Genomic DNA, 112,710 nt, shown 5'->3' on the forward strand with positions numbered 1-112,710 from the left:
CCGCAATGAACTTCGCCAACAATACTGCTGCTGCTGCGTTCCGTGGTAGTTGCTTGCTCTGCATTGCAGTGCAAGTCAATTAAAATTTATTACACATACGCGCCGTTGTAGGGCATTGGACTGGGAAATAATGGGAGGCGCAAAGTCCAGCTGCAGAAACGGTTCCTGTTCAGTTTCAATTTGTTTAATGGGTCACTTGGGCGTGCGGGCCAAAAGTTTTCATGAGCTGGCGAACAAGCCATAAAAGTAAATAGCCAGCGACGATGACGACAACGAAGACGACGACTGTGGAGCCTCTGCTCAGTCGACTAGGCAACCACAGAAGCGCACGCGACCGCGCACCTGTACGTTAATGTGCGGCTTGCAGCATGGTTCCACGGTTCTCTTTTCAGTCATGCCAATCACATAGCATATGTACGCACATACACATATATAATCGCGAAATGTAGACATAGTTGGCTTTCGTACAAAATGATATTTGAGTTAGATAATCGCGGTAATCCAATGATATCGCTCACACAGACACACAGACACACACGCATAGACTGGAGGATCTGGTGTTTATTCGTCGCAAAAAGTTGCGCTCATCTTTGTTGCCCGGTGAAAGCTACCAGCTTCGCCTATTTAGCTTACTTTTAAGTCAGCCTTCGGCAGTTGTGTGTATAATAAGCTTAACTAAACGTGTGTGTCCCAGTCTGTGCATGTGTGTGTGTGTCTGTGTTGGTGAGTGCGCGTGTGTTCTGTACGCTGTTTGCTTAGCAATCACGCTGCCATTTTGGCCTTATGCAACAGCAAAACACGCAAATGGCTCCCCAAACAAACACCCAAGTAAATCTTCTTCTGAAGCTGCTGTAATAATACAAAAATACAAGAGAAAAGGTAATACGTTACTCGGCTGTAGCTGTTTATGCTAAGAAACTGATAATGAAACCGCTTTACAGATGTTCGCTACGAATATATTTGCTTACTTATATAAATATATTTGGCAATATATAGTTATTTACATGCAAATAAATTCGATTTTTCGATTTAGCAAGCTGCTCAATTTCAATTTTATATCAGAAGCTTAAGGGACACTTCAATTAGGTAACAAGCATATGCGAGATACAGTATCAGGGCAATATGCAGGGTATTTAATTAGGTATCTAAATGTATGGAATACACAACGTGTGAACTACCGCCCGCAGTTGGCATTTTAAATAAATATATGTAGAGATAAGAAAAAAATAAAACTCTAGCACGCACTTAAAACAATTATAAAAAGTACATCAAAGCGAGGCAATACAAAAATTTTAAAATGTTGGCATCCTATTGTAAGACCCAACCGCTAAATGTGATTTGTGTGCGATTTAACGCATTTGGTGCGCTTATAAATTATTTTTATACTCATTGCAATTTAGATGAAATCGTATTTGTAAAACGATTTCTCTTTTATACAGCTGCCTTCAAGGTAAAAAACACATTTTTCTTTTGCACAGAGCACGTGTGTTTGTGCGGAGGATGGGCCGACTGTGTGGGTGTATTGCCATATAACATATTCACACCAACGAATTTTAATTGCTAGCCATATAAAGTCAAACAAAAAGTTTCGTCAGTGAATTTGCTTAGTCTTTTACATGCGGGAGCATGAGCGGGCAAGCACAAAAGTTCTTGAACTCTTGCTACACGGCCGGGATTAGGCGGAGCTTCATATTAAATTTTGGTAGTTCTAGTTCTAGTTCTTCCCGATAAATTGCAGAGATAAAAAGACTGTGCCAATTACATTAAGCCTTTTCATTCTACCACTCCCATAAAAACTTAAAATTTTTATCGCAGGTGTGAAAAAAAGGAGCTACTCTTAAGGCATCGCAACCATAAATCGATATTGACATTTATTTTAACCCCTCAAAATTGATGCCGTTATTTGTTTTTTGTTTCTTTTTTTTGCGTTATAATCATTATTTTTTTTCAATTTGACAGGGACATTTATATAAAAACAATAACCATTTGACCACCATCTGCAGACGGTTGACATGGTATTTGATTTGCCAATTACTACTGCGTGCAACAGGAAGACATATCTATGCAAAGGTTAATTTCTGATCTAGAATATAAATAAATTAAGTTACGCGCAGACATATCTTGTTGTATGATTATGATTAAGAAGCGAGAACTCGGGTTATTCTGAGAACATTTCTAGGACATTAATGCGTGCCGAATCACAACAATAGACAAAGCCGAGGACAGCGGACTTCTCTAAGCACAAGGGGAATGGAATTGGATTCATTCACATTCCGAGAAGTAGAATACTTTCTGCAAGGGTATAAAATCCGAATCCATTTTGCTTTGTTTAAGTTTGACTCCGGTGCTTTTATAATCTTGATAGTCTGTTATATCAACTACCTTTTACGGACTCCGATTTGTGGTGTATATTATTGTGTTCCAAGTTGTAGCTGACCACCGTTCATTGCGATTCAGTCTACATTTATTTTCGAATATTTATGGTATATCATCAAACAAGAACAAAACAGGCTGACGGCAGGCTAGGGCGCCACTGACAGTTGATAACGCGAATCCGCGCGTGTTGGCACGTTAATTGAAATACGTGGATCACAGGTGGGGCCAGGCATCCATCCATCGACAAGCTACTGCAAAAGTTTGGGCGTGCATTTAAGCATATACCATAATTGGCAAGTGAGAGTGAGTGTGCGCTGTCATGTGTGTCTGGACTGTGTGGGGTGCCCAGGCTGCCTGTTGCCTCGGATGTTTCGTATTAGCAACACGTTGAAATACATAATTTAAAGTTTTCGCAGCTGCATAATCCCCGGCTGAGATTACAGCTGCGCTTCAACAAGTGCTGCAAATGCAGCGCTTGGCCACGCCCACACAAACCTTCTCAGGGCCTCACACCCAGTTTATCAGATCTGCACAGTCTGTGGCGCTGGTGCAAACTTTGCCACTACCAAAGTTGTGTGTGCCACATGCCAAACGTAAAAGTTGGAAATTAAATTCCTTGGACAAAGACGCAGGCACACACATGGACACACACAAACATACACACCCGACACGCAAACATGCCAGGAACTGCAGCTGGCTCACTAGTTGTGGCAGGATTTGATCGCTTTTCCAGCCCTCTCGGCATTGCAACCTCATCAATATGGGGAGGTGGTTCCTTATAATATGCAAATGTAATCAGTGCCTACATTTTTTTACGTTCCTCGATTAGAGTGCGACTGCATGTGTGGGTGTGGGTGTGTGCGTGAGCGTGCATGGTGTGTGATGGCAAATTCTGTGCGTGCTTTTGTATTTTATGTCTACATGCATTTGTTTATGTGCGTTTTATGTGCCATGAACTTTGTATGCAGCCTTTGGCCGAGCAATAAGCAATGAGGACCTCACACGGATTTATGTTAACGGATTTAGCCAGAACTCAGCAGCTGAGCCAGTTAACCACAACCACACACTCGCACATAAAACTTTACATGGCCACTGGACACGTTGCTTGGGAGCGCACTGTCGATGTCTTAGCCACGGCAATGGCAATAGCAACAATCTTGAAAAACAAGAGCCCCCCAAGTAAGCTAAAGCAGTGCACAAAAAATGAGAAAAAAAATATACGTAAACATGCAAATTGCTTTATAAAAAGCATTCTGGTTTCCGTTTCTCGTGTCTGGTCGTCTGGTCGCCTACCCACAAAGCTTCTGATGAAAATCGCACAGTAAAAATTTTTGCTTTTTGTTCATTATATTCTATATTTTTTATTGGATTTGTACCAAACTAGTTGCTTAAAGCTAAGAGTAAGCAGTTAAGAATTTATGAATTAAATTGAGCAAATTGTTCGCTGGGTACATTTGAAAAGACCACAAAAAATATAAGACTACAAAATTAAAAAAAATATAGAAAAATTTTTAACTTAGTTAAGATTTATCTAAGGATTGTGGAATTTGCGATAAAAGTGTGAAATAAATAGCATATCAGATATTCACAAAGATCAGGAAAGTTTCAGTCCGATCGAATTGTAAGCCAAAAATGGCAAACAGTCGCTATAATTTAATTAACTCAGACAAACTGTTTTGTTATGAGGTTATGTTATGGAGGATATAGCGAACGTATAAAATTTTCTCGGTGTGTCTTCCCATTTTCTTATTATATCGATAAATAAACTTGGGGTGCAGGGGTTTGTATAATATACACATATGCACACTTCACTTTTTTTAAAATCTCCCCTTGAAAGTATATCCTGGCGCTTTTTGCTTTATTCACTCATTCCAAAGATCAGACCTTAAACATGGCAAATATTTAAGAAACATTTGCCATTTTCTCGATCTAGGGAAAGAAGAAGCCTAGCCGCTGCGTAAAGGGCAGCCAGAATTTTGACAAACAGGAAAAAGAAAACAAATCAAGCTTATAAAATTGTTTTTGTGATATAAGCAGCGAACAATATAAAATGTTTTCTACATAAATCTTCCAAAATAAGTTTAATTTTATGTAAAGCATCTAGTTGAAAATTATGTAATGAGAGAAGACAAGTGTCAAAAAGTATATTATTGGTTTTCTCTACCCCTTAATGGCCAATCATCTTATATATTTTGTGCTGAACTAATGTAGCCAACCAACCACAAATGTGCACTTCCCAACTAGCCAAAAAATTACTTTTGCAGACTAGCAATTCACTGTGCAAAACATAAGAAAATTTCCTGTGGTCTGACAGCTGCGTAGATGCATTCTTGAAATTGCATTTGGGTCGAAGGTATTTTATCTAGAAAACAATAATCTGAGAGGGGCACTTGGAAGTTCCATCCGCTTGGCTTTTCCCGCAGTTCTCGAATATAAATTGCATTTACAGTTTTCCCGTAAACTGTTGCATGGTGGAAAGTAGAAGGAAGCTTTACACAAAAAACGTAAAATTAGAGATAGTGTGCTTTTAAAAAAAACCTGAATGCGTTTAAAAACTGTGGAGTTGTTTTTTTATGTACTCACCATGTGCATATGACGAGCGGAAATCAGTTAAGAGCTTCTCCTGGCCACCACCCATGAGCCACGACCCGGCCTGATTCTGGCCGGCCATTTTTCATTTAGCATGCGAAATTGTTTTTTCACCCAGAAGCGCAAGCCCACGAACATATAGCTGTACATACACATACTACAATTTGGGTGTAGATAGTGAAAATGAAAATCTGTAGACTGCAACTTCGGAGCCTGTCGAATGTCTCTCTCCATATGCCATCAGCCATTTGGCAATTCCATGTCTAAGCATTTCACAGTCAGTTGCAGTTGTGTTTCCGCTGCCAATTTTAATCAATTCAAACTGAGCGTCCAGCAACGTGAATAAAAACAACAGCTACAATGATAGCAAAGGCTGCCACCGCTGGTGCCCTTTGTTTATCGTTGCCAGTGAACACTGCCATTTACCGATGCCAGGCTCGACGGTCAAATATTGCTGCAACATTTGGCCCACTTCATCTGCAGGATTTGCTAGCCGCAAGTCGGAATCTAGGATGCGGCACATTGTTTGAAGAGAGTGAAGCCTTCTAATTCAAGCTGCAGGCTCTGCACATTTTGCTGAAATGATGAATATTAATCAGATGGATGGCATAATCGCTTATGTTAATGTAGAAGCTTTGTGCTTGGTTCGTTTAGCGGACCTTTCATGTGTGTTTCACTGAATTAAATTTCTTTCGCTGCTATGGAAACAAAAATTTCCAAAAATACAAGGGGTCGAACTTAAATATCTGTTAAAGCTTATAAATTGCTGCGACCAAACTTGACATATATGTAATGTCTTGCCTTGAAGCTCGCTTTGTAAGCCCGAGTTTGCTCATTTATGAATCTAAGTTTTAGTAATTTGTATTTTAGTTAGTTTACATATACCTTTATTTTTATAATCTGATTCAATTCTTACTTTAGCTTGGGCGGTTTTTAACTGATCTTTTTCGAACCGCCGAACGAGTTCGGTCTTAAACTTGTCGTGGCACAATTTTGTGCTATTGTTGAGAGCGTTCGCTTGTTGTCTAGTATATAAGAATACATTTCATTTGTAATTAGTGTTTTGTTTTTTGTTGAATGAATATTTGTTAAGCCCCAAAACTCACGATAATGAAGCTTATAACTTAAGTTTTCTTTATGACTTAAGTTTTCTCCAACGATCTAATAAAATAATCCCAACTCTATCTTTGTGGCGATAACACTTAAATCAACGACTATATAAATAGTTCTCCAAAATTTAATATATTACGTTGGCGCAATTGCTCTATCTCTATCACTTTGCATAAGTCTAGAAAAAACTTTACATTGCAGTCATAAGCAAATGTTTTTGTGCTTCCCTGCAAAAGTATGAATGGGTGTGCATTTTCACCTTCGCTGTAGGTGAATGCTTCAGTTTAATTGGAAATGTATGCCCTGTTGAATTCGCATACAATCCGCCTGCATAAATATTATTGAAAGCAAGCCGAGCCGAATTGAGTTGAGCTGTGTCGAGGCACTTAACACACACCATAACGGTCGCAGACACCTGTAAAAAAAGCCAATTTGATTATCATCATCATCATAATCATCATCATCATCAACAACAACAACAAGAACGCATCGAGCATTGACTCATTCGCATTGCGATGACTGCGCAAATACTTTGGGTGCGCGCTTTTTTTTGCTAATCAAAAATGGTGTGCAAAAAAATAAAGTGGAAAGGAAGTAAAAAAGGAAATAAAATTGAAATGAAAAAAAAAAAAATGGTGGTCATGTGATTTTCTATGCACAGCTCGAACTCGTAGGCGGCGCCTCTAATTGCCATGGCAGCTCGTTAGCTTGAAGAGCCAAGACGAGCCGAGCCGGGCCGCTGTTTGGCTAATGGCTAATGCCGTTGGCCGCAGGTTAAACGGCCACTTGTCGACCCATCAAAGCCGACACACAAAATTGGAGGTCCAGGTAAACAAGAAGCAAGATTATTAAATGAACCGCAAAATTGTGCAGCTATACGAGCAGCAGCAGCAGCAGCAACAGCAACAGCAGATGAGAAACTCTTGTCGGGGAAACTTTGCTCGAGATGAATATCTAAATATGGGTATAGAATACAATTTTTGGCCTTGGCACTGTTCGTATTGGGTTGACAAGCTGGCTATAGAACCACACAGTCACACAGAGAGACGCAAGCACACGCAAACAGCTTGCCACATTCATGCATATTTTAAAGCCCAAAGCCCATTAAACCCAATTTTTATCTTTTACTTCTCTGTCTATTTGCTTGTGTTCGTCTCTATGCTAATTCTCACTTAGGCACGACTTACTATTGCCAGCATTTTTATTATGCCATGCAAAGCGCGTCCAGCCGCAGTATTATAGTACATATAGCCCTTCGTGTTACCCAACCTCGGCTCAGTCTAATAAAAAGTTTGCTTGCCAGAAAAAAAAACTTTGCCTACTTACGAGCAGTGCAATTGCCTGATGGCAAAACTGGAATTTCGCTTTTCAACTGCAATTTACATTATCTGAATTAGAAAATTTAAGAACACTAACTATTAAATTATATTCTATTGTGGAGCTTGTAGTTATTTACTTTCTTTATTAACAAATGATATTCTTTGTGTTAGTTGTTTATGCTGCGCGAAAGCTAATATACCCTTTTTGAAAAGAGGATTAAATGAAAACCGACGGCGAAGTGTTTAGTATTGCGAGGCACTCTTAATATGGCCCCCGGCCGCCAATCGCGCCTCCAATCTCCTTCTAAATGATCTCGCCCCAACCCGTGTACTCCGACCCCCACACCCTTCTGCATTCGCTTCCTTGGCAATCGTCGCAATTTGTATTATGCGCCTCAGCGCCTTTGCACTTAATGCCTTATTTGTATTTAATCGCGGCTTCCGTTTTATTGGCATCCGCGTCTGCCTGCAGCTGCCCGCGAATCGACTGTTCAGCTCGCAGTTATATTCAATGAAGTTCAAGTAGCGCGGCAAACTCACAGATATAAATACAGATACATTCACAGATAAATGAAAATGACACAATTTGCCGCTGCTGCCGTCCCCATTTGTGTCTGCCGCTCTACTGATTGCTGCCACTTTTCTGCCTCGCTGTGCTCTACAATTGTGTGGCATTTAAATATGCAAATAGGCAGATCGAAGGTCGAGCAGTCCTCAAAGATGATGCCATATGAGTAAACACATAAAGTGCACACGCTATATCAATAAGTGTAGCGCATTTGGTATATCAGTAAAGCTCATACCCGTGGGAAGCGGCCAACTTTGAGCTGCCCAGCTAAGACTGCCTAGAGGCATATGAGCTACGTTTTGTGTCTTACGTATGACTTACGAAATTATTATGTGCGATAATGCCCAGGATACACAGCATTAAAGCATGAGCCGGTTGGTTGGTCTGATACCCATCTGTTGGGCAGTTTAAAGTTTTCGCATTTGTTGTGCGGCATTTACATTCGCTGTGGCACATGGCATGGAAATTGCGGCAGACAAAGGGCAGCAGCAACGAAAAAACAAACAGAAATATACCCCTGGAATGCGGCGTAATGCTCAGAAAGGAAATACAAAGAACAAGCAAAAGCAGTTGAGCCGCCTTGCGGTATGCAATAAAAAGCAAATGTAACGCAAAATGTTATTACGTATACGCCATGTGCGCGTGTGTGCGTCTATGTGCGAGTGCGTGCGTGTGTTGGTGTATGTGCGTGGGTGTCGCCAATGTCATGTTTGTCTTTAAGTCCTGCTCTCTGCCTGCTTCACCCTCATATCCACTGATGTTTTTTCTGTTGGCGCGAGGCGCGCCCTCGCCTTTTAAAATGCCATTGGTTGCAGCTGCGCTCGATTGCCCTTCGCCCCCGCTGTGACCTTATGATCATTCGCTTGGCTAGCAGTTAAAGCTGTTTGGCCTGGTTTTGTGTTTCATTTTCGGATAATGGCATGCCGTTATATCCCAGTAGATTAAATTTACGCAACTATAAATATGCAGACCGAAATGATAGTAATGAGACACTAGACTCATTAATATTTAGGCTGGAAATAAGTTAAAATGGCTTAATATTAAGTTTCATTACTACTTACCGTAAACACTGCAAAGTATCTGATTATGACGTATTGTTAATGCTAGAAATTAGAAGTGAAAAATGCAATATCACAGCTATAAACGTTTTTACCTAATATTAACATGTAATCTAAGGAAAATTGAGAACAACTGTGGAGAATATGCTTAAACAATTTAAATCCAATATTTTTATAGTCTTTTTAAAATTGGGTTAATACAACTGTCTTCATTGCACAATTATGAAATTCGCAAAAAAGGTACATGTGGCTGAATAAAAAAATCAATTATTATACATTTGGAATTTCCAAATCGAGGAGCTTTAAAACAATTGGACAATAACCAATTAGAAAATATTTAGGAGTTAGTTTTCCCTAGTGTGGTCCAATGGAGAAGAAGGAGCACATGTGAATCCAAGAGTTTATGTCAGTAAGTGTAATCAATAGGTGAGCTGAGTACAAGGTATCTTCTTTCTTTCGCGTCGACCATTGAAACGAACAGACGGACATTTCTACATTGACATTGAAACTGATCAAGAATACATATAATTTACGAGCAGCCATGTCTCGTAGAAAGCAGCGGACTTCTCTACTTCGGTGCTGATTGTTTCACATCAGAAAATATATTGTTGTACATGACGGGAACATATATCGTTTGGGTATCCATGTTTCGCACTACCATATTTCCACTTTGGCACACGGTTTTGGTTAATCCCGTAGAGATAAGCGGGTCTCGGACTCGTATCCGGCAGACTCAACACCTCCGGTGCTGCTGCCCAAGGTTGAGTTGGCGGGGATTTATTTACCCACCCAGTTTTCAACTTATTTTCCACCACATTCAGTAATTTATATGTGCCGAAAGTCTAGTCACAAAAGAGAAAGTCGGATGAGGTGGTCAGGTGACTACGATTGATAACCCAATCCCGATTGCCTCTTATATATAACTGACTTTCACCATAGGTGCGCAGAAAAGTCGAAATGAATTGATCAGCTCTAAACTGCATAACATAATGGTTCAAACCTAATAAGGCACTAATAAGTTTTCTATTCATAAACAGGATTTTGATGAGCATCTTACACTTACTGTATAACTTTGGAAGTAGCATTCATTTCATTAAATAACATTTTGCATAAATATAAATAGAAACTAACCAAAAACCGGTCAGGCTACGCTATTCTTAACTAAGACTGAGAGAAAACTAGCAAAAATAAGTTTTTCTGATGAAATCTTGTGGCTTAGGATATTCTTATATTCTCATAAATTGGTTGGAAGCTTATTTATTTATTTAAAGACGTATAACGACCACATATGCTACCTTCTGTCTGTTACATACATTTGCAAAAAACGTTCTAACTATTGTACCCATTTTTAATGTGCCCTGGCGAATATTATTATTTATATTGTGGTTTTCTTATATTCGTCAATCGTCAATTAAATCGATGTGTCCTTAATTATTAGGCGAGTATAATAAAGAAACGATGCCACCCGACTGCAATACTCTTACATTTATAATAAGTGACAATAAAAAATTATAAAATTCCATTAAAAAATGATTTAATAGGTTATCAAATAATATGCCCACAAGTAAAAAGTTGCGCCACAAAATAATTATTTCAAGAATCAACAAAATAATTGTTATTCGCCACTTGAATAATGTATCTGCAATTTTTGCATACGTCCACTTTGCCAATTTGTATGACTCATGCTGGTCAAGGTCCCGGAATCAAATATTTGAATAGTTGGCATATCCACTCGGAAACATTTAACCCAAACGTTGCCAGAGCTGCGGTTGTTTGGGGGGGTTATCAATCACATATTGTGCCTAGTGAACCGGCAAATTTCCAGTGGCAAATTTCTGCCTTTAGCGCAACCCCAGCAAGTATAAAAACTTGTAGTATAATAAATCACCAATGGAAATGACGACAGCTTCAGAATGTAGGTTGGAATCAAAGTGAGCCTGTAGACAACAGCTGCTTGACTACAAGATACCTGTACCAATTGAATTGAATGCAGTATGCAGTACGCCCCCAATCAGTAGATTGACGATTAAAGTTATTGCAAAATTGGTATTGCTGCTTTTAGCAAATATATTTGATATGAAAAAGAAAAGCAATGATATAAAGAGAAATTTTGTATAGTTTTTAGAACGGGACTTCAAGTTCTATACTACTTTTGCATAACATATTTATTCTTGCAAAACTTGTCATGGCTTAAAGATTTTTCTATTTTGATCTCGATCTAAGAACCAATGCGTATTCCGGTTATCGCGTCAATTTAGATAGCCATTTACTAAGTAATATATATATTAAAAAATTATAAGAGTCGCAAGGAAACTGCACAATGATTATTATTAATCTAAAATTATTATTTAAATATATTTTTACTACTTATATTTTTCAGAAAAGGTTATTTAATTGTTTTTCTTGGACGCACAAATACACCCAGCTTATTTGAAGTATGCGAGCGTATCTACAGACACTATTTTATTTTTATCCTTTTTGGCAGCTCCAACAACACTTGAAGTCAAGAACATATTTTAGTCGGCTTTAGATTGTTGTTGCTCATATTGCAAAGTGGTTCTAGGTAACAAGACGTCTGCTACAGAACTGAGTTGACCAAAGTACTGAGGCTGGCTAAGGAATAGACAAACACAAGTACATACAGACATACACACTCACACACACACACACACACACACACACACACACACACACACAAAATACAAACACACACAGCCCCACTTGGCATTAGCACCATTAATTTTGTAGGCTACACTATGCCCAGGCATTTCTCCTTTTCATAGTGTCGGGTGGCTGTTTGTTTTTGTTTTGTGTTTGTCGCCTGGTTTTGTCTGTTTTCTTGTTGTTGAGGCGAAGACGACGAGAAAAATGGCAAAATAAAAGTGTTTCAGTTGCAAGTAGCAGATAGTGAGTGGTCTGGCTAGCCATATTTATGGAGCAAGTGCCACATCAAGTTGCAGCCGCAACCAGATTTCAACTTTTTATCTGAATCTGACTTTAGTAACAAGTTGAAGCCACAGACAGATATTTCAGCACAAAGTGGCTTAGTTGCTTGGGTCATGACTGAGCTGCTTTTAATTTATATGGCCAAAAAAATGTGTTTTACACGCACATGCACACACTGTATGCACAGCAATAAATTTTCCTGCTTAGTCAAAGCGCTGTCATTCGTTGTAATTTGATGTGGCGTATACGTAATGTTACCTGGGCGCAATACGCATGTAAAAACTGGTCCTGCTCAAGTGGATAATGATAAGGGGCGCTACATTGGTAAAAGTTGAGAGCTTGGGATGTTAGTAACTAGACAGATAGCAATAGTCTTATGCCAGCCAAATAGAGATACTCTAAAAGACAACCCAACAAAGGCATAACAATTTTGGACAAGGACTGTTGAACAGCTGAACAACTGGATAGCGCTTGGTCAACAACAATGCCCAAATACAAAAGCATTTTCCTACACATAATTTCTCATTGGGCTGATGCGAATGTAATCCCCAGTTGCACTAAGTGAAGAGCTGCCTAAACATAAGGGCTACTTTCACTTGGTTGACCAGCAAACACAATGAAAGTGTAAAGAATGTGCTGAAGCTCCGCACCGCACCGCTCGCTCCATAGCTTGCGACTATGTGGTTTTGTATTGTGTCCCTGTCTCCGGAAGCGCATTGTCAGCTCCATTAATGTTGATTATACGTTAATGTAAAGGATCTCAACCAACTGACCGACGGGGCGCGATTCCCAATGAGGGGGCTAAGGAAGATGAGCTTCAGTGGCGTCGGCAGCGGCGACCGCAATGCAATTTTCCTGTGCTTTGCAGCGACGAGACTTTAAGTGGCGTCGAAAAGTTTTGTGCAAAGTTTTAATTTGCATTTTAGAATGTGCCCGCCAGGTTGTCGGGGTGTGTGGCCGGGACCCCAGGGATAATTATAATGCCATTAGCGTGCTTAGTCCACAATCAGATTTAGCCGGAATGCCCCCAAGCCGCTTGCCGCCCACAGATTGGCTGCTTCCACGCTTATCCTGGCAGGCTAGGCGGCAACTCTCCATACTTTTTTATTTTACGACCAGCTTCTATTGCCATGCAAATTCTAATGGAATCCTAAATGTTTATTTACGCAGCAAACGCTGTGAAGTGAATGGGCGTGGCCCTAGCCCCAACTATTTTGTCGCATTTTGCATATTGCAAATGGTCGTGCGGCGCTGCTAGGCAACAATTTAGCTGCAACGCCCCGACCCGACGTTGCGCTCTTGCAAAACAATTTGAGTGGAGCATACCATTTTTGCTGGCTGGCTGCTGGCTGAATCTTTAAGGTCAATTTAAGAATATTGCAAAATACTGTAATCGCATTTTATGCAGCTCTAAATTAAGCGACAGGCAGTAAACTTTAAGAGGAAAATTGAATATTTAACCAGATTTATATTTTCCATAAATATAAATAAGCTTATGTTCGGAATTATCTCTAATATTGTATTTAAAATTATTTTCAGACAACTAAACAATGGGAGTCCACATACGTATCCCAGGAAATAGCACATGATCAATAAAAATTAATGCTGGTATTTATGTTTTTGCCTATGATAATTTTATTTACGATATTCTATTAATGAAATACTTTAAAACTTATCTTTTTAATTACCTAGCTTTCAAAAATCAAATTACTTACCAAAGCCCATTTTAACCGAACTAGCTGATTTGGTGCCTGTTGCAAAGACCAAGAATTTCATCTGCACAAGTTTAAAAATTTATGTAAGCCTTAATGGAAAGAAAACTAGTTGGGTTTATTCTTTTTGGATAAATATATCTTCAACAAAATTGTATGTATTGCATAGCAAATACGGCAGTTAAATGTAATATAAAGATTGATGTTTTAAAGATAATCAATCAATCTCTATATATATAAAACTGTTTTCCTGTCTGACACTAAGTACTGAAGTAACCTTCGACATTTAAATTTAGTTGACTTGCAATTCTTAGTAAAGTTTAAGAATTTGAACTTGGCATACGCAAATATGCGTTGCTTCGTTTTCATGTGCACAACTCGACGACTTATGCATTTCTAGAATTTGTATGGAATGTTCGATTTTTGCCGACATTTGGATGCTATTTGAACGAAGTCAGCGTCAGTGCCAAAAAGAATTGCAACATGTGCGTCAGAATTTCGACCTTAACTTATTTCTCAAGGTTCATTGATTATTGCAATTCGCGCCAAGAATAAACACTGGGTACGGCCTGGTCGGAGAGTTGGCATAGAAGCAAACTTAATAATTCGTTCGCCAACGCAAAAATATCTTCCAGTCGATTTGCACTCGTAACTTTGTCGTTGCCAAATCCTGAGCTTACCTGCCAATTCAGTTCGGGCGTGGAAGTGGCGTTTGCCATAACGCATCACTAAACGGGCTGCACAAAAATAATTTTCCCAGGTTGCAGATGAAACTCATGGTGGTATATAAGAAATTTTTTTCTTTTTATACCCTGAACCCATTGAAAATGGGTAAATAGGGTAGAATGTATTTGTGCAAATGTATGTAACAGGCAGAAGGAAGCTTCTCCGACCCCATAAGGTATATATATTCTTGATCGGCATCACAAGCCGAGTCGACCTAGCCAGGTACGTCTGTTTGTCTGTCCCTAATAAGTGTATACACACACATACATGCATGTCTTCTTTGAATTCTATCAACAGCATTGCAATTGCAATTGTATTGTTTTCTGTGCTGCTATTTAAATTCTTTAAGTAATGCGATCTGTTCTAGGTTCGAACCCTACTGAGGAAACTATTTTTTTTTTTAATTTTTTTTTTTACTAGTAAAGCAAACGAGCGCATTTGGTGTTGGAAGAAGAGGCTTCAGGGTATCCCCTAGTCGGAAGCTTTCAACTAGAGCCTCTTACTTGTTTATTATTAATATATATATAATATATATGTATGTGTTGGGCTTACCCATTTCACTGCCCAGCTGCGTCGCTTGCAGTCTGTTAAAATTAGCAAGTGACGCGGCGAACGATGCCAAACTGTTGATTCAACCCAACGAGCGACCTTATCATTTGAGCATTTCACGCAAAAGCCACACAGCTCCCGAGCTACCTCAACGGCCGTCTGTCTGTCTGGCTGACTGACTGGCTTGTTTTGGAACTGGTTTTCGTTTTGGCGATGCCTGCCGTTCCCTGTGTAAGTGGCTTGGTCTGATCTGGCAGAGACGATGCCGCACATGGATTCATTCAACTTTACGCTAATATCACATGCTTTGATTACAGCACCGTGAAATTTTATTGATTGGCCAGCTAACGTCGCATGAACGATGAGGCAGGCCATCGCCCAAAGGTCGATCCGCTAGGTGAGCTGGGGCAAGCTACAGGTCTTACAAGTTATGATGACGCTGCTCTCGAAAGTGTTTAAAGGTAAAATACACCATGTTTTTTCATTTCCAAAATGACAAAAATAGGGATAGCTTTGATATAAATCGCTAAATCGTTTGATATAGTAAAAAACTACATTCAGATTTAATTTTTTTTAACGATTCAATTTTGTAAGTTATATCACATAATGCTTCCTTGATATTTTTCATACTTGTGCATATTTATTTTTTATCAGATTATATCAACAAACAAAATATTTTGACAAATTTCAAATCAAATGATATAAACAAGATTTACTTGTATAATTTGTGTTGATTGTTCCTAACTATGTTACAAGCAATGCAAATAATGATAATGTGCCGCAAAAAGTCAGTGTCACATGCTATCTACTCGTCGATCAAACTCCGTGTTTCTATAAGTAAACCATTGGCTTTGTAGATGGCTGAGTAAAACGTCCAGGCATTCAATTTCATTCACATTGTCCTTCACACTGTGTGTTGAGTGTATGTCGCAGGAGCTGCCGCCTTCGCGACCATATTAAGTGCCGCTCATGCTCTTGGGCCACTGACTCTGGCCCTGGCTCTGGGTGCCGGCCTTTTGCTACGGGCAAGGCACGAGTAGTTTTATCTATAGAGCCCTGCTTGACAGTTCCAGATTTTCGTTTTCTGCTTCGTTGCTGATGCTGCTCTTGCTTTCTCTGATTGCTCTCATGCCTCCTGTTGTCCTTGTTCGTCCTCAATTTCTTTTTAAAATACGAAAATCCCTCGCGGAGGCACAAAAATGTCGTTGTCGCTTAAATTCAATTGAAATCGCTTCAGCTTCAATGGCAGCCGAACGACAGGCAATCTGTCTAGTCTTTCAGATTGAAAGAAGCGCGAATGCGCGAAATACGGCTTGTTGGATAAATTCTGAGATGTTCCATGATTGAATGATGACACGCGATACGAGCGCGACACACTTACAAATATATCTTGAGCATATTGATAATTTCATTAAAAGTCGACAATGCGTAAGTCTAATTGATTGCAAGCAATTATAATAGATTTATATCTATCCAGAATATGTATACTTTACTTCAACTATTGCTATGGAAAATACATGACATGCATGTAATGTAGAGTCCTCTCGTCGGGAGTGCCCGACTAGGATATTCTCTAGGCTGCCAGCCCAGATTCTTACGCTGCGATTTCACTGCTTCTGCCCCTAGACCTCTTTTATTTTCGTGTTTATAGAATTTTAAGGGCATGAAGATGACATGTAAATAATAGCGGCCAAGACTAAAACTATTAATTTCTTACATTTTATGGGGAACATATTTAGTGTCTCTCGCTCCAATAATTTCGAAGATATACCATAAAATCAGGATTTCGGTATACATTTATATCAATTTCATGAATACATGAATAAGTTATCGTACTCTCTAATTTCACGTCACTAGTTCTTATGGTTTTTGAGATCTACATACGGACGGGCAGAAAGGCAGAAGGACTTGAGTAGACTCGGTAACTTTACGGAGTCACACAGTCTTCTTTTAGGCTGTTGCATTTACATTTGCACAAAAATATACAATAAACCCTTTTATCCATTAGAGTTTGGTATAAAAAAACATATGGACAAAATGATCCGAGGCACAAAATAAGAGGGTGCTTCAAATGGTTACCTGTAACTTATTTTTAAAAATCTGTTCATCTTTGCTGAGGTCGGATCAGCTTAACACTAATGTTACAAGATCTTTGGATTACATGGGCGTAAGCCGTTGATTCCTACTCTTGGTTAATTTTTGATGGTCTTTAAAAATATTTTCAAATATAAATGGAGTTCAAGGAACAAAGTGTAAAGTTATGTCTAACATGTTAAGCAGAAAACTTTTCCTGGCCAAGGCAAAGGAGTACTTGCCAGTATTAACAAATTTCAAGCTACCGAAAATGTACATTTAAACATTTAATAGCCCTGTAGAGATTTGCTTTACGTTTCTACAGATACATCTGTGAGAATAGTGAAACTCGTTAACGTAGACTTAAATTTGTCACGGATGAGGACTGGATGGAAAAGAATTCTGAATCAAAATCTTAAGCCAAAAATTTGCACGGGCAACGCCGGGAAATAATAGCTAGTCATATAATATTTATATAAATTAAAATTAGACAGGCAGAGAAGTGAAATAAGATACATTTTACCACTAGTGAAAGAACAATGAACATGTTCTATGTTAGTGTTGTTGGTAAATGTTGTTATACCTTGTGTGAAATATTCCTCAATTTTATATTGAATTGGTAAAAAATAATACTTTAAACGTAAAATCACCCCAGTTTTCTATTAACCTTAGGTATTTACTGTTTGTTCGTTTTATATATGTACTGCATATCACACATGGTCATCTAAGTGGCGAGTGAATGTTTTGCTTAATGCATATGCGCGCACATACATACACATATGTATGTATGTAAGTATACAAAAACTTGCATATGCATGTTTAAATATAATTAAAAATTTTCATACATATGTACGTACACAATCGTTGCAAATATTGTTGGGCCGTAAATGAAAACAGCTGAGCACGTTCAATTAGCAACAAGTTGTTTAGAGAATCAAAAATATCATTACTCGATTCAGTATCTACATTTTTAGATTACATAGTTGATTAGAGCAATTATGATAAAATTTTGGCAAACACTTTTTGTGTGGCCCGATAAGAAGCCGGTAGTGAATGCCTGAATATCGACAACAGACAAAGAGAATACATGTATATTTATGTACATAACATATCTGCAGGGTAATTACAGCAGCTACATTATGAAGGTATGTGTATATCTTAATTAGTTGTGCGCTCTTAGGCTGTTAAATGGTTGGGACAGCAAACGATTTGAGTAAACGGCACAGCTGTTCAGTGTTTAACAACACCGTCTTGACCAGTGGGAGAGCCACAGAGAATCACAAAGCGAGCTACGGTTCTCGAAGAGTTGTCAGCAGTTTCGACGCGCACAGCACGTACTTGTTTTGCTATAGAAATACATTATATTAAACATTTTTTTGGTGAAACTTTTAGGAAATGCTATAATAAAAATAACTATAAAAATACAAGTTTAAAGTTACCATTGCTGCATTTGGTGAATTCAATAATAACATATATATAATATTTAACAAATGGACTGTCGTCAACTGCACAAGCTATTGACAACCCTGTTTTACTCTCGCGCCGTCGCTGTACACGTCATCAGCTGAGCAGCCACTGCATAGAGCTGCGAATTGTTGTTGTTGTTCAGTGTTTTTCTCTTTACAATTGCAATTGCGACTATATAATTTGTGTAATGTTTCGTCGCACAACTAATTGCAATTTGGGGCAGGCAATAGTGCAACACGTGAAATAACCAAAAAGTGGCGCCTAAAAATAGGAATACACTGACGAAACACGCACGTCCGTGACATTGATTCACATTCAAAGAGGCAGAGAGAAAGCAGCTGCTGGCAGCGAATAAAAGCAAAAATAAAACGAGGAAGTGCCCGTATGTAGCCACCCGCCGCCAGTATCAGCTGCTCGCTCTGGCCGCAAGCAAAAAATTTAATATTATTTTGTGTAAGACAGGCGTGGGCAGAACATTTTTTAGATTTTTTTAACATTCCTTACACTAATATCGTCAAGAAAGGCAGCCAAAGTCAAAACGGCGTTGGCGGCTGCAACGGCATCGAAGAGCCCAACTGGAATCTGAAAACTGGAAGCTACTGAGCCCACAGAAACTGGCGACGCAGTGTATTTAATCAAGTCATTTTGTGTTGTGTAATCGGCAAGTGAACGGAAAATTCGCAGTCAATATGTCGGAAAAAGAGCCCAGCAAGAAAAAGACACCGCCCAAGGGTATGAAATATCTGATTGGAGGTGCTAGTGGCATGGGCGCAACCCTGTGTGTGCAGCCGCTGGATCTGGTCAAGAATAGAATGCAAATTGCCGGAGCCGGTAGTGGCAAGAAGGAATTTCGCAACTCTTTCCACTGCATTCAGACCGTGATCAGCCGCGAGGGACCCCTTGCGTTATACCAGGGCCTTTCAGCAGCGCTGCTGAGGCAAGCGACCTACACCACCGGACGACTGGGTGTGTATACTTACCTCAACGAGGAATATCGAACTCGCACCAACCGCGATCCCAATGTGCTGGCCAGCATGGCCATGGGCACTATAGCCGGTGCCTGTGGTGCGTTCATCGGCACGCCAGCAGAGGTGGCTCTAATTCGCATGACCTCAGATGGACGCCTGCCTCTCGAAGAGCGACGCAACTACAAAAATGTGGGCAATGCTCTGGCGCGTATAACGCGCGAGGAGGGCCTTACAGCATTGTGGCGCGGCTGTTTGCCCACCGTTGGTCGAGCCATGGTGGTGAACATGACCCAATTGGCCAGCTATTCCCAATTCAAAAGCTATTTCCGTACTGGGCCGCTGCAAATGGACGAAGGCATCAAACTACACTTTTTCGCCAGCATGCTGAGCGGACTGCTAACTACGATAACATCCATGCCGCTGGACATTGCCAAGACGCGCATCCAAAACATGAAATTGGTAGACGGAAAACCAGAGTATAAGGGCACAATGGATGTGCTGCTCCGGGTTGCACGTCACGAAGGCATTTTCTCGCTTTGGAAGGGCTTTACGCCATACTACTTCCGCTTGGGCCCGCACACGGTGTTGACCTTCATCCTGATGGAACAGCTCAACGATGCCTTCAACAAGTTCGTGCTGGGCGTGGATAAGCGCGGTTCTGGAATATAAGGGGAGGCATGCAACTATAGCAAGCTGTGTGGCCTTGTTGTTGTTAAAGATTAGCCGCAATTCTATACACTGTTAGCCAATGGGTTCAAAGTTTAAGCTGCATATTCCAAACAACTCCCCGAACGATGAACCAAATCATGGACAATACGAGAGTTATTAATTTTATATACATTTGTATTTACGATAATATCCAAAGTGAGGCATTTAAATGTCGGAAACTCCGGTGACAATATTACAAAATTATGAGTGTCTGTTGTGGAAGTTTTTTTTTATAAAATATATATGTAATTGATAAAACGCCTTAAGCAAAAAGTTAATTCTGAATAAAGCACAATAATGAAGCATTATGTTACCCAGTCTCACAGCACAAAAATACAAGAAATCTGATTGCTGATTTAAGATGTTTACGTTCCATCTCTAGGCCGGACAATTTGAATACGGCGCGCATCTCGTGTTACGTGTTAGCATTGTTGCATATGTCTAAAATGTCGTGTATTACTGGAAATAACATTTGCACCTACCTACACACTGGTATTAAATAACACATTTAATATGCTAGGCTAAAGTCTGCTAATTCCTCCGATAAGCATTATCTCTAGCCATGCTACTTAATATGGAAAATATTAAAATTCTGGCACACATAGCTGCAGGTATTCCTACGCATTCATCATTTTTGTTTTCCTTGATAACAGAGCACTGATAACCTCTGGGAACAGGTCTACCGGGGCCGTGCTTGATACCTTACCCATATACAAAATGTAAAATACATAAGAAAATTTCATAAAATTTAATGTTGGTCACTTTGACAAAAAAAAATCAACTTTTTAATGCTTCAAATACAAAGTTGCCTTCTCTCTTTTGTTACTTCTTAAATACATTTGAATGTGAAGCTTTATTTATTACACACAAACCATAAAAAACATCGCGAACATTTTGTCCATAAGTGTTTGTATTGTTTTTGGGGGTATTACAATCTCGCTACGTGAATGTAACTTGGAGTTTTTTGGGTCTTGACATTAAAAAAAAAAAAACTTAATAAGAACGTAGAACCATTAAATTTAGAAACGCCAGATCAGCTTTTTCACCAGATTTATATTGTGTTTTTCGACGCAACTTTCTTCGCGAGTTGTTTTATATATAACGTATATAGATGAAATTACGCATCATCCACGGGGTCAATTTTAATATTGTTGAAAATGCAAGTGGTACAAAAACTGATTGTGAAATTCACCAAACTCACGTTAACAAGCCATTCATTAATTACCAATCTAATACAAACAAATTTGATATATCATAGGATCTTACCACGTCTTGGTGGTAACTTTCAACGCAAGAGTAAACAATTCAGCTGAGTAGCTTTTATTGTTTATTCTTTGGACTTTGAAGAAGCTTTTAAAGGTATAGATAGATTGACAATTGGCATCTATATGGATAGTATGTGGACCCGATTACAATAACAATCAACGGATAAAGGAATAGTTGAGCAAGTCTTGAGAATGGAGTTGTTCCATAAGCCAGTTTTTCGCATGTAAGATTTTGGATAAGATCGGAAAATTAGTATGCGCAAGGATATACAGTCATTTTGTCCACGCACACAATATTTATTTTGCATATTGCGTTAATACCCATTGCAAATGGGGATTTTGGTCTTGTATAAATGTTTGTAACTGGCAGAAGATGGCATTGCCGACCCTTTAAGGCTTATTTAATCTTCAGCAGGCCGACAAGATGAGTCAATTGATTCATGTCTCTCTGGCAGCCCGTCTATCTGCCCGTCTGTATGAACGTGTAGAAGCTAGAGACAAATATTTGAAATATATATTCTCATTTACCACACGCAATTCGAGTACAGGGTGTTTTGTAGTCGAGCACACGCGACTACGTGGTTCTTGATTATTTTATAAGTCTGTTAACTGAAGCGTTACGATTGTATGCTCCCTAGTTGAAATAAAGGATGCCTTCGTTGGCCACAGCCAAATATCGCATTTAATATTCAGTTATTGGTGTGTGAGCAGGAGGCAGCTGCTCGGCGTGGACTGCTTCTCTTGCCAAATATTATTTGCGTAATAAAATGTTCAGCTTGCGTAACGACGGGGGTGTGAAGCTCAGTAGAATATACGACCGAAACCTCTTCGGCTATAACAAATCAAAAGTTTATCCCATAAATAAATGAAAATAAAAAGCTTATGGCCAGCGGGCACAGTCAGGTCTGCGGGGTCTGCGTGGCATTTAACGCTTGCTTTTTGTTGTAGTAGCCAGTTTAAGTTGGCGCCCACTTAAAATTCTGAAGATGTTATCCTGCGGAGTGTGCCGTTGGCTGCACAAGCTCAACTTCAACTACACTTGCGGCTAATTAAACTCTTCTGTGCTCTTCCATTCCACACATAGTTGGGGGACTGCCATGAGCCCTCTGATTTGGAGCGTGCTTCGATGATCCAAGAAGTGACAAGGCTGCACTTTGATAGCACTTATATCTCGTTTGTGGCTCCATTGCTTGTACACAGTACATATGTATACTGTTTCATGTAGTGTGCGGTTCTCTCCGTCGTACAGAGAAATCGCATAAAGAACAATTTTGTCGCAGCGGTCCCAGCATTGGTTTCAAACTGTGGAAAGTGCACTTTAGAATCTATTTAACATGCGTTTTTTAATTAACATTCCCAAAGAGACTAGCGTTGAGCGGAAAATGCGGATACTTTCACATGAATCTATGTAAATGTAATTCGATTGACTTCACTATTGCAAACACAGACACACTCACACACAAACACACACAGCACGGCACACGCAAATGCAATAAACTCGCTTTAGGCTCTAATCAAACTGAGATTTTCACTTAGGGTTTCCTTCAATTAGCTCTTTTTTTAGTTTGTAACAAACAACTTAAGTTTAAATGCAACTACCGAAAGAATATTTATAATATTATTGAGAAAACCAAACCAACCAAATAATATATTAGATATAATAATAATATAATATAAAATATATATATAAGTATATATATATATATATTTATATAACCCATTAAAAATGGGTATAAGGGTATATTGAATTTGTGCAATATTCAAATGTATGTAATAGGCAGAAGGAAGCATCTCCGCCCACATATAGTATATATATTCTTGATCAGCATCAATAGCCGAGTCGATGTATGTAGGAACGCAAGGATCTCAGAACATATAAGAGCTATAGACTTGCAATTTTATATGTAAGTGCTCCTAGTGCCTGCGAGAGTCGAGTTTGTTTCCGATATTCGATAATTTACTCCGTTTCCAAGCAATCGATAAGAATCGATATCCTGTTTTTTGGGCAATTGCGGTAAATAATAAGAGCTAGAGTCACGAAACTTGACATATAGCTTCTAAAATAGAATATATATATATGCATTTGATGTTGGAAGAAGAGGGTTTAGGGTATCCCCTAGTCGGGAGCTCCGGACTAGAACCTTTTACTTGTTTACAGCCGTGATTAGGAGTTATTGTCTATGGATTTCAATAGAAAATGTTATTAATGTCCACTATGTTGTTTTGTTTATGTTTTGTTTGTTTTATCATTGTTTCACTTGATTTGATTAAGGGGCGTCCCAGCGTTAAATACACTGGTTGGGTACTAAAATTAACCCGCATTGATTTTGAACAATTTTGCGACTGCAAAATGAGACAAAACATCAACAAGGCAGCTGGCGAATTCAGCTCGTGTCGTGAAGGCCGCAGATGTTTTAGGCGTAAGCATCCAATGCCCGGCCCCGGCTCATAATTCATCTCGCTCAGTTAACCATTGGGTTGAGTTGGATGGCGGGTTGATGGGCTAGGAGCCATCTACAGTTGCCAACGTTGGCCATTTGGGTCTGTATTGTTTTTCTGGTCCTCGTTTTTGTAACGTTAATTGCAATACGATGCTCAGCGGCCCTGGCCGGCAAAATAATTGCTTTTGCAGAATATTTCAAACGCGAAACTTTTATATTTGAGAATTTATGAACGTGTTTAGTAGTGGCTGCTCCTCAGTATGCCACAATGTATTCTATTACATAGATTCATTATGAGCAATAGAAACACCAGCAAGGGCAATGCAATTTTCATGCTTGCCTACTTTAATGTCGCGACATAAGCGCCATGTCGGCAGCCAAAAGCGGAAACGGAAATGCAGAACACTGAACTGCTCCGTTGTTCTACGGTTGTGTTGTGTTGTCGCCGCTTGTTGTCTGCTCTGAGTTTTGTTTTGCTGTTTTCTTACGTTCTTTCCCATTTTTACTGTGTCTCATCCGCCGGCTACGTTGGATACCGAACAACCCAATCCAAATTTCGTTAGCTATGCCAGTTTTCCCATTAGCCTTGTACATAACGTTAAACTAGCGCTCGAGATTTAGTTCAGCAAACTTGAAAGTAGACAAGAGTATGCTACAAACTTTTGCCCCAGCGCAAACTTTTAAATTGATTAGTAGCTGCTACACAGAATATTCGGTTCCCTTCTTAACGAGTCCCGCCCATTGGCATACAACTGGCTGCATTTCAATTAGCCATCCCCAAGCAAAGTGCTCATGCCCAGCGCATGTATAATGTTTTTCTGTGGCGTTCGAGGCCAAAGTTTTTCTCTGGGTGGGAACGTCTTTATATGTCGTCGCCTTGTCAGCTACATTACGGACACACTTCCAATGGTGCTCAGTGCAGTAAGCATAGATTTGGCAATCGAGTGGAATATTGCAAAAAGTGACGAGCTCAACAGTTGGGTAACTGCGACATTGGAGCCCTGAGCTACTGAACGATATTACATTTCAACTAAAAAGTGTGTCCGTTTATTGGTAAATATTTAAAAGTAAAGTATTTTGGTAACTGGTAAAAGCATGTGCAAAAATAAATTGACCTTTTCATGAAATAAGTAACTATTTTCTGTGGTCCTTAGTAGGTTTCGTATTTGAACTATGTTTAACACAAAATTTACCGTAGTTTCATGCTAGACCCTTTAAAGTGTATAGGATGATTAAAAGTAGTTTGTCAATATATTTTAATTATTAGTAAAATTGAACCCAGCTGAATATACTTTGAATTCCGTTATAATATCTTTACAAGAACACATTTGTAATAATTCGCTTTAAATTGGAGTTCTTACATTGTTATATTTTCAATGCAATGGGCAATGCAAAAGTTTAAACGAATTTGGAGACAATTAATTGAGCATAAAAGTCCACAGTAAAGAGACGACTTTACTCAAAATATACAGAGCAACTGTTAGTGAACTATTTTAATTTTTTATAAACATTTAACATGGTCCTTGAACCGACTTACTAATGCTTATTACAACAAGTAGTCATTGTATTCGGACATATTCCGTCGATAACTTGCGAATTGAATTCCAGTTTAAATTGTTAACAATTTCAAAATCGCATTAAATACCCGTTTTTAATTTTACGGTTTCTATATGTTTTATTTTTCATTGCTGTTCATGCTACGGAAAGAGTCCCGAGTCCAGGACACAGTTTTGTCATTTATCAAGTTGTGTGGCTGTTGCAACCAATCTCGTGCACGGTTCGAAAACCAGAACCGCACAAGTTTAACCCGAAAGCAAATGAACTTCTTTTTTTATTGACTGGCAAACTTTTGAACAATGGCACTTTTTATTAATGTGCTCTCAGTACCGTATTTAGCTAATAAATTTCCCCCCATTTTTCCGTTCCCATTAACTTTCAATTCTCATTGTTTTAACTTTTGCTTTGATTTTCCAGCGCGGGCAGATTGACAGTTTGCAAAATTGTAAAAAGGAAAAGTTCTCAATCTACACGCCCCTTTCGTCCTGCCCTCTTCTGCTTTTAATCCTAGATGCTGCTGCTTGCGCTCTTCATACTTGTGACATTTAAAAGTGATTTGATTTAATTTTATAACACTGCAACATGGCTTATTTAAAATGCACTTTAATTTATTTAATTGAATTCCATTTGCTAAGCCTTGCAAACGAGTCTTACTTTGTGTGCGTTTATTTTTTATTATTTCTAATATTTTTTGTTTTTGTTTCTTTTTTTTTGACGTGGCTCGGATTTATTAAAGCATTAAAGTTAAGACATGCAATTTAGTGTCAAAGCGGGCAGCTTTACGGCAACAACAACAACAACAGCAACAACGACCCCAGCAATCACCAGTGGTAGTGTCAATGTCGTTGTTAAAGCTGCGGCTGCCCTTTGCTGTTGCTCCGTTCCGTTGTTGTTGTTGTTGTTTCGCTGCTGTTGCTGCTGCTGCTGGCACAGGATCAGGACATGTACATGATTACCATGGGAGGCCGGTGCAACAGCGGGTGGTCCTTTTGGCTGGATTCTGGCCGTTACTCCTGCTGCCGTTTGGCAAACTGAATGAGCCTGTAATTTGTACTTGCACTCATGAACAAGGGTATCTTTCCCCTCTGTGTATGTGTGTGTGCGTGAAGTTATTCAGCAAAAAAATACGGAAAAAATGTCGAGGCAAAAGGCAAAGGACTGGGTCTCCACCCTGCCAAGGTCAGCCCAAGGATAACGCATATTTACGTGTTGCCCCACCCACTCCGAACGTCGACACTTTGGAAAGCAGCGCCCCGTGATATTTCATGCTTTTGTTTAGCTGCCTCTCACGCACATACACGCACCCGCACATAACTACTGCTTTGTTGTTGAATTTTTTTTTTCAATTTTATATATTGCAGAAAGCTAGGAAATGGCACATGTTTGTGTTTGTCCTGATGCTGGCGATAATCCACTGATGTCATTTATTTGGCTCGCTGCGTCGACGCCTCATCCGATGCAATCCTCCTTCTCCCCCCATCTCCCTTACCTGCTGCCACTGGCCAGGCCAGACTTTATAACCTTATATCTCTATCAACAGCTTGAAGCTTTGAGAATTGCTCACTGACGCAGAGTAAAATTCACGCTTCAATTGAAAATTGCGTGCGTGATATTTAGAACAATGTGTTGTCATCGCAGCAGTCCCAAAAAAAGGGCCAACTCCCATAACAATAACAAGTCAACAACTTTCTACATATCGATACAAGGGCTTATGCCCCCGACGCATTACCAAAAATGTTTTTGTATGCCCCAACATAATGTATTGGAATTTATGAATAAATATGTTACTGAGAGGGTATTTCGAACTAACACATATTCATGACAAACGGTTATCGACTGAACACGTATTCAGTCAATCGAACGAATCTTTGAAAATAATATTGAATTGTATAGGATGCCGATCAGAAATGTTTTATTCACACGTTCCTAGCTCGTATAGGTTTAGCATTACGTTGTTCCATAATTAGTCAGCCAGTCTCATGTATATGAAGACCAGTTTTTATTTATGCAAAAATAAATTCATATTTAACTTGTTCAACCATAGTGTTAGGGTATGCATTCTTCAGTAATTTTAAAAAGTTCTTCCTTATGTTATTCTTTCACTTTCATGTATACATGCTGCCGTGCTGTGCCGTTTGGTAATCATTCGAATGGCTTCTAATAACATTGAGGTGGATGCTTATATTTATAAATTGTTAAATATAAGGCAAGGTTCCCGGGCATAATAGAAATTCTGAAGGCATCCAACGAAAATAGCAACGCGTTGTATATATTGTGTACAGATATGGAAAATCGGCAGAAAGCACACAAACCGGCTGCGCCTCAATTGGCCCATCGAGCCGAGGCAATGAGCAGTAACAGGCAGAAGGCAGCAGTCAACAGCATCCTGGCAATGGCAACTTAATGCCAACCAGACTTCGAGATGGCAGGAGGCTAGCGTCAGGGAGGAGATGCAACACGGAGCGGACTCCACACAGTTCATTGAGTTCGACTTGCTGTTTGTTTTATTTCCAGACGCGCTTTAATGTCGTTTATATTTATACAATTTAGGGCCGCTTCCCCAGAGCAAGAGCCAAGTGCAAGTGCCGCTTTGTGGGTTCACCAACATCAGCTTTCGTGCTCACTCCTCCTGGCCTCAATGAACGGGTCGATAGATTTTTACAGCATGCCTTCCTTTTATGACAAGGACAATAACTCCTTTGCCAGCCTTTTGTGTTTGCGCATTCGCCGCAGTTCATCAATTTATTTAGCATTTTTATGCGCTTTGCCAACTCGAAATTGTTTAAAACGAGCTATATTGATTTAATTAACGTCCTTAAACGGCCCTAAAGGGAACCAATGGTCCAGTACCAAGCGCTCTGCCCACTTTAGGTACATGCATATTCAATTTGATTGAGCTTCTTCCATTTGAGGACTCTAACAGCATTTTCATGTACGCCTTTTATGTACGGGTTAACAAAAAGAAAATAAAAAGATTATAAATCAAATATTGAATTTTTTAAAATTAATTTAATACTTCGTTATGCCACTTTTTCAGGTTTACCAATGGCAAGTATAATTTTAGTTTTTTGTCCATAGTGCAATATAATATTTTATCCTTTGAAAAAGTCAATATATATATATATATTTAAATGCATTATTATTAGTTTTTGCTATGCAATTTCTTTTAAAGAATTCATTTCTGAAAGCTGAATAATTACCCAGAGGCATTTTAAATTTTTACAATTTCATTATAGTAAAACCGAGACTCATGTCAGCATTTTATTTATTTACCTTTTCATCACAATGCTGCGCCCTAATTGAAAACAATAAAAACCAGTCGAGGAATAAAACTTTTTAAATGAAAATTATCTTTACTTCGCTTCACTGACGACTAGAGCTAATTTATAATAATAAGCATGATGGCAGCAAAATGATTGAAGCTTATGAGAGCAATTTGAACCTATTTCAATTATGTAAGACTTAAGCAAATGCGTGCAACACCAGCCAGGAGAACTGTCAAAAACACATTCATGCCACCATCTACGGGAAAAATTGAGAAGATAAATGGCATAAACATAATTAAATTTAAGCAAATTGGGCCCGTTTTTCGGTAGATGGGTTATTTAGAAGGGCGAGTCCTTCAGGCAACTGAACAATAGGGGTTCGAGCTTAAATTCCTTAGACACAGATGGGTTAGGTTCATTGATTAATTATAAGCGAATGCTGACAATAGCTTCTCTTGGGGAACTCTGGTAAAATGTATTGACAAATTTTAAAAAGATCTCCATACAAATTATCTTTTTATGCAGCTAACGGCATATATTACCATTTTTTATTTCTAATTAATTTGTAATTATGAACTAGTTAAATAGAACAATCTGATATTTTTTCATACATATGTGTGTGGACTGCTATGGTAAACTACACACATACACACGCCCACACACAGAAAGTCACACTAACATAAGCATAAGCACAAGCCACACGCAATAATCATAACAACCGAATAACCAAAATCCCTTCACAAACACAACTCCCACTCACTATCACACACACACACGCCACACATACAGCAGACACACATACACACACTTGCTATACCCCAAGGGTCTAGGGAATTACGCCCGCGCATTTGGTTGGAGCCACCAACAAAGTCATCAGGACAATGATTGCTCTGGCCTTATATATTGGCAAACAAATTCGCTGAGCAGCTGAAAAAGCGCAGGGAACCCGTCCAATGCCAACCACCAGGACACAGGGACACAGGGACGCACACGCATTTCGGTTCATTAACCAACCCAACAAGAGAAGCTAGGAAAACAAAAAAAAAAAAAAAAAACAGAGAATAGAGAATCGAGAAAGCGAGAAACTGTAAAGAACTAGCAGCAAAGGGAAACAAAATTACCAAAAGCAAATAAAATGTTTTCGAGGGTTTGACGCTGCTTCAAATTCCGTTTGGGTGATAAGTTGCTCACTCCAAAGTTTTGCTCCTAATCCTCCCTTGCTCCGCCACCAGTCGCATAAGCTTAAGATCTGTGCAGTTTGCGATTTGATAGCCCCCTGCGCTATGCAACGTTTCTTTTTTATTAGTTCTGCGCTTATCCGCCATTTTGACAGTCGTTATTTGGCTGATTACAACAAGGACAATGCCCAGGCAGTCATTCTCTGTGTGTATGTGTCGTTGTGGTGGCAACTGCTGATGTGTAACCACTGTTACACTATGCAACAAATTTGGTGCGTAGCGTAATACAAGAATACTATAAGTCGGGTAGCTTTAGCCAATTATAAATATGTGAGGTACTACATGTACATATCCGTTGATTTAGTTTCCAGTTTATAAGCTAAAAAGAGGTTTAGATTTTTAATTTGTTTGGTTGAGTGGTTGCATAGTGTTATTTTGGACCAAACTGCTTTAACTTTAGTCGCTTTTGTGGGTCATTAGTGCGTTGTGTTGCGTAGGTTTTGGTCGGTGGTTGGTCTCTGGCTTATTTTCTCATTAGTTAGTTGATGCACGTTGCGCGATTTGTCCCCACAATGTTAGCGAAACGATCCAATTTTCGGTGGGGCACGCACTCAGCTTAAACTTTATGGAGCTCAACATGGCAGGAAATTCCGGCAGCTGCTTGCAGTTGGCGCATGGCTGTTACCAGTTGTTTTAGATGCGTTGCTTGCATTTCGCGCTTTGCTGACTGCATCCATCTTGGACCCCAACCAACACATCTCCTCGCACCGACAGACTGACTAGCTGACGGACTGAGTGTCTGCTTGAGCGACAGCTGCACAATGCAACCCCTGAGTGGCTTGTGGCACTTGCAATTGCAACTCTATTGCTTGCCACCACCCAACCACCCAGACAAGACACCAGAATGTTAACTGAAAACTGTAAACTTTATGTCTGTAGTTTGGCCTCTGCTCCTCGCTGCAATCTTCACTATTGTGTGTGTATCTTTTTGTTGCGTGTCCATCACAAACATAAAGTGTTGTTTTGCGTGCTGCAAGCCACGAAAAGTTCGCTCTTGGGCGCAACAAAAAAAACCCTTTGGATGCTCGACCAGCTGAAATTTAAATAATGTGAGGCCAGGCCCGAGTTACTGTTTCAATATGTTTTAATCTTAATACACATAGTGACACATATACATACAAACGTAGTCGTAATTACATATATATGGAGTACAAATCTGTTTTGCTGCTTAACTTAATGGTTGGATCTTTCAATTATATGCCTGGCGGGACAAGTTTTGTGCTTCAAGTTCTGTTTGCTATTCCTATCATCACCATTATTTTAACCATTTCTCGCTCGTTGGAAAGTTGAATCTACCGGGCTACCTTTAACCCTACGTATCAGAATTATTGAACTTTATATTTATACCTAAAAATGAGTTGTTCCGCATATTTACTATTTAAGTGTCGAGCCCAATATTATGTTATGACCCACTTATCCACACTAGAGGAGTTGGCTTGCCACTCAGACGAGGACCTTCGAAAATAAGCCGATCGGATGATGAAGAAAGAAGTTCACAACATTTTCCACCAATTTTCCACACTTGCGTATGAAATGTTGTGAAGCCTTCTCGCAAAATTTCAGCCTTCCAGCTCTTTTGGGTTAGGCTTTGCTTTGATCGCCAATCAGTCAGTCAGGGCAAACAGTTTTATGTATATAGATAAGTTCCTAGTGGATTGGCTCCAATTAATTATTCACTTATGTACTGTAAATTGTAAATTGTAAATTCTTGCTGCTGCTTTTGCTCGGATGGTTTCCCTTTCTCTCTCTGAAAGCACTTAAAGGACTAAGTACACGTACATATACACAGCAAGAAATACAGCTTCATGTTAAAGTTTATACTTATCGCTATTTTTGGAACGCGCACACATACATACAAATTACTCTATGAGCTTATGTGCTATACGTACTGAATATTAATAATTGCCATTTGTTATCATTTTGGTTTAAAGTTTTCTTTCTCCTTCCCAGATTTGTTTGTTTTCTAAACAATGAGCATGATTTTGTATTTTCCACTTTAATTATTTTCCTATGTACGTTTCTGTTATGTCTGTCCGAATGCATTACGATGCATTTTATTCATTATGATTATTAGTTTTTAATAATTGTTTAAGAAAAATGGTTTGATTAGCTGAGCATTTTATGAGCCTAATCTTAACCCAATAAATTCTTATATAGGTTCTTATATATGCTATTATAATATGTTTTATGCTGTGAGCAGCTTCAGAGCTTATGACATGCCACATTGTTAGATATTTAACTATTGGTGTTGTATCCAGTGTTTACATAGTATGCCTGTGCTACCAGTTTAGAAAATTTACGCTGTTTCATAACTGCCAACTGAAAACTATAAAAATATAAGTAACTTATGGCTAGTTTTCAACTGAATAAACAGTTTATTAAATTAAGTTCTTAAGACTTTAAGCAGCTTGGCTATACAGATAAGCTTATAATCTCTTTGACCTTACATAGCTTATTGTATTATTTGTGAATTAAACATTTACTTATAGTTCTAAACTTATTTTCAATCAATAATTTGTGTGCTTGCCCGAAAAAATGCCAACTTCATGTAATAAAACAAAAAAAATACCCCTTGTGAGCCTTTGCACTAGATGAGCTCGGTTTCTGTGTTTGCTGTTCCTTTACCTAATCAAGTTTTGTTTTTTTATAATATTAAACATAATATCAATGCCCCATTTTCTTCCGTTCCTGTGCAAGTTGATTGGCGCTTAGCTTGTGAAACTTAATTGGTTGGCAAAACTGTCTGTCAAAAAGTAGCATACAATCAAACGCTCTCCTAGTGTTGCCACATTGCAATTTTCACAACATACGACAGCACTGGCAACTGTTTTATTCGACAACATCATAATAGACAAATGTATATTAATTTGAGAAATGTCATTAATTAATTTGACGATGCCACACATTCACAATTTCATTGAGAGCATTATATACTCATGCGACATTTAACTTCAAGTCAAGTTAAATTTATTAGATGCGATAGAGGAGGGGCTGCGCTACAGAAATACTACAATTCGAAATAACTTGACATATCGTTAATTTGGATTAATTTCTTGAGGGCATTTTGCTATTAAATTGATATTATTATTTTAAGGCTAAGGTAGGTTTAAATTCTTTTGCACCCGTCATATTATATAGTAGGAGTTAGGAAAAACGAATAGCTTCAGAAACTCGTTATAAGCATTTAAGTTAAGTTTAAATACCCATTAGAGGAGCATTGCTTAAAGAGGGCAAATAGAGTAAGGGAGGCGTGTCAGGTACGTGGACAGGTTGAAGACGTAGCTTTCTGTTAAATATAATTTAGAGATGGGTTGACATTTACAGGATGCATGGCATAAAGAACTTAGGGTATATAATCTATTAATGGAAGATCTAAGATATGACGTCTAATTGTAACTACTTATATTAATATATTAATACAAATATTGGTCCAATAAGAGACATCCAGGTAGTCAAGCTATTGGACCAGTAACAAAAGTAATCAAGAATTATATCGCTATATACAAATATCAATGCATATATTATTACTAATATGGTTGAGTGCTTTGGGAGAGTTTACTTAACCGAAGCGCTTGAAGAGCTTGACGCCATGCCCGCCTGGTACTCCAGCTGTGGCGTTGTCTGCACCAGGGCCAGACCTACGCTCTCGCTGTCGCTGTTTTCATCGCTGTCATGCACATCGTCCACATCCTCCAGCGTTGTGATCTGACTCTGCACGCTCTGGCGCATTTCGAGCGCTGCATGCTGCACCTCAGTCGGCGACTCCGCAGCCTCTATCAATGAAGGTGCCGAGCTGGTGGCCACGGCCGTAGCGGCGAGCGATGAGTTGGAGTCGCGCAAATGCTTGATGCCCATCATGGGCAGCGGCATGGGCATAAACGATACATGATGAGTCGAACCCGATGAGCCCGATGCTCCTATATCGTTGGGCGTCAGCGCAAAGCTGGTGTGTTTCATGGCTGGCGTAATTGGAGTATTGGCCGCACTAACGGATTCACCTTTCATCCCACCGCCACCAATAGAGGCTTCTAGCAACAGCGTGCGCGGCACCGAAGCGAGCGTGAGCGTGGACACCGATGAGGGTCTGCCACTGCCACTGCCGAGATGCAATGTGCTGACCGAGGCTGCCGCTGCTGGCGGCGCCGTAATTGTCACAATAGTCTTAGCTGCGCTATTCACCGCCGACGTCGAACTGTAGTCGCCCCGCAGCTGCATGCCTGAGCTGCGACGCCTGGCGCGATGATGATGCCGGTGAAAGCTCTGGCAGCGCGTGCAAGAGCGCTGCGAGGACGAAGGCGTGTGTGCCGCCGATGAATGATATTGATGAGAGTTGCGGGCGACGCCACCGCCAGCGCCGCCGCCGCAGTTGCTGCTACCACTGCAAGTGCTGCAGCTGCTCGGCTGACGTCACATCAGGGTGCGGTCCAGCTGATTGACGGAATGGTAGCCAAAGGATGTTGAGGCGGCCACCATAGCAGCGGCAACATGGCACTGTGCAAGCAAAATAGACAGACGGAGAGAGAAAGGTAATATGAGAATCTTGTAGTTAAATTTCAATTTTAGTGCTTTGCATACAGCTTACAGGCAGTGTTGAAATTTGTTTCTCTCTCTGTGTGTGTGTGTGTGTGTGTGTGTGAATGTGTGCTTGCGAGTGTCTTTGTGTTTGTAGGTATAGCAAAACAATTTGCCTTAAAGCATCGCAACAGCGGCAACAAAGATGTTCAAGACAACAATGACAACAACAATGACAACAATTTGAAAATGTTGCGGGTTTGCTTTCAGTTTTTATGTGCACTTCGGTGCTTTTTTTTCGGGTGCAGTAAAAGTCAAAGCGAAATGCATGATTGAAAAACAACAACAACGACAACAATAAAAATAACAACAAGAACAAGAACAGCAAAAATAAAACAAAAGGCAAAGCAATGCAACACAATAAAAGAAATGTGGTTTCTGCAAATGGCAGCAACAGCAGCAGCCTTAGCCGTAGCCTTAGCCAGGTTCGCAGCAGGTTGGGGGCTGATTCCACACAACACAAAAATACAATTTCCGAATATTAGCTGCAACATCTCTGGCCCACAAATTTCAATTTCTGGTATTCAGTGGGAACGTTCCCCAAACACCAACACCAAGAAACAAAAAACAAAAAAAAAAAACAGTAAAATCTTTATCATCATTCTGTTGAATGCTCATTATCATCTTGAGCAGGCATAATGGCTATGCAATTTCATGAGCAAACCGGCCATGTGGTTACTTGTCTGTTGTTTGTATGTGTGTGTGACTCCCATCGAGCTGCATTCCGAATTGTGTGGTTTTTGTCTATTCTTCAGGAATTGCACGTTGCAATTTGCTTCTTTTCAAGACAGATTGGACCTTCAATTCAATTACAGGCTGACAGCAATTGTGGCACATTCTAATATCCTCTTTGCTTGTAAACGACTTTTATTACGCATACGCAACGATTTGTCGGTCCTTGGGCGTTGCCACAATTTGATTAACTGCTGTAACTAGCTTTTGATTTGAATTTCTCCCTCAGGCACTTGAATTCAGGCATTCGTGTAACACAACTTTTGCTAATTACTTTTTAATAAAACTTAAATATATATATATATGCACCAAATTTTAATGTCAGTATCGAATTCTCATTTCTAAGCTACATATATAATAAACACGCGATTTCTCAAGTTTTACTTCTTTTCGGATTTATTACTCACAACATAGCTACAGCATTATCTAAAGAGCGTGACTAGCTCTCAAAAATAGGCGTGCTACGGTCAAAGTTCACTCAACTCTTGGGGCCGTAAAATGATTTTTTTTTTGCTCTTGAATTAGTCACTGCTACGCCCTTTTCTTATAATTTATTACTAAATACTCTATTTGCCAGCAGTCGGGATACACCCAAGGATCAAACTGCCAGACGTTTGGGCAGCTGCCATCCATTCGGGACAATGAAAAGTGTAAAAGTTTTGGAAATTACTGACACTGTACAGCTAAAAATTGTAAATACAGCCTATGCCGACTATTAAGTTATGCTGTCCTTATCCCATGAGGTACATGGGACAAATCTTGTCGCATTACCACTATATTCCTTAATGCTACAAAAGCATGTTATACCAGGGCTTCCGACTGCAATTCATCACAAATGTTTGAGCTTTGTTATGCACCGAGATACACAATAGCTACGTACATATATGAAATTAATTATGACCTAAATGGAATAGGTACGAGGCTTTTACCATTGGAATATATCTGTGTTACAGGGTATTAGGTAGGCCAAAAGCTTCGGTTTTGTTGCGCAACACCAAACGGCGCGACGATGGCCGCTTTTGGCGACTCTGTCACATAATTATAAACGTTAATTTCACGTTCACGGTCCATTAGGGATAATTGATGTTTTTGCAACATTTGTGGTAAATTACATTTTGATGTTCTGCCTCACGAGGTTAACAAAATAAAACCAAAAGCAAAATGAACAAAATTCCAAAATAAAACAAAAAGTCTGCACTAACTGGCGACAAAATGTCGGTAAGCACGACATCGCTTTAATTTAACCGTCAATTTGTGAAACGGCAAAGAATTTGTTTGATTGATTGTTTTAATAATAATTTGGCTTTGGTTCTCATAAATGGCACAAAGCGCTTGCCAATAATGAATACAATTAGCAGCGTTTAGCACAGCAGTTCAAGAGCAATGCATATTATTGTCAATACATGATAATTGCCTGCGGCAAGGACGAACTTGAGTTCAGCCTCTACTCGAAGGCGCCAAAGCGCAGCAGCTCCGTTGTGGGCCCCGGTCTCAGGGTGGCCATAGAGTTCTTCTGCAAACATTTAGAATTACAATTTCATATTATTTGTGCAATATACGGCATTTTCAAGCTCTAAGCAATGTAAGTGTGAGTGTGTATGTATACGTGTGTGTGTATGATATGTAAGCTTGCGTATGTGTGGATTTCCCTACGCATAATCATGACCGCATTCCCCTTAAGCATGGGCCCCAAAGCTATATTTACAAAACACAATGATATGCAAATTCATTGTCCGTTTAGAATGTCATGTGATGCCTTGGCTAAGTCATTCTCGAAGTAATCTAGGGCAAATTCATGTTTAAATCCAGTTTCAAATTTAATTTCTTAATCAAAAAATTGCTCACTTTACGACACTTAATTAAGCTTTTATGTTAGGAAGGGTTTAATAAAAGCCAGATATTTTGATTGTTAGTTATTAAGATTTAAAAACTTAAGTTATCTGAATATTTTCCCAAAGTATAATCAGCTTCGATTAAACTCCAAATTTAGAACCCAGACAGAGTGTGTATAGCTGGGTCTTGTAAGTGGTCTGTAGGGGCGGTGACAAGTCAGAGGACGAGTCAAACAACAAGCAGAACAGCAGTCAAACAGCAGTCAAACAGCAGCAAAAGTCAATGAAGTTAATTTTCAGGAGGCACTCATACACACACTTAAGCACATGCACACACAGAAGCACGCACAGATAAGTGAGAGGACAGCGAACAGGCAAGAGACCAGAGGCAACACAGGAATAAAACGGAAGATAAGGGGTACCAGTTGCACTATGGACCACAAGCTAAGTCCTGCAAAATAGGTAAACGAACCGAAATCACCCTCGGCCTTTATGAGCGCTGTTTAACAGAACCATTTTCATTTGTTGTCCGTCTGGGAAATGGCAAACGGAAGTTGACTCATTTACCGCTAATTTCAGGCATTACCGGAAGCTGTGTATGCTATTAAGTGACCGCCTTAAACATTATTTACATTATGCTAGCCTAATGATTGAAGAACATCCATTAGAGTGATGGAACATGTGCCAAAATTGATATTTGTATTATGAAAATCTGTTAATTGTATCTGTGTTTTTATTATGTTCACAACAGGACACAATAGTCGAACTAGATCACTGCTACTTTAAGCTTTTATAATTCAAGAAAACAGATGAAACTAAATTTTAAATAGTTTGCCTGTTTGCCACAACATTTAATTGATAGTTAATAAAAAGCACATCATCTCTTAGCGTGGTATTGACAAAGTCGCATTATAATTAGGATAATTAAAATATTAGAGTGTCTTTATAAAAGGCTTTTCGTTTTTACATATGCATAAAGTCAGAGATTTGAAAATCATTATAATTTCAAAGCAATCGCTTTCATATCAAATCTTACTTAATCCCAAAGCATGAGGGATCACAGAGCACTCTGGGAATTTAAATGAATTAGATTGTAAGCTTTTTTATTAACACATTGAAACGAACAGAATACGATATGCTTTTACTTTACTGGTACTTTTAAGTGCCTGGCCCCCAATAACTCAGCTGCTGCTTTCGTGACCCTTTTCAACGCTTTGTTGCTTACAACAACACATAAACGATTGGAAATGTAAGAGAAATTTGCGGGCTCTGGGTGTAATTGGTATCATGTTAGCCACTCGAAGCCCAAGACCGAACTGAAAACGAACAAAAATATCCACTCCCACTTCCAAATGGCATTCGAATAGTTACTATTGAGAGCTGTAAATAACATTTTCATCATTAAATTATATAGTATATTTTGTGCATATGCGTTGAGAATGTGTATATTTGTGTGCCTAATGTTTGTTGAAAATTGAGTTGGAAATTTATAGTGCTAAAAGCATTTATGGCTAGCTTGATAGCATTTCCTAAATATCGGATGTTGGGCTGTGCGATTTTAAAATATGGCCAAGCACACTTATCGATGGTTGCGGGTGCTTCGGCTTGTGTGTGTGTGAGTGTGTGCCACAAGAGCCAAGTCAAAAGGCCAACAAGTAAAAGTGGCAACAATAACAACAACAATGGCAAGTTAAAATTTCAAAGTAAACACAGAAAAAAAAAACACATTTATATACTTACAGTGAAAAAAATTCGGACAGAGAGAGGAGAAAGAGAGAAAGACAAAGGTGAAAACTTAACAACAAGATAAACAGTAAGTACATAGTGTGAGTGTGTGCGTGAGTCTGTGTATCTTTTTATGTAGATGTAGATTATGTAGTGTATGGTTGGGAAAAGCAATAATAACAATAACAACAACAGCAACAGCAACAATGGCTTCAACGCTGCAAGGACAACATGTCCTTGCCCTGTGTGCTCGTGCTTCTAAGACTTCGTATAAGCAGGGAGCTTTTCTTTAAATTTCCCCTTACCCTGTACACACACTTAGAACGGCGTTACTAAATTATTGGCCAATACAAGCTGTTTCACCTCGCGTATGCTTAATATTGCAAATCGAACAGGAGCTTGTCATATAGATACGATTTTTAATTGCGAGGTGTCCGATAGAGCACTGAGTAGTATGTAGTAACTAGTATGTTCAACGACAATAACAACATCAACAACAACAAAAAAAGCTGCCATGCCAAAGGGAATATGACAAACAGAGACATTGAGCCAAGAGTCAGGGCTGGGAAAAACTCGGTTGTACCCATGGTGATATGCGGGCGTGTGAGGCTGCATAGTGTACGTGTGTTCGCGTGTGAGTGGGTTCAGGTGCAATACATTCAACAGGTGGAAACATAGCAAATTTTGCAATTTCTTTTTTCGCCTTCGCATACACTTAAAAAACGAATAACAAACAACAATGTCACAGGTGAGTGAACGAGCACAACAGGCGCATCGACGAGTAAAACATTGATATAGAGACAAAGAGAATTAAATGGAGATACGGATAACAAAGAGCGAGAGAGAGAGAGAGACAGATAGACAGAAGGAGAGAGGCGGGGGGCAACAATGTGCAATGTGTACAATGTTCATCACATATTAAGTTTATATGTGTGCAGGCAACACTTCGCACAGTTGGCAGTGCATGACTTTAAAGAGACGCCACGAACCAACGAACACGATACAATAAATACAAGTTAGACAAGTCGCTTACCTTGCCATTGACTTAGAAACTTAATAGCTTGGGGAAGCGCCTCAATCATTGCGAGCGGGCCTGTTGAATGGTAACTAAACCTAGGCAAAACTATATATAAGTCTGCTCGCAGGAATTGTGGCGCACGTGCTGAATTCCGTGCAGCGAGCAAGTTGAGTAGCAGCGCCGTGTCGCAAATCTCTGTAAGAACACCACCAGAATCATAATCAGCAGCCGCATTAACCACCTATGAAAAGACCTTCCTTTGGTTTGGGGCTCTGCCAACATGGTCGCAATGCCGCAACGCAGGGCTTTGTTGGTCTATGATTTTCAATATTAACGAAGTTATTTTCAACTGATGATACAAATGAATATATTGTTGTACACACTTGTAGTATATCATATATGACGATCAAAAATATTGTGATATACGTTTTGATAGTCGATTTATTACAATAATGTTTGTTAGAGGTAATTATCCAACAAAGTGTTTACAGCCGCTCAATTTAAAATGTTTTGCAAAAGTTTAAGGAGTGTTTTAAATATTGAGACATATTAATTATTTTTGGCAAGTGAAGCAATCCGACTGAATTTACAATATTTCCAACTTATGTAAAAAATAAAAAATATGGTTTGAATTTTGAATATTATAGTGTTATAAAATTATAAACTTAATATTCTGTTTTAGTACTACTAAATTTCAAAACTTTTAAAATTAAAATTTCTTAATGATTGTAATCATTTAATAAACCAATCTGGAATAACTAAAAGCTGTGACTATTGGATTTGGCTGACGCTGACCCACTTTAAGCAGAGCTGAGATACACATTAAAAAATTATACCAGCTCTGGATGCGCGCGTGGGCGGAAGCAGGCGCAGTTGCCGATGACGTTGACTGATGCGCTGTTTATTTATGCTGAACTATGAGGATGTGAGGAACCTTCCAAAGCACTGAGTGTGCTGTTCTATCTGTCAGACATGTGCGAATGCAAAGGCAGGAGCTTGGCACAGAGGGAGGAAGCGGATAGAGGCAGGGCAAGGTTAAAGCTCGCTACGTTTACTATTTTTTTCTTCTTCTCATATTCATTAAATTTGTAAATTAATTTTGTCGTTCGTTGAGTTGCGTTTTAGGAGCATACGAGAGTAGATGCATAATTTATAAACAGTTTTTGGCGTCGTTCAGCCCCACAAGAAGACAACATGTAGATGAAATAAAATTAAATGTTTCGCTATTCCAATAAGTAAAGATTGAGCAAGATTGTTAAATGGAGAGTGCTCCACGTGGAGCTAGAAGTAATTGGCATGAAAGAGACGCGGATTAATGACAAATCTCAGCAATGAGAAACCAAACAAAAACCGCAGTTCAGTTGAAATAATCCAAAAGGCTGGACAACAACTCACCTGTGACTTGGAGCGCATTGTGGGCTGATATTTACGGCGTATTTTGCGGGGACAACACATGCATAGCAGGCGCACAAAAGCTCTGAAAGGAAGACTAAATGTAAGACTTACGTCTTATGGTTGAAGAGCAAGGCACATACCTGCGAAAGTCTCGGCTCCAACAGGCATATATCACTGGATTCATGCAGGAGTTAATCCAGCCTAGCCATGTTACAATTGCCGAAACAATCTCCTCGTGCTCAATGCACTCGATGCAGAAGCCGGACAATAGATTCACTACAAAAAACGGTAGCCAGCACACAATGAACACGCCCATCACAATACCCAGCGTCTTGGCCGCCTTCTTCTCCTTGGCAAACTTGGCCAGCTTCCGAGAAAGCGAAAAGTTCTTGCCCATGTGCCGATGTCTGGCCAGGCCATTATTGTGCAGCGCAGATAGCGGTTCGTCGTCCGGCTCCTCTGGCGTGGATGTGGTTGTGCCGCCGCTATGATTATGATGATGATGCGAATGAGAGTGCGAGTGGCTGAGGGAGCCACCGCCACCACCGCCTGAGACTTGATGTGTGTTGGGGGCGGGATCCCGGGTGGTGCCGCCACGATGAATGCGTAAAGTCAGCTGCAGTTCCCCGGATGCCATGAGCACCTGCTTGGTGCCGATCTTAAGGGAGCGCGTCTGAATAACCGCCGCGCGATAAATGCGGCAATAGGTGAAGACCATGACCAAGAGTGGCAGATAAAAAGATATGGTGGATGAGAAGACTAGATAGCCCAGATGCTCGGTAAAGGTGCACTTGTAGGCGGGCATCTCACCATCTCTGGCGGCCCGCCACCACACAATGGCCGGAAAGCTAATTGCACTCGAGCAAATCCAAACAGCAGCAATCAGGCCAGCGGCACGCTTAACTGTCATCCGCATGGGATAACTAAAGGGATCCGTGATAGCCCAATAGCGATCCAGAGAGATGACGCACAGGTTCAGTATTGACGCCGTGCTGAAGAGTACGTCCAGCGATCGCCAAATGTCACACCAGTCTGTACCAAAGAACCACGTGTTCTCCAGCACCTCGTACAGTGCCGAGAAGGGCATTACCACCAGACCCACCAGGCAGTCAGCCACCGCCAGACTCGTGATAAAATAGTTGGTGGCCGTGTGCAAGTAGCGCTCCCTGATGACGGCCAGGATGACCAGCGAATTGCCAAATACCGTGGCAAAGGAGAAGAGGAACAGAAAGGCTAGCAGGCCAACACGATCGTTGGGCAGCGCCTCCAGATACTCGGAAAGATCTGGTTCCCGTGTAGTGCTGCTAGGCGCCCCATTTGTGGTATTCAAATTCAATGCTAGCTCTGTACTCGTAGGTGCCGCATTGAAGCCATTGAAGTAGTAATAAACATCCTCCGAGATGTTGTAGCTGTTGTAGAAGACCGGAGCACGAGTCTGATTAAGCACATCGCCGCGCAACAACGCCAGGACGGGCTCCACCATGTCAGAAGCAGTTGCATCAGTTTCCGGCGCCGCCAGCTGACGTGGCTCATCATTGTTCTCAGCCGTAGCCATGGCGCCGACACCAACCTAATGCGATGTCAGTGCAGCTGACACAATACCCAGTTCCTGTTCCGGTTCCTGTTCCAGTTCCTGCTTCAATTCCACGCTCTGAAGTCCGCGGTAGCCAATCAAATTAATGATTCGCATTTTTATGTCTGCGGACAAAAGTCAATACGGGAATATAATTATAATTCGTATTCAAAGAATTAATATTAAGAATGAAAATATTTATATTCTGTGAAATATCCCTACAATAGGTGTTTCTTGAAAATTCAAGGTAAACATGCACAGTAGATTTCCATAAGTTAAGTATACTTTTTCCTGCCATGGAAGCAGCTTGTAATGAAATTTCATTCAATTAAAATGTTGACTCGCATCCGTACCCACCACATCTGTGCCTACAGGTAACCACACCTACCAAATTTTGAGAGCACAAAAGCTAAACAAACACATTAATTAGAGACGTTCGCGCGTCTGCTTTTTGTCCTTTTGTTATTTTCGGACTTTTTTGGGCACGGCTTGCAAAACGATACCGTCAGACAACAGTCTGGAGTCCTTCAGGGCTTCCGTTCGAAGCAGCTGCTCTCCTTAAGGTGCACAATTCATTTACCTGTAGCCACGGCGGCTGACACAAAACGACAAACATATAAACAAATTAAATTACATTTCAAGTGGCAGAAAGGACAGGAAGTTCCGTATAAGGCACTTGATGCAGCCACCCAGTATTCCCACAGCGTTCGAGAACGGAAGTCAATAATTGCACAGCATTTAACCACGAGTTGTTGCTACTCCCAGCGAGAGTTGGGTGCATAATTCAGTTGATTGGCCTCCGTTTGCTACGTATATAAATGTTTTTTTTTTTTTTATAAATAGGTATCCCATGGTGATAAAAAAGCAAAGTTTGCACTCTGGTAAAAAACTTAACGTAACGTCGCGTTGATGTTCAAGCAAGCTTAGACGAGGATTCAGAAAGTTCCATCTTTATGTATCGAAAAAAGTTTGTTTGAATCTATTCTGTTTTCTATCCGCTCGGCGCCGAACTCATTTTCAAAGATCTTTGTTCAAAGTCTCTTGGGGAGTGATTGACAGTTTCAGAAAATTGTTACTATTTGGTGGACAGTGAAAGATTTGGTGGCTTAAGTTTCGGAATGAAATTTCCAAGGACCGGTATATCCAACCCTATAAGGAAAAAAATGCGAACCAAACTTATTTTCTGCGATGCATCTGCTCCAAGCTCCAAGATGGAAATAGCTCCGCGGGGAGATATGACGTTCCAAAACGACAAACTCCCTCCGCTCGGATGGAAATATCTCCGCGGGGAGATATGACGTTCCAAAACGACATAACTCCGCGCGGTATGATGGATAATAGCTCCGCGGGGAGATATGACGTTCCAAAACGACATAGCTCCGCGCGGTATGATGGGTACTAGCTCCGCGGGGAGATATGACGTTCCAAAACGACATAACTCCCTCCGCTCGGATGGAAATAGCTCCGCGGGCAGATATGACGTTCCAAAACGACATAACTCCAGGCGGTATGATGGGTAATAGCTCCGCGGGGAGATATGACGTTCCAAAACGACATAACTCCCTCCGCTCGGATGGAAATAGCTCCGCGGGGAGATATGACGTTCCAAAACGACATAACTCCAGGCGGTATGATGAGTAATAGCTCCGCGGGGAGATATGACTTTCCAAAACGACATAGCTCCGCGCGGTATGATGGATAAAAGCTCCGCGGGGAGATATGACGTTCCAAAACGACAAACTTCCTCCGCTCGGATGGAAATAGCTCCACGGGGAGATATGACGTTCCAAAACGACATAACTCCGCGCGGTATGATGGGTAATAGCTTCGCGGGGAGATATGACGTGTCAAAACGACATAACTCCCTCCGCTCGGATGGAAATAGCTCCGCGGGGAGATATGACGTTCCAAAACGACATAGCTCCGCGCGGTATGATGCATAATAGCTCCGCGGGGAGATATGACGTTCCAAAACGACATAACTCCGCGCGGTATGATGGGTAATAGCTCCGCGGGGAGATATGACGTGTCAAAACGACATAACTCCCTCCGCTCGGATGGAAATAGCTCCGCGGGGAGATATGACGCTCCAAAACGACATAGCTCCGCGCGGTATGATGGATAATAGCTCCGCGGGGAGATATGACGTTCCAAAACGACAAACTTCCTCCGCTCGGATGGAAATAGCTCCGCGGGGAGATATGACGTTCCGAAACGACATAACTCCGCGCGGTATGATGGGTAATAGCTTCGCGGGGAGATATGACGTTCCAAAACGACATAACTCCGCGCGGTATGATGGATAATAGCTCCGCGGGGAGACATGACGTTCCAAAACGACATAACTCCGCGCGGTATGATGGGTACTAGCTCCGCGGGGAGATATGACGTTCCAAAACGACATAACTCCCTCCGCTCGGATGGAATAGCTCCGCGGGGAGATATGACGTTCCAAAACGACATAACTCCAGGCGCTATGATGGATAATAGCTCCGCGGGGAGATGTGACGTTCCAAAACGACATAACTCCCTCCGCTCGGATGGAAATAGCTCCGCGGGGAGATATGACGTTCCAAAACGACATAGCTCCGCGCGGTATGATGGATAATAGCTCCGCGGGGAGATATGACGTTCCAAAACGACATAACTCCCTCCGCTCGGATGGAAATAGCTCCGCGGGGAGATATGACGTTCCAAAACGACATAACTCCCTCCGCACGGATGAAAATAGCTCCGCGGGGAGATATGACGTTCCAAAACGACATAACTCCGCGCGGTATGATGGGTACTAGCTCCGCGGGGAGATATGACGTTCCAAAACGACATAACTCCCTCCGCTCGGATGGAAATAGCTCCGCGGGGAGATATGACGTTCCAAAACGACATAACTCCAGGCGGTATGATGGGTAATAGCTTCGCGGGGAGATATGACGTTACAAAACGACATAACTCCGCGCGGTATGATGGATAATAGCTCCGCGGGGAGATATGACGTTCCAAAACGACATAACTGCAGGCGGTATGATGGGTAATAGCTCCGCGGGGAGATATGACGTTCCAAAACGACATAACTGCAGGCGGTATGATGGGTAATAGATCCGCGGGGAGATATGACGTTCCAAAACGACATAACTGCAGGCGGTATGATGGGTAATAGCTCCGCGGGGAGATATGACGTTCCAAAACGACATAACTCCGCGCGGTATGATGGATAATAGCTCCGCGGGGAGATATGACGTTCCAAAACGACATAACTCCGCGCGGTATGATGGATAATAGCTCCGCGGGGAGATATGACGTTCCAAAACGACATAACTCCGCGCGGTATGATGGATAATAGCTCCGCGGGGAGATATGACGTTCCACAACGACATAACTCCCTCCGCTCGGATGGAAATAGCTCCGCGGGGAGATATGACGTTCCAAAACGACATAACTCCCTCCGCTCGGATGGAAATAGCTCCGCGGGGAGATATGACGTTCCAAAACGACATAACTCCAGGCGGTATGATGGGTAATAGCTTCGCGGGGAGATATGACGTTCCAAAACGACATAGCTCCGCGCGGTATGATGGATAATAGCTCCGCGGGGAGACATGACGTTCCAAAACGACATAACTCCGCGCGGTATGATGGGTAATAGCTCCGCGGGGAGATATGGCGTTCCAAAACGACATAACTCCCTCCGCTCGGATGGAAATAGCTCCGCGGGGAGATATGACGTTCCAAAACGACATAACTCCAGGCGGTATGATGGGTAATAGCTCCGCGGGGAGATATGACGTTCCAAAACGACATAACTCCCTCCGCTCGGATGGAAATAGCTCCGCGGGGAGATATGACGTTCCAAAACGACATAACTCCGCGCGGTATGATGGATAATAGCTCCGCGGGGAGATATGGCGTTCCAAAACGACATAACTCCCTCCGCTCGGATGGAAATAGCTCCGCGGGGAGATATGACGTTCCAAAACGACATAACTCCCTCCGCTCGGATAGAAATAGCTCCGCGGGGAGATATGACGTTCCAAAACGACATAACTCCGCGCGGTATGATGGGCAATAGCTTCGCGGGGAGATATGACGTTCCAAAACGACATAGCTCCGCGCGGTATGATGGATAATAGCTCCGCGGGGAGATATGACGTTCCAAAACGACATAACTCCCTCCGCTCGGATGGAAATAGCTCCGCGGGGAGATATGACGTTCCAAAACGACATAACTCCAGGCGGTATGATGGGTAATAGCTCCGCGGGGAGATATGACGTTCCAAAACGACATAACTCCCTCCGCTCGGATGGAAATAGCTCCGCGGGGAGATATGACGTTCCAAAACGACATAACTCCAGGCGGTATGATGAGTAATAGCTCCGCGGGGAGATATGACGTTCCAAAACGACATAGCTCCGCGCGGTATGATGGATAATAGCTCCGCGGGGAGATATGACGTTCCAAAACGACATAACTCCCTCCGCTCGGATGGAAATAGCTCCGCGGGGAGATATGACGTTCCAAAACGACATAACTCTGCGCGGTATGATGGGTAATAGCTTCGCGGGGAGATATGACGTTCCAAAACGACATAGCTCCGCGCGGTATGATGGATAATAGCTCCGCGGGGAGATATGACGTTCCAAAACGACATAACTCCGCGCGGTATGATGGGTAATAGCTCCGCGGGGAGATATGACGTTCCAAAACGACATAACTCCCTCCGCTCGGATGGAAATAGCTCCGCGGGGAGATATGACGCTCCAAAACGACATAGCTCCGCTCGGTATGATGGGTAATAGTTTCGCGGGGAAATATGACGTTCCAAAACGACATAGCTCCGCGCGGTATGATGGATAATAGCTCCGCGGGGAGATATGACGTTCCAAAACGACATAGGTCCGCGCGGTATGATGGATAATAGCTCCGCGGGGAGATATGACGTTCCAAAACGACATAACTCCCTCCGCTCGGATGGAAATAGCTCCGCAGGGAGATATGACGTTCCAAAACGACATAACTCCAGGCGGTATGATGGGTAATAGCTCCGCGGGGAGATATGACGTTCCAAAACGACATAACTCCAGGCGGTCTGAAGGATAATAGCTCCGCGGGGAGATATGACGTTCCAAAACGACATAACTCCCTCCGCTCGGATGGAAATAGCTCCGCGGGGAGATATGACGCTCCAAAACGACATAGCTCCGCGGGGAGATATGACGTTCCAAAACGACATAGCTCCGCGCGGTATGAAGGATAATAGCTCCGCGGGGAGATATGACGTTCCAAAACGACAAACTTCCTCCGCTCGGATGGAAATAGTTCCGCGGGGAGATATGACTATCCAAAACGACATAACTCCGCGCGGTATGATGGATAATAGCTCCGCGGGGAGATATGACGTTCCAAACCGACATAACTCCGCGCGGTATGATGGGTAATAGCTTCGCGGGGAGATATGACGTTCCAAAACGACATAGCTCCGCGCGGTATGATGGATAATAGCTCCGCGGGGAGATATGACGTTCCAAACCGACATAACTCCGCGCGGTATGATGGGTAATAGCTCCGCGGGGAGATATGACGTTCCAAAACGACATGACTCCCTCCGCTCGGATGGAAATAGCTTCGCGGGGAGATATGACGCTCCAAAACGACATAGCTCCGCGCGGTATGATGGATATTAGCTCCGCGGGGAGATATGACGTTCCAAAACGTCATAACTCCCTCCGTTCGGATGGAAATAGGTCCGCGGGGAAATATGACGTTTCAAAACGACATAACTCCAGGCGGTATGATGGGTAATAGCTCCGCGGGGAGATATGACTTTCCAAAACGACATAACTCCGCGCGGTATGATGGGTAATAGCTTCGCGGGCAGATATGACGTTCCAAAACGACATAGCTCCGCGCGGTATGATGGATACTAGCTCCGCGGGGAGATATGACGTTCCAAAACGACATAGCTCCGCGCGGTATGATGGATAATAGCTCCGCGGGGAGATATGACGTTCCAAAACGACATAACTCCCTCCGCTCGGATGGAAATAGCTCCGCGGGGAGATATGACGTTCCAAAACGACATAACTCCAGGCGGTATGATGGGTAATAGCTCCGCGGGGAGATATGACGTTCCAAAACGACATAACTCCAGGCGGTATGAAGGATAATAGCTCCGCGGGGAGATATGACGTTCCAAAACGACATAACTCCCTCCGCTCGGATGGAAATAGCTCCGCGGGGAGATATGACGCTCCAAAACGACATAGCTCCGCGGGAAGATATGACGTTCCAAAACGACATAACTCCGCGCGGTATGAAGGATAATAGCTCCGCGGGGAGATATGACGTTCCAAAACGACAAACTTCCTCCGCTCGGATGGAAATAGTTCCGCGGGGAGATATGACTATCCAAAACGACATAACTCCGCGCGGTATGATGGGTAATAGCTCCGCGGGGAGATATGACTTTCCAAAACGACATAACTCCGCGCGGTATGATGGGTAATAGCTTCGCGGGGAGATATGACGTTCCAAAACGACATAGCTCCGCGCGGTATGATGGATACTAGCTCCGCGGGGAGATATGACGTTCCAAAACGACATAGCTCCGCGCGGTATGATGGAAATAGCTCCGCGGGGAGATATGACGCTCCAAAACGACATAGCTCCGCGGGGAGATATGACGTTCCAAAACGACATAACTCCGCGCGGTATGAAGGATAATAGCTCCGCGGGGAGATATGACGTTCCAAAACGACAAACTTCCTCCGCTCGGATGGAAATAGTTCCGCGGGGAGATATGACTTTCCAAAACGACATAACTCCGCGCGGTATGATGGGTAATAGCTTCGCGGGGAGATATGACGTTCCAAAACGACATAGCTCCGCGCGGTATGATGGATACTAGCTCCGCGGGGAGATATGACGTTCCTAAACGACATAACTCCGCGCGGTATGATGGGTAATAACTCCGCGGGGAGATATGACGTTCCAAAACGACATAACTCCCTCCGCTCGGATGGAAATAGCTCCGCGGGGAGATATGACGTTCCAAAACGACATAGCTCCGCGCGGTATGACGGATAATAGCTCCTCGGGGAGATATGACGTTCCAAAACGACATAACTCCCTCCGCTCGGATGGAAATAGCTCCGCGGGGAGATATGACGTTCCAAAACGACAAACTTCCTCCGCTCGGATGGAAATAGTTCCGCGGGGAGATATGACGCTCCAAAACGACATAGCTCCGCGCGGTATGATGGATAATAGCTCCGCGGGGAGATATGACGTTCCAAAACGACATAGCTCCGCGCGGTATGATGGATAATAGCTCCGCGGGGAGATATGACGTTCCAAAACGACAAACTTCCTCCGCTCGGATGGAAATAGTTCCGCGGGGAGATATGACGTTCCAAAACGACATAACTCCGCGCGGTATGATGGGTAATAACTCCGCGGGGAGATATGACGTTCCAAAACGACATAACTCCCTCCGATCGGATGGAAATAGCTCCGCGGGGAGATATGACGCTCCAAAACGACATAGCTCCGCGCGGTATGATGGATAATAGCTCCGCGGGGAGATATGACGTTCCAAAACGACATAACTCCCTCCGCTCGGATGGAAATAGCTCCGCGGGGAGATATGACGTTCCAAAACGACATAACTCCAGGCGGTATGATGGGTAATAGCTCCGCGGGGAGATATGACGTTCCAAAACGACATAGCTCCGCGTGGTATGATGGATAATAGCTCCGCGGGGAGATATGACGTTCCAAAACGACATAACTCCCTCCGCTCGAATGGAAATAGCTCCGCGGGGAGATATGACGTTCCAAAACGACAAACTTCCTCCGCTCGGATGGAAATAGTTCCGCGGGGAGATATGACGTTCCAAAACGACATAACTCCGCGCGGTATGATGGGTAATGACTCCGCGGGGAGATATGACTTTCCAAAGCGACATAACTCCAGGCGGTATGATGGGTAAAAGCTCCGCGGGGAGATATCATGTTGCAAAACGACATAGCTCCGCGCGGTATGATGGATAATAGCTCCGCGGGGAGATATGACGTTCCAAAACGACATAACTCCCTCCGCTCGGATGGAAATAGCTCCGCGGGGAGATATGACGCTCCAAAACGACATAGCTCCGCTTGGTATGATGGATAATAGCTCCTCGGGGAGATATGACGTTCCAAAACGACATAACTCCCTCCGCTTGGATGGAAATAGCTCCGCGGGGAGATATGACGTTCCAAAACGACAAACTTCCTCCGCTCGGATGGAAATAGTTCCGCGGGGAGATATGACGCTCCAAAACGACATAGCTCCGCGCGGTATGATGGATAATAGCTCCGCGGGGAGATATGACGTTCCAAAACGACATAACTCCCTCCGCTCGGATGGAAATAGCTCCGCGGGGAGATATGACGTTCCAAAACGACATAACTCCAGGCGGTATGATGGGTAATAGCTCCGCGGGGAGATATGACGTTCCAAAACGACATAGCTCCGCGCGGTATGATGGATAATAGCTCCGCGGGGAGAAATGACGTTCCAAAACGACATAACTCCCTCCGCTCGGATGGAAATAGCTCCGCGGGGAGATATGACGTTCCAAAACGACATAGCTCCCTCCGCTCGGATGGAAATAGCTCCGCGGGGAGATATGACGTTGCAAAACGACATAACTCCGCGCGGTATGATAGATAATAATTCCGCGGGGACATATGACGTTCCAAAACGACATAACTTCGCGCGGTATGATAGGTAATAGCTCCGCGGAGAGATATGACGTTCCAAAACGACATAACTCCCTCCGCTCGGATGGAAATAGCTCCGCGGGGAGATATGACGTTCCAAAACGACATAACTCCGCGCGGTATGATGGATAATAGCTCCGCGGGGAGATATGACGTTCCAAAACGACATAACTTCGCGCGGTATGATGGGTAATAGCTGCGCGGGGAGATATGACGTTCCAAAACGACATAGCTCCGCGCGGTATGTTGGATAATAGCTCCGCGGGGAGATATGACGTTCCAAAACGACATAACTCCGCGCGGTATGATGGGTAATAGCTCCGCGGGGAGATATAACGTTCCAAAACACCATAACTCCCTCCGCTCGGATGGAAATAGCTCCGCGGGGAGATATGACGCTCCAAAACGACATAACTCCCTCCGCTCGGATGGAAATAGCTCCGCGGGGAGATATGACGTTCCAAAACGACATAACTCCAGGCGGTATGATGGATAATAGCTCCGCGGGGAGATATGACATTCCAAAACGACATAGGTCCGCGCGGTATGATGGATAATAGCTCCGCGGGGAGATATGACGTTCCAAAACAACAAACTTCCTCCGCTCGGATGGAAATAGTTCCGCGGGGAGATATGACGCTCCAAAACGACATAGCTCCGCGCGGTATGATGGATAATAGCTCCGCGGGGAGATATGACGTTCCAAAACGACATAACTCCCTCCGCTCGGATGGAAATAGCTCCGCGGGGAGATATGACGTTCCAAAACGACATAACTCCAGGCGGTATGATGGGTAATAGCTCCGCGGGGAGATATGACGGTCCAAAACGACATAGCTCCGCGCGGTATGATGGATAATAGCTCCGCGGGGAGATGTGAAGTTCCAAAACGACATAACTCCAGGCGGTATGATGGGTAATAGCTCCGCGGGCAGATATGACGTTCCAAAACGACATAACTCCGCGCGCTATGATGGATAATAGCTCCGCGGGGAGATATGACGTTCCAAAACGACATAACTCCCTCCGCTCGGATGGAAATAGCTCCGCGGGGAGATATGACGTTCCAAAACGACATAGCTCCGCGCGGTATTATCCATTATTATCCATTATACCGCGCGGAGCTATGTCGTTTTGGAACGTCATATCTCCCCGCGGAGCTATTATCCATCATACCGCGCGGAGCTATGTCGTTTTGGAACGCCATATCTCCCCGCGGAGCTATTATCCATCATACCGCGCGGAGCTATGTCGTTTTGGAACGTCATATCTCCCCGCGAAGCTATTACCCATCATACCGCGCGGAGTTATGTCGTTTTGGAACGTCATATCTCCCCGCGGAGCTATTTCCATCCGAGCGGAGGGAGTTATGTCGTTTTGGAACGTCATATCTCTCCGCGGATCTATTATCCATCATACTGCGTGGAGTTATGTCGTTTTGGAACGTTATAGCTCCCCGCGGAGCTATTACCCATCATACCGCGCGGAGTTATGTCGTTTTGGAACGTCATATCTCCCCGCGGAGCTATTATCTAACATACCGCGCGGAGCTATGTCGTTTTGGAACGTCATATCTCCCCGCGAAGCTATTACCCATCATACCGCGCGAAGTTATGTCGTTTTGGAACGTCATATCTCCCCGCGGAGCTATTATCCATCATACCGCGCGGAGCTATGTCGTTTTGGAACGTCATATCTCCCCGCGGAGCTATTATCCATCATACCGCGCGGAGTAATGTCGTTTTGGAACGTCATATCTCCCCGCGGAGCTATTTCCATCCGAGCGGAGGGAGTTATGTCGTTTTGGAACGTCATATCTCCCCGCGGAGCTATTTCCATCCGAGCGGAGGGAGTTATGTCGTTTTGGAACGTCATATCTCCCCGCGAAGCTATTACCCATCATACCGCGCTGAGTTATGTCGTTTTGGAACGTCATATCTCCCCGCGGAACTATTTCCATCATACCACGCAGAGTTATGTCGTTTTGGAACGTCATATCTCCCCGCGAAGCTATTACCCATCATACCGCGCGAAGTTATGTCGTTTTGGAACGTCATATCTCCCCGCGGAGCTATTTCCATCCGAGCGGAGGGAGTTATGTCGTTTTGGAACGTCATATCTCCCCGCGGAGCTATTATCCATCATACCGCGCGGAGCTATGTCGTTCTGGAACGTCATATCCCTCCGCGGAGCTATTATCCATCATACTGCGCGGAGTTATGTCGTTTTGGAGCGTCATATCTCCCCGCGGAGCTATTTCCATCATACCGCGCGGAGCTATTTCTTATCCATCATAGCTCCGCGGGGAGATATGACGTTCCAAAACGACATAACTCCCTCCGCTCGGATGGAAATAGCTCCGCGGGGAGATATGACGCTCCAAAACGACATAACTCCGCGCAGTATGATGGATAATAGCTCCGCGGAGAGATATGACGTTCCAAAACGACATAACTCCGCGCGGTATGATGGGTAATAGCTCCGCGGGGAGATATGACGTTCCAAAACGACATAGCTCCGCGCGGTATAATGGATAATAATGGATAATACCGCGCGGAGCTATGTCGTTTTGGAACGTCATATCTCCCCGCGGAGCAGATGGAAATAGCTCCGCGGGGAGATATGACGCTCCAAAACGACATAGCTCCGCGCGGTATGATGGGTAATAGCTCCACGGGCAGATATGACGTTCCAAAACGACATAGCTCCGCGTGGTATGATGGATAATAGCTCCGCGGGGAGATATGACGTTCCAAAACGACATAGCTCCGCGCGGTATGATGGATAATAGCTCCGCGGGGAGATATGACGTTCCAAAACGACATAGCTCCGCGCGGTATAATGGATAATAATGGACAATACAGCGCGGAGCTATGTCGTTTTGGAACGTCATATCTCCCCGCGGAGCAGATGGAAATAGCTCCGCGGGGAGATATGACGCTCCAAAACGACATAGCTCCGCGCGGTATGATGGATAATAGCTCCGCGGGGAGATATGACGTTCCAAAACGACATAACTCCGCGCGGTATGATGGATAATAGCTCCGCGGGGAGATATGACGTTCCAAAACGACATAACTCCCTCCGCTCGGATGGAAATAGCTCCGCGAGGAGATATGACGTTCCAAAACGACATAACTCCAGGCGGTATGATGGGTAATAGCTCCGCGGGGAGATATGACGTTCCAAAACGACATAACTCCGCGCGGTATGATGGATAATAGCTCCGCGGGGAGATATGACGTTCCAAAACGACATAACTCCCTCCGCTCGGATGGAAATAGCTCCGCGAGGAGATATGACGTTCCAAAACGACATAACTCCAGGCGGTATGATGGGTAATAGCTCCGCGGGGAGATATGACGTTCCAAAACGACATAGCTCCGCGCGGTATGATGGATAATAGCTCCGCGGGGAGATATGACGTTCCAAAACGACATAACTCCCTCCGCTCGGATGGAAATAGCTCCGCGGGGAGATATGACGTTCCAAAACGACATAACTCCCTCCGCTCGGATGGAAATAGCTCCGCGGGGAGATATGACGTTCCAAAACGACATAACTTCGCGCGGTATGATGGGTAATAGCTTCGCGGGGAGATATGACGTTCCAAAAAGACATAGCTCCGCGCGGTTTGTTGGATAATAGCTCCGCGGGGAGATATGACGATCCAAAACGACATAACTCCGCGCGGTATGATGGGTAATAGCTCCGCGGGGAGATATAACGTTCCAAAACGACATAACTCCCTCCGCTCGGATAGAAATAGCTCCGCGGGGAGATATGACGCTCCAAAACTACATAACTCCGCGCAGTATGATGGATAATAGCTCCGCGGAGAGATATGACGTTCCAAAACGACATAACTCCCTCCGCTCGGATGGAAATAGCTCCGCGGGGAGATATGACGTTCCAAAACGACATAACTCCAGGCGGTATGATGGGTAATAGCTCCGCGGGGAGATATGACGTTCCAAAACGACATAACTCCGCGCGGTATGATGGATAATAGCTCCGCGGGGAGATATGACGTTCCAAAACGACATAACTTCGCGCGGTATGATGGGTAATAGCTTCGCGGGGAGATATGACGTCCCAAAACGACATAGCTCCGCGCGGTATGTTGGATAATAGCTCCGCGGGGAGATATGACGTTCCAAAACGACATAACTCCAGGCGGTATGATGGGTAATAGCTCCGCGGGGAGTTATATTGTTCCAAAACGACATAACTCCCTCCGCTCGGATGGAAATAGCTCCGCGGGGAGATATGACGCTCCAAAACGACATAACTCCGCGCAGTATGATGGATAATAGCTCCGCGGAGAGATATGACGTTCCAAAACGACATAACTCCCTCCGCTCGGATGGAAATAGCTCCGCGGGGAGATATGACGTTCCAAAACGACATAACTCCAGGCGGTGTGATGGGCAATAGCTCCGCGGGGAGATATGACATTCCAAAACGACATAGCTCCGCGCGGTATGATGGATAATAGCTCCGCGGGGAGATATATTGTTCCAAAACGACATAACTCCCTCCGCTCGGATGGAAATAGCTCCGCGGGGAGATATGACGTTCCAAAACGATATAACTCCGCGCGGTATGATGGGTAATAGCTCCGCGGGGAGATATGACGCTCCAAAACGACATAACTCCGCGCAGTATGATGGATAATAGCTCCGCGGAGAGATATGACGTTCCAAAACGACATAACTCCCTCCGCTCCGATGGAAATAGCTCCGCGGGGAGATATGACGTTCCAAAACGACATAACTCCGCGCGGTATGATGGGTAATAGCTCCGCGGGGAGGTAAGACGTTCATAAACGACATAATTCCCTCCGCTCGGATGGAAATAGCTCCGCGGGGAGATATGACGCTCCAAAACGACATAACTCCGCGCGGTATGATGGGTAATAGCTTCGCGGGGAGATATGACGTTCCAAAACGACATAGCTCCGCGCGGTATGATGGATAATAGCTCCGCGGGGAGATATGACGTTCCAAAACGACAAAACTCCCTCCGCGCGGATGGAAATAGCTCCGCGGGGAGATATGACGTTCCAAAACGACATAACTCGGCGCGGTATGATGGGTAATAGCTCCGCGGGGAGATATGACGTTCCAAAACGACATAGCTCCGCGCGGTATGATGGGTAATAGTTTCGCGGGGAGATATGACGTTCCAAAACGACATAGCTCCGCGCGGTATGATGGATAGTAGCTCCGCGGGGAGATATGACGTTCCAAAATGACAAACTTCCTCCGCTCGGATGGAAATAGCTCCGCGGGGAGATATGACGTTCCAAAACGACATAACTCCGCGCGGTATGATGGATAATAGCTCCGCGGGGAGATATGACGTTCCAAAACGACATAACTCCCTCCGCTCGGATGGAAATAGCTCCGCGGGGAGATATGACGTTCCAAAACGACATAACTCCAGGCGGTATGATGGGTAATAGCTTCGCGGGTAGATATGACGTTCCAAAACGACATAGCTCCGCGCGGTATGATGGATAATAGCTCCGCGGGGAGATATGACGTTCCAAAACGACATAACTCCCTCCGCTCGGATAGAAATAGCTCTGCGGGGAGATATGACGCTCCAAAACGACATAGCTCCGCGCGGTATGATGGATAATAGCTCCGCGGGGAGATATGACGTTCCAAAACGACATAACTCCCTCCGCTCGGATGGAAATAGCTCCGCGGGGAGATATGACGTTCCAAAACGACATAACACCAGGCGGTATGATGGGTAATAGCTCCGCGGGGAGATATGACGTTCCAAAACGACATAGCTCCGCGCGGTATGATGGATAATAGCTCCGCGGGGAGATATAATGTTCCAAAACGACATAACTCCCTCCGCTCGGATGGAAATAGCTCCGCGGGGAGATATGACGTTCCAAAACGACATAACTCCAGGCGGTATGATGGGTAATAGCTCCGCGGGGAGATATGACGTTCCAAAACGACATAACTCCCTCCGCTCGGATAGAAATAGCTCTGCGGGGAGATATGACGCTCCAAAACGACATAGCTCCGCGCGGTATGATGGATAATAGCTCCGCGGGGAGATATGACGTTCCAAAACGACATAACTCCCTCCGCTCGGATGGAAATAGCTCCGCGGGGAGATATGACGTTCCAAAACGACATAACTCCAGGCGGTATGATGGGTAATAGCTCCGCGGGGAGATATGACGTTCCAAAACGACATAACTCCGCGCGGTTTGATGGGTAATAGCTTCGCGGGGAGATATGACGTTCCAAAACGACATAACTCCCTCCGCTCGGATGGAAATAGCTCCGCGGGGAGATATGACGTTCCAAAACGACATAACTCCAGGCGGTATGATGGGTAATAGCTCCGCGGGGAGATATGACGTTCCAAAACGACATAACTCCCTCCGCTCGGATAGAAATAGCTCTGCGGGGAGATATGACGCTCCAAAACGACATAGCTCCGCGCGGTATGATGGATAATAGCTCCGCGGGGAGATATGACGTTCCAAAACGACATAACTCCCTCCGCTCGGATGGAAATAGCTCCGCGGGGAGATATGACGTTCCAAAACGACATAACTCCAGGCGGTATGATGGGTAATAGCTCCGCGGGGAGATATGACGTTCCAAAACGACATAACTCCCTCCGCTCGGATAGAAATAGCTCTGCGGGGAGATATGACGCTCCAAAACGACATAGCTCCGCGCGGTATGATGGATAATAGCTCCGCGGGGAGATATGACGTTCCAAAACGACATAACTCCCTCCGCTCGGATGGAAATAGCTCCGCGGGGAGATATGACGTTCCAAAACGACATAACTCCAGGCGGTATGATGGGTAATAGCTCCGCGGGGAGATATGACGTTCCAAAACGACATAACTCCGCGCGGTTTGATGGGTAATAGCTTCGCGGGGAGATATGACGTTCCAAAACGACATAGCTCCGCGCGGTATGATGGATAATAGCTCCGCGGGGAGATATGATGTTCCAAAACGACATAACTCCCTCCGCTCGGATGGAAATAGCTCAGCGGGGAGATATGACGCTCCAAAACGACATAGCTCCGCGCGGTATGATGGGTAATAGCTTCGCGGGAAGATATGACGTTCCAAAACGACATAGCTCCGCGCGGTATGATGGATAATAGCTCCGCGGGGAGATATGACGTTCCAAAACGACATAACTCCCTCCGCTCGGATGGAAATAGCTCCGCGGAGAGATATGACGTTCCAAAACGACATAACTCCAGGCGGTATGATGGGTAATAGCTCCGCGGGGAGATATGACGTTCCAAAACGACATAGCTCCGCGCGGTATGATGGATAATAGCTCCGCGGGGAGATATGATGTTCCAAAACGACATAACTCCCTCCGCTCGGATGGAAATAGCTCCGCGGGGAGATATGACGTTCCGAAACGACATAACTCCGCGCGGTATGATGGGTAATAGCTTCGCGGGGAGATATGACGTTCCAAAACGACATAGCTCCGCGCGGTATGATGGATAATAGCTCCGCGGGGAGATATGACGTTCCAAAACGACATAACTCCCTCCGCTTGGATGGAAATAGCTCTGCGGGGAGATATGACGCTCCAAAACGACATAGCTCCGCGCGGTATGATGGATAATAGCTTCGCGGGGAGAAATGACGTTCGAAAACGACATAACTCCGCGCGGTATGATGGGTAATAGCTCCGCGGGGAGATATGACGTTCCAAAACGACATAACTCCCTCCGCTCGGATGGAAATAGCTCTGCGGGGAGATATGACGTTCCAAAACGACATAACTCCGCGCGGTATGATGGGTAATAGCTTCGCGGGGAGATATGACGTTCCAAAACGACATAACTCCCTTCGCTCGGATGGAAATAGCTCCGCGGGGAGATATGACGTTCCAAAACGACATAATTCCAGGCGGTATGATGGGTAATAGCTCCGCGGGGAGATATGACGTTCCAAAACGACATAGCTCCGCGCGGTATGATGGATAATAACTCCGCGGGGAGATATGATGTTCCAAAACGACATAACTCCCTCCGCTCGGATGGAAATAGCTCCGCGGGGAGATATGACGTTCCAAAACGACATAACTCCCTCCGCTCGGATGGAAATAGCTCCGCGGGGAGATATGACGTTCCAAAACGACATAACTCCAGGCGGTATGATGGGTAATAGCTCCGCGGGGAGATATGACGTTCCAAAACGACATAGCTCCGCGCGGTATGATGGATAATAGCTCCGCGGGGAGATATGATGTTCCAAAACGACATAACTCCCTCCGCTCGGATGGAAATAGCTCCGCGGGGAGATATGACGTTCCAAAACGACATTACTCCGCGCGGTATGATGGATAATAGCTCCGCGGGGAGATATGACGTTCCAAAACGACAAACTTCCTCCGCTCGGATGGAAAGAGCTCCGCGGGGAGATATGACGTTCCAAAACGACATAACTCCGCGCGGTATGATGGGTAATAGCTTCGCGGGGAGATATGGCGTTCCAAAACGACATAGCTCCGCGCGGTATGATGGATAATAGCTCCGCGGGGAGATATGACGTTCCAAAACGACATAGCTCCGCGCGGTATGATGGATAATAGCTCCGCGGGGAGATATGACGTTCCAAAACGACATAACTCCCTCCGCTCGGATGGAAATAGCTCCGCGGTGAGATATGACGTTCCAAAACGACATAACTCCCTCCGCTCGGATGGAAATAGCTCCGCGGGGAGATATGACGTTCCAAAACGACAGAACTTCGCGCGGTATGATGGATAATAGCTCCGCGGGGAGATATTACATTCCAAAACGACAAACTTCCTCCGCTCGGATGGAAATAGCTCCGCGGTGAGATATGACGTTCCAAAACGACATAAATCCGCGCGGTATGATGGGTATAGCTTGACGGGGAGATATGACGTTCCAGAACGACATAGCTCCGCGCGGTATGATGGATAATAGCTCCGCGGGGAGATATGACGTTGCAAAACGACATAGCTCCAGGCGGTATGATGGGTAATAGCTCCGCGGGGAGATGTGATGTTCCAAAACAACATAGCTCCGCGCGGTATGATGGATAATAGCTCCGCGGGGAGATATGACGTTCCAAAACGACATAGCTCCGCGCGGTATGAAGGATAATAGCTCCGCGGGGAGATATGACGTTCCAAAACGACATAACTCCCTCCGCTCGGATGGAAATAGCTCCGCGGGGATATATGACGCTCCAAAACGACATAGCTCCGCGCGGTATGATGGATAATAGCTCCGCGGGGAGATATGACGTTCCAAAACGACATAACTCCCTCCGCTCGGATGGAAATAGCTCCGCGGAGAGATATGACGTTCCAAAACGACATAACTCCAGGCGGTATGATGGATAATAGCTCCGCGTGGAGATACGGCGTTCCAAAACGACAAACTTCCTCCGCTCGGATGGAAATAGCTCCGAGGGGAGATATGACGTTCCAAAACGACATAAATCCGCGGGGTATGATGGGTAATAGCTCCGCGGGGAGATATGACGTTCCAAAACGACATAACTCCGCGCGGTATGATGGGTAATAGCTTCGCGGGGAGATATGACGTTCCAAAACGACATAGCTCCGCGCGGTATGATGGGTAATAGCTCCACGGGCAGATATGACGTTCCAAAACGACATAGCTCCGCGCGGTATGATGGGTAATAGCTCCGCGGGGAGATATGACGTTCCAAAACGACATAACTCCAGGCGGTATGATGGGTAATAGCTCCGCGGGGAGATGTGATGTTCCAAAACGACATAGCTCCGCGCGGTATGATGGATAATAGCTCCGCGGGGAGATATGACGTTCCAAAACGACATAGCTCCGCGCGGTATGAAGGATAATAGCTCCGCGGGGAGATATGACGTTCCAAAACGACATAACTCCCTCCGCTCGGATGGAAATAGCTCCGCGGGGAGATATGACGCTCCAAAACGACATAGCTCCGCGCGGTATGATGGATAATAGCTCCGCAGGGAGATATGACGTTCCAAAACGACATAACTCCCTCCGCTCGGATGGAAATAGCTCCGCGGGGAGATATGACATTCCAAAACGACATAACTCCAGGCGGTATGAAGGATAATAGCTCCGCGGGGAGATATGACGTTCCAAAACGACATAGCTCCGCGCGTTATGATGGATAATAGCTCCGCGGGGAGATATGACGTTCCAAAACGACATAACTCCGCGCGGTATGATGGGTAATAGCTCCGCGGGGAGATATGACGTTCCAAAACGACATAACTCCCTCCGCTCGGATGGAAATAGCTCCGCGGGGAGATATGACGTTCCAAAACGACATAATTCCGCGCGGTATGATGGGTAATAGCTCCACGGGCAGATATGACGTTCCAAAACGACATAGCTCCGCGCGGTATGATGGGTAATAGCTCCGCGGGGAGATATGACGTTCCAAAACGACATAACTCCAGGCGGTATGATGGGTAATAGCTCCGCGGGGAGATGTGATGTTCCAAAACGACATAGCTCCGCGCGGTATGATGGATAATAGCTCCGCGGGGAGATATGACGTTCCAAAACGACATAGCTCCGCGCGGTATGAAGGATAATAGCTCCGCGGGGAGATATGACGTTCCAAAACGACATAACTCCGCGCGGTATGATGGGTAATAGCTCCGCGGGGAGATATGACGTTCCAAAACGACATAACTCCCTCCGCTCGGATGGAAATAGCTCCGCGGGGAGATATGACGCTCCAAAACGACATAGCTCCGCGCGGTATGATGGATAATAGCTCCGCAGGGAGATATGACGTTCCAAAACGACATAACTCCCTCCGCTCGGATGGAAATAGCTCCGCGGGGAGATATGACATTCCAAAACGACATAACTCCAGGCGGTATGAAGGATAATAGCTCCGCGGGGAGATATGACGTTCCAAAACGACATAGCTCCGCGCGGTATGATGGGTAATAGCTCCGCGGGGAGATATGACGTTCCAAAACGACATAACTCCGCGCGGTATGATGGGTAACAGCTCCGCGGGGAGATATTTTAGAAATTAAGCTCGCAACTGTGGTAAATCGGCAGAAAACAGTTGTAAGAAAGTTTTTCGGATATTGGGTGAAATATGTAAATATATATAAGTCATACGGGCAAGGCCAGGGAATAAATGCTAGTGTTTTAATATAAGACAAGTGACCTATAAAAAGTGTCTCGATATGTGCAAGTACATTATATATTAAAACTGGCTGATTAATTGAAATATTTATATTTGTCCTTGCGCCCTTTCCCTTTCCTTTTTTTAATTAAATTCCCTTCCTTGAGAGTAGCAAAGCTAGAACATCTTTAACACTTCCTGACAAACTCGTTGGGCCTAACGGAAGAACTGTTAACAATATGATTGAAATTAAGTGTATATTCGGTTGACTGACGATTGGATTTAGGGTGCGATTTGCTCTGTATTCATTGAATAGGGTCCATGCAGCCGGTTGTGACTTTAGTTTTCTCAGTCAATCCACTCGGGGCAGTTCAAATCTGTCTTGCATTTTAAACGACGTGTGGCTTGGCCACAGTACGTTTTTGTTTAGCCAGATTCTGCCTTTATCACATCGTCCTGACTGCTTTTGCAAGCTATTCATTTCATGTCTGCCTGTGATTATCACCTGCCAGTCTAAGACCATGGTGGTAAGGCGTTGCTGGCAAGCCAAACGTAGCCACATACCTTGGCCTCACTTGCCTTCCAGCCAGCCAGTCAGCCAGAATTTTGCTCCTCATTTCCGGCGGATTCGCGTCGCCTGCATGCCATAAATTTTCCTGCCTGCCTGGCTTCTGTCGTTGGCTTATCTCTCCCTTCACCCTAGACGCCTACTATCAAGTTCTGGTGTCGTTATGCTTGCTTTCTTCGCCTTTCGTCTTTACTTTGCCAGCTTTTCAGCTGTTTAGTACAATTTCCTGGCGCATTTCTCACGCACGACGAAAAAAAAAACTGTGAACATTTTTTTCACTTACGATGAACGTGATGACTCCGTGGATGTGCACTAAGTCAAATGTGAGCAAAGTGGAGTCCTGTGTGCCCAAAAAGTTTTGCCTCTGCAAGTAGCCCAAAACACCGCCCCAAGAAACTTACCAAAAAGCTTAAAAACAGGCTGCCACATGAAAGACCAAAGAAAACATGAAAAACAAGTAAAATTGGTCTGGCCGGGAGTCCCCGTCTAGCAGATACCCTGAACCCAGCGCTGATCTAACCATAAGTACGCAAAATTAGCCGATTGCTGTGCAGTTTATGCAGACGCGTTTTACATAGGGATAGGCAGAATATACATACATATATGGGGTCGGAGATGGCTCTTTTTAGCTGTTACATATATTTGTACAAAACAATATACCCATTTAGTCATATGCAATGGTCTCAGAATATGAAAACAACATGAAACCAAGAAGAAAGGCAAATTCAAATGGCGCACTTAAATGTGTGTAGGGATGTTTGTGTGTGCCTGGTTGTGTGGGTGCGTCCGGTGGATTGCGTGGCGCAACAATTTAATTGAATCAGCCTTAAAGCTGACCTCTATTTGGCGCACTGCCAAATCCGACCCTTTTAATAGTGGTCTATGCAAATGACGTCGGCCACGGCAGCAATTTGTACATGTGCTTAAACCCTTCCATCCCGTTCCATGTCCTGTGCCTGTATCTGGCTGGAAAAGGACCCAAATTGGTTAAGTCATTGAATAGAGGAATGACTGTTAACCGGCACCCATTTATACGCACTGATTACGAACAATTTTGTTCACACTTCAGCAAGGTATTACGATTTAGTTGTCAACTGAGCTACGCTGCAAATACGCGGTGTCCGAGCGATATGTAATACGTTACCGTTATAAATAAAAAGCTAAAACAAAATAAAATAATTGTATATTTAATTATTGCATTTTATCTAGAGATAGAAACCAACATATTAAAAGTAATAGTATGTATTCAAGCAGAAAATTTACTCAACATTACATAACATAACTTTACATATTAAATTTACAGTAAAAGCTTATGCAAAAAAATATAAAATAAAGAACGTGTGAATCTTGGAAATTATCTTTATTTGTAAGTAGAATTCTAGTACAAGATTCTAGAGGGACAATATAAATTAATTTCACAAAGTGAATTATAATATTTTGAAATATATGAATACATTTCTTAGAAGAGTAAACTGTAGAAGCTTTGAGTATTTTCTCGGAAAGAGACGACAAAAAATAGAAAAGTTGAAAAGTACTATCGCTTTAACATTTATATAGAAATAGAATTGAATTAAGCCTTATACATTTTATATAACAATTTATATATCATTGCAAGCTGGTGTACTTTTGAAGACACATTCCTTGGTACCATACTTGTGACGATTGACCAGTTTATTTTGAATATGCGTGTACAAACACAATCAATTATTGAGAAATATACCGATTCCCACGAATGTCATTTAAGCCTAAGGAAGTTACATTTTAAAATATACGACAAATATCAAAATCTATCCTTGTTTCAATTTGACAGCTATCGCAATTGGAGGCGTCTGTTCGGCGGAAATTTTAACGCCAGCTGTAAAAACACTCTCTGAATTCAAATGTTACAAAAGCAGCAGACGGCAAATACCGGACTGAGGATTTTCCCCCACTGGATGTGCTTGTTCTTCCGCTTGGCCATTTGTCGTATTTTTCTTTGAATTGTAATTACATGAACCGATTTCACTTGCCGCCTGTCGCATTGATATCATTTCAATTTATAAAATATCTACTCTTTATTTTCTGTTCTACGTTATTTTAATGTTATTCAATGTGCATGCCCGCTGAGAAGGCGTCGACAACTATGTGTAAATAAATGCTTTCAGAGCCTGCATAAGGTAGTCAAATCTATTTTGATGGCCTAGCAAGGCAAGTGCCAAGGACATGCTCCGCAGATATTATCAAGTTATATGCCTAAGCTGTTAAAGACATGCCTTCATTAATGTTTTTTCTCTTGACAGTTGAATATTCGATGCGAGAACATACATTAATTTAATGCACTATCATTCAATCGTTAGTCCAAGTTAAGAGCGAGTATTTGGTCTGAAAAGGTAAGCGAAGTGCGCACCGGGTATTGACATTGAACAACCTTTTCCCGTGCGAGTTTTCTATGCAAATTGCCAAAGAGAACGATATAAGTTGGAGCTGTTATCAGTGCCTATCAGCGTCACCCACTCAGAGTTGCACGATAAATCGTGCCTTAAATCTCTCAAATTGCTCCCCAAGCGTTTTTAAGTAAACGCACAAATGTCAGGCGCGGCGAGGCAAGGCAAAAGGTACTTCGAGCCATGTCGAATATGTAAGGGAAAGGAAAACGCCATGGCAAAGGCATTGGAGTTCAAATCTTGACAATCTTTATGTGAGCCAAGCACTCAAACACGGCGTCGAAAGAGTCAGTAAGGCACTAAAACGTCGGTAAATATATATTTTGGAGTCGACTAGCTTAGCTGTGTCTACAAATGGAATTTAATCACGCGTGCGTCGAGCTATCCACACAATCTGATGTTTGTTTTATTTTCGCCTTTGCAGATTGTCCCTTTTCTGATTTGATAATGCGCTGCCGGTGCTGGTCCCTGGCGGTATCATGCTGAGCGCGGCTTAATTATGTCACAAATATTTACACCAAAACCGAATGGCAGGACCTTTCGAGCCTTTGGTATCATGGCACGCAAGGAATCCAGCGAAAACAAACAAAAGGCAACAGAAGCAACAACAACAACCAGCCAAAGAAATCAACAATACAAGCCAAAATCAAATTAAATGAGGCTAACTCCGACCCAACAATCGGAAGCAGAGAGAGCTACGCATTTTTGCAGCAATCAAGGACGAATAAGGACGCAAACCGGAGCAGCAACCAGAACAGCTGATGGCCTTACGAAAGCGTATTTCGTGCGATTTGTTCTGTTTCTTGCAATGGTTGGCTATGATTTCTGGAAAATATCCTCTTAAATAGAGCAAAATGAATTTCTGAAATTCTAAGCAAGCTCAATGCATACAAATATGCACCTTTAAGGCATATATCATTTTGATTTAATAAATAATATGCTCATCTGGCGTTACAGGGTCCCTTGGAGTCGTGCATATTAGCTGTAATGATGTCATTTATGAAATTTTTGTCAGGTTTTGCAGTTTTTCATTGTCCGTTGTTGTTTGTTGCTGGCGTGTCATTATTTGTTACCGTTATAACTTTAGCATGCTCAAAGTTATTGACAACCTCAGCCAGGTAAACACTGGGATTCAGTGCTCGGGCCCACATGGGGACACATTTAGTGCGCTTGTCACGCAATGAATAATGATTGGACAGTAACAACAACAACAAGAACATCAACAACGACAAGAACAGCGGAGAGGGCTGCCACCCTGCGCAATCAACGTCTGCCGCCTGTCACTGGGCCAATCGAGCGTCCGTTAAGTGGCATATTGCTCATACGACATGTTTTCCCCATACAAATACACACTCGCAGTGACAGACGTCACCATGGCCGCTTCCCCAGCAAGTGTCGTGTTTAATAATTAAATACTGTTTTTAATGTGAAGAGTGAAGTGTGAACGATGAACGGTGAAGCTGCCTGTCCAGATGCTGATTGGCGGCTGGATATCAGAAAACAAACTTTAAAAAATGCAAACAACCATATGAAGCATGCTGAAGTGAATTCATAATGGACATCAAATTAGCCATTGAATTAAAATCTTTGATATGATTTAACGCGCACTTTTTGTGCAGTTTCCAATAATATGCGTGGTAGGTAGTGTAAAGAAATGTTAAAAAATAGTAAACCCAATTGAGAAGTAAAGTAAGTAGCTGGAGAGGTTTTGGGTTAATAATTGGAAAATTATTTTATATCAAGAACCTAAGTAACAATATTTTCTTTGTAATAAAATAATTTTTACAAAACAACATTAGCCCGTCATTACTCACTTGCTTAAAGGACAATGGTCAATGTTTGTCACTAAACTAAAATTACAACTTATTATCAGGTAGGTGTAGCAAACATTTTTGGTATCATCTCCTTGTGAAAGCCATAAACTGGAAATTAGTCACATATGTAAGACTGGCACTCATTTATTATTATTACACATTATTCACAGGTTCATCTGCCATATCTGGCTGCTGAGTGTCGGGTACAACGCAAATAGCTCTTTTCATCTGTGCCTCCGTGCGATTCAGCCAACAGTCCCTTTCCGCTTCACTGAACCACGCACTGCTGTCAGCTCGATTCACTCGCTATATATAGGATCGCAGTGTCCCTTGGCTTAGCTCTGCTTTCATTTGAGGCACGCACGCACGCATTTCATTTGATGCCCGTAGGGCATACATGTTTAAAGTTTAGTTTTTGATGAGTTCGCATATGTTTTATTAGTGGCGTGCCAACTAGTTCTTTGGCCCCAATTTCCAACTTGACCAAGTGCTGGTTGCGTTCATAAAAGTCAACGGCAATAAGTTAAAGTGTATCGTATAATTTGCGTGCAGGCAACGTTTCTGATAACCAACTCCCTCTTAAGTAATGTCATAGCATATTTTTGAGCTTGCACCAAAAATGTCGCTGGAAAATAAATTCCAGTCACATGCTTAGTAAAAATGTCTGCCAGTCGCCTAATAAGATAACAAAACGAAGTACGCATACACCATTATATAATTGTATACGACTGGTAAATCCCCTGTTGCTTAGAATTGCACAACTAATCACTATTTGTTAAAGTAAGCGATTTCTAATTGTTGCTCGCATTTATATACTATATTAACTAAATAATAAGAGAAGACCCCACACAAACCAAATGTATCCAAATAAGTTGTAGATATCACGATGATGAGCAATATCTATAAGAATCTCTCAATTCAACATTAGCAATGGCATTGGTAGAGGCAATTATGTCTTTAAGATTGAAGCTATTTGGCCATCCGATGGACTAATAGTTGACTGTGACTTGGTTGATCGAATAAAAGTTTATGTGATTGAAAACTTAATTAAGTCACATAAATCTGCATAGCTTAATGTACCCAGATCTGCTTTTATATTATTTACAGGGTATTGAAATATATATATATATATATATATATACTTAAAACAAACTGAAAGAAAGAGAAAACTGGGCGCCATGCACGAGCATGAGCAAATTACAAATTGGCCACGCTTCCGTGCCGTTTCCGCTGGCATCTTAGCACGTGTGAACGCAATAACTCCATTGCAACACAATTCAACTAGCAGAGAAAATAATTTTGATATAATGACAGGCTGACAAAGTCACGTCGCAAAGAATAGAAGGCAAATTCATCAGCGAGCCAATATTGACTCTGGTCCCAGACAGCGTCAGCAGCAAAAACAAAAGACTAAAACCACCTAGTAATAGACCCCAGGCGATTCCAAAGAGAACATTAATGTCGGCTCCGAGCAAACGGACAACGGCTGGGTCAAAGTTGGAGGCGCGCCGGAAGGCAAAGATTGTATCCTCGCTTATTGACGGGCTCTAATGATGTCGCAAAATAGCCACTTATATATTTTTATTAGTAATATGCCTATATCTATTTTGATTATATCTTTGCTCGAAAACAATTTTCCGCGGTAGAATTTATGTGCGCCATGTGCGCGTGACTGGCTCATAGTGAGGCCTTATGACTAATATGATTTACACAACAAATGCCATGCTTAAAATCTTTGCTACATCGTTTTACTCCACACGCAAGTTTTTGCCACATAATAGAGTAGTCATAATGCAGTCGCGCAAGCCAGACCAAGGCCATATGAACACAATTTCTGAGCCCAAGTCTATCGTATTTATGGCATTTGTTGTTGGCCTTTTTTTTTTTGTATTCAAATCTAAACTTTGTGTGACAGCTCAACAGAGTGAGAAGCTGAAATGGCGAAGTTGGGGTGGAGTCCTAATGCATGTGTTGGGGCTTATGGGGCTTTTGGGGCTTTCGAGTGACATTCTAATCAACTGCACATTAGCATGTTGAAATGGGCCAACATGCAACTCATTTTCATGCTTCACTCGTCTCGTGGTCTGGCTGCCTAGCTGCATCAATGCCTGAATGCCTGCACTTGATTAAAGTTTCATTTGCCACACTTGCTGCAACTGCTCCGGCTGCTGTCGTTTCCGCTCCTGTTGTTGTTGATTTTTGCTCACCATTTTATGGCTAATTTAGTCACAAAATTAACATTAAAAGGCAATCTGGTACCAAAGTTTAGCCATTACAGCCGCGCTTGACATTTTGCCAAACTAACCTTTCATATGATAACACCCGTGTTACTCCTAGATAACCAGGCTAGAACCGTGGAATCGCTGAACTCCCAGGCGAGAGCAAGCTAATTTCATTTTAGATTAATTAGCTTAGGATAGACGCATCAGATCACGGATAGCTGCAAGCCAGCCAGCAAAGGGGAATGCGCACAAAAGCTAGCCACGATTTTCCAATTTCGCGTTCCCGCATCCTTGGCTGGCAAATAAAAGTAAAACACGCTAAACAAAATATTACTTGTGGCTTTATTTTTATGCCAACTCAGGCGCTTTATTAATGCCGAAAAATGATTGCGGCGTATGCAAGTAGAAACGTAAATAATTTTTTTAAGAAACAACCAAGCACGCACACACACACACACACACATATTTACAAGCACATTATTCAAACCAACTTCAGACGCAGGGCCTTCAAAACCAAATGCAGGCCAAAAAACGCTGACCAAAAAGGTGAAAATTAGAAATATAAATAGACTGACAAAAGTGATGGGCAGAAATTGCACATCAAAAAACAACTACAAAAATTCCTGCCCAAATCATCCGACTGCACAATACTCTCTTCTCACTTATATAAGGGATCTAAACAGCCACAGACATTGAAGTGGAAGTCGCAAGATTATGTCTTTCCAGTTCCCATCAGTAATTCAACAAATCATATTGTGTTCTCATACAATCAATAATTATCCATATTGTAACTATAAAATAATCTGTAAAAAAGTTGACGTAGGGGTGGAACTCTGTGTATTAAAAGTATTCTTATATTTATCTACATAAAATATAACTAGTAACCCAACAATGCGGAAGGACTTGTACAAATATTTTTCATCGAAATTATTTCCCTCACACGGCAGGCTCATAACATCAATATACTCGTTTTTCCAATTCAAGAGGAGTATAAAAAAGGCACAACAAGCAAAAACTGCTTGCTAAGCCTATTGCGATCATGAAAATATGAATTTAATTTTACTGCCATAATTTGCTGTAAAAAACATAATTTACCCAACAGCAAGCGCACCACCAGGCAGCCAAATGCGAAATGTGAAATCCTTGCCAGAATGTAATGAATTCGAATACCTGTGCGCTGCGCCCAATACCAGCTCAGGTGTAAGGCGGGCGCCCCGCTGGCGACAGCGCCCAAATGTGCAGGCCACATGGACACACATACACATAGAAACACACACATACAGGCAGACAGCAGCCGCAATAGGCACGCATTGTGAGCCACAAGCAAGCGGCTTGTGTTGTTTACTCGTTCTGCAGCTGCTGCTTGTAAATTGTCATTCAAATCTGCCGTTTTACCCCGCAGCGGCGCCCTTACGGGTAGCTGGTCGTTGGGAATTAGGTGGGCAGGGTGTGGCGGAAGGGAGCTGTAGCCGCTGAAGCAGTTTACTGCAAAATTGTATTTGCGACAGCAATTTTGAGCGATTTGCGTTTAACAGCGCTCAATGTGGGTGTGTATGGTGTGTGCGGTATGTGCGGTGTGTGCTGTGTCATTCATTATTTTCAATTTTTCAATTCACAAACTTTTTTCAGCTACTGTTGAATGTGTGGCTGAGTTTTTGCCCTTGCCTCGCCAATTTTCGTAAATATTCAAATTTATTATGATTTTCATTTAATTTTTTGCGCTGCTCACACTTCAGCCAGACACCGGCGCAGGACATGGCTCAAGTAGAGTTTTAAACTTTGCAGGAGTTGGTTCGAATTGGATTGGATTTGCGCAGCAGCCATTTCGATTATTACATGTAAATTCTTTCTTTTTTTATTTTTTTGCTGTAACCGTCTACATTTGTTGCTGTCACAAACTTTGCTGCTGCTGGCCAAGTTTTATATTTCAGTTGTGGCGTCCGACGTAAAGTCAATTAGCGCAATTGATCTGTAAATTCCTGGAAATGCGAAAGTCTCCAAATTATTTATTAGCCTCGCAACGGCGGTAGCATAAGCCGGCAAATTGTTAAGTGGCTCCACGTGCTGGGACTTAGTGACTAAATATTGAAACGTGGTTGGGATCAGGCCATCTTCTACAACCAAAATTTTGCACTTGAATTGTGCGGCAAAATTTTAAACGAGCCCTGGGGATTACCTACTATCTGTTGGTTAAAAACATAACTTAAATGCTTTTTGAATGAATTTCTCATGTTATCTTTAAGAAAATTTAATTGAAACTCGATGGTTCGAACCCTTACTCATACTTCTCACAATGATTGAGCGGATTTTATCGAACTTATGTGACAACGTTGGATGTATTTCATTTAGTTATCAATTTGGCTTGGCTGTCGGTAACAAAGCGTACACATTTCTCTGGCTTCAATCCTTTTGGCCAAATGCCCATAAAAAACTGTTACATTAATCATTTCCAACCGACAGCAGCGACCGCAGCAGCAGCAACAGCAGCTGACTGTGTCAAGGCGCTTTGTTGTAGCTCTTCCCGTCTAGCAACCTGTCATAAGTTATTAACAAGACGAGCTCGAGTCGGCCCACATACGGTATGGCAATTCACCAAGTCCTGCCACGCGCCTACCCGAAACCCCATCTACATCTTGTCTATTTCAAGAGGAATACGTTATGGCTTCTGTTACATTTGCAGTTTTGCTGGAAAAAATTTCAAGTTCGCTGCATTTTATGTTATGGTGAGATAGTCGTCGACACTGTCATACCCCAAATTATGACCACTCGGACACAATTTACTGGCACTGTGCCAAGGACGCTGACGTAGCCCTTGTGCCTGACAGTTCATTGGAATTTTCATTAGGGTTACAAGTGTGCCGCCATTGAGACGGCAATGACGGCCAACGCAGCGAACACTGCCAACCGACGCGACTCGACTCAGACGGTGACCTTTCACAAAACCTAATGGACACACGCATCTAACTTAAGACCATGCCGACTGTCCTCTTTTTGCTTTTGGCAGATTTTAAAAGTCACCATTGGAAATTGCCAAAGCCAAAAAGTCAACTTGAGACCGAACAAATCACCCAATGTATAATGCACACCAACAATTTACGTGCATTTTTTTTATGGAAAATTATCCACAACAAGACCAAGACATTTCAATTAATTAACATATTTCCTTAATTCAAATTATTCACAATCGATTTTTTGTTCACATATACAAGTTATGAGAATTTCTTTTATCTCTTTCATTCCCAAACTATTGAAATGCAATTTTAAATAATAAAACAAGCAAGAGCACTTTAGTCGGAAGAACGCGACTACGGGATACCCTGAACCTTCTTTTTCCAAAGGGTTAAGAGAAGATATATGCCATACAAACAGCTACATTCCAAACTTTAGCTCTTAAAGTCCAAGAGATATAAAGATGGAAACGAGTCAACTTATCGATAATTTGAAGCAATGTCGGACCTCGTATGTACGGACAGGCAGACGGACATGGCTATTGATGCTGAAAACGAATATATATTCATACTCTATGTCGGAGATGCTTCATTCTGCCTGTATGCCTGTCACATTTGCACAATACCAATTCACCCCTTTTACCCATTTTCATTGGGTATAAAAATACTAGGAAACATAATAAATTCCGCATCGCTTCCTTTATATATTTCAATGCAATTTTTCTCAATTTTATATTATTAAAATTCCATAATCTACGTGCATATGCAAAACTATTAAAGTTTCTTGCTTGACTGCTTGGCTGCTTGGCCGTATAAGCTGAGCGTAGATACCCTAGACTCATTTAAAATGGCTAAAAATGAGATATACTGTGTGTGCGAATGCATTTAACAGGCAGAAGGAAGCAACTAAAATGTCAAAAAGTATATAAATATACTAGCGGGTATAGCCCGGTCTTGCACGTATGGAATTCATTTTCCCAAAAAGCTTTTAATATGATTTTGACACTGATCGGACGGTAAAAAAAACTTTCATGTTCATAACTCTAAAATTATAAGAGCTAGAGACAGATTGAGAATGTATCACCTTCTGTGATCCTTCCCAAGATCGTTATAAAATCGAACCTTCTATCATTTCTTCTTCTTTGGTGTAAGAAGGTTCCCTTGAGTGCCATATTTTAGCCATGCAAGTTTCACAAATATCAGACAATTAACCTCAAAGTCATTCAAGAATGCATATACCATAGAAAAAAACATTAAGAAGAAGAACCAAAGTGTGCAACTAGCGGCTTGCGTGCATGTGTTTGTGTATGAATACATTTGTATAGTAGAAAGTTCCACTGTTTTCGGAGTATCTCGCAGTCGGACCGCCGACAAGAACACTTGGTCAAAATAGTTTGTTTTAGTGCCAATTTTTTTTTTAAAGGGGGGTTGAAAACTTTGTTTTTCGTCCAATCGATTATAAACTCGTTTGTTTAGATCTCATTGAAGACGTTCTTAACCAATTTTAAATTTGTTTAGATCTTAGAGAGAACTCATTGAAGACGTTCTTAGCCAATTTGAAAATTTCATCCGCCAAATGGAAAATTGCCGTTGAAGATTGTAGGAGAAAGTTTTGTTTTTCGTTGTTAAAGAAAACTTAAACTTTTGCAAGTAAAATATTGGGCGTTAAAAGCCAGCCTTGGGTAAGTGTGAAGAATCAACCCAACAAAAAACTCTTTTATGATATATTATGAACATCTTATGAAATTTAAAGCCGTATGCGGCATCAACTTTTAACCCACGTAGCTTCAACTTTTCCACGGCGATAATGGGTGAACCATTTTAAGTGTCCGCCCGGCACACATGGTCAAACAATGTTGCACACTGCCATACTGTTAATAGCTGTTGTTGTTTTTGGTAGCGTTATTGTTGTTGTGGTAATTGCACTTTCGTTGCTTTATGAGCGGCACAGTCGTAAAACATTATGTTCATCATGTTGATGCTTATATGTGTCCTGCTCAGTGATGATGCCACTAGTTTAGACTACCAGCTCCGACAATTTAGTGTTTAATGTTGGACTTTGCATACTCTATCTCTATCGCAATCTCGTTTTCTCTCACTCTCTCTCTCTCCCTCTATCTCTCTATATGTGTTTTTTGCTTTAAACTGTGCAACTGGTTACATAAAATGTTGTAAATTGCAACGCTTGTTAGTCATGCTTTCAGTTTTTTGTTTGATTCTTGTTTGCTTTAAGTGGAAATCAAGAGCTGCATGCAGCATTCCTCATATATATGTATAAATGTGTGCATGTATGTGTTGTATGAACGGAAATGTGCACTTGATGTTTGGCTTTTATTGTTCTTCTGCGGCGCCCACTGTTTAAAATGTAAACTGAACTGAATAGGAATCGCATTTGCCGCTTCAAACAACAAAACAATGCGACAAATATAAATTGTGACGAATGCAAAGGGCATAGTGTGTGTGTGTGTATGTGTGTGTGTATTTTTTGATGGGTGAAATTGTGTGTGTAAGCGTCTCATTATTTTTGGGCGCCAAGCTCTGGAGGCCCGCGTGTAAACAATTACTTCTGTCACAAATGGATTTCCTTTGTTTTATTGAAAACATGTTCAGCCTATTCACACACTCACACACACACACACACACACACACCCATTTCGCACCCATTTGCACATACACCACATGTAAGCCACATTGTTGGTTGAGAAACTATTTCAATTACAGCTGCGCGGCTATGGCGACCTACGCAGAAGCTAGCAGTTACCAGTACACCTATGAGAAAGCGGCCACCTTTCACCACACTCACTTGTATTGTGCCAACAGCAGGCACAACTTATTCCAATAACAAGTGTGTGCGCGTGTGTGCTTGTATGTAGTGTGCCTGAACTAAGGCATTTGCCTTTGCCCCAGCATTGAAATATTTATATGCAAATAAATAGTTTAGCGAGCTCTCAGCTTTGGTTGCGTTGTCATTCAACTTAATGTATACGCACGTATGTGCATACATACATTATTGGATGTTAAGGAGGAGGGTGTGTGCCAACAGCTAAATCGTAAAACACACGCTTACATAGACTCAGACACACACTATCGCAAACACCCCAGCGCACAATTACAACCCCCAGCCATGTGTATTATTGCCCGTTAATTGTGTGTGGCATTCAATTGTAAATCTATTGCACTAGGCGTGGATACACCTTTCTATACACTCTAACGAGCGCCTTCTTAGAGTGAGAGACGAAAAGAAACCGAATTCGCCATGTACCCTACATTTGAATGTGTTTCCCATCTCCCCTAATAAATAAATATTTTTTGCTACATACCTAAGCCTTCACCCAACAATAGAAAAGTAATTAAAACGAAAGAGCAACGATTTGTATAAATGAATGTTACACGATTGTTGTAATGCTAGCCGCGATTATTATAGTATGTATGTATGTATGTTAACCAAAAAAATGTTTGTGCAAGGCCTTGTTACTTGTTGTTTCTATGATTAGTGTGTGTAAGCCTTAAATGGCAAGTCAGATAAGAATTTGTATATTGGGTTAGGTCATGTGTTATGGTAATTAGCTTTAATTAGTAAGCATTTAAGACTGCTTCACATTTGCGTGTCTTCTAACATAATTATGAAATCAATAAGCGCGATACGATAAGGAGCAACATGAACGAACTACTTAGCTTAAGCGCTTATTTGTTTCTAGAATTTATTATCTTAATTGAACATATTTCAAGCTAACACAAGAGCATCTACATACAAGTGTTTAGTTATTAATTCTCACTAAATATACAAGGCTCAACTTTGTGTTCAAATAAATTTAAGATGAACAAAAGCATTTACGTAAATATTCTTATTAAATTTCAAATACTACTGAAAGAAATATCCGAAATTTGTAAGGAGAAGCCCCCTACAATTGATTCAACAGAATAATGAAAAAGCGGACTGCAACAGATAAATTTGTAGAGCTATACTATTTGTGTTTAAAGAATCTTTCAACAAAAATACTTTGAATAACTACAAAACCAAATGTTTTTCCGCTTACTTAGCTAATTCTTATTAATAAAATATTGATAATTTATTATATGTTTGAATTAGCTTTGATAAAATGAAAGGTTAAAAATTCTAGATTTTTTAAATTCTTTAATTCAAATAAATTATAGAGTATTATAGAATTGCACACTCATTAGCGTGTACGATATTGTATATTCACAAGGAGCAAAAGAATGTTTTATAATCCTATATATGGTTGGAATCCAACATCCAAAATCTATAACTATAGCTGATAAAATCATAAGATATGGCTTATATATATGGATATCTAGATAAATTGATAAGAATAAAAAGGTGCTTATACAATAACTTGATTTTCCACCGACTACAGATATATGATTTATTGACGGAATGAAAAAGACATACAGACAGACAAGCAAGGGCGCATCGCTGAATCGGGGGTATACAAATTATAATAACCTGTTCAGGTGTATATATATTTAGATGACTTAATTTGATACGCAATTCATTTATATTTTTGAAAATCTCTACATATACGCGTCTCATACGAAAAACAATTTCGGGAAAAGTCCGTGAAAAACATGCATTTGCATCAAAAGTAAATATGAGCTTGGTATACAGTAACTGCGCATAAACATAGTTACGCTGTTGACTTTCATTACCTTGCGTAAATAGAGAGAAAGTCATTAAAAATTTTAATGAAGAAAGTTTTTTTCTTTTGTTTCCGGCATCGTCATCGTCATCTTCAACAGCGTTGTCATTTTAGCCACCGCTTTAATTTTCTATTTAAATTTTGTTTTGTCTGCAGCTTTTCGCTATATGCTCGCATATTGTTAATAACAATCAAGCTCAGACAAGGCAAGCCAAGCTGCGCAGCTCCAACCACTGGCTGCAGCCCTGGTGCTCGGTGGCTGGCGCCTGGTGTATGATTTATTAGAACGATAAAATGATTAAATTATAATTGATTTAAATAATAAGTCAGTAAGGCACCGTTAGTCAACACCAGACAGATGCTGTTGACGCCAACTAGCAACACTTCACCTGACAGTTCGCGAAGGCGCCGTAATAATTTGCCTGTTTTTGAAAGTATTTTATTTCTGTCAATGCCAAAAGTTAGCCGAGGGCCACAATGTTTACTTAGGCGGCACCCTGGCCAACACCAAGAGTGAAAACTTACTAATTTATGCTAAATAGTCAACAACGCAGGCGACTAGAGCCATTGCCGTCGTACAACATGGCGTATGATTAACCTAAATGTTATACTTGTCGTCGCTGTCGACTTGCCGACTTGCTGTCTGTCCTGCTGCCAAACGTCGTTTTATATTTAAATGGCAAAACTAGAAAATAAAAAATAACGCTCATGGCTTTGAATACGGAAAAAAGGTCTTCGGTCCCAATGCGTCCTTGTGCGTTTGTTTATTTCGCCCATTCAAAAGGGCAACTAATTTGCGAGCAATAATACTATCCCCAAATACAGGCAAAATGTCAGATTTTGATAAACAACCTTCAACTCATATTTCGAAATAAATATAGCAATATTTTGAGCATGTTGTTCAATTAAATTTTCAGTAAATCTTAGAAGCTTCAATCCACTGAAATGCCCCTATAAACAGCTTTAAGAACACGCTGAACAAATAAGCCCATATTCATTTTCACACACTTAAAACGCACCGTTTGCAGACTGTGGCTCCTTCCTCCTGGGGATCTCTGCTGCAGTACACCAGCAGCTCTTGTTGCTCTTCCTGTCGATTGCAATTTCTTGTTTCACTGCGTGCGGCTGTTGTTGGGATTTTTTCTTGACGTTTCTGTAGCCTGTAGTTGTTGCTGGTTTCGTTGGTATTTTCGAGTAATTTTTCTTATATATTGCTTGGTATCCTGTCGCTTGTGCTCGTGTGGTGCTTGCTACTCGCGTTGCGGTCGAAATTGAATTTCACTTGGAAAATATATTAGCATGATTAATCACATAACGAAGCAGCCTCCTCTACTCAGAGACAGCTGAACCGAATACACACTGGGCGAACATTAAGTGAAGTATTCTTAGCTTGTTCTTTTAAGTAGTTTTAAACGAGATCCTTCTTAATTGCTTTTTTAATTGATATCTTTTTGATATTCTTTAACTTTTAAATTACTGAAGTTTGCTTAAACAAAAAGCTAATATACAAATATATGCATAAACATTATCTTATAAATTCAATTTAATTAATTGCCGTAGCATAGTATGCACATATGTATATTTGATTAAAATAGGGTTTCAAATCCAAAGGTTCAATATGAGTAAACCAACAATAACTCTATAAAAACGGTTCTTAAATACCTTTTACTCTAAGCTTCAGCTTATTTCTTTTAAATTAGACGATTTACATGAATTCATCTTTTCTTGCTTAATTACACTTGTTTAGGTATACCCTAAATACCATTTAAATTATTTAATTGCAAAGGATTTTGGGTATAAGATAAACACCTGTTTTTTCAGTTGTTTACAAGGAATTTACCATATAAAATTATTTAACTGAATTAAAATTTATATATATTTTTTTTGAAGGAGTAGATTTTTAAAGTTATTTTCACAATTATTATTTGTAAAACATACAAATATTGGCACCAGCTAATTTTATTTTGAAATATTTACGAAAGTATTTCGAAATTGTATTATTTGTTTATTATTTAACTGACGCTACACCAAATTTTTAATATTTTTAAATTACAGTTAGAGTTACTTTAAGCGAGTTTTAGCTTTATTCGTTCATTCGGCTGTGATGCGAATATATTCAAAAATGTATTTTGCAATCGCGAACTAGGTATCAACGCGTTGTGAACGTCACTGATGTAACTAACGCGAGTGAATAGCTTCAAAAACAACACGAAACTTGGCACAAGCAGCGGCGACAGGACGTGCCACGACAACGAATAACAGTGCCGACAGCAGCGTGGACAACGACAACAGCGACGGTGTTCGACTTCGTGCTTGGCACTGAATGATGAGCCCAAACAGTTGCTGGCATTAAAGAACCTCAAATCGTGGCGCGCAACCAAACACGAGGACGATGATGGCAGCTCAGCCTGCAAGAAGCTACCATCGCACAGTTCGTACGGCAACACACATATAAACACGCGCACACACATACGCATTAACACACACTTATATTTATTGCAGCGACCCTCTGCTCACTTTTCACAGCATACTTCTGTGCGCTGCGCTCGGCTACAACGCGAGCGCCGGCAAAGCACACAGCTGACGAATTGGCGCCAAAAATGTTGTTGACCAATGCGCAGGCGCGAAACTGTTATACACTTGATGCAGGAAGCTCGTCGCACAGTTAGAGTCAGGACCGTTTCAGCGCAAAAGTGCGCCTTGTTGTAAAATTACGCTTTAAAAAAGTTTAAAATAAACTGCCTATGGCTTGGAATATTTGCAATATAATCTCTATTACTACGTATACTAACATTTAATGGCCAAGGCATTTTTTTTGATTCTAAGCTCTGCTTCAATCTTTATATAGCTACCATCGTTAATGAATACTAACTATATATCTAGCATTCATTTCTTAACTGAATTAATAACTTCTTTTTCTAATTTTTCCTGTGTTTTCTTTTTATACCCTGAACCCATTAAAAATGGGTATAAGGGTATATTGTATTTGTGCAAAATCCAAATGTATGTAACAGGCACAAGGAAGCATCTCCGACCCCATAAAGTATATATATTCTTGATCAGCATCAATAGCCGAGTCGATCTAGCCATCTCCGTCTGTCTGTCCGTCCGTCCGTTCATCCGTATGTATGCAAGGATCGAAGAACCTATAAGAGCTAGAGACTTGAAATTTTAGATGTAGGTGCTCCTAGTGCCTGCGCAGATCGAGTTTGTTTCCGATAATCGATAACTTACTCCGTTTCCAGGCAATCGATAAGAATCGATATCGATATCCTGTATTTTGGGCAATTTTGGTAAATAATAAGAGCTAGAGTCACGAAACATGATATGTTGCTTCTAAAATATAATATAAATATGCATTTGATGTTGGAAGAAGAGGGTTCAGGGTATCCCCTAGTCGTGAGCTCCCGACTAGAACCTCTTACTTGTTTTAAATTGAACAGAAATCTGATTTACTTGTTTTCTGCCTATGTCGTAGGCAACAGGTGCTTTTCAATTTGAGCGAAAACTATGACATGCTCAGGATTCTGTATAAGTTTTCATACATGATGTACTATGTACTGCTGCCTGGCAACATTGATCGGCAGAGATTGATTGACTCCAATTATTTCTAAATACTAAGCGTAACCAACACTCACCGTCGCAATCAATTTATTTATACTAAATTCGATTGGGGCTTCCATCTGTAAAAATATTGAAGGGTTCGTGAAGATACACGACTAATTTCCTATATAGTCAAGAACTAAGGTGGGTAATTCGTATTCATATTTACTACTTTAAACTTTTAAATACTTATCGTAAATTACATTTTGTTAATTTAATGTCAACTAAGTTTCCTCCTGCTGAAATTCACAGCCAAAAATGTGACATAAGCAAGTGCACTGAACGGTATTTAACAAGTAAGAGATTCTAGTGGGGAGCTCCTGACTAGGGGATACCCTGAACCCTCTTCTTCCAACATCATATGCATATATATATTCTATTTTAGAAGCTGTATGTCAAGTTTGGGGACTCTAGCCTATTATTATTTACCAAAATTGCCCAAAATACAATTTTGAAATTTCAAGTCTCTAGCTCTTATAGGTTCTTCGATCCTTGCGTTCATACATGCGGATGGACGGATGGACGGACAGATAGACGGACATGGCTAGATCGACTCAGCTATTGATGCTGCTCAAGAATATATATACTTTATGGGGTCGGAGATGCTTCTTTCTGCCTGTTACATTCATTTGGATTTTGCACAAATACAATATACCCTTATACCCATTTTTAATGGGTTCAGGGTATAAAAAGTTGTTAAACAAACTTTCAAATTAAACACACGGGTGCTTAAATTGTGCAGATGCCTTTCAGACATACAAGCAGGCAGACAGACACACACACATACTGGAGATGGTACAGTAGGTTGACGTGTGAAGCTTAACAGTAAAGTTCTTGTGCTTCCCTTAGCGTTTATTGCATTCTGCACGTGTTAATTCCGTTTTCATTATAATGCCCATGGCACGGCAAAGGTGTGAAAAGCCCAAAATGAATATGCCTTTGTAAGTTGCTTTTGCGCAAAGTCCATAAAATTTGTCTATGAATATTATTTACTAATAATTATTCGAATACGCTTGTAGAGAATATAATAAATAATATAATACGGAATCAGGTTCACGGTTCATATTATAATTATTGGGCAAGTTTTCCGCTCTGGTTAAGCAAGAGGCGTATCTGAAACCCTTTCCGATTTATCACTGTCATTTAATTTTTTTACTAGGCATAAAAGACTTTTATTTTTCTAGATATTCTGACGAAATTCACCAACTCTCAACAAATCAGTATCAAATCAGGCTGCTATATTATGTGGCTCATGCACAACAATTGGTAGACCGAAAACGATTATATTCAAGCATCGCTTGCAGAAGGGTATTGAAGCTTTGGTTACCAAGCATCTTTTTATACCTTAATGTGAGAATGGACAGCTTTAAAATGGAACACATAGAGCCCAAAAGGAATAAGGAAAGTTATTAGTGGCTTATCGTTTATAACATACAAATATTTGTTAGTTAACTGACGGCTGAATCCGATACTGATTTGTTATATTAAGCGCTGTTTATTGCGCGCGTTGAATGAACGATATTTCAAGCGTCAGAAGCTACGTCTTAATAATGCGTCTTCCTAGCGTTTAAGGATAAATTTTACGCTTGTCGAGATGTTTATAAAATTTGATAAAAAAATAAGTTTTTCACTTGGCATGTCGCAAGCAAATTCCATCTACACGACCAAATTCCATCTAGACTGAAAACATCTTTTTGTGGCATTTGCATAGAAATTTAAAAAAATGTATCATAATTCGATAATGCTTTGAGAAAATGTCAACCATTTCACAACTTTTAAACATCGTTCACAGGCACAAGCATTTCGATGGGCTTAAAAATTTGAGCCTGATTTAGAGCCGAGGTTTAGTGAGACCTGGTGCAACAGACCAAAAAGAAAAATATGAAAAGTGAAAACAGGAAGGCAAAAAACAGAAATCCGGCGTCCCATACAAATGAAATGGATTTAAAATGCATAACATCAATTATAAAAAGTTTTCTTAATTTTCTCAAGTTCATAATTCAAATTGAGGTTCACACGCATGCAAGCTCTTTCAAAGGCAAGCAGCAGCAAGGACAAAAGGCAAAAACTTGCCAGGGAGAACACGCACATGCATACTCATACACATACACACCAACACACAAATACACAAATACATGCGCACATCGTGTGCATTTGTTTATTCCTCGATTGCGTACAAACATTTACATTTGCAAAAGACATGCTAAGAGCATTGCCGGCACCAGGAGCAGCTGCCGTTGCAAATGTGTGTAAAAATTGTGCCTGCATCCAGCTGCATCTCCAGCTCCGTCTCTATTTTGATGGTGCAACTGGCATTTGGGATCTGATGGGAAGCAGCACACATTTTATATGTAAATTTACCACTTCTTCAGAAAATTATTCAAATTACTTGCAAAAAGTCAGAACGCAGCTGAAATCAATGCAAGCGGAAGTGGATATAAACAAAATGGCGTCGCCTGTAAGGAAAACTTATCTTTAGCATGTAGCCTTGGCCGCTTTGGCTGCTCATCAGCCAAATTGACAAATCTTTGCTTAAAGTCAACCCAAACAATTTGAAATATGTATTTTAGCCGGCATTTTGCAAGCAAGCGGCTATCATCAATCACCTCCGCTCTTGGCTTTATGGCTGGTAATCCTTTAATATTATTAAATAATTAACACGAATTTGGTGGCTTGTTTATGATTTTGACACGAACACAACACAAAGCTCAGCCGCTAGCGGCAGCAGTATTTATGAAGCTCTGCGGGGATTCAGTCATCAAAAGATAAACGCAATTATAGCGCAGTTACGTGGCAGCAGCAGGGTAATGGCCAGGACGGGGGGTCACAGCGCAAATGAAGACAATGCCGCGGTGCTAAACATGCAAATTAGCGTGCAAAAGTTTGACACTGACGAGCACCACGAAGGAGTTAAAGTTCCTTTTAAGCCAAATTTGCATATTTAAATGGCTTAAATGCGGCACTTGGCACTCGGTCTGTTGGCAACATGCAGAAGCTCATCTTGTGCCCTGTCAGCGACTTGTTGTCACGTTTCTCTTGGCTCATAAAAGTAAAATTGAATTTTGAGCGGACGAGCGACAATCTAGGAAGGGTACATGGTGGCGCTAGCTTTGCTGGCTTTGCATGTCTAACCAGAAAGTTTACATGACTGCGGCGCTGTCTGCACTTAATAGGCCAAATGAACTTGAACCCTGGCGAGGATGGAGTCGACAAGCCGTCGGATTCCACACGCGTGTGCTCAAAGTTAACGTGAAAGTGAAAGTTTTTGATCCTGCCACAGCAACAGGAAGTTATTAACGCACGAGCTAGAGACCTTCTTGGCCATATACTTATGTGTCACATCATTGAGCAGGAAATTAAATTTATGCTCGTCATTGCATACATTTTGTTTAGTATCTACTACTTTTGCAAACTTCAAGTCGATAATAAAAGATTTTTATCGTAGTTTGAAATGCTCATTTTTACTTTTTTGAAATCCGATTTTATATATCTCATTTGGGCACTTCTAACCGTGAAAGCAAAGATTGTGTGCCTAGCTGCTGAGTAATATTGCGGACTTGCAGCTATCTCAACCCATTAAACTCATAATTGGGACTTACTTATTGATTCAAAAGTTCACTAAATATGCCGGCGCAGCAGCTAATGATTTTCTTAAGGGCTCGCAGTCCAAGGCACCCCGTTGGCATGACCCATGCTCGGCATTCATTCAACTAAGCCACTTTACTTCAGATCCCTTTTGTTGACTAAGTTTAGCACATTATGTATACGCAACGTGATGCTGCAAAACAAATCTAAGTAGCAACAAAGTTTAGAATTGTGAAGATTTGTTTTGTTGTATTCAAAACACAAATTGCAAACAACCAACAACGCTTCCAAATTACAGCTGATTTCTTGACCTTGACCATTTTACCAACGTCTAAGCTGGCACTCCTTGGCTGTTCCATTGCTATTCATTAAGCTGGCTTATCTGGCTTAGCAGAAAAACATGTGTAGCCCATTCACATATATATATATACTTACAGTAAAATCTCTTAAGTCTCTCTGTTATTGATCATATCAATTGGCCAAAACTTAGTCAAATCACAGCAAAGTGTTTGCCTCACGAATTCGTAGCATTCCTTGGCGCAGTCGAAAAGTGTTCGTTAGATGTGAGCAGAACAAATAAATCATACTGCCAAAGGCAACCAAACAACAACTCAATCGTCAAGACATTCCCGACGAAAACGCGCTATGATAAATCGAAAATATTTTTAGTTGTTTACACAAAGCAGTGTCGAACAACCGCTGGAGCCGACGCCCAACCAAGTGGAGGCAAGAAAAACTGTCACACAGCAGCTCTTCCTGGCCAGCACTCAATAGAACGCAACTAGAAACTCTCCAACCACTCGACGACACTCAGTGATGGAGGGCAGTCGCTTAATGAACGTGCAAACAGTCGAGCAAACAGGAGATTATGCTGCCACTGGACAGAGCTAGGGCGACCTCCCAGCCAGAATCGTTGTGTAAACATCTTGCGCGACCTTGTCCACTTGTAGCGGTGCGTCCATCCACAGCCCCTCTTTCACTCCATCCGGACAACATTCAAGTGTTAATTGTGTGCGTGATTTAAGCTTTACCAGAGCAGCGCTCTACCAGCCTATGCAGGACGTCAAGAATAATTGCTTTTTGATTGAGTTCAATGTACATGGGGCTTTTTTGGCCTACAAATTAAACTTGAACGCTCAAAAACGTTCACTCATCAACTGCGTCGCAATCCAGCAGCACTCAAGCAAAATGTACTATCCGCAGGAGCTGACACAGCCACGACCACGTCGCCCGCTTTATGGGAATTATATCAATGAAACTGCTCCACGTCATCGAAACGTCAGGCGCTGCTGCAATAAGAGCAAGTTTCTAAAGCTAGTCATCCCCTATCTTAAGGAATACTGTGCTTCATCTTCGGTGCATGGGATTCGATATTTGACGGATCCAAAACTGCGTAATTTTGAAAGGTGAGCCTATATAAACATAACTATAATACAATAATACATAATACATTTAAAAAAAAAAAAAAAAACGGTATTATTAATGTAACGAGGAGCTTTTAATATTATGCGCATAACCAATTAAAGTTGACGTGGCAACAAGGGCTTAGTTTTGCAGAGTAGTCCATCATGCCAGACTCTGTCGAAGGCTTGTTTTATGTCAAGTAAACTGCCACTACGTATTTTTTAACTTCGAATGAAATGAAAAAAATGAAATTTTCGGAACCCAAACTGAAAAGGATGAATTTATTGTTTAATCCTTACCAAGGACTACAGTCTCGTGAGCAGGCAACTTTGAAAGAGTTTGCCAATCTGGGCAACAAGCTAACTGGTTTGAAAGAGTCTAAAGACGAGGGTCCTTAAGCCCTGCTATTTGGTCTAAGACTTCGTTGGCTATGACAGAAGAAACTGGGAGCCCTAACTATTCTAGACTCTCCAGCGTTAGTTGAACCCTTCTGTTCATGTTTGCTGAACATGTATTAAAGGGCTAGAAGCATTATTTTAAGTCTTCGGCGAATGCTTTAGCACATTCGATTGAGGATCTGGCTCAAGAATCATCAGGTTTACTAATCCGAAATTTGGGAGTTTTTGTTTACGCAGTTCCAGTAGCTTTTTGACCCGGTTCGACTTCTTCCTAGTCTGCTCAAAAGTTGCTGGAACTGCAATGTTGACCGCAGCAGTTGCAATCTGGATTTGTTGTGTTCAACCAGTAAATGCCACCTTTTTTTTGCTACTGACAGTACTTTTCAATCCTATAGTAGTACCTACTTTTGCCCTTCGTTCTTGCGTTTTAGCTTTGAACACATTGAACACAGCTTAGCCAAAGTTTCTTTGCATTGAACTTTTGGGTGATATTTAGCACACTTTCCACAGATATAATAGTAGTATCATTTTTTTTATGTTCAAATCCTTGCCATCTGTTGCAAAGAAAGGCGTCCAAATTGTTCTTAGATATTTCCACCAAGACTCTTTTCAGCGGTAAAATAAGTTACGCTCGCGAGCCAATGAAGAAGTAATTATATAGGATCTGTTTCAGAGTTTGACGAAATCATTCCACGACTCTCCGCAGGTGTAGCGGCAGCAATTTTTATAACTTTCCCGAAATCTGGTTGCAGCTCTCTCGGCTGAGAGGGCGCGGATGTACTTATTAACATCCCATTCCCATTGATGCATAATTGATGTAGAAAATTGTTTTTATTTTTGTTATGAATGTTCCACGAAATATGTTAATAAAATTTTTATTTTTGAAGAATTTACCTCTGTATTCTTCATCTAAATACATTTATGAAGTAAAATGAACATTATTCATTGCTTTATGTTCGAAACTGTTTAACTCTTTAGGTTGATTTGGCTACTGATTTTGGTAGGCACATTTATATGCGCCACAATTGTCTATGTTGACCTGACCGAGCTATACAACTCAGCGCGTGTGCACACAACCATCGAAGACAGCATGCTGCCGATATTCTATGTGCATTTCCCATCTGTGGGCATTTGTCCACGCAGTCGCATCAATTGGCCCAGATTGCAGGAAGAGGTCCCAGCTTATTTTTTGGGCACCAATGCCACGGCAGAACAAAAAGAGCTCTTTAAAAGCTTCTTTACAGCCGTGTCTGCTATGCACTTCAATGATATGCGAAGCCTGGAGAACTTCTTTAAGAACTCGTCCCTTGCAGCAAGTATTAGCCAGCTGGATGGATTGGATGTGACAAAGGTATTGGAGTACATGAATCTAAATTGCGGCGATTTCTTTTTAAATTGTAACTGGCGGGGTAGGCCACACAATTGCTGCGAGATTTTCGAAATGCAGCGCACCGAATTGGGATTTTGCTGGGTCTTTAATTCGGCAGTAAGTGCACAAATGCGACAACGACACGTGGGTACTAACCTAATTGAAAAGACTTTGATAATTCCTAAGTATTCCCTTAATAGAGGGAAGACAAATACTACCCACGCCGCACTGCACAATCTGGCCCCGGCACTGGCCTACAAGTAGTCATGGGCCTCAATAAAACACTAGCTAAGCCTGGATTGCGTGGCGTATACGTTATGGTAAAGCAGCCGCAACAATGGAGCGAGGCAGCACGCTTGGTGCCACACGACTCCCACAACAGAATCAGTGTGATGCCCCGCTATACTGGTTCCGATTCTAGAACTCGAGTCCTCACGGCAAGAGTAAGACGTTGCATTTTCCCTGATGAAATTCACGATCCGCACTACAAGAATCTACCGGGCTTTGTTTACTGGCGTGGTAACTGTCGCACAAAATGTCACCAGGAGCATGTGATTGACCTTTGTAAATGCTCACCATCTCTGCTCTTTCCCCGCAGTCAAGCGGGTGAGTATGAACTTGACTTTTGATTGACTTCTTTTACTAATTAGTCTGACTCACTGCAGATAACATTACGGACTGCAAGGCCTCTGACTATAAATGTCTCTACGAACACAGATGTAAGATATAGAGGTCTATATATAGATTATAACTCCTTCTACGTTCTAAGTTCCTTTTAGTGACCTTTAGCGTGGAGCGCCTTCCACTGGAGCAGCAATACGTGGATAACGTGTACAAGGATAGCATGAACTGTGACTGCCTAAACAGCTGTTCGCAGCTGGTTTACGATACCATCTTCAGCAACAGTGCTATGGAGTAAGTCAGTATTTCTTGGTATATCCTAACCAGACCATAACAGTTCTATATTATAGCTCCCAAGAACTAAATGCTGATGTTATAAGCATGCACCTGGAAGTCTTCTTTCAATCACCTTGGTTTATCAAATACCAAACGCATATGCGCTTCACTTTTGTGGAACTTCTCGGTGGGTTTTATACACTAATCAGTCTATGCAAACATTAAAGTCCATATCCGTCAATTACAGCCAGCTTTGGCGGCATTATTGGTCTATTTCTGGGCGCCTCGCTCCTAAGCGCAATAGAGTTGATCTACTACTTTACCATTGGCCTCTATTTATATTTATATCACGGCAACAGAGAGTCCAATCAGCACCCACTGTCACCACCACCACCAGCTCCCATCACACTGCACTTCCGCCGCAAGATAACACCTAAAAAAATGTTTATTGATATCAAATAATATGTGCAAGAAAAAATAGGTATTTTTGATGTGTCATATTTAATTTCCTAACAAACTCTTAAATTCTGCTACAACTTGATGACAAGAACACGGCCTTCAATCGATTTTCGAACTTTATTAAATAATTGATATTATATTTAACCGATTTTGAAATTGACATCTTCAATGAATTACACATTTCGTGCAAATGATATATAAATGTCGAACTAAGAATTAGATTGTAAGTGAAATATCAGCATTGTAACTCAAATACATATGAAATAACTTGTTGGTTTGTTAGTAAAAATAAAGAAAGACAAAAATATAATATTCACCACGCATTGGTTCTGTGATTAAACGGATGCCGCAGTTTGCTTTTGGCCAGAGATACCGAAGGACCAGCTTCCTGGTGAACGTGACTCACTTCGTTACGTAAATAGCGCAGCCCCTTGGACCCAATCGCTTTGAGTTTCTTACGAAAGACAACATAGTAGTTGTTATCATAAAGGTGTAGAGCAAATCCGACAGTTAAGAAGTAGAGCAGCTCAACACAACTGACCATAGAGGCGCCCAGGCAGAGGCCAAATATGCCGCCAAGATTAGCTGAGAGAGCAAATAAATATGTGTTATGTATGCGCATATACCATTTAAAATTTGATATTGTAACTGAAGTACCAATCAAATCAATGCTGCTAAACTCAAGGCTAGTGCGAAACGTTATCATCATTTCCACTTGATAATGCACATCCACCTTGAAGAACTTGAGAGTCGGTGATGCGGGCCTATGTAGCACAGAAAAACAGTCATGAATATATATTACCAATTGATTTCTATAGAATAACTCTACAATTCTCTAGAAGACAATGGCAGCGTTGTTGTGGACGTATAGTACTCCAGCAGATTACAGTTGACCAGACAAGGACAGGTCATGCCCGGCTTGGTGGCGCTAAAGTAATTATCCTCCTCCAAGTGCTTGTCATAACCAAAAATATCTGCAATATAGATTTTAAAAAATGCTGCTCGAGTTGCCAAGAGGGAAAGTTTGGGACTTGCCATTGTGACGCGAAATACAGCGCAGACTGGACGCAGTGCAGTTATTGGCTAAAGTGCAGAAAAAAGTCATAAGTGAGATAGTACTTAGTATCCAAGAGAGTGGTCGCTCACCTTTCTGATTGCTTAGAAAGAAAATTGGTAGCGTGCAATTGCACAGTTTGACCAAATAGGACTCATGACAGTTGTTAAGGCAGTTGGAAAGCAAAAAACTTTTACTGAAGCGACCCGGAGCAACGCTGATGCCAAAATCAACGTGCTCGTCCGTGAAGTGGCAATTGCGACGCTCCGGCGGAATGTTGCGCGTGGTGTTGTCGGTGCGTGTCAACAGGGGCCGCACTGACACATGAGTTTCTGTGTTGGGCGTTATGGAGTAAACTGCGTTAGATACTTGGTTTGGCTTCTTGATCATAATCTGCAAGTTGACAAGTTTAATAAAAAGCAGTCAAGATAAATTTGCGAGCTATTCACAAACACATTATCCGTGGCTGAAGTATCTGGGCGCTTAAAACGCTCATCCAGCAGTAGATTGAAATTGAGACCCGAGCTCTGACCAGCCTTGGCATTGTGCTTCGGATAGTAAGCGGCGCCCTCGCGCTTTTTAATTTCCTTTGAACGATCCGATAGTTCCGAGTTGAATACCAAGCAGAAACCATACTCAGTCTTCTCCAGCACAAAATAGTCGCAGCAATTGAAGGACGATTGTCGCCACTTACAAGAGCCAGGCACCAGAATATCCTCACAGCGTAACGTTAGAAAATGGGCCAATGCACTTAAGTTGATAAAATCCAGAATCTCTAGATGTTCATCCTCCAACTCGGAAGTGCTATGCTCAAAGTTTGCAAACCTCAACGTTTCCAGGTATGTAACCAGAGTCGTAAATACTTTGACGACATCTTCACTAGCATTTACCGGCAGAAACTGTGCCTTGGCCGCAGCAAGTTTGCTCCAGTTGATGCGGTTATCCGTGCAGACGCCCACAGCCGGGAATTGCACATAGAAAACTGGATACTGCGAATCGTCAATAACTGTTTGCAGCTTCTGCGCTCCATAACGCTCCGACAGCAGCATATAAAAGGAGCAGCAGAGCGTAACGCTAATGATGAGCAACACGCTCCAGATGAATCTACTTTGAGAATACATCAGTTAGTTGGCCTCGCATAGAACTCGTAAGTAGCACCTCTCAACATTATGTAGCCTGGGATCGTAAAGATAGCGCACACAGTGAATGGTTGATCTTTCACAGTAGTAGCGAAAGTATTCGCGTACCAGCTCCATAAAGCACCTCTCCACATCCTTATCCGACTTGGCAGCGTTCAATGCCTTAACCATTTTGTTACTGTGCATGCTGACAGCTTGCTCTGGCTTTATTAATGCGATTCCCATTAAAGTTTGGCATTGTAATTGCCGTGCTGAATTTATGACTAGATATCCATTATGCCTAACAACTTTTGTAATTGAGTTGTTATGTTTCGGTTGCCTGATAGGCCCATTGACAAATATCCGGCTATGAACTTTTGAAATTGATATCAACGCTGCTGTTCATTGATTAACTGCCACGCCTGTCAATCAGTTCATCAAAATGAGTACAGCGATTAAGTCTTCTGATTTCAATGATGATAATGATGATGACAAGCCGACCAATACTGGCCCAAAGGATACATGCCTCTGCCTTCGACGGTAAGCACTCAATCAGTCAAATTATACACTTAACTCTTTTGAAATTGCTATCCGCAGCTTAACCCGCATTATACTAATGCTGGTCGGGGCCGTGATGACTATTTACGTGTGTATATTATCCTCGGAGCGCTACTTCAAGTACTGGGTTCAGACCACAATCGATCGCACAGATGTTCACGTGTCAGAGATTGCCTTTCCAGCCATCACAATATGTCCCACGCACTTAACCCTTCACAGTGTTAATAACACAGAACAAAATAGCAGAGAGCAGCGGTTACATCGACTCTATAATCTAGTGCAGAGCATTCGTTGGCGCAACCCAGCAGTTGACCAGGCCTCACAGCTGGACTTTAACGAATTCGAAGAGTTTAATAACCAAACATTGCTTAATGTCGATAGCATCTTCAACTATGGTTACAGCTGCAAGGATCTATTTGTGCAGTGCATGTGGCGACGCCGAGAGGTGGATTGCTGCAGCATGCTATTTAGAAACTTGAAGATCGGCTCCTGCTATGTATTCAACTCAATAAATGCCGAAGATCCCGATCCTACATGGCCCTGGTCAGTGGCCGATGCTGGTTTCAAAAGTGCCCTGAATATCAAGATAAATCGTTATATAAATGACGTTAGGCTGGAGGCCATTGGGGTAAGTATGAGAACAGAGGACGCAAAAAATATATATCCATCAATTTGTAGAAATTTATATTGTCATCAATATATAGATCGAACTCTGAACTCTCTGTTTGTCAGAAAACAAGAGGGTCCCTGTGACATACCAAAAAATGATTTGATAATGTGGCCAGAGAATATGCAACATGCTTACCATACTAATCCCCAATTTTTCAGCTCGGCTCTGCCTTGTACTTGTACTTTCTGATACTCCTATTGTCATAAGTAGTTTTGAAACGCATTAAGAGCTTACGGTATACATTGCTACAATTATTTATTAAGCACCGATGCACCATCTATTTAAACTTAGCATGATGATGATAACAAAAGCCAAAAGGTTAATTATCAGCCTTGCAGATACATAGCACATTCGCGGTTTATTTCTCCACATAGCAGCAGAAATTGATTTGTCAATACATATATATCATAATACATATTTATCCAATGCAAGTTAGATTAAGTTTTAGAGAGGAAGTGGAGTCCCTAACAAATGAGTTTTTCATACAAGAACTTTATTTGTATTCTCTGAAAGTCTTATGATATAGTGGTCCGATCAGGTTATTCTAATATATATATAGTGCCTGTAAAAAAAGGGGCTTGGCTTAAGGTAGCGATCCAATAAAAAGCTGCTCTATGGGGTCGGATACTTGTCCAACTTTGATTCCTCAATGAAAATATAGTTAAATTTAATAAACTTTGATAATCCGTTGATTTCGTTTAATAGGAGCAAAGCTTAACGCTTTTTTCACGTCAACACGAAGTATTAACCATCAACAAAATTCTTCTATCCAAGGTGATCGTTCAAGAGCCAAGTCAGTATGTGGGCTCCAGTGTCACTTATTCCTCGGATGATCGCATTGTAGTGGCTCTGCAGCCGATACATTTCACAGCCGAGCCAGCCGTGAAGGCACGCCCAGTGCATATGCGTTATTGTTATTTTACGGAGGAGCTAATCAAATCGTATTCGCAATGCATAATCGAATGCCATCTACACTACATATCAAAGAAGTGTGAATGTAGCCATAGCCTTGTGCCAGAGAGTATTGATCTGCTGACGGAGGAGCCGATCCGCACATGTACTGTGGCCGACTTGCCGTGCATGCAAAAGCATGGAGGTATACAACTAGAAGTACCTGTACTTTCAGCATTGTAATTAACACTAAATCGATATTTCTTCAAAAGTGTCGCTGTTTTACATGGGCAACATAATTGAGGAGTCCACAGACAATGTCTTTAACACCACCGATTGCAAGTGCTATCCCAACTGCACTCATACACAATATCATGCCGCCACATTCACGGATCGTCTGAGCAGCATGGAAAGCAAGAACAACTTTATAGAGGTTGACGTCTACTTTCAGGAGGAGACACTTTTTTCCTACCGCTCCACACTGCACATAACAATGCTTGACTTGATGGGTAAGTTTTTTTTTTTTTTTGGTTTTCCAGCATTTTTCACTCGCTGATTGCTTTTACTCTCTCACAGTTTCTTATGGTGGCATAGCAGGTTTGTTCCTGGGTCTTTCAGTACTCGGGGCCATTAATAGCCTGTTGGATCGAATTCCTCATTGCAGCAAACCCATACAACAACCCATTAAAACTGATCGCGTTGCTCACGAGGCTAACGTTTCTTTACCTGTGAGAAAAACACATGATTAAATATAAGGAATAGAGGAATATAGATGAAATCAGTAAAAAAAAAAGAAGAATAAAAAGTAAACACCTGGCTGCATTGTTTTACAAGGGAACTCTTAAGATTTTAAATTTCAGCTACCTGCATCCGCAATGGAAAAATTCCAAATGACTCGACTACAACGAATATGAGTGCGCGTTTATATTCAACAAATTGAATTGATTGCTCTAGCTTAAATACCTTAAGAATCTGTGTGTAGCGCATTCTGTGCAGTTCAATAAAATTTGCTTTGTGTTTGTATACGCCTGACCCGACAACAAGATTTCAATCGAAACCCTCATGGAGGAGGATCCAATGCTCATCAAGCAGTGTTGGGTTTATCTGCAGGTCAGCACAAGTACTTTGAACCTAATTTAATCACATCGCTGAAGAGAACTTACTTCATCAAAATACAACATACTCTTATACATGTGCAGTACATTGACTACGACATGATGTTGGTTTACTTAAAATATTAAATATACTAAATACATTTCACAAATGCTCAATAATACAACCTACCTGCAAAGGTTAATTACAATTTAAATACTTCATATTTATTTTAGTTAACTTGCTATTATTTTTGTAACTTAAGCTTAAACTATATAAAAAAAAAAAGAATGATAACTATATTTTAACGTTATTTTTGCCTCACATTTTTCAGTTCAATTTTCCACCCATTTCGCAGCCGTGGAAAATTAAAATCTTACCTATCTTTTGAAAATTAATTTAAAGACGCATTAGGAAATTAGATCCAGCACTTTCGCCGATTTTTTGAATTTGTATATAGTTCCTAAGAAATTAATTTGATCTCGAAACTTCACCTACCATATCTTTCGCCTACCCTATTTTCGGCAAAGAGGGCTGAATTATCCGAGAAGTGTAGAACACCTCTAAAATGAATTTGAGCAAGGAACTTTAACAATAAATTTGAGGTCGAAAAGGCAGAGAAACTTCATACAACATATTTTGCACACTTCCGGGTAGAATTTGTTAACTGCAATTCTATTTTCAGGTTACAAGTTCTTACAGCAATCTGCCAGTCAGGACAAAACGTTTTATACATAGAGATGAACAGGTAAGCCTATACAGGCTTAATGTCTCCGAGATCGTCGCTTTCGTAAAGAAAGATGGACCATCTCCATCTGTGTATATGACATGGATACCAACATTAAACATATATATAATTTATATCCATTATACCCATTTAAATATTGTTGTAGGGTATAATAGTGCAACTGTCCATAAATATTTCTTGATATTTTCATAATCAACCACTAACTAAAATCTTAGCTTAACAATTCAAAATGAGGATATTTAAATGTCGCATTGCCGTTAAGAAAAAATCTCCCTCGTCAGTTAAGAGTAGGTAGCGAAACCCTAACGAATACAATCGTAGCAGACGGGTATAAATGGTTGTACCGCCCGTCAACTGTGCACAGTCCAGGTTTGATCGTTGAGCTGCGCACAAAAAGAATCAAAATGAAATATCTCGTTGCCGTCTGCATGCTGTTCAGCTTGGTGAGTATCTTGGACAACTGATATACCCATGCAAGTTTTAAGCAATGTGTTGCTTCGTAGGCCTCAGCCGAGTATGTCATCAAGAATAGAGATAATATGCTGAGCTACCGCGAGGAGTGCGTCAAGGAACTGGGTGTGCCAACTGAGCTCGTCGAGCAATATCAGAAATGGGTGTATCCCAACGATGCCAAGACACAGTGTTATTTGAAATGCGTGTTCACCAAATTCGGTCTCTTTGATGTCCAATCCGGCTTTAATGTAGAGAACATTCATACGCAGCTGGCACGCGGCGATGCGAACCACGACGATGAGCTGCATGGCAAGATTGCCGCCTGTTTGGATAAGAATGAGCAGGGCTCAAACGCCTGCGAATGGGCATGGCGCGGTGCCGACTGTCTTCTAAAAAATCATTTGCAGCTGGTGCAACAGAGCCTAGCCCCCAAATCCTAAGCTACAACTAAGTACATTAAGCTTCTAACTAACCAACAATTTTCTAGTTTCGTTAATAAAACTATGATTGGCATATACAGCGTACTCCTAAGTCACGCCTACCCAACAATTATTGACCAGAATAAAGCTGTCAGCGCTTCAGCGAGCACTTCTCAGTTGCCATGTTGTACTCTAAGGAACTTGTAGCGCCGCGACCCACATCAAAGGCGGGTCTGCTCCACTTTAAGCCGCATCCGCTGCGGAACAAATATGTGAGCATGTTGCGTCGCTCTTTTGGCCACTCGACAATTCACGGCATGCAGAATGCCTTCTTGGAGCAGCATCGTAGTGTGCGCTACTTTTGGTTCATTGTCGTGCTGTTGGGCACGATAAGCTTCCTAAGCATGTTCTCCATATTGCAGCACCAACACAATGAGCAGCAGCTGGTTAGCGTAGTGGAAACGACACAGTTACCGGTATATAATGTAGAGTTTCCGGCTGTTGCTATTTGTCCCTGGAATCATGTTAACTGGTTGCGCGCCTCAACGGCTGCAGAACGTTTTCTGCCCAGAAATGCTGATCCATATGTGCGCGAGTCCTTTGAGCAGTTGCTCATTGGCATGGAGCAGCTGACCTTTGGTGAGTTTCAGACACTGGGCGCGCTAGCTGAGCGAAACCTGTCTTCGCTCGTCCAACTGAGCCTCTCCAAGCTAGCCAGTTATTTGGCATACCGCTGCGACGAGCTCTTTGTGCCAAATTCGTGTGTCTTCGATGAAACCAACTACGACTGCTGCCAGTTGTTTGTGCAGGAGCGCACTGAGAAGGGTTTGTGCTTGGTATTCAACTCCCTGATTTCGGAAGATTCACGCAAGAAGAAGCTTATAAATGAGTTCTATCCGTACAAACTTAGCACGGCCGGTGAAGGCTCCGGACTACAGTTCATGCTGCGCATGAACGACTCCTATTTGCGGGCAGGCACTGAGGTGCCCTTTTCCATGAATGTGAGTTGACAATTTAGATATTTAAAATATCGCAACACTAAAAATCATCTTTTGTATTTCAGCTAATGATCAAGGAGCCCAGACAGTGGTCACACAGCATGGTCTACCATCTATATTCAAACACTGAAAACTTCTTGTCCTTAGATCCGGTGGTCATACAAACGTCCACAAACACTTACGAAATGGATCCCGCCAAGCGGCGCTGCTATTTTCATGTATGTGCACATCAATCAACACAAGCCAAAAAACAATTTACCTACAATTTAATTATAGAACGAGCGTCATCCCTACTTTCCGTATACGAGTCTGCCCTACAGCCGTGCCAACTGCATTGCCACCTGCCTACAGTGGTCCGTGCACCACCATTGCAAGTGCACCTTGCCAATACACTTACCGTCCATTGGTAAGTTGAAGATTGTTTTAAGATAATCTTGATATAACAACAGAACTTCGTTCCAGATGATACTCGCGAGTGCAACGTGCTGGACTTTCCATGCCTTTCTCGTCACACCGACGTCTTTGGCTATGTGAAGACGCGCGGCCAGGAAAAGTATATTAATGATTCCCGTCGTGGTCAGTTTTGCACGTGCCCAGATAGCTGCAACACACAGGTGTACCAAACCTATCTGAATGTGCGCCAATTGCTTAAGTAAGTTGGAGTCCACTGATAGCTCATTCAAGCTTAATTCCTCGCCTATTCCACACCACAGCTCCAATACAACAAATGACACACTGCCACCAAGACGCATCAGAGCAGATATACATTACACCCAGCGTGTGCTAATGAAAATAGAAACTAAATTGAAGTACACCTTCCATGATTGGGTCGCTGGTTTTGGTGGCATTCTGGGTCTTTATGTGGGCGCCTCGGCACTGAGCTTTGCCGAGCTGGGCTATGCTGTTGGCCAACTTTTGTGGTCGCTGCTTAAGGATGTATACGTTAAATTAAAATCTAAGTTATAAGCAAAATATATTTCATCATTAGATTAATAGTCAATAAAAAGGAAGCGCATTTATTTCTGCTTTGTTTCCTGGTCAGTCGGGTAACGTATATAAATAGCCGGATTTGGCACTGTGGCTGGCGTCTCTGTGAACTGGTCCAAGTAGGAACAGCCAATGGCGAGTGCACTTCCATCGGCACTGAAGTTAAGCGATGATATAGACGTGTCGTACTCGTGGAACTGGCACAGACGCTTCTTATTGAAGCCATCCCAAATGTTGACAATGCAATCGGAGCCTCCCGTTGCGAATGTGTGATAAATGTTATGAAAACTGACTGCATTAACCGGATATATCTGCTCAATGTTGTGATCTCTGTTGCGATGGCATTTAAATGCAAATTTCCGGCGCTGTACTTCAGGATCATGGTCAAGGTATTCAACGGCCACACGGCCTTCAATGGAGGACATCACATAGCCTTCCTTGTTGGGGAACAAGCGAATGCAGCGTGTTTGATACTTCAGCGACGATTCGCGCTTCATAATGTAACTATCCGTCTTTCGCAGGTCCCAAATTAATACCTTGCGATCAGATGTGGCCACCACAATTTTCTCGTCAATGACGGACATGGAGTAAACCTTGCCATTGTTTTGCTCAAATGAGCCCACGCAGCGCTTCTCGCGCATGTCCCACAGCTTAACTGTCTTGTCCCAGCTGCCGGTCAGTATGCCATTGACATATTCGGCATGCTCCACGCAGCGTATAGGTTCATCGTGGGCACCTACCAGAGTTTCAGCTTGTGTATTCACATCGTACATACGCAGCTGATTATCCAGTCCACCACTCACCACGTGCACAATATTCTGTTACGAAAATAATATGTTAGTGCTGTGTGCTTGGGTATATATATATATATGTATATGACAAACCATAAAGGCGCAATCCAATATAGGCGCATCCTGTACAAACTTTTGGCGCATTGAGTTTGCCGCCACATCGTAGAAGCGAAGCGTCCCGTCCCACGATGAAGCTGCCATATACTGATTTGACTTGGAACCGAACTTTACTGCCGATATTAGGTCCTCGGGCGGATTGTTTAATTTAAACTCTGATGGACCCATTTTTAATATTTGTTCGTTTAATCAATTTTAACAAATTACAAATCACAATTCCCGGTCGCTTGGATAAAGCGGTAATAAAAAGTGCCAGAAAACGCCAAAATAAACACATATAATGGTCACCCTATTTAGTCGCAAGCATCTCGTTAAGTTAACTGCGACAAAACACTGATAGCTATGAAACTGTGCTGTGTTCAACAAGAACGCGTCAGTTAAATTCAAAACCGTTTTTAAATGTGTATTTATTTTCAACGAACATTTACTATCACAACTAAATGGCATTATTATTACACTATTACACTAATATTTTGGAAGTACATATTTTGGTGGTTGCGTTATGGACATTAATTGAGCAATTAGCTGCACTATTTGTTTTTATTTCTACATGGCGGCGTTGGTCCATCATCGGCAGTGCTCAACGCAATGGCAAACTGGGCAGCATAATAGGTTATCATAATTTGCAGCCGTGGTGATGGCAGTTGTACGCTCAAGAACATGGTCACGGCTATTAGCGCATCGGATATTACAAACAGAGCAGCGCCGACAGCACAGAAGATTGCCAGGAATCTTTTTACCTCCACAGCCCGAGCCAAGGAGCGCCACAGCATGGTGGTTATTAGCACACAATAAATGGGCACGCCGACTATTAGTATCTCGTCCAAGTGCTTGTGCACTAAGATGACAACTACAATGCAGAAATATAATAATTATTAAAAATCGAAAATAGCTTACTCTCCAAATATTTGCTTACAAACTGTTACCGGTATATAAAGACATACTCCAATAACCCACTTGAGTGGATGCCAGCCGAAAGCGCTTATGTAGAAGATATGCGCCACGCCAAAGGAGACCATGCCAAAGGGAAATAAATTAACATTGAGCAAGGCATCGCCGCCGCAGGAAAACACTAAGCCGAGTAAAATCAATTGAGAACGACGGAAGCTTAAATTTACAAAGTACTTATTACAATCAAAAATATATAATACAAAGCAGGATAAGTGCAAGCTTACTGCTTATTGAGCGAAAATCCTTTGGCCAAAACATAAAACATCAATGCCACAATGGGCAAGCACTTGAGCACAGTTGTCCATACTTGCCCCTCTGGATCTTTACGCACCAGCGAAAAATAAAGCGCCAAACTTATAAAAAACGGTGATAGCTTCAGGGCTTGAACTGTGGCCTTTAAGATAAGTATTAAACGAAACGATTAGTCGATTAGCGTTAATCAGCACTCAAACACTTGTGCGGGCCAAAAAAATATACAAGAAGCGATAAGCCTACCAATTTGGTAGCACTATTATAGGCGATTAGATTAATAAGTTAGCAGCTCTAAAGCAAAGGCATTCATGTAATAAATTTGCATAATATAATGTTTGCAAATGAAAAAAAAAAAAAACAACTTTTACTTTCTATGTGTGAGCTTTCAATAGCAAGACACTCAGCGCCAGAGACAGAGTGGGAGAGGGAGAGGGCGAGGGAGAGCGTCGCAGAGCACAAGAGATGAAGTGAGCAAGGTCAAGGACAGAAGCTCCACATTCTTTTTACTCTTTTTGTCGTTAGATAAAGCATCCACTGTGCACAAGGTGTCGAGCTCACACACTCACACTCACACTCAGACACTCGCACACAGGCAAAAGAAACGTAAATTTACCGTATACATAAAAATCAACTAAATTAGCTGCACAGCTTATGGAGAGAGCAGAAAGGCAAACAAAGCAATGCAATTCCAGCGCCAGAATATCGCATTGCTCTGTATTAGTATGTACATATGGATGTACATATGTATGTTGAACAAGAGACCGACTTCTAATTTAAAATTTAAATGAACTGCTGCAATTACTTACGAACTGCACTGTGTATCTCATAATTGGCGCTCAGCTCGTCAGTTTTACCGTGCTTCTACAGAAGTAAATATTATTGCAAACGCTCTGGCAAGGTGACGATTCGCACGATGGAACAGTTACGCCCCCCCCCAAAAAACAATAGCTCAACCGGCACAGGCAAACACGTTGCACAGTTTTGACCAACGTCAATATACTGAATCAAAGCGTATAATTTTCCCGTTGGCTGCGTCGCTTGCTGGACATTGATTGCGTTCGCCCGCCGCTCTGTGTGTGAGTACGAATGCAGAGAGTACGCGCTGTGAGCGCCGGTAGGCCACGTGCAGCATAAGCAGCATTCTGCCAGATACACAAACAACTGTGGGCAAGCTAATTGTTATTGCTGTCCACCTCACATTTCATGTACCGCTGCAGAGCGAAAAAGCAAGCCAGCCAACGAATACAAGAGAGAGAGGGAGAGAAAGGAAGAGTATGCACGGCAGAGAGAGGTGGGCAAAAATATAGCAGCTTATGTGCTTTTTGCTCACGCAACAGGTTAATTAGTCGAAAAGTGCGCTACAGCGCGCGGCATATGAGCCGCAAATCAAGCTTCACCAATGGCAAACTTCACAGTTAGAAAAAGTCATGCGCAAAGTCAGTAGCGTGCTGTCCCACTCACTCACACCCTAACTGATAACAATTTGAAAACAATGCAACAATTTCTGCACACTTTCACTGCACTAGACAAGCTTAAAGCTCCAGTAAACGTTGGCGCAAGCTTTTTTTCTGTGTAGTTTGTGGCGAAGCTTATTCTGTATTAAGTTGTGGCATTTTTCAGGCGAGCGAAAAACTCTGAGGTTGTTTCGGAAAATTTTAACCAAACTTACACACAACATAGATAAAATTAGTGCAAATTACATAAAATTTGTGAGAACATTAAAAATTGCTAATCAAGCACAGCAGGTAAGGCACAAAGCAATCATTAGAGCCAATGCAAGAGTTGTTGCCCAGTGCTCGGAAAATTGTGTATCCATTGAAATGGGGTGTCCTGCATGCTGAACACATTCTAAATACTCAGATGGATAAAACTGTCTTTTCTAAGTCCTAAATATTTCTTAGTTGGGCGTGCGCCCCTTCAAGGTATGCAATTGAAATACTAACACCAAAGAAGAAGTATGCAATGATTCCTAATTGTTTGTGCTAAACATGGTTCTAGTGGGTTTTTAATCACTTTTACAAGTCCTTTTAAATGTGACACCCCCTTGAATTTGAATTTGATAGCTTTTGCTGCCAAGTAGATTTCATTTAATGTGAGTGCAATAAATAAAAGCGTAGGGTGGTGAAGTGGGCGGCACAAATTATACCACACATTCGGCTCATACATATGCAACAGAATGTAATAAATTAAACAAATATTGCATTTTAATGGGGCTCTCATAATGAACGTTAGTGTGAGCCTTGGCACATGCTGATTATATACACAATCGACCTCTAGAAACGTAGACGAAACAAGAACAGTGCGAAGGCAAATCCTGCAGCCACTCAAGACGGCTGCACCACCAGCCCATTGGGAGGGGTGAATAGAAGCCACGGTTTTCTGGGCCAGTGGGTGGCACACGTACAAAGACAACAAAATACATATATAAGTGCACGCTGAACTTGAACAGCTTTTGCACATAACTCAACGCTGACATCATGAACAGGCTGATTCCATGCATTTTTTGTGGACACATAGATATACTTATATACAATAATATTTCCAGACCTACAAGTTGTGGACATACTTTTTATAACATTAGAAGGTCCTTCTCATAACTAACATCGATCTATTAATGCTTCAAATAGGTTTGACCGCACGCAGTATGGCGTGTCCCTTCTTTCGTCGCGCCGACTCGCTGGCACGCCAGCCATCAGTCACTGTGGAGCCGGGCGCTCATTGGAACTTAGAAGATGAGGAGCTGTCTCTTGCGGGTGATGCCTTGACTCTGACCCATCTGCAGATGGCCATACAGCTGCTGACAGCGCCATCGAATGAGGATCTCAATACAGCTGTCACCTCACTGGTGGCCAAATATCGCCAGAGCTGGCCCAACATTCATAAGCTGTAAGTAGCAAAACAATCCGGAACTTTACTTTAAAGCTTAGTGCTAAACACTTTACCCTCAGTAAAATGGATCCCAAGTTCTTTAAGAACTGCGCCAACTACGATTATCTGGCAGATATACAGGAGTTGCTCTTGAAGATGGACGAGGCCAGTGCCAGTGAAATTCTTGTGCTGCTGGGCGAGGAGCTGATCACGTGCTGCTGCACCGGCATTATCGAGCGAGCCTTTCGCTGCCTGGGCACCGATCTCCAAGAGTTTTTGGGCTCGCTTGACGGAGTATACGATGTACTAAAATTGCAGGAGGTTAGTAAATATTGCAATAACATGACTTGAAACTTCCTCACTCCTATTCCGTACCTATTCAGGCTGATGTCACCGATACGGGCTTTGTATGTGCGGGGGACGGTGAGTTGATCTTCACCTCGGAGCGTCCGGTCATAGCATGGCTGCTGCTTGGGTCCCTCAAGGCACTCACTCGCATGCTGTACAAGGTGGATGTGAATATTAAAATTGAGCCAGTGGAGGGTGATGCACGACGCTACCGTTACTTGTTCTCTCTAGTCAAAGACAGCTCCCAGACACTACAAATGGGCCGACCGGACGTGGCCACGAAACCGCATGAGACAGTGCAGCGCAGCAACTCGGCCAATGCTTCGGATCTGCAAATGAATTCGGCCAGCTTCTGTAAGATGTTCCCCTGGCATTTCATCATGAACGAACAGCTGGAGCTGGTGCAGCTGGGGCGCGGATTTAGCAAGCTCTATAAGCCGTATTTGGCTGACTTTGGCTGCCAGGCCAACACGTACTTTGATTTTAAACGCCCCAAGGGTTTGACCATGAAATTTCGAGATATTGTGCGACGCACCTATACGCCCTTTCTGATTGGTCTGAACAGTCCACCGGGAGTATCAGATTTTCCCGCCATTGGCTTGGAGATTAAGGGTCAAATGGTGCACTGCCCGGAATCGAATTCACTGCTGTTCATTGGCTCGCCCTTTTTGGATGGCCTGGACGGTCTTACCTGTAACGGGCTTTTCATCTCTGACATTCCCTTGCACGATGCTACGCGTGAGGTGATATTGGTAGGTGAGCAGGCACGTGCTCAGGATGGGCTACGTCGTCGCATGGATAAGTTAAAGAGCAGCATTGAGGAGGCGAACTCGGCAGTGACCAAGGAACGTAAGAAGAACGTCAGCCTCTTGCATTTGATCTTTCCGGCTGAGATTGCTGAGAAATTATGGCTGGGCTCTTCAATAGATGCCCAGACCTATCCGGATGTGACTATACTTTTCAGCGATATTGTTGGCTTCACCAGTATTTGCTCCCGGGCCACGCCATTTATGGTCATCAGCATGCTAGAAGGCTTGTATAAGGACTTTGATGAATTCTGCGACTTCTTTGACGTGTACAAGGTGGAAACCATTGGAGACGCGTATTGTGTGGCCAGCGGTTTGCATCGGGCCTCCATCTACGATGCTCACAAGGTGGCCTGGATGGCGCTGAAGATGCTTAGCGCTTGCTCCAAGCACATAACACACGATGGTGAGCAAATCAAAATGCGCATCGGCCTGCACACTGGCACGGTGCTCGCTGGGGTAGTGGGTCGCAAGATGCCCAGATACTGTTTGTTTGGACACAACGTAACCATTGCGAACAAGTTCGAGTCAGGCAGCGAGGCGCTGAAGATCAATGTGAGCCCCACAACCAAAGAGTAAGCTATTGTTCGAGCAGATTGGAAAGACCATTAATTAATTTGTTAACTAATCTTTCAGTTGGCTAACCAAACACGAAGGCTTTGCCTTTGATCTCCAGCCACGCGATCCTTCCTTTCTACCAAAGGAGTTTCCCAATTCGAATGGTAATGGCACCTGCTATTTCCTGGAGGGCTTTCGCAACCCGGCGCTGGACAGCAGCCTGCCGCTAGACGAGCATATTAATGCTGCTATGAAGACCATATCCGAGGGCGGCGATGCCTAAGCATCTTAGAGAATCAATTGCTCAGTAGCCACTAAAACATAGTTCAATGCACATGTAGCCTAATTTTGTTGCACTCTTGCATAGCCTTTAACAATAAATAAACTTTCCGTCAATGTTTTGCGTTCAAGCACAAAAGACAAATTTATTGAACTTAAGCCTTTGCCGCTGCCGCTGCCGCTGCCTCTGCCTGCTTCGCCTTGATGAAGGCCTTCACTCTTTCGCCGATCTTGCTGGCCATCAAGCACTTGTGCCCGCGGAATGCCCACACGTCCGCTGGGCTTTTCTCCACATTGCTGTCAATACAGCTCTGTGCAATTTGCAGCGCCTCCTCCTCGGTGAGATCCATCTTGAACTGTTTGGCCAGACGATCCGCATGGTAGCCTTCGTGTGTGCAGAAGATATCCAGCTTTGTGGCAGTGCATAACAGATACTGGCGAACCTCGGATTCGTCTGGGAACTCCAACTGTTTCAGCTTGTTGATTTGGTCGACATTCAGCGGATGGGCCTTGAGGCATTCAGCGCGAATCTCTTTGATTTGATCAGCAGTTTTCGGCACCCATTCTCCATCAGCATAAGCCTGTGTTTGCGAAAATATAAATTATATTATAGCTGCAGTCAGATCCATTGCCACTCCTAACTGACCAATGTGCAAAGCGCCAGGCAAACGATCAGATACTTCAACATGTTCAATATGATTAAAACTGAATAGTCTACGGTTGTGTTGCCTATATTTATAGCTGTTTCTCGTCGCAGCGCATAGTCCAGATTTTATGTTCGACAGCTTGAAATGTGTCAAGAGTTCAGCGATAAGCCATACAGCCAGACCGTAACTACACATTTTTTTCAAAAACATCTGAAAGCACTTAAATATACTTTTTATTTTTGCATTTCCAATAGTTGATAAGTTTGTTCCACAGTTTTAACATTGCGGCATGGAACGGGATTAATAGCTTGAGAACATTAGTTTTTTAAAGCTTATGTTCCAATTGGGAATTTTATCAGTAATGTACGTATTATCAGCAAAACATTAGTGGCTTGCCTATTCCAGTGCGTTCTACATCAGCGTCTAGTGTTCGATAGACCCCCTTATAATCACAAATTCCGGACTGACCTCGCCCTTGCCAGCTAATCAACCCCACAGAGATGTATGTATGAATGTCTTTACAAGCAACTGATACTTGTTGTTGATTTTAGAAGACAAGTTTATTATTTAAATCAACATAATACTATTGCTGCTTTACACTACAGTATTCAAATAAGGCATACATAGTTTGTTATTTACGCGCACAAATAAATTTCAAGTTATTTCGATCAAGCTTATTTATAACATTTAGAAATGATTTTCTTTATTTACTTTTTTTATTATTTTGTTTGTGCTGGATATCCATAACTATCTCAACATTGTTAACAAATGTTTTAGGTTTATATTAATACCGATTATTTTACGAATTTTCTCTAAAAATCGTCAATATCGAGCTGCGGTTTAATTAACCGTCTAATTGTGTAGAATCGAATCCTATAAAATATTAGCGTTATAACCTTGAATCTCAACATAGTCGATAATTTGCCGCCCAAAATTAGATGTTCACCATAATTCTAAACACATCACAATTTCGATAGGAAATGCAAACTCAACACATTCGATGGATAATGTTAAGCAACAGCTGTTCTGCCAATGCTTGCTATCGTTTATTAGAGACACTTTGATCAAAATAACAGTTCTAATGTTCAATTTTCAGCTTTAAGCTTACAAATTAAACCATCTTAATGAAGAGTTCTGTTAAGACTGTTCACCACTTTGAATTCTTCGTTTCTTTTCAAAACAGTTAAATATATAACGGCCGCTTTCATCAAACAAATCTGTGCGCGCTGTAACATAACATTTTAACAGATGCTAATTATTTTGGGTGGCCACAGCTGTAATTGCAGATAACAGTGTTGGGTAAAAAGAGAATAGTCCCATAATAAGAAATTTTCGACAGGAAAAGACCCGTGAAAACGCAAATAGTTGTTAAGTAGAAATTTCGTTAACTGATACCGTAAAGTTAGCAATGTGAAGAAATCATTGTTAGTGCTGGTTTAACAGTTGAGTTTATGACAGCGAACCGCTGTGTAAGCTAGCGCACATCGATTTTTTCGGTTGCGAGTGCAAATGTGGATCCATCTTTTGTCTCATCCCATAAAAAACACATAGCTGCAATACTGAAAGATAGGGTATTAGAAGCCACACGAAAATGACAAAAACCAACCACGTTGCCCTAACACTACCCACAACATCCATAGGGAGCATAACAGGTGGCGCTGGAGGCGATGAGAGTAACCTTTCCCGTAAAAGTTTGCGACGGGTGAGTTTGAACACGTATATATTCCAAAAATAGGCATATATTAGATAAATAATTTAGACGAGTTGCTTGCCAATCAATCACTAGGTTTTATAGATTACGTGTCTCAATCTAATTTGTTTTAATTCTCGTTGTTTTACCTATAATTGCAGTCATGGAATCAATTGCCCCGTTGTCAACGTAATCTCATTATAATGGCCATCACAGCATTTCTCTTTACTGCTTTACTCTTTTTGCCCGGGGATCAGTTAATAAATATAAAGGATATGCATCTGAAGCCAGGAGCGGCACCTTTTCATATACGCCGTGAAAATACATTACAGAATCCGCATCACCATCCTAATATCGACAAGGAAAACAAATTATACGACGATATTCCAGCCGCTGTGGCATCTCCAATGACAGATGGGAGCCGTCTGATTAAGACAAAGCCGGCAAAAGATAAGGTAGGTCAACAAGTCTGATATCAGTTAAGCAATTATTTTCTTAAGTACTTTATCAGCTGCGAAAGCTTATTATCAATAAATGAACTTTTGTTTTCCAATACACACAACCGAGCATGTTAGGGGCGCGGCCCACTTGAAATATCATTAGAGCAGCTCCGCTGAGGCTGATAACAATGACAATCAATACGTTTACGATAATGTGCTTCGATTTATTGACAACCGGTATTTTAAAGAGAATATTTGTGTTTGTATTGCAGTTGGATAGCAATATGGCCTATGCCGATGGCAATAACGCGGAACAAGTTGTTAATCTTCCGGAAACGGCGGCCGCTATCAATGATAATAGCAATGGGCGAATCGATATAGTTAACAGTATAGACCAGCCCAGTGAAGAGCAGTCATCATTGGCTATCAGCGACCCGTTGAACATTCGCACAGAGCTAGAGGAGGCTATTCGGCAACCCTTCAAATTGGCAGGTGTCGGCATTGAATCGCATCTGCAGAATATGGAAACAGAGTTGGCAAAAGGGCAGCATTTCCATGGCGCTACCAACGAGCGGCAGGCTGCGGTTGTAGCGGCTTTTAAGCACTCTTGGGCTGGTTACAAGACTTACGCCTGGGGTCATGACAATCTAAAACCAGTTTCCCAAAGCTCACACGAGTGGTTTGGTTTGGGGTTGTCAATTGTGGACTCTCTGGACACAATGTACATCATGGGCTTGGAAGATGGTAGGCATAAAGCATATTTGTTGTTGAATTAATGATGCCACTCCTTATGCTTTTGTAGAATTCAATGAAGCACGTGATTGGGTCAAAAATTCTCTGCACTTTCACACGAATCGGGATGTGAATCTCTTCGAGGTCACCATACGTGTCCTAGGCGGACTACTGTCTGCTTATCATTTGAGCGGCGACAAGATGTTTTTGATCAAAGCGGCTGAACTGGGCAATCGCCTGTTACCCAGTTTTCTTTCGCCATCGGGCATACCGTATTCGGATGTAAATCTAGGCGAAAGGTCTGCACATTCGCCAAAATGGTCTCCGGATAGTTCAACCAGTGAAGTAACGACCATACAGTTGGAATTTCGGGATCTCAGCCGCTCCACTAATGTACCTATTTTTGAGCGTGTAAGTTTTATTCAATTATGTGCCCACAGTTAAATTTATTAATGGTAACATTGTCTGCCTGGTAGGTGGTAAACGTAGTTAACGATAAAATACATGCGCTGGATAAAAGTCATGGCCTGGTGCCAATATTTATCAATGCAAATACAGGAACCTTTAGGAATTATGCGACTATTTCCCTGGGTGCTCGTGGAGATTCCTATTATGAGTACTTACTTAAGCAATGGGTGCAAACAGGTCGCAAAGATAACGACAAGTGAGTAAGCAAAAACTATAAAGCAATGCACGTTTATTAATGTATGTCATTCATCTTTATTAGTCTTATTCTGGACTATATGCAAGCAATAGATGGCGTCCTCACGCAATTGATGAGACGCACGCCACGAGAGCATTGGGTTTATATTGGGGAACTGATAAATGGTCACGATTTTAAACCAAAAATGGATCATTTAACTTGCTATTTGCCTGGCACACTCTTGCTGGGTCATGAGAATGGCATGCCCGACTCACATCTACTGCTTGCTAAGGATTTGTTGGACACCTGCTATCAGACCTACATTAGACAGCCCACTCATTTGGCGGCTGAGATTTCGTACTTTGCGCTAAATGATAAGGATGACAGTGACATCTATGTGAAACCCAATGATGCTCACAATTTGCTACGACCCGAGTTCATTGAGAGTCTATATTATTTCTATGCACTTACCGGCAACCGCACTTATCAGGATATGGGCTGGAACATTTTCCAGGCTTTTGAAAAACATTCAAAGGTAGCTGCTGGCTACACATCTCTGGGCAATGTGAAAAATACTTTAAACACACGAATGCGCGATCTCATGGAAAGCTTTTGGATGAGCGAAACTTTAAAATACTTTTATTTGCTGTTTAGTGACAATCGCAAGGAGATAGACCTAGAAAAATGGGTCTTCAACTCCGAGGGTCATCCACTGCCCGTGTACCAACATTAATTGTAAATACGCAACCGAATTGCTTCATCAATACCAACTAAGATAGTTTATAAGGTTAGTTGAACCCCAGGAAGTGTGGAAATTTGGCGTTACCCCTTAGTCGTAGCTTAGCACAAATGCCAAATACAACGCCAAGCTTTGGATGCAAAATATATAAGTGCACTTGGCCAAAAAAAATTAATAATAATCAAAAATATGCAAAAAGAAAGCATGTCAATGATTTGTATAATATTCGTACTGATTTTAGCGCATTATTATTATTACTATTATTCATTTATTTACTATTTATAAGTACCGAAAACATGTTGCACCCAAAACTCTAGTACTCTAACTGCCGCAATGTTGATAATTATAATTAGGAATAATATCGTATATAACATATAGCAATATATAACTGGTAGGTACTTAGTACATGTGTATGTAATTTCCAATATGATATTGAATTTGTAAAACCCAGCACAACGCATTGTTTAGTAAATTAAACATTAGCCTGTTTTTAAAATAAAGATATATATAAAAAGTCTATTAATAGTATTGAAAATTGTAATATTGGATAAGGTGAAGTGAAGGAAGGTATGTTTGTTCACAGATACTGAGCTGAAAATTTTAATTAATCAGAAATTCGCCTCTATAAAATGTCAGATAATAAAAGACGCGTATTTAAAATTGTCTGAATTTTGTTTATTCTTATGAATACGTATTTTTCAATTTTTTTTATGCCTTCGATTTGCACATGCACCCAACAACATGCATTAGATTTGATTGCATTTTAATGGGTTTTGGTTTGTTTGTTAAAGTTTTGTTTTCAGTTTCAATTCGGTTTCTCGTTATTTGTTGCGTTTATTTTTTTTTTTAATAAGATTATGTACTTAATGTTTATGACGACTATGAATGGATGGGCTTAATAAACTATGAAATATTAAACTTGCTTGATTTCTCTTTAAAGTTGATACTGTAATTAAAACTCACAATGTTGCATTAAAAATCTTTGCTTTGTTTTGTTTTTTTTTTTGTTTTGTTTTTGTTATGTTTCATTAAATTACATTTAGACACATTTAGCTGAACCATTTATTATACGATATTGAGTTTTTTCTTTTGTTTTTTTTTTTTTTTGGTTTTTAGGGAGAGGTTCTGTTGAAGCCGATTTGGAGTAACCGCTTAGTTTAGAATATAAATTGAAACGATGCGTATATAAGTTATAAATTATACAATTTAATGAATAATTAATTGAATTGGGCTCCTAGCGAGTGATAAGTTCTGTTTGCATTTGCTTTCACCGGCAGCTATATTATCGAATGCAATTTTTCTTGACTAACTTAACTTTTAGCTATTACATATAAATTTTTATACAATTGTTTCATTATTTGTCTTTGTTTAACAACTAGAAAGTGTTGCGTGCGCATCTGTTTCATAAATCAATACAGATATTAGGGCTTGAGTAACTCGGGATCTAAACCAATTAAACTCGATATAGTAATACATACAGTTTGAATGGTACCGGTACCACTCAATCATTCACTTACAAGCTACGTGTCTTACGAGTACATCGTATTTTAGTCACATTCCATACCAAGAGTACTAGGTTTTGTAGTTGCTGGTTATTTTTCATATTTTGCTGTTGGGGTGGACTTATTTAAAGTAGTAGTATTTATTGTAACTGGCTTGCAATAATACGTGATACGGACGACCGAATACTCAAGTCAAACATTTTCTGTTTTGTGGTGTGAATCTAATGCGCGGCTTCCTAACATTTACATTATTTGGATTAAGTTCGTAGTTGTTGTTGCTTACGGTTTATGGATTCATGTATCTGTTCTAAGTTGTGTTACAAGCTAATCAGACATCGATATTTAAAACGTGGCACAAATCACAAATTAGATTTGTGGCAAGATGAAGATCAAGATACAGTGATACGATTCGTTTACAAATTGTTTTTTTTTTTCGTTTTGTTATTGCAAGTACAATTTACACACAACTCTATGCATTTATAAGTATATCATTTACAATTTATAAATGATTTAAACTAAATTTGCTAAAATTGTGATTTTTGCTTTTGAACTGCTTTTGGTTTGCTTCGTCGTTTGTCGTCATCTGTCCGAGTCGTTCGACTCTTGAAACTCCCTAAGACATATTTTCTTTGATGATGTCACCCGTAGTCAAAGCCAAAGTGGCGCTTGGCTTACAGCTTTCTAATTAATATTGAGCACATTAGTTATTCGAATTATTTATGCATACATGTGCATATTTTTCTCAGTGTGTTTTGTTTGTTAGCTCAAAAGCAGACAGACATTAAGCGTTTTTAAAATAATATTAATTTAAATTGCTTAGATTGAATTTATTAAATTATTTTTGTTTACTTTACGTATTTTTGCATGCTTTTTTATTCACATTTATACACTAAGAGCAAATCCTTTAATTTGTATTAAAAACTGCGATTGTTGAAACTGACGCATGCTTCACATTACATATATATATATATATATATATATATATATATATATAAATAATAAATAATTTAATGTATATGTGTACAATTTTGTCGTATTGTATATCGATTTTTGTTGTTGTATTGCATTTGTTCTCATTTCAACAAAATTGGCAACGTAGTTACAATTGTTTTGCATAATTCTAATTACGAATTTTGAATGCTCTCTCGACTGGCATATTCCTCCCAACCAACTTAATTGTGAATAACACAACCAATCACGTGCAATGATTAAGACGCGAAATGCGGCACACTTGATAGATACGCGCTCTGGCCCATCCGTATTAAATATTTTTGAACATAATGTTTTTTTTGCTCTCAGT

The 112,710-nt window shown here is 41.8% G+C and overlaps 12 protein-coding genes across 15 annotated transcripts; 7 read left to right on the top strand and 5 right to left on the bottom strand.

The window, feature by feature from the left end:
* Window positions 1-18,683: 18,683 nt before the first annotated feature.
* On the top strand, window positions 18,684-20,477 carry LOC6632705 (mitochondrial 2-oxoglutarate/malate carrier protein). Its single transcript, XM_070206987.1, has 2 exons — window positions 18,684-18,946; window positions 19,017-20,477. Exon 2 carries the CDS (start codon window positions 19,183-19,185, stop codon window positions 20,128-20,130), a length of 948 nt encoding a protein of 315 aa, XP_070063088.1. The 5' UTR covers window positions 18,684-18,946; window positions 19,017-19,182; the 3' UTR covers window positions 20,131-20,477.
* A 10,534-nt stretch (window positions 20,478-31,011) lies between these two features.
* On the bottom strand, window positions 31,012-79,681 carry Dop1R2 (dopamine receptor 2). Of its 4 annotated transcripts, XR_011416137.1 has the most exons (5): window positions 78,364-79,680; window positions 41,351-42,908; window positions 41,211-41,292; window positions 39,831-40,010; window positions 34,364-34,427 (listed from the first exon to the last, which is right to left on the bottom strand). XR_011416137.1 is itself a non-coding variant. In XM_032432914.2 (4 exons), the coding sequence occupies exons 2-4, from the start codon at window positions 42,763-42,765 to the stop codon at window positions 34,344-34,346; spliced, it is 1,581 nt and encodes a 526-aa protein (XP_032288805.2). In that variant the 5' UTR covers window positions 42,766-42,908; window positions 78,364-79,679; the 3' UTR covers window positions 31,012-34,343. The 4 variants fall into 4 exon arrangements, 3 of the variants coding, with proteins under 3 accessions (XP_032288805.2, XP_070063226.1, XP_070063225.1); XM_032432914.2 differs by lacking the exon at window positions 39,831-40,010 and having other exon boundaries at window positions 31,012-34,427; window positions 78,364-79,679; XM_070207125.1 differs by lacking the exon at window positions 34,364-34,427 and having other exon boundaries at window positions 38,843-40,010.
* A 6,039-nt stretch (window positions 79,682-85,720) lies between these two features.
* ppk21 (pickpocket 21) lies at window positions 85,721-89,112 on the top strand. Its single transcript, XM_002055810.2, has 7 exons — window positions 85,721-85,938; window positions 87,313-87,847; window positions 87,904-88,309; window positions 88,369-88,422; window positions 88,483-88,618; window positions 88,675-88,787; window positions 88,848-89,112. Exons 1-7 carry the CDS (start codon window positions 85,721-85,723, stop codon window positions 89,060-89,062), a joined length of 1,677 nt encoding a protein of 558 aa, XP_002055846.1. The 3' UTR covers window positions 89,063-89,112.
* A 260-nt stretch (window positions 89,113-89,372) lies between these two features.
* Window positions 89,373-91,626, bottom strand: ppk20 (pickpocket 20). Its single transcript, XM_002055811.2, has 7 exons — window positions 91,272-91,626; window positions 90,563-91,217; window positions 90,206-90,506; window positions 90,095-90,142; window positions 89,889-90,033; window positions 89,717-89,823; window positions 89,373-89,644 (listed from the first exon to the last, which is right to left on the bottom strand). Exons 1-7 carry the CDS (start codon window positions 91,475-91,477, stop codon window positions 89,373-89,375), a joined length of 1,734 nt encoding a protein of 577 aa, XP_002055847.2. The 5' UTR covers window positions 91,478-91,626.
* Window positions 91,627-91,673: 47 nt separating this feature from the next.
* Window positions 91,674-94,104, top strand: ppk30 (pickpocket 30). Its single transcript, XM_032432999.2, has 5 exons — window positions 91,674-91,771; window positions 91,829-92,417; window positions 93,165-93,555; window positions 93,623-93,859; window positions 93,927-94,104. Exons 1-5 carry the CDS (start codon window positions 91,674-91,676, stop codon window positions 94,097-94,099), a joined length of 1,488 nt encoding a protein of 495 aa, XP_032288890.1. The 3' UTR covers window positions 94,100-94,104.
* A 1,388-nt stretch (window positions 94,105-95,492) lies between these two features.
* Window positions 95,493-96,174, top strand: Obp99a (Odorant-binding protein 99a). Its single transcript, XM_002055813.4, has 2 exons — window positions 95,493-95,633; window positions 95,694-96,174. The coding sequence occupies exons 1-2, from the start codon at window positions 95,595-95,597 to the stop codon at window positions 96,081-96,083; spliced, it is 429 nt and encodes a 142-aa protein (XP_002055849.1). The 5' UTR covers window positions 95,493-95,594; the 3' UTR covers window positions 96,084-96,174.
* Window positions 96,175-96,237: 63 nt separating this feature from the next.
* ppk19 (pickpocket 19) lies at window positions 96,238-98,026 on the top strand. The gene is made up of 5 exons (XM_002055814.3): window positions 96,238-97,063; window positions 97,126-97,278; window positions 97,337-97,466; window positions 97,523-97,712; window positions 97,774-98,026. Exons 1-5 carry the CDS (start codon window positions 96,245-96,247, stop codon window positions 98,024-98,026), a joined length of 1,545 nt encoding a protein of 514 aa, XP_002055850.1. The 5' UTR covers window positions 96,238-96,244.
* Bub3 (mitotic checkpoint protein Bub3) lies at window positions 98,017-99,207 on the bottom strand. The gene is made up of 2 exons (XM_002055815.4): window positions 98,932-99,207; window positions 98,017-98,865 (listed from the first exon to the last, which is right to left on the bottom strand). The coding sequence occupies exons 1-2, from the start codon at window positions 99,121-99,123 to the stop codon at window positions 98,077-98,079; spliced, it is 981 nt and encodes a 326-aa protein (XP_002055851.1). The 5' UTR covers window positions 99,124-99,207; the 3' UTR covers window positions 98,017-98,076.
* A 125-nt stretch (window positions 99,208-99,332) lies between these two features.
* On the bottom strand, window positions 99,333-101,190 carry LOC6632378 (lysoplasmalogenase TMEM86A). Its single transcript, XM_002055817.4, has 4 exons — window positions 100,965-101,190; window positions 100,131-100,300; window positions 99,872-100,062; window positions 99,333-99,805 (listed from the first exon to the last, which is right to left on the bottom strand). Exons 1-4 carry the CDS (start codon window positions 100,983-100,985, stop codon window positions 99,486-99,488), a joined length of 702 nt encoding a protein of 233 aa, XP_002055853.2. The 5' UTR covers window positions 100,986-101,190; the 3' UTR covers window positions 99,333-99,485.
* A 558-nt stretch (window positions 101,191-101,748) lies between these two features.
* Window positions 101,749-105,367, top strand: Gycalpha99B (guanylate cyclase 1 soluble subunit alpha 2). The gene is made up of 5 exons (XM_002055818.4): window positions 101,749-101,903; window positions 102,786-103,044; window positions 103,107-103,347; window positions 103,410-104,755; window positions 104,817-105,367. The coding sequence occupies exons 2-5, from the start codon at window positions 102,803-102,805 to the stop codon at window positions 105,019-105,021; spliced, it is 2,034 nt and encodes a 677-aa protein (XP_002055854.1). The 5' UTR covers window positions 101,749-101,903; window positions 102,786-102,802; the 3' UTR covers window positions 105,022-105,367.
* Obp99c (Odorant-binding protein 99c) lies at window positions 105,131-105,816 on the bottom strand. The gene is made up of 2 exons (XM_002055819.4): window positions 105,664-105,816; window positions 105,131-105,598 (listed from the first exon to the last, which is right to left on the bottom strand). Exons 1-2 carry the CDS (start codon window positions 105,703-105,705, stop codon window positions 105,173-105,175), a joined length of 468 nt encoding a protein of 155 aa, XP_002055855.1. The 5' UTR covers window positions 105,706-105,816; the 3' UTR covers window positions 105,131-105,172.
* A 1,145-nt stretch (window positions 105,817-106,961) lies between these two features.
* Window positions 106,962-110,436, top strand: alpha-Man-Ib (alpha-Mannosidase class I b). The gene is made up of 6 exons (XM_002055820.4): window positions 106,962-107,366; window positions 107,516-107,809; window positions 108,067-108,538; window positions 108,597-108,937; window positions 109,003-109,190; window positions 109,254-110,436. Exons 1-6 carry the CDS (start codon window positions 107,256-107,258, stop codon window positions 109,900-109,902), a joined length of 2,055 nt encoding a protein of 684 aa, XP_002055856.1. The 5' UTR covers window positions 106,962-107,255; the 3' UTR covers window positions 109,903-110,436.
* Window positions 110,437-112,710: the final 2,274 nt, after the last annotated feature.

Source organism: Drosophila virilis, chromosome 2, assembly GCF_030788295.1.
Source record: "Drosophila virilis strain 15010-1051.87 chromosome 2, Dvir_AGI_RSII-ME, whole genome shotgun sequence".
NCBI lineage: Eukaryota > Metazoa > Arthropoda > Insecta > Diptera > Drosophilidae > Drosophila > Drosophila virilis.

What these genes read in the sequence shown, in the direction of transcription:
- LOC6632705 (XM_070206987.1), top strand. Translation starts at nt 19,183, where the DNA reads ATGTCGGAAAAAGAGCCCAGCAAGAAAAAGACACCGCCCAAGGGTATG.
- Dop1R2 (XM_070207124.1), bottom strand. Translation starts at nt 42,765, where the DNA reads ATGGCTACGGCTGAGAACAATGATGAGCCACGTCAGCTGGCGGCGCCG. An exon ending in TGGAGCCGAGACTTTCGCAG is followed by an intron (nt 41,293 to 41,350) that starts GTATGTGCCTTG and finishes TCTTCCTTTCAG; the next exon opens with AGCTTTTGTGCGCCTGCTAT.
- ppk21 (XM_002055810.2), top strand. Translation starts at nt 85,721, where the DNA reads ATGTACTATCCGCAGGAGCTGACACAGCCACGACCACGTCGCCCGCTT. An exon ending in CTTTCCCCGCAGTCAAGCGG is followed by an intron (nt 88,310 to 88,368) that starts GTGAGTATGAAC and finishes GACTCACTGCAG; the next exon opens with ATAACATTACGGACTGCAAG. An exon ending in CACTTTTGTGGAACTTCTCG is followed by an intron (nt 88,788 to 88,847) that starts GTGGGTTTTATA and finishes CGTCAATTACAG; the next exon opens with CCAGCTTTGGCGGCATTATT.
- ppk20 (XM_002055811.2), bottom strand. Translation starts at nt 91,477, where the DNA reads ATGGGAATCGCATTAATAAAGCCAGAGCAAGCTGTCAGCATGCACAGT. An exon ending in CTTTCTAAGCAATCAGAAAG is followed by an intron (nt 90,143 to 90,205) that starts GTGAGCGACCAC and finishes TCTGCACTTTAG; the next exon opens with CCAATAACTGCACTGCGTCC. An exon ending in TAGCAGCATTGATTTGATTG is followed by an intron (nt 89,645 to 89,716) that starts GTACTTCAGTTA and finishes TTGCTCTCTCAG; the next exon opens with CTAATCTTGGCGGCATATTT.
- ppk30 (XM_032432999.2), top strand. Translation starts at nt 91,674, where the DNA reads ATGAGTACAGCGATTAAGTCTTCTGATTTCAATGATGATAATGATGAT. An exon ending in ACATGCCTCTGCCTTCGACG is followed by an intron (nt 91,772 to 91,828) that starts GTAAGCACTCAA and finishes TGCTATCCGCAG; the next exon opens with CTTAACCCGCATTATACTAA. An exon ending in TTAGGCTGGAGGCCATTGGG is followed by an intron (nt 92,418 to 93,164) that starts GTAAGTATGAGA and finishes TTCGTTTAATAG; the next exon opens with GAGCAAAGCTTAACGCTTTT.
- Obp99a (XM_002055813.4), top strand. Translation starts at nt 95,595, where the DNA reads ATGAAATATCTCGTTGCCGTCTGCATGCTGTTCAGCTTG. An exon ending in TCTGCATGCTGTTCAGCTTG is followed by an intron (nt 95,634 to 95,693) that starts GTGAGTATCTTG and finishes GTTGCTTCGTAG; the next exon opens with GCCTCAGCCGAGTATGTCAT.
- ppk19 (XM_002055814.3), top strand. Translation starts at nt 96,245, where the DNA reads ATGTTGTACTCTAAGGAACTTGTAGCGCCGCGACCCACATCAAAGGCG. An exon ending in AATACACTTACCGTCCATTG is followed by an intron (nt 97,467 to 97,522) that starts GTAAGTTGAAGA and finishes ACTTCGTTCCAG; the next exon opens with ATGATACTCGCGAGTGCAAC. An exon ending in AATGTGCGCCAATTGCTTAA is followed by an intron (nt 97,713 to 97,773) that starts GTAAGTTGGAGT and finishes TCCACACCACAG; the next exon opens with CTCCAATACAACAAATGACA.
- Bub3 (XM_002055815.4), bottom strand. Translation starts at nt 99,123, where the DNA reads ATGGGTCCATCAGAGTTTAAATTAAACAATCCGCCCGAGGACCTAATA. An exon ending in TATTGGATTGCGCCTTTATG is followed by an intron (nt 98,866 to 98,931) that starts GTTTGTCATATA and finishes TTTTCGTAACAG; the next exon opens with AATATTGTGCACGTGGTGAG.
- LOC6632378 (XM_002055817.4), bottom strand. Translation starts at nt 100,985, where the DNA reads ATGAGATACACAGTGCAGTTC. An exon ending in TGAGATACACAGTGCAGTTC is followed by an intron (nt 100,301 to 100,964) that starts GTAAGTAATTGC and finishes CTTATCTTAAAG; the next exon opens with GCCACAGTTCAAGCCCTGAA. An exon ending in GGATTTTCGCTCAATAAGCA is followed by an intron (nt 100,063 to 100,130) that starts GTAAGCTTGCAC and finishes TGTAAATTTAAG; the next exon opens with CTTCCGTCGTTCTCAATTGA.
- Gycalpha99B (XM_002055818.4), top strand. Translation starts at nt 102,803, where the DNA reads ATGGCGTGTCCCTTCTTTCGTCGCGCCGACTCGCTGGCACGCCAGCCA. An exon ending in TGGCCCAACATTCATAAGCT is followed by an intron (nt 103,045 to 103,106) that starts GTAAGTAGCAAA and finishes CTTTACCCTCAG; the next exon opens with TAAAATGGATCCCAAGTTCT. An exon ending in ATGTACTAAAATTGCAGGAG is followed by an intron (nt 103,348 to 103,409) that starts GTTAGTAAATAT and finishes GTACCTATTCAG; the next exon opens with GCTGATGTCACCGATACGGG.
- Obp99c (XM_002055819.4), bottom strand. Translation starts at nt 105,705, where the DNA reads ATGTTGAAGTATCTGATCGTTTGCCTGGCGCTTTGCACATTG. An exon ending in GCCTGGCGCTTTGCACATTG is followed by an intron (nt 105,599 to 105,663) that starts GTCAGTTAGGAG and finishes TCGCAAACACAG; the next exon opens with GCTTATGCTGATGGAGAATG.
- alpha-Man-Ib (XM_002055820.4), top strand. Translation starts at nt 107,256, where the DNA reads ATGACAAAAACCAACCACGTTGCCCTAACACTACCCACAACATCCATA. An exon ending in CAAAGCCGGCAAAAGATAAG is followed by an intron (nt 107,810 to 108,066) that starts GTAGGTCAACAA and finishes TTTGTATTGCAG; the next exon opens with TTGGATAGCAATATGGCCTA. An exon ending in CATCATGGGCTTGGAAGATG is followed by an intron (nt 108,539 to 108,596) that starts GTAGGCATAAAG and finishes ATGCTTTTGTAG; the next exon opens with AATTCAATGAAGCACGTGAT.